The following is a 144179-nucleotide window of genomic DNA, read 5'->3' as shown; positions in this document are numbered from 1 at the left end:
AACTGTCAATAATAACAACAAAATCCATGCTCATGAAAAGTAATTGTTAGTTTAGAGCCTTTGTACAAAGTTAGAATTATTTTCCTCCCCACATGAATCACATTACACTGCATGCATGTTGAGGTTCATCTGGCATTTTGTTGCCCAGTTCCATTGAGTTTTACGGTCTTGATGCAATTCAGCAGGAACTATCCTAAATAACTGCAACACCAGCTGCCTTTGTTAGCTTGTTCACTACCCTTCCAAACCATCTATGAACAAGTTGAACAACATAAATTCCAGTACAGACCATTCCACTGGTGACTTCTCTCTATCGCAAGATCTGCCCATATGCATTGCTCCCTTCCATAATCTATGTTTAAATAAATTGTTTATCTATTCTATGTTCTTCCCTTTTATTCCAATGGCAACAAAGTAGAGTGAGGGAATAGTGAAGTTAAGTTTAAAACAATCTTTTGAGGGAAGTGCATGAGAGAAAGATAGAAAGTGTCAAGAAAGAAGGAAGCTGTTTAAACTGCCTGTTTGTCTTATTTTAATTGAACACACAAAATAAAACCTTCCTTTGTCTAAACTGCTTGTATCCAATTCAGTTCAACTGGGAATAAAATGTTTCCATTTTGAAGATGCGGAGAGAAATTGAGTACAAGAGAGAACAAATTATTTTCTTTGAAGACTGTCTTCATCAGTTCTTACTGATAGAGAGGGGAGAAAACTATAGAGAATAGAAGAGTAGAAAAAATCTATATATTAAAGAAGCAAGTACTTTTCAAGAGGTTTCTCTTCCAATATTGAAATCTCTTGATGACCTAGACGAGGGAATTGAGTGTACCCTCAGTAAGTTTGCAGATGACACAAAGCTGGGAGGATGTGTCAAACTGCCTGAGGGTAGGGAGGCCCTTCAGAGGGATCTGGATAGGCTGAACAGCTGGGCTGAGCAAAATGGGATGAGGTTCAATAAGACCAAGTGCCGGGTCCTGCACTTTGGCCACAATAACCCCATGCAATGCTATAGGCTTGGGGCAGAATGGCTTGAAGAATGTGGAGAGGAAAAGGACCTGGGGGTGTTGGTTGATGCTCGGCTCAACATGAGCCGGCAGTGTGCCCAGGTGGCTAAGAAGGCCAACAGCATCCTGGCCTGTATTAGAAATAGTGTAGCCAGCAGGAGCAGGGAGGTGATCATCCCCCTGTACTCAGCTCTGGTACGGCCGCACCTCGAGTACTGTGTTCAGTTTTGGGCCCCTCACTACAAGAAGGACATTGAGGCCCTGGAGCGTGTTCAGAGAAGGGCAACAAAACTGGTGAGGGGCCTGGAGCACAAGTCTTATGAGGAGCGGCTGAGGGAGCTGGGATTGTTTAGTCTGGAGAAGAGGAGGCTCAGAGGAGACCTTATTGCACTCTACCACTTCCTGAAGGGGGGTTGTGGTGAGGAGGGGGTAGGCCTCTTCTCCCTGATAAGTAATGACAGGACGAGAGGGAATGGCCACAAGTTGCGCCAGGGAAGATTTAGATTAGACCTCAGGAAGCATTTCTTTTCTGAAAGAGTGGTCAGGCACTGGAATGGCCTGCCTAGGGAGGTGGTTGAGGCACCATCCCTAGCGCTGTTCAAGAAGCGTTTAGATGAGGTGCTAAAGGACTTAATTTAGTAGTTGGGTAGAGATAGTGATAGGAGGATGGTTGGACTAGATGATCTTATAGGTCCTTTCCAACCTTATGAACTTATGAACTTATGAACTTATGAACTCTTCTCCCAAGAGACATGGAGGATCTTTTATTTCTAAGTCATTCTAATCTAAGTATTTCTAATCAGCACTGACTCTGAGTGAGCAGCCAATAAACAATGAAATGGGGGAAGACACACTTGTCAGCTTCCCAAAAGCTGACCTCAAGAACAGTATTTCTGAATCATAGTCCACAGAGCCTCAAATTCAAGCAGCAATCCAGTTGTTAAAGGTGTAGTAGAAGAACTAGCAGACCTTAAGCAGAATATTGCACTGCTGAAATTAATAGGGTGTTTTGGAGTTTTATTTATTTATTTGCTCTAGGGCTGTAGAAAAGCTCTTCTTGACTTCTACTCACTGATGTAGAAATCAATGTGAACGAGTGTGAGCCAGTCAGATTATAGAAACTGGGTATAACAAATTCAATTCAAATAACAGCAGGACAAAATAGATTTACTATAAAAATCTTAAAAATGTCCAAAGATGATAGCTGGAACTGCGGTTCCTATGGGATGTTGGGTTAGATCCTTCAGCAGAAGTGAAATGATCCACTCTGACTGACAGGTTGTGTCTATATAAATCAAGACTGTAGTGATTGTATGTCCAGATTTTCACAATTATCTCAGTATAATGACTTCCTTTCTTCCCTCTGTGAAATGTAGGCTATTGGTGCTGAAAGCACTTGCTTTTCACTTGTCAGTGGGGTAAGGAACTGTGTTGTCTGTTACAGGGAACTCATGACTCCTATTGTAGGTCAAAGATAAAGGATGCACAACTAAGCTTAGGAAAATAAATCCATACTCACTTGACTGATTATAAACCTGCAGTATAATAACTTACATTCAAGACCGGTGTGCTTGCAGACTTACCTGTCCACACTGTTAGCAACAGAAACATACCAGTTACTTCAAGTAAGCATTTCTGAATTACTGTAGTCTCTGATATACTCAATATGGAGAGAATGAAGTAAATAACTACTGCTCAAAATCTCCCTAGGTTGAAGGCAATGAAATCCAACACATATGAAGCTAATAAAAACTGTACACAGAAAGTTGGACTCATGGATATATCCATACATAGAAACTATATACCAAGATTATTAATGTTTACTTCAATAATGTCTAATGCATGTTGTCTGTAACTGTAACGTGCCAGAAGTTTTATACAACTAATGATTTATATGTTTTATATATTTTATGACTGCTAAAGGGCTTTGAGCTTCTGGGCAGAACAAATGAAGTAATTTTTGTGTCTGCCTTAAGGAGGAGCCAACAGTGTCTCATAAAGCATTCATAAACCACTATGATAAACAAGAGTAAAAGAGGGGATCACCATAACCTACCATCCATAAAGTCACTGGGGACATTTATACCTGAATTCCAAAATCTGACTCCTAAAAGCATCATGAGTGAGGACAGCAAAAACAAAAAACAAAACAAAACAAAAAAAACATAATTTGGAGGGCAGGAGGGCTTCCCAGGAAGGCATGGCCCCATCCTGGTGGACAGGATCCCAGGTAAGGCTCACATTTCAAATCAAGGGTAGCTCAAAGGATAAGCAAATATGGCTCTGAACAGTGAATGTGTACATGTGATAATAGACTAAATCTTCAATATGAGGGAAAAGATGTTAACTAAATACAAGTATTTGATATATTTAAATTGTGTGGCTTTCTGTGTTTGTGAACTTAGTTTCCAGTCTTACATTTAACATCCAGTCTAATCTAGCTAATACCATTTTTTTTCTAGCTAAAACCACTTATCTTTATTTTAACAGTAGGCTTTTCTAATGCTGAAAGCAAGAAGGTCTCCCTGAAGGCAGTGGACTCAAAGAAGTGTGTACAGACAGCCTGCACTAACCGTAACCAAGAGAAATGCTGAGGATGAAAATACTCGAGTATTTTCTGCTAGGCTGCACCTCCAGAGCTGTGGAAAGACAGAATCAGGTGAACATTACACAAGGCAGAGATGCTGATGGATACTCCATGACTGATAACCCCATACTTGAGAGTTACCTGAAAAAACAAAACTAGTGGTCTGTTTGGTATCACTGACTGCAGAAAATGCAAGGCAGTCAGGAGAAGCCTTTTAGCAATGCTTCTGGAAATAAATACTGAGAGAAAGTAAAATAAATTGGAAATGAGACAAGAAAAATAATTTATTTACATCGTAGAAACGTAATCCAAGGCAATGGTGAAAGAAACGCTTTGGGCTAAAAGGCAACTAAACATTATTTTCTGTGGCTGAACAGCATTACTGTAGACTAAATAGTGAAGCCGATATTTGAAGAGTTACAATTGAAAGAAACAACAAACCTTCCCCCACTTGCCTTCCAGGGTTTGCTTTTAAAATCAGGGATATATTGGATAGAATCAGATTGTATCAAAGAACTGCTAAGCAGTAGGATATCTTTTCCTACTGCTACAAGGAGGCATATCTTACAATAGAATTTGGATATTCTAGGCATGTACTCATTAATAAACAGATATGCAGACTCGGTACCTCCAGACACAGTTCTCAGTTTAATCTTGCTGACTTTAAACAGTTCAAAGAAAGAAAAAGTTTTCTTTCATAATCATTTATATTTGTGTGGAATAAACAGGTGCGATAATGACATGACATACTAGAAAGCAGGTGTTTTAATTAAACCAGCCAAAGGGAGGATCATTTGCAATATCTCAACAACCACAATTAACACAATTAATTAATCTCAGTGTCTCAGTGTTAATGGAGCTCATTTAGGAGGAATCCGAACATTTAGAAAATACTGCAAGTTGATTGTTTGCTATTTACTACTTCATACATAAAATATTCATTCCACCCCCGACGTATCTTGAGTCAACATTAGAAAGTCCCCTGCATTGTAGTTATAGAGTCAATTCGCTTCACTTACATTCAGTAGTCATTTATTAAGCAAAGACCTGAACATTAAAAGACTTAGCTGTGACATGGAAGCTTTCTACACACAGATAAAGCTCAGTTTCAAGGTGCAGATCCATGGAAGCTCCCTACTCCCGTGCCAGGAATGCAATCCATGAGCAAGCATGACACTCACAGCCTGTGGTCTGGAAGGTCCCCTCATCAACCCATGGTAGGCTGTCAGAGCTCTCTCCAGAGATGGTAGCAAAAGAAGAGGACAACCTATCTTTATGAACCTTACAGATGGACTTCAGCTGCTCCTTACAACTTCAAGCATGCCTAAGGGTGGTATGGAGAGCTGAACTTCTGTGTGAAAGGCAGGCACTGAACTGTTCTAGAAAGAATGAACCATAGACGGATATAAACTCACAACCATAAAGAAAAAATGGTCATTCTAATGGTTTGGTTCAAAGAGTGAGAGAGTTCCTCCAACTACATTTTTTCTCAATTACTTACCATTTTTGTCGGTCCCAGTCCAAGATGGAGTAATAAGGCATCATTGACATAAGACCATCATCATAAATAAAATTCCACTGAAAAATCTCAGCATGGACAATCCTTGAATTACTGCAAAGACTGAAAGAGTAGCACATTCTGAATATTGAATTTCTAGTAAATAACTAATTCTTACAATACCTGTGAAAAAGAAGCAAGCATGGAAGTGACTTAGTAAGTTACCCTCAAGAGCAGAAAACCTTCCTCCATGAGAATCAAGATGATGATTTCATTCCAGAATGGTTTGCTTTGGGATGCTGTGGGGATTCAGCTATGAGCTCTCCCACTCGCCCATCTCTTAGGGACTCTCATCTCAGCAAAATGCCAGTTCTTGGTGAAGCAGCAGAAGAAATCCTGCTGTTACACTGTAACATGCTAATATAAATCAGCATTAGAATTTGATGTTATTTAATATGTCAGGGTAATGTTGGCACCAATCCAGTAACTTCTAGGTGAACTTGAAATTCATGCAGACAGTGAGGGAGGACAGGTAGCTAGAGATGGTACCACCATGGATATCCCCCAAAAAGCCACTCTTGTTACAGGGGGAATTCTCTAAGCCACACCTTCATATCTATCATATCACTCATTGAGTGGGAAGGAATACCAGGAAATGCCACCATTGGCTGTCTGAGGGCCCTTTGTGGGTTGGGAAGTTGCCCTCATTAGCCAGTCAGCAGGAGTTCAGCCTCCCTGAGACTGTAGAGGAAAGCCAGCTGAGAACAGAAATCTCATCATGGCCACAACCAGCTCTGCCTTCTGCTTTTGCAAATTAAAATTTCTGAAAACCAATAGCATGTCATAGTCATTTAGGATGTAATTTTTCTGACATAGTTGTCACCTGCACTTCATTTGGGTTTCAGCAAACAACCAATTAAATGTACTTCCTACATGAAAATGGTTTTTCAGTTTAAGTTAAAATGTTTGGAGATTGAATCTTTTTCTTATTTAAAACAAAAAACATTATCTTGGTTCGAAAAGCACTAATATTCAGCTGTAGGCTTTTTTATCTATGTTATTTGATTTTCTGACAAAAGCTCAAAGCCCTCTGTGGGGAAAGCTTTCTCTTTTATAACCAGATCTGACTATCTGATGCCTGCCTTCTCTGGAAACATAGTATATTCTTTAAATGTTTTTGTTCCACAAGTATTTCTATTGCACTTCAAATTAGCTTCCTTTTGACTGCCTTTTACTATAAGAGTACCCAGAATTGTGACACACATCTTGTTGATCTCAATACAGTTCTTAGATCGATATTAGAAACATTCATAACAAGAATCATTATATATTTCAAACATTCGTTTTGCTTTGAGTCCCACTTTTCTGGGTTTTTTTTTGCAAACTGGTGTTTCCTTATCACCCTTTTCAGTCATGCATTTCTGCAAGGCTCTCATTCTTGTTAGAGCTCTGCCTCTTGGATTTATTATGGAGACCAGTGTCTAGATGTGGAGTGTTCAGTTCAAGAGAGACACAGATCTGTTGGAGAGCATCCAGAGGAGGGCCACAAAAATGATCCAAGGGATGGAACATCTTCACTACGAGGACAGGCTGAGAGAGCTGGGGCTGTTGAGTCTGGAGAAGAGAAGGCTCCAATGTGGTCTGGTTGTGGCCTTTCAGTATCTGAAGGGGGACTGTAATTTAACAGTATTTAACAGGTTCTGTTGTGACAGGACAAGGGGAAATGGTTTCAAACTAAAAGATTAGATTGGATATATTTTTTTTTACAGTAAGGGTGGTGAAGTTGGTGAAGCACTGTAATGAGGTGCCTAGAGAAGTGGTAGATGTACAGTCCTTGGAGATATTCAAGGTCAGGCTGGAGGGGCTCTGAGCAACTGAATGCAGCTGGAGGTGTCCCTGCTCATTGAAGGAGAGTTGGACCTGATGATCTTTAAGGATCCCTTCCAACTCAAACTATTCTATGATTCTACTTCACCCTCACAAATCAAATGGTGTCATTTCTCTCCTATTTTTCCTTCATGAATTTTTATTGGTGATCACTAGTAGTTAGTAACACAAAAAATATAAAACAGTTCATGCAGTTTAAGGTTCTAATCTTATAGACATATCTGTATTTGTCCTTTCATAATGAATTTGTGTCTTGAATTGAATGGAACTACTCATATGTATAAAAGAAGTGTAAGAATTTGCAATATTCCAGACAATATAAAGGCAATAATTGTTCAAACAGTTTTCCATGGAACCACAACATGAACATCTGCTTGAGCCAACACTTTCACCTTCTGTGGTTCTTTCCCACATTGCTACCTTCTCATTACATTTAACTCTGAAACTGGGACTCTAGCCATGTAAAGACTGGCTTACAGCTTCTGAGTAATTTCTTATACAAGGTACCCTGTTGTGTTTGAAGGATAGGGGGATTCTTTGGATTCTTTTTATTTAGTTTGGAGGCATCTTTCTTTTTTTTTTTCTTTTGTTCTCCAGTATGCTTGAGAAGTTTCTGAACACTGCAAAAATACTCATGAAGAGATAAGTACGAGACACAGACCATATATGTTCCACATATTTTCCAATCAGATATGCATAAAATCTGTATCCTGAATTCATGATACTATTAATTGACAATGTCCAGCTGGGAAACACCAGGCAATGAATATTGCTGACACCATCCAGGGGGATAATCCACCACATGCAAAAAAATGAGAGGCAAACAAAGGGTACTGTGCTCATGTGAAAGCATGTGTGTGTGTCTTTTTTCCACTAACATACCTCCAATTAGACCTCAGATCATCCAATAAATAAAGATACCCAGCAGATAAATTATTTAACAAAATATCTCAAATTCACCATTCTTTTAAATGTACAAAGAATGGAAATCAAGACAAGGAGAGCTCAAAGCAAGATCTTCCTATCTTTAAGAAGGCAAATCATCACAGTCCATGAGAAAATGTTTTTCAAAGCATCCTTGACATAGCTGTCCTTTGCACAGCATTGTGGCTTTTTTTATCCTGAACTTCCCCGCGTGTAAAGCAAAACATCTGCTTAGAGATGTTTCATCACTGATGACACCTATAACTATTGGCAATTACTCTTTTTCTAGTTCATAACTGTTTGGCATTTATTTTAAAGGTGGCAGCCTTAGAAAAGACAAAATGACTGATCTCTTGAGCAGGCTCCAAATGTCACATTGTGAAAGATGTTGTTTTACCATCAGCATATGGCATCTGTCTGCGCTCCTTAAAGAAGTCTCTAACTGGAAAAGAAATGCTCTCTTAGCAGGATCTTTGTGTCTCCAGCTTTTAGGCAGCCTTGACTGAAACACCATTCTGAATATTATTTACCTTCAACTTAATTTGATCCTCAGGAATTTACACGTAGTTTAAAGTTTCAGAATAAATTCCTCAACTAACTCCTCATTAAATTTTCTTGAAGGGCTCTTTTATGATTAAAACAAGCTGGTTCCCAGAAGGCTGTATCTGCATAAATGTACACATTAGACTTTAAGACTGCCCACATCCTGGTACTGTGGTTGCCTGTGCTTTTTAATGAAGAGTGAACTCCACAGCATATTTGCTGTGCCAGGAATCAAGATACTTTCAGTATGCTGCCAGATAAGGGATTTATTTGAGCCTTTATTAAGGCCGTCTTATTTTGTATTCTGTATTTCATTCAGAACTATTCTTTTTCTCAAAACATTATGGTTATAGTTGATAATGAAATGGGCAGAAGACGAGCAGGACTGTGCAGTGATGGATGCTATGGCAACTAGAACAGGTCTGAAAAATGCTTTAGTGCAGAGTTTTTAAGTCAGAAAAATTATAACAAGAGAAAGCTAATTAGAAATTTAAGCAGGCACCTTTGACTGGAGAAGTGAAGGGCTCTGGAATGTTAGCAGCTGATACTGCTACAGCTTATGTGAAAGTGCTTTTAATTTGTTGCATGCTGTTTCACTACATCTCAAGGAATACACACTTAAAGTGCCAGTTTCTTCCAGGGTAAATCCAGACTCCTACAGCAAGAGGTCTGAAAGAGAAGAGACTGTGGCAATAGAAAGAAACAACCAGCCAGTTATGGCCACACAGTCAGTGGTGAATAAGCTAATGAATAAAGGTGTCAGTGCTTTCAGGGAAGAGCCATGAGCAAGAAAGTTGAAGAAATGATTGCTTTAATGCCTTCATCTAGCAAATGTAGCCTAAAGAATATAACATCTACTTCAGGCACATTGTGCTGTTGATCTCTGTATTCATCAAAACTTAACACACTTGGCACAGCAGCTCTGCTTTGCACATGTAGGACCACCAGGCCACACAGATCAGCCATCAGACTCACTATAGGGGATGAGAGGGTCACTACATACAAGCTCAATGAGTTTACTCAGGACACCAGCCTGCAGAACTGCTCATGCAAGTGCTGCGCCCAGAATTTCTAGGCCCTTATGATAACACTCTTTACAGACAGCCCTTAATGATTTGACCACCTTTATGTGAAGACATAGTCAGTTCTCACTGCAGACCAAGGCACAGCTTGCAAGCCTTGCAAGATCAGCACGAGAACCAGCACCAGCACCAGGCACATGAGATGCATGCTGCCATTCTAACCACACTATGGCATTGCAGAGCAAGGAGCCAGCCAAGGTACTTCTGTACTCCAAGTATCTGCAACGTATAGATGAGATAACCCATGGAAAAGGGAGAGCCAAATGCTGGAAGGATGCTATCCTCTAGTTTAAGCAGTTTGCATCTGTACCAGAGTAGGAGAAATTGATTACCAAATCCTGAAATGCCTTTGTACCTTTACTATACAACTCTAAGACCTCTTTTATTATTCCTAGTTTACAGTGAATCAGTGCTCAGTGGTTCTACAGATTTTTGATAATCACATCACATAACATGCAGCAGCACAACACAGATCAGATGTGCTTCACACAGTGAGTTTGCTGTGCTAGCTGAAATTTTTGCTGGTTCACGTCAAAGTCAAAAGGAACAGTTCAATAGTCAGTATCTCAACAACAACAAATTGCAAGAGTGTTTCTGCAGGGTCCTTGTAACTGCATCAAATTTGGCTGAATATAAAAGACTACGGAACAGAAACAGGCTTCTATAAGGATCACAAGCTCTTCTAAATTAGATGTTGACCTTTTCCTTCCACAACTTCAGAGACTATTTTCTTTAAAGTAGCCTCAGCAGCTACTCTTTCTAAAGAAAATAAATGTTGTTTTAGTTCTGCTCCTAGGGGCTGCACACTGCTGAGGTGGTAACAGCTGATCAGGTAACACAGAATGATGCTGAAGAACTAAAATGCCCTCTTTGGTAAGAAAAAGTAGGTGACACATGAAAACATCTCTTGATCATGTCCTGCACAGAAACTATGTGAGAGTTCAGTAAACTGATCCTGGTTTATTAAGAAAGTAGTATTGTTTTTTGAGACAAATGTCTCAAAAACATCCTTTTATTCTGGTTCTGTGGTGGCTCAAAGGTGTGGAACACAGAACTGGAGTACTGTGCTGTTTCCCCCCTGCAGCTGCACAGTCCCACACTGAAGTTGGAGTGCTGGTTGATACAGGTACAGTCCTGAAGATTGGAGCAGTTCAGGCAGCTCACGAGAACAGAGAGCGAGTACAGGCTAACATATCACCAGCAGCTACAAGCTTCCAGTCAGGGAATACAAGGGCCCAAATACACCCAGAATCATACAAAGGAAGGCAGGCCCAGGATGACAGACGTCAACAACCATGAAACTCATAGAGAACATTAGGTAGAAGCAGCTTGCAGACTGGAAGGAAAGTCTTCCACTCCTCATCCTTCTCCCCACACACTGAGATTAGTGACCAGGAGATTAAGCTGTAACCTGTTGCCATTCTCCACCTTCCAAGGGGACTGAAAAGATCACTCACAAGAGCAGTGAGGCCAGAAAAAACAGCAGTGTACCTTTTAAGCCGGGTAATCAGTTCCTGCCCCCTAGAAAAGGTATTGACATATAAGAAATAATATTGTCCCTCACAAGCCATGGTAACAGTTAAGTCCTCCACACCCCATGGTTCACATCTCTTGATTGCCAACTTCTGTTATTGAACCCATCTGTCACACCATAATATTGAGCTGAAAAGAGTGGCAAACATACAAGGAACTTTTGCAGAGCTGTAACACAAGATATTCAGCAGTTCCAGTAAGAACCACCCAACCTTCATCTAACTGACGTATGAAACCAACAACAACAAAAAAAAAGTAAGACTCAAACCCAAAATATGAAGCCACAATTTGTTTGTTGTTTGTTTGCTTGTTTTTAATCAATCCATTATACTTATCTCCTCTTAATTTGTGGGAAATGTTTTCTACATGGAAAGTCAGAGGCTTTATGAGTGTGTGTCCAAGACACCTTTTGGATCTAGGCAAAATATTTGCCTCCAGTGTTGCTGAAACGGAACCTTAAGTTTCCTTCAGAGCATTTTCCTTAACATCAGCCCATGGTCATAAAAATCTTGTCAGTTCTGCTGTGCTCTCAGGTTTATGTATATTCTGCTCTGCAGAGTGAGATGCTTTGAGTCACCAAGCTTGGAGGCAGGGCACAGTAGCTCTGTTAATAGACTGGCACAAGTGCAGTGTCACACTGACAAGTCCTTTGCTTTCAGCACACAGATGAGTATCTCTTATGGCTTTGTTCTATGCTGTGTAGATGAAACCACTTACTCGTTGTCTTTTGGCCACACCACTCCAATTTTCCAGTAATCACTCTTCATCTTCTCTGTCTCAAAATATCAAGCAGATAGAAGAAGTTCATAGATCTTCTGAAAGACTGTTTAAAGTTCTGGCTCTACCTCCATCCACTGAGGAACACAGATTTGGAACAGTAAGATTCCAAAGACTGCCTCAATTCTACGGAAGAAATTCTCCTGTGATCAGTTTGCTGCTAGGGTACAATTACTCTTAGGTTGTTCTCTCACTGCTGTACATTATGTTTTCTGGAGAGATGGCTTAAAGCTAAAATTCCTTTCCTGCAGATAGGAGAAGTTGCACCTCCACTCTTGACTCAGTCAAGTTTCCAAGAACTGTGGGATTTCTGCACATGCACTGCCAGTTGAGTCGGACCCACAAATGCTGTGTTATACAAGGGTCCATCCTGCAGTGCTTACTGGCTGCTGCCTGCTGCTCACCAGCCAACTGAAAATGTGGAAAACACAAGACCAAGCTCTATTCCTGGTGCAACTCCAGTAGATTTACATAAAAAAAAAATTGTCTTATAGGATGTTGTAAAAGCCATGAAATGTATGGCTATTGTTTCTGCAGAAATGCTTTATTGGTGCTGACGGTTTGTTAGTTTACTGCTGCTGTTGTCATCCCAAGAACTGTAAGAGTAAAGTATCTTCTTGAATGGACAGACAATAACTTTGCACCGGGGAAAAGAGTATTATTATTACATCTTAATATCAGTGAATCTACGGGACTAAAACACTGTAGATACCAATACCACAGTAGTCCTCTAGCACATCATCTCTCCTTGCTCCTGTGCCTCAGGATCTATCGTTAGCTTGTCAAAAATGCTCTTATTTCTAGGCTTATTAAAGTTGTTTAAGGAAAAGTCTTACTCAGAGGAGTAGTTAATTTGATCGTTTATCTTAAGCCACTGTTTTTCATTTATTTTTCTAAGCAAATAGAAGTTCAATTAACATGTATTTCTATACAATAAGGGAACAATTTCTAAGCATCTTGAAATCTCTAAGGTGTCATTTAGTGAGATTACATAAGAACACTGCTAATTTCATTTGCAGCTCCACTACCGTATCTGAAGGGTTCCCTAAGATACATCTTTAACTCCCGCATTTGGGAAATAGCAATCCATTTTAACACTGAAGTACAACACAGAAAGGTTATCATTCAAGGTCCATAATTAAGATCTAGCTGCAAACTGATCTTTGCACAAATGTCCTTCCCATTTTCCAGTCAATGTAAAATTTGAATATTATTCCAGCTTTATAATCAATCAGAATCCCATTACCTGCTACTTTAATAAATAATATTTATTAATTAAAATAAATATTACCCTTGAACACTGAAGGTAGTTCTGATTTTCTCTCTTTTTCTCACCCACAGCTCAGTATTCAAAATGAAATATGAGAATAGTCCCTAGAAAGAGCAGAAACACACTCCTTAAGTGATGTCTGCACCTGTTACAGGGAGATGACTTCAGGTGCCTTTATCACTTAGATTGCAGTTGACCTGAATTTTGATTGCCAAAGGTCAGAAGGAAAACAGCCTACCTAACAAAGAAAAAAAAAATCTCCTATTTATACTTTCTTATATATTCTTCAAATAACTTCTTCTCTATCCGTCACAGAAAGTTTGCCTAGCTTAGGGGTACCCAGTTCTTCATACTCACAGGTGATGCATATCTCTACTGTCAATAAACCAAATCCAACAGCAGGTAATCTCTGTCTGCTTCACTTTTATGTACAGGGCTGACTTCTTTGGTGGTATTACTAACTACAGTCTCGGCAAAGTTCTTCAAATTTTATTTGTGTGCTGTTCCTTCTTTGTCATATTAAATCTCTGACATCACTTCTTTTTCTATGTGAGACAATGTTCATACTGAAAACAGAGCTCTGAAATTTGCACTTGGGCTGTGTGGCAAACTGGAAGACTTCAACTGTTTCAGAAAAAGTTTATGTATACAACAAGTAAATGTTGTAAATGAGAAATTGGAACCAAATCAGTATTGTAAAAGAAATTTGAGAAGGTTCATCAAGTTGTCCATCAGCAGTCTCATTCCCTCTAATTCTTTTATTAAAACCAGCTTTTAGTAGTTTATTGTATGAGATCATTTAGGTTGAAACACAACCCCCATTCATCCTGTGTCCAGAGAGACTCCAGGAATAGCTGAAACTGTACAATTCCACTTCAGAAAAGGAGGAGCTGAAAAAGAGTAAGTAGTGTAAATACACAACTTTCTTCTGAATCCTATAGCCATGTCACATGAGGGTATTTTCCATAAAAATATCATCTGACTGCGCTGTAAATCAGTAAACAACTGCCCATCAGGCAGGAGGAGAAAGGATTCATCTTGGAAGTTTCCTCCATCAAAGCCTTTCACTCTTTTTTCTTGAGATAAGATGGATAGCACTTTATTCCTTCATTCTCTGCCATCTGGGAATAAATCCTTTCACACTGGCATTTGAGTAGCTTTTCAGTGCTTTACATCTTTGAGCACTTAAGAACTAATCACATTCTCAATACAGTCTTTGTGTGCTGGATTATCTATGGCAAAAGAAGAGGAATATCTCTCCCGGCAGGCTGGAGCACGGTTAGCCAGCCTTTATTCTCTGGTAGGAGGGTGAAGCAGGGATTTCTTGCATCTTTGGCCCTTATTAGTTCATCATTCCAGATATTGTGAAGGAACTACACCTCAACTTTGAAAGAAGGCTTCCACCCAGCACACATCCCAACTGGCCGGACTGACCAACCCTGTCTGGTTTTCTAATCATACAATCATAGAATGGGTGAGAAGGGACCCAAAGGAGTTCCAATTCCCCCTACTTGGGAAGGGACACCTCCCACTAGATCAGTGCCCAGGGCCCCATCCAACCCGGCTTTGAATGCCTCGAGGGATGGGGCATCTACAGATCTCTGGGCAGCCTTTGGCATTGCCTCACTGCCCTCTGAGTAAAACATTTCCTCCTGTTATCTAACCTAAAACTCCCTTCTTTCAGCTTAAAATCATTCCTTCTTGTCCTATCACTATCTGTTCATGTAAATGGTCGGTCTCCCTCTTGTTTATAAGCTCCCTTTTAGTATTAGAAGGACACAACAAAGTCTCCCCAGAGCCTTCTCTTCTTCAGGCTCAACAACCCTGACTCCCACAGCCTTTCCTCCTAGGAGACATGCAGCCTCTAATGCTGCCACCTCTCCAAACAGAAACTGCAGAGTGACTTCAGCTGCTTTCTGGGTGATTGCATTGGGTTATTCATCATGAATACCTATCTATAAGAACCACATGCCCAAGGGAACAAGTACCAAGTTTTAAAACAGTGGTATACCAGCCGGAAACAGTTCTCTAGAAGGTTTTAGGCAGGCAGATTGAGGAGGAGACCTGCGGACTTGGCCCTGAAATCAATTTTGATGTAGCTGTATCATTACTCTCATTCTAGACCAAATCTTTTCTGGGTTCTGGCTTTATGCCTCAGGTCCAGGGTAGATGAGCCATCTTGGCACTGACAGCTGCCAGGAGATGAGGTCAGCCAGGTGGTGGCAAAAAAGGAAAGGAGCTGGAGACACAAAAAAACAAAAAATAAAATAAAAAAATAATAAATAAAATAAAAAAAATAATAAATAAAATAAAAATAAAAAATAAAATAAGATAAAAATAAAAAATAAAATAAGATAAAAATAAAAAATAAAATAAAATAATATAAAATAAAATGAGAAAGCTTAGAAGACTAGTGTGTTACTATTAGGCACGGAGGTGTGGGAAGGTGGAGGGCTGGTCTAAAATGTGTTAACTCACAGTTTGTCTGGAAACTGTATTTTCCCAGGCAGAAGAGAGGAGGCAGCTCACAGCCACACTCCCCCACCCCTCTCAGCTGGGCTGAGCACAGCCTTAGCACAGCTGAAAACCTAGCCCTTAATCTTGTTTCTCTGGACAAATGGATGAAAGCCATGTATCATCCTTCCCTTGTTGACTTTTACTTCTGGCACCATTTGTTCCATTTCATTTTAAGGTCAAGATGAGTTGTATTGGGTAAAAATGACTTAATAATGAAATTAATAAAATGAAAGAATGTTGAAGTAATACTATAAACACATCTTTTGGCAAACTGTTTAGCAAGAAAGGCCTTATCAGATTATTCTATTATTACATCTTGTAAATGTACCGAAGCATTTCCTCAGCATAAACTTTAAGATAGAACAGGCAATTAACAACCCTTTGCAGTCTATAGATTTACAACTTTCAAAAAACTCAGCATGGTTTGATGCATGAAATTCTCCAGTCAAAACTGGAATCTTATTGATGGCTTTAATACAATTCTCAAGCAAAATGTTTCATGGAACGTAGAGAGATAGTACCTGAGTGTTGTCTGAGAGAAGTGTAGGAGGGCCAGGAACTGGCAAAATGGGGTCCCAACATCACAATAAAAGTAATTCCTTGAGAAAGAAAGTTCTGTTTGCTCTTCAAAGCTGAGAGCAGTAGAAGAAAAAGTAATATTTGATATCTAAGGGAATATTTTATGTTCCAGTCAGAGAAAGCAAATATGTGAATCATCCTGCAAGATAGCAGCTTAAGGCAACACAAGAAAAATAGTCCATGGGAAGATGAAAATAACATGCCTATTAAAAATGACTCCTTAGGAATATGTTTGCTTTGTAGACACGGCACGTCACACAATGGACCATGAAGTTATGAGTAGCTATGAGTAGCAGATGGAGGAAATGAAGGCAACAAAAGGATGTGTCTCTTGAAGCAAAAATAAATAATAGATAGATAGATAGATAGATAGATAGATAGATAGATGAATAAACAAATGCAACACTTCATTCAAGGGTAAGTGAAAGCAGGGTCTGGAAGGGGTTCATCAATGGACAAAATCTGAAATGATTTTACAGAGCTTTGCAGACTGAGCATAATATCTGCACTGAAATGTGCAGGAGGTGCTGCTGTTTCTTACAGACGACCGCCTGAGGAGAAAAGGCCAAATCAGGCCTTCCATCTTCATAGAAGAAGAGATCTGATCATTTTCTATTAATGTGATGACACAACTTTTCTTCTACAAAAAATGATTAAGTGCATTCTGTCAATTAACTTCTAACCTTCTCATAATAAACAGTAAAAGACTATTTTAATTAAGCACAGCAGTGAATTAAAGTTGAATGCATAGAGTAAAATTGACTTTTTCTATCTACAGTTACAACAAGACCATCTGACTCCAATGATAATCAGCCAGACCACCGGATCACCATTAGCTCAGTTCATGGAACACCTGAACAAATGCCAAAGGAACTTGGATGCATTCCTCATTCTGCATTTTCTTTATTTTTTTTTTCATTTAAACATCTGTTTTCCCATGTTGACGTATGAGCTCATAACCAGCACAACAAAGTCAGCCCAGGCCTTCACGCAATGGCACGTCTGTGTAGGCAGTGCTGGGCTTTCTAATGCTTTCTAGGTACCAGTTCTGCTCTTTAGAGATGCCAAAGTTCATTGCCACTATGTAAAGAATGAGAAGAGGCACTGAAAACTTCTTACGCAGGGTATCATTATGAGAACACAATCAGAAGTTACAGCATAATGTAATGAGGGCAGTTGGTTTAATAGAACGTTTTCAGGAAAACATGACCACAATTACTTCATGAATAGCAATGCTATGACCACTATCACACATCACTTCTATTTAACTGCACAACACCATAGCATTTTCAAAACAAAAGGAACACATGTCCTGTTCTGAAGCTCTTACATTTTAGGGTCACAGTCCTGTAAAAACATACACTTTTCACAGATCCTGGGGACCCCTTGCAACACATGATGGTAAGTGTCAAAGTATCAGGGCTTCAGTCCCAATCTTTCAGTCATGTGTCTTACACGTTGAAAACTATCAAAGATGTAAGAACTCACAGATTGAATAAGTGATTTAGAAACAAGAAGAAAGATAAAATTTAGGGATTACAAAATGGAGTATGAAGTGGAGTTGCTCTGGACTGTGCTGTGGTTTGTACTTGTCCCACTGGTATTTTCTCTTTGTTTATGTTACAAACTCTGTGTACCAAAACACTTCTCCACCCCCACACACATACCTTAAATTTAAATGAAAGTAGATTCATTGTCAGAGATTTAAATATTTTAAAAGGTTTAAAAGTTTACAGTATTAAAGGGGGCTGTTTTTTGTTTGCTTGGTTGGTTGATTAGTTGTTTTTGCATTGAAGCAATGACTATTATCTTTGAAAATAGAGTTAAGAAACAAATATCTTTATTTTATAGCTTTGTTCTCCGTTGCATAATGAGAAGCTGGAGTACTGGGATCAAGAAAGTGAAGGGTAAAGGGGGACAGGAGGTTGATGAAGGACACAGGAGTTGGCACCAGAGGATCCTGGAAATGAATGAAAATATGAGTGCAATCAGTAGCTCTGGAAGCAGTAGTGGTATGGCTGCATGCAGCTATGGCCATTTAGGTAACTCAATTAGTATGGAAACACTGAATACCAAACATAGTTCTTTATATTTTTTCTGCAATGTAAACAGAGCTGTGAGTGTCAGAAGCATGGCAGTTGATTCCAAAGGCCCAGGCAGGCTGTTTTCAGAGACTGTAGGAGGGCACCAGCTCCAGACAGCAGGAATGTGGGAAGGCTCCATTGGATATTGGTGGCATCCATTGGATGCAGTCCAACATGGGGACCAGCAAATGTATTTTCAGTGGATTTTGGGGGGGGTTCACTTAGTTTTCTTTGTGTCATGATTCTTCAGGCAGAATTTTATTTCTCTCTACACAGTTCATTTAAGGGAGCCTACAATTCCCCACATGGATTTCTGGAAATGCCCATTTCCATCATGTTTATTGTTGGAAGGTTAAAGATATAGTCATACTTACTAGTGTTCCAGCCACTAATGGTAGATATAACTTTGAGTATTAGCCACCTTATTAGCTACAGGAATGACCCCATATCTCTCCCTTCTAGGAAGGGAATTCAAATGCCAGTTTTACCAGAATCTCAGACAAGTACAGATGGCAAGAGCAATGGATTCATAAATAGATCTACATTCAGCAGATGCAAAAGAATTTGGCTATTTTTGTCTATTTATTGCACTGAGGTAAAAGCTGTCTATTGTCTTTACAGTATGGAGTGGACAAGTGTTCCTGCTGTCTGGCTTGAGGGACAGGCTGGGGAGAAGAGGGTGTTACGATACCTATGTTCCAAACAAATGGAGTCCCCTTTAGAGTGACAGATGGTGCTTCAGTTTCTCCACTGCTTCAGCATCTGTGCAGCACATCTGGCCAGCTGCTGCTTAAAAAGACAAGGACACCTTCCTTTCACACCTTGCAAATTTCTCTCAAACATTTTCTTGCACTGATTCTCTCTGTTACTCAACAATGAACCAGGATGGAGAGCTAAACCAGCACCTAACTGGTTTCTATTTTCCACTGCTAGTTTTCTGCTAATTTGCTTCTTGATCCAGCTCTCTGTGAGAGGTCAGGGACATTTCACTGCAGTTGAGATGAGCCTCTGCATCTCCAGAGTTGACACCGTGCCTCCAGGCTATGCAGAAACCTTTATCACTTTGGGACTGATGCTGGTTCTCCAACCTCTTACCCTGCAAATAGACTGCTTCTCACCAGCACCTCTCTCCCAGACCATCTGGCAGGATCATAAAGCATCTCCCAGCAGCAGAGTCAGGGTACTGATCTTTTTGCTGTGACAGGAATGTGCAGCCTTGCTGGAACAAGTGGTGATGAAAGCCACCCCCAGAAGGCTTAGGACCTTCCAACTGATGTTTGGTCTCACCATACAAGCATTTCCACACTGTGATTAACTGCGTTGTCTCCTCAGTGAAGTAATGGTGCTGTGTTTCTGGCTCAGGGTTCTTCTGGAAGGCTTCTTTCTTCTTTGTGAGGGTGCTGGGAAGACTCTTTGTAAGCTCGTGCAGAAAGTGATGGCAGCACTTGACCCCTCACAGAAGCATGGGCCCAGATATCTACATCTCAGTAACATATACACAGCTATAGAAACCTATGAAGATGCTTGCAGCAGGCCCTACAGAAATTCATCTACATGCTGTCCCTGCCCTAAGAGACTTGCAATCTAATCTGGGAGAAGACCAAGTGGAAAAGGAGAAAGAAAAACATTAAATAATAAGAGCAAATATTTATATAGCTGCTTACACAACATAGTAACTACAAGGAGCTACAGTCTTAAAGATTCAAACAAAATTAAATATTAAGAAGAAACACTTCATAATTGCAAGGAGAACCCAGGGAAGATTTTTGGGGGAAATTCCTTGCGCTACATTGTTTTGTATAATTCCATGTTTCTGCTGGTTTGTATCATTCTCAGCAGTCCCATAGGTTTAATTTCTGAGGCATTCCTTCAAAGAAAATTTAAAAGGGAACAGTAGTTCTCAGAAATGTGTGTAGAAAAGACACCCCACGTCTGAGGCTCAGGTGGCAAACAGGCACCACGGCAGGGTGGAGGCTGAAGGAACAGCAGTGTTACACTCACAGGAGTGACTGATAGTTCTGAAATGCCTTCGTGGGAAATTTGCATGCAGTGAAATTCAGCAAGGAAGAGTTTTGAAGATCTGCTTTCATGCTCTGCATTTATACTTAGGGCTGATTTAAGCATCTTTTTCAATTATGTCAGTTGCTGTACAAATTCATTTACAGAGTTCAGTTCCAACTGTTCTATTTTGATTCATAAAAACACTACCGTAAAGAATGAGGACTCTCTTACCATCTTTAAATATCTTTCTGCATTGTAAACTGAGTGCTCCGGAGTCCTCACAGCCTTATTAATTAAGAAAATGCTGTTATCCTCAGTAGTGAGAGAAACCAAGACGATGACATGGTAGGCACAGAACTTCAAAGATTTTGGGTACCTATCTCCTGAGGAAAAGGAATGTGGTCGTCTGACAATTGCAGTGCTTTGCAGTACAGCTGAGAAACTCAAGCCTGCCTCTGTGCAAACTCAGGTACTCCAACAAGAGTACTCTTCTGCTACATCCAACTGGATTTAGACTGCATTTTTCATGCTTTGTGCTAAATCACAGCAGAGCTGAGATCACCCTTTCCCCACCATTCCTTCCTCCCATGTATACTCAACCTGGGAAATTATTACTGTATATAAAGTACTGGCAATGCTGGAATAGAGGAGCTTTGTGCGTAGGAGATCCCATGCCTAAATCAAAAGTCCAGGATGCAACCAATTTCCAAGTTACTTTTGTAAGTCAGATAGTGTAAGTAAATTTATGTAAAGTAATGCTGATCGTAATCCCACAGAGTAGAAATGCCAGCAGTTCTAAAGCAGATTTAAACCTCAGTAGTTCCTCTTTCTTACTGCTGTTTTCCTGATATATTCTTTCATGCCTTGGTCCTATAGATGAATAGAGGAGAAACAATTAGTGTGTTACATATAGCACTATTTATGGCACATCAGGCTTATATGTTTCCATTCTAGAAGAATGAAAAATTACCACTCTTGAGATCAAGATTCTAAGGAGAGGATTGTTGTTTTACTTTATGCATTAAAACATTAATGTTTCAGACAGCCAATACCTACAGCAATGAAGAGGGAAGAAGGGAAGATAAGAATTGTTTAGGAAGGTCGGCTTTATCTTTTTCCACTCCTTTGTCTTACTCTCCTTCCAGACTCATGAAAGGTAAGGAGCACACAACAATTAGCTCTTAACAAACCAGACCAAAACCCGAACAAATTTCCTGATCCTTATCAGAGCAATAACACAGCAACAAGGTATGCATAGAATAATGAAAGAAAATATTTTGCAAGTATACTGGCTCCTGAGAAGGCATTTTATGACAGATTGTCATTTGCTGCCAATTTTTCACAAAAATAATATTGCACAAGAAACTGTGTGATGCAAGAAGACCAGCAGTGCATTCTTTGCCACTTGAGTCCCCCATCTGACCACACATATAATCTAGAAATACTGTTTGTCTTCTTATCCATCTTTAAAGTCCAACAGTTCAATGTTACATACTGATGCAGGCATTACTAAACAAAGTCATATTTCACACTGGCCTGGAAAGTAGGACTTTGGAAGTGTTAAATCTTATCCTAGCTAGTTACAAAGAAATAGAAAAAAGGACTTGCTCATGGCTTCAGTTTTTACCCTTTGGCATATATCTTGTACCTTTATTTTAAAAGCAAATACTGAAACTCTTATTTTGATTAAATTGCCTTCAACATAAATAGCTGCTGTGTCACTCAAGTTTATGTTGGATAATCAATGGACAAGTCCTTTACAGTTGCTTTGTGGTTCTTTTTGGTGGATGAAATGGAATCAACAATAAGTGTGGGTAGAACTTCTACTCACATAATAATAACATAAATAGTAATAACATAAATAATAACAACAGGAATAATATAAATAAAACATAATCTGGTATTATCTAGTTTTGCAAAGACATTTCATATCAGAATTAAGAATTTCCAAATCTGTTTTTTTCTAGGTGTTCATGGAGTACTTCAATATTTATATTAAACACCACGGTAACATTTCTGTTCAGGGAACATTTCTGCTGATCAGAAGCAATAATGAAGAAAACTTAAAATAACAGACTGGAATGAAATGGCCTCCTAGACTATCATGCAACAAAATCCAGACAGCAAAGAAAAAGAAAATCAAAATCAATAAAAAAAATCATAATACTGTTACAGTTTTCTTAGCATTCCTTGCCTAGGACACTGAGCAAGAATAGTTCTGGCTTTCTCAGCTGAATGGCTCCTGAATAAAAGACTAGATGTACAGAAAGGAAATTGGATATAATTTCCATAGAAGATGGGCTTTGATACCACAGTTCAGATACAGAAAATAATCCAGAATGTACAAGAGAGGTCACAGAATTTTGACTGCAGGTATCTAGCTATCTCCTGCTATTTCTTCTGCCCTGTCTATCTCCAGCTGAAGGATTTTTCTTGTCAATGGACAAGAAATAATACAGTGAAACACGTTACTGAAATTAGGGTCCTCTGTCAGCTTTTTAACACCATGAGGTGAACTTCACTGTAACTCACTCTCTGGACTTAAATAAGGGAAAGAAGGAATTAATGAGTACAGCAGGAAGAATGGCAGTAAGAATAGACCCACTTTCAAGATTTACTGTAAAGCACACCAGGGTTTGAAATTTGCTATATACTGGCCAGACTTTATGAGTTGTCCCTGTTAATAAAAAAAGTAACAAAACACACAAATTCTAATCTGAAAGAATTCAGATATTAATTTACATTATCAGTAGCAATTCACATCATTCAGTAACAGGAAATGTTTATACTCAAATGCCATAAACATGACCAACTAAGAAAAGTTATATTCAACAGCTAGATCACTTATCTTTGCTCCTCTTAAATACTTTTCCAAGAAATCATACAGAAAGAGAAGCGTAAATCTAGGAATTATGTGCTACGTAATAGCATAAAAAAAGCATGTCAAACTTTAACTATGCTTTAATCGAGATCATTTCGAAACGCATGTGCGTTGAATATTTAGTTCCTGTTTTATCGATGTTCTGGGCCCCAGAGCTGACATCCTGAGCAGGGCGTCGGGGTTACATTGGATGAGCAGTATCTGCCATCTGCTGGACGGACGTTTGCTAGCACTGATGAGGCTGGCGTGATTTGGTCAGGTGGCCAAACACAGGAAAACTGAACTGATAGAATTCTGGAAGAAATTGAGAAAGCAAAGCTTAATGTGACATAACACAAGGACTTTCACACATAATTTACCAGAGGGAAATGAGTCACAGAGCAATCCAGTGGAAGAGCGCTGGAGATTTGTTTTAAGCCCTGACCCATTGATCTGCACAGGATCCCACATTGCTCTCATTTTAGCTCATAAGCCCCACTAAAAACATGTTTGTATTCATAGCATTCTGACAGAACAATCCTCCGCTATCCACTCTAAAAGTATTTGCCAGAAACAGTGTTAATAGCATACAGCAATACTGCAAATTCAAAGAGAAAAGGGCCTCAGTCTTCTCTCCATTTTTTATGTAAGTAAAAAAGTATGTAAGTTAAACTTGGTGATAAAACATTTTAAAAGGGAAATTTTCAAACCTACTGTTCCTGTAATGTTATTAATAATACAGATAGCTGCTGTTACACACATATATGTTGCATACAGATGGACTTTCGCAATAAATGTCTCCGAGATTTTCACAGAATGCTGTTATTTGGCTGTGCTTCATACTGCATTTGAAACTATTCCAGTTAGAATTCAAATTCATATTTCCATGGTGTAGATGAATGGAGAGAAAGGTTAGAATCAATACTGAGCTAAAAGAGATTGTATGCTGCCTTGGCTGCTCTTGGGCGAGCAGTGGTTATTAGCCCTGTTGTACGAGTGGATTGGAATTGGGCTGCTAGGATTTCCACCCCACACTCCCCAACCCAAGGCCCTGCTATCTGTAGCATACAATTTTACCACATATTAATTGTTCATTCTGGAATTTTCCATGCTGGATATTTGCCTCGGGATACACTTCTGGAAAACTTCAGTGTAAAGCTTTCAGCTGTTTCTGAAAACACAATGGAGGGGGAAAAAACAGCATTGTTTTGACCACATTAAAAAAATTTGGTAGGCTTTTCTCTAATTAGCTGCAGCGCACTGATCCCTTGGAACAGGGACTTCCTGTTTGCAGGCTGGGTGGCCTGTTTATTGGAGATTAGCTTCTTGCTATCCTCATGAAATTTGACCAAAATTTGTCCACACTATAAAACTTGGAGCCTGTGCATAGCATATGTTTTCAGTAGAAACCTCAGTTTTGAATTAAACTCTCCAAAACTCTATCTATTTGACAGGCTCCAGCCTCTGACTGTACACAATTTCCCCCACGTTTCTGGCTCTGAGCTCTGTTGTTGTTGGACAAAGTTTGGGCATGGGATCTGAGAGCAAGGATGTACTGTCCGCAGCCACAACACCGGGTCTTGGTGGTGATGGGAGAGAGAAAAGGGGAGCTGCTCAGGGCAGGAATGCTGTGGTATGGGTGGCATGGCATGACATAGCATGGTAGCACAAGAAAGGAAAGTCAGAAGAAGTTGCCAAAGTGCTGTGAGCAGTGAGATGGGAATATTCAAAGCTGGGATCAAGAAGAACTTCAGATTGAACAAATATGTTGGTAGGAAGGAGATGAGAAAGGGAGATAGGTTTAAGTAGTAATCAGATACTGCTGAAATAGAGAAAAATGTCTAGGAAAAAAACAACAAACAAAGAAGCTGAGAATGGATTAGAATCTAAAGGAAGAGATTGAAAATCACTGTGAATGGAGAAGCTGAGGAATAAAAACTAAATGAGGAGTTAGGAGAGATGAAACAGATTAATACTGGCTAGAGAAATCTGCCAGACTGAGTATTGCCAGCTACCATTTATTTCAAGATTCCCTGAACAATACAGGATGTATGTCTTGGTGGACTATGTATGATGACCAGGCTGAGGACTGGGTATCTCTAAACCATGTGAATATGCATCATTTTTTCTTCTCATTTCGCTGATCTGCTCTGATGGCACATTTACGGCTAATACAGTAAAAGAAACTTTGGTGTTTGCTGGCCAAGATGCATTGTGAAGAAGTGGCTGTCATATTTCATTTCACTTCACTGTCTTTACTCATTCCCTCAGGAATGTTGCCCGTTCTCTATTTTCTTCACAGAATGGAAGGTATGACACAGTAACTCGTCACCACAATACACAGTAGAGATGGTTCTCTCAATTCTTATGCGTTATCTTAAAGATGAACATCAAATATTTTAATACTTCTTCTGGTATGAAGAGAGCTGAAAAGCATATTAGGAGTGTCAGCACATCATGAACTGTGGGCTGGAGAGGCTAAGATGTGAGGGCAGAGCTGTGGGCAGCTGGCAGCAAACATCAGCACGTGCAGATGTGTCCGAGGCCATGCAGTTCTTCTGAGAGATGCAATCGCAGGAATCCCCCATCAGTTTGCTCATTGTTTTGAAGAGCACCACACTGGTCTCAGGGGCACACTGATAGACAGCTTGTCATCCATTATTTTTGGATTTTCACAGTCATGGTTAGAATAGGAGTTACTACCCGAAGACTGTAATGACAAAGCCAATTTCCACAAGAGCAAGTGAAAATATAAAAATGTATTAGAACAGGAGAAACTTAGTCATGTGCAAAATATTGTGGATTAGTGGATTTAGAGCATCTACTGACTCACTGCTCACTGAAAAAAAATGCACATAAAGTCTCTAACATCTTGTAAAAATGCCTGTTTTGCTAACTAGTTAAAAAGGAAAAAGGACTCAAATATTTAAAATCTTTCACATGCACCAGGGGTGTAATTTTTAGAGAGCCTTACTAAGGCTTCCACAACTGATCTTCAGTCTCGTTAGCCTGGATTTAGAACAAATATGAAAGAACAGCCCACGTAATTCAGTGACAGACAAGGAAGTCTTTTAAACTAAGTGGGTGATGTGTGTACTTAAAGGCTTCCATTGCTCTCTGGTGGCAAAGGTTCCCAGCCACCAAGCCTTTCCTGCGTGGTCAAAACCCGAGTTTCTTCAACCCCCTCCACATTCTAAGCTATTTTCTTTCATCTTCTTTTTTCCAGTCTGACCTTGCCTGTTCCTGCTGGGTTCATGTGAGTGCAAAGGGAGTTCTGTGGTGTTGCTGCCTGCTGCCCAAGAACAGCGGTGCTTGCAACAGTTGCTCTACCTTACATGCTGCAGCTAATCAGTGTCAGGAGGAACAAAATCAGAAAGAAATAAACTTGATGTGTTCAAAATATTTTACTTCTTTTTCTAAGGATCAAAAATTGATTTCTTCCTTCCATGCTGGTGTCAGGAAGACATAATCCAAACAATGCAAATATACTTCAAATGTGGGGAGATGTATTTTTATTTCTCATGTACAACATAGCTCCATTCCCCTTTCAGCTGACAGCATTCAGACTGAGCTAAAAAAAAAAAAAAAGCTTTTGAGACTCACTTGGAACTTGCTCCTGCCTCTCTGTAGCCCAGTTTCTTGATGTTTGAGCTTCAGTTCACAGGCACATGCCAACACAAAGCCTGATGTTGAGCTCAGTGGGATCATTTGTGACACTTTTCTTTATGACAAGATTTCATGATTTTGGTAAGCACTCCATTATTTAAATTCCATACTATCTGAGTAGTTTGTCTTCAGTTCCTTCCACTGGCTAAGACCATAAGACCAAATTTCCAAAGCTGCTGAGGTACTGAAGCTGAGAGAGGAATTCCAAAAAGGGACAGGGCATGGTGACCACTTCTGAAAGAAACCACTAGAGGATTGGCTGCAGTGCACAGAGCCTTAGGTTTCTGTATGCTGTGTCCGTGGTCTTGGATGCTGTGATCAAGGATTCTTTTTGCTGAATAAAAAACTGGCTGAAGGGCTGGGCCTAGGGAGTGGTGGTGAAAGGAGATATTGATTACTGGCCACTAATGGTTTTCCCCAATGGGTCAGTACTGGGGCGTTAATAACTTTATTAAATTCTGATTAATAGCTTTTTGATGATTTAGACATGGGAACTGAGTGCACCCACAGTAAGTTTGCAGATGATACCAATTTGGGAGGAGGTGTCACTCACTATACCTGAGGGTAAGAAAACACTTCAGATGGATCTGGACAGGCTGGATCACCAGGCTGAGGACAATGAGATGAAGTCCAACAAGACCAAGTGCTGGGTCCTGCATGTTGTTCACAACAACCCCAGGGAACACCACAGGCTTGGGATCTGAGCATGTTGGTCAGCACTCAGCTGAACAAGAGCCAGTGATGAGTCCAAGAAGACCAATGGCATTCTGGCTTGCATCAGAAATAGTGCAGCTAGCAGGACCAGGGAGGTGATTATCTCCCCTAGCTCTAGTGAGGCTACCCTTGAGTGCTGTGTTCAGTTTTGGACCTCTCACTACAAGAGAGACATCAAGGCACTGGAGTGTGTCCAGAGAAGGGCTGGTGAGGGGTCAGAGCAGGTGGAAAAACTTTGATTGTTCTGTCTGTAGAAGAAGAGGCTCAAGAGAGACATTATCACTCTCTACAAAGGTCTGAAATGATGTAGAGAGATGGGGGTCAGCTTCTCCCAGATAACAGCAATAGGAGGGAGTGGCCTCAAATTGTGCTGGGGTAGGCTCAGGTTGGATATTAGGAAACATTTATTCTCAGAAAGAATGATCAGGTATTGGAACCAGATGCCCGAGGAAGCGATGAAGTCACTGTCCCTGAAGGTGCTTAAAGAAAAGGTAGTTGTAATATGTAGGGACATGGTTTAGTGGGTACCAGTGGTGGCAGGTAGATGGCTGGACTAGACCATCTTAGAGGTCTTTTTCAATCTTTATGATTCTACAGTTCTATGATTATGTGTTCAGTACATACTGTCAGACCTCACAGAAGGGACAGAAGATCTCTAACAAGATTTATAAAATAAAGTAAGGTGTCATAGGCAGGAACTACCTTGCTGTTCTGATTGTATGTAGCATATCTGAATGGATTCCCATGATGGTAACTCACTGCACCATATAAATAATAAGCAGGTAAAGAACTTAGAATAACCAAGGACCCCTTAAGGACTCACATTTCTGCCCATTTTTTTCCCTTTGCACTTAGGCACCTTCTGAAAGCATAAAAGTAGTGTGAATTTTTCTTCCATTGTCTTCTGGCTGAGAATATAAGGCCTGGAGTACTTTCCACCGGACACCGTGATGAATAGCTTCCTAAATGATATTGATCAATCATCAGTGCTGGATAAAGATGTTGACATTCTCAAAGCAGACAATTCAAATGGATGCAACCTTGGAAAATCCCATTTTCAAATGCTTTACTGCAGCATGTTAACAATCACATACAGTGCTCCCAGTCCATGGCAAAAATTTCACATAACTAATTATGATTCCAGATAATATAAGGAAATAAGCCATTTTTAGAGTCATCATTACTACTAATGAAGCTCTGACTCTCCTCTGTATCTCAGTGGATTGCAAGTTGCTGCCATGGCTGAGGATAATGAAGGGAGCTCGGGGACCAGATGAAAAGGTTATTTTTTTGGTCACCCCAGACTATTTCCTGACACTATAAGTCTCTGATTACTCTTGCTCGTCCAAATCTGCCCTTCTCCAGCACCACAGTATCTTCTCTTTTCTGAGAATTAAATACTCTAGTTCTCACTTTCTTCAGAAGAAGACAGTTCCAAGAGCTCATTTTATTTCTGTTATTTTATTTTTTCAGGCTCATACAGACAACCCAACCAGGCTGCAAATGTGCCAAGTGCTTCTTAGCCAAGACAGATATGAGAAGTGCCAAAGACAGAGTATACGAAGTCAAATGTTCTTTCTTTATCTCAGGATGTTGTTCTTCACTAGCATATGGAGCAGATGGAGTCTCTTTTATGCTTTTCCCAGCCAGACTGATTCATTCAGGTTTTAAAACAGTTACTGAAGGCAACAATGCAATCATGTCCCATAGCACATCATGAACAGGACTCCAGCATACCAGAACCAATAAACAAGCAGTAAAGATACATCCAAAAAGGTATTGTTCTGCCCTGAAGAATCTGCACTGTAACACAGATAGGATAAAAGCAAGATGCAAAACAAATACAGTAACCAGAGTAAAGGCAAACAGACATAACCAGATCATATTTTAGTTCTTGTTTCTTGTTCAGTTCTCATATATACTACACTGGGATATGATTAATGAAAAAAATCAAATCAGACAGAGTTCCATGAACTACAGAATTAGTACAGAGCAAGAGTGCAGACATACTGGGGAATGAAAAACAAGGCAGCATGCAGGGGAACAGGATGAAATAGCGGAAAGTAAGTCAGAGGGTGGATATAGGTTGCAGAAAAGACAGCAGAAAGAAGAGGTCCAAAATATTACAAAAAACACCCATACCCAGTGAGGAGCCCAAAGAATGTCATTCGCACCCCACTGAATAATTGAACCATCTACTGGACTTTTTAAGTCTCTTCATTACATTCAAGCACTACCACAAGAAATGCAGTATTTTAGGATTTATCCCAGAAAACTCTGAGGAAAAAGAAATGCTCACCACGAAAACAAATGGTTTAAACGATTATCCAGACATCAGCATTAGGAATTACATGCAACTGTTAGAGGCACTTGAGCATCTGCATAATTGCATCACCTTGGATTTTAATAGGGGTCCATTGTCTTGTAAAGATTTTTAAGCATCTGTTATTTCTTCCCTAAAGCACACAGACTGCTGATATCCTGAGAATATTTTCTTATTACTGCTCAGTATAATTCCCCGAAGAATATCCCACACTTCATGAGGATTTGAGAGTATAATTTTAATGCAGGAAATGGAATGTCTATTTTAGACACTAAAAATGGGGCAGCAATTGTTGAATACTCTCCATGAATGACATGTAATAAAACTAAGTATCATAAAAGCTAGTCTTTAGACTGGGCGACTGAGTATTCTGTGTAATTTCAGAGAGGCTTAAGAATAAAAAGGAAAAAAAAAAAGATGAGGACATGTAGAAATTTCTTAATGTCAGATGCAATAGGCATGGCAAGTAAAAAGCTAGAATGCTTCTCAGAAATGTGGTGTACAGTCCACAGCATCTCTGTCATACCACTTTATTATCACGGGTAATCTTTGAAAAATATCTAGAATTAAGTATCTGTGACTTGTTACATTTTCCTTTTTTTTAAATGGAACAGTTAGGCCTATTCACCTTTTGGAAGTTATAAAATGCTTCTTAAAGTTCAACATACAACAGAATCAATTAATAGTGAATTGATAAAAATAGAACTAAAAGAAAGTGCTCACAAATTTGAGTCAAACCACTGACCAGAAGTTTTAGCTAGAAGACAGACTGGAAAATCCATACAGGCTGAAACAGTTCAACTTCTTTGAAATAAAGCAAAATAGTCTTATTCAGGAATGCCAAAAGTTTTAAAGTACAAATTTTTCTTTCAAAAGAATATATTCTCATTTTAAAAATAGCCTAAGCTTAAAAGAAAAGACTAAGAAAAAGGGGCAGCTCTAAATGAAAGAGGAAAAAAGTCACATCTCACATTTTGGCCAGTATTGTTTTCTTGTCATTGTGCTCTCTGTTCCAGTTCAATCCAAAATATTTATTAATTCTCAGCCTTCACTTTATTTACACTAATGATTTTTTACAAATTTGCAGACTCTGTAAGTAAAATTCACGATTTTCTCAGTATTTTACCAAAACCTAGAAAACTAGAGGGTATGATATAGAAGGAGGTTGGTTTTGGTTAGAAGAGGTGACTAAGGAGGAATTAACTGCTCTCTTCAGCAACTAAAGAGTTGTGGAAAAGGCAGAGTCCAACGCTTAAAGGATGTGCAGCAGAAACACAAGAGGCAGTGGCAACAAGCTGCATCACAGGAAATTCCATTTGGATACAAAGAACATTCTTCAAAAGCCTGGCCTAGTCCTGGAATCTGAAACCAGGAAACTTGAGAAATCTCCATTCTTAGTGATTTACAAAATCTGACTAAATGAAGCTAAGCAACCTGAACAAACTTCATAATGTCTTACTTCAAACAAGGAATAGATGTGCCGCTCCAACCTTAATTTACTGTGTTTTAATACGTGTGTTTTAAATACATGTGTTTTGCATAGTCATACTCTGGTTTAGATCAAAACCACACATGGAAACTTTAAGTAACGCTCACGACTCACAAATTGGTCTGGAAGTTAATGCATGAAACCTCAGAGAAATCTAGATAGCCTCTTTCATGCACTACTTGACATTTCTGTGTTGAACTTGGACAGTATCAAGGACAACATTTTCAAAAGCAAACACTTCTCGGTACCTACATTAAACATTTTGGACAGTGTAATTGTGCAATAGCAACAGGACCAATGTAATGAGAAGGCACGACAAAGGAAGAAGAAAATAGAACGCTCACCCATCTCTGAGGATCTAAGCTCACAATAAAAGCTCCACAAAGGAGGGATCACTAACAAGAGAACTTTATTTGGTGTCAGTCAGCCCTTAAATGAGGTCTGAGAGGAGCAGAGCCTGGCTCAAGCCCTTCTGGTCACACAGGTGAATTGCCTTCACCTGTGCTCCCAAAGTTGATAGGGTCTTTTCTTTAAGTGCTCAGTCCAGTCAGGGGTTCAAGCTGTGACTCAGCAGTTGCCATACAGACAGACAGTCAGATAAAGAGTAAACGCGAATAATCTACTCTGAGCGTTCACAGTCCTTAACCATCAGTTTTCATCCAGGCTTTGTTTTGGACCATTGTAACTAACTTTCCAACCAGAAGAACTTGCTGTAAGTTGTAAACTGCTCTATGTGGCCCTGCTTCAGCAGGTATCCAGATGGTGTTCACAGGTCCCTTCCAGCCTCACTCACCCCAAGATTCTATGAAAATGCAGGCAGTGTGCTCAGAGCAATTTACTGCAAGCATTGTTTTATAAGATTTGGCTTCCTCCAACCTATGGTCTTCGTGATCAAAACATTCATAGAACCTTAAGGTACATAGCAAAGCATGCAGTGCACCCCTCAGTTTCATTCTGCATAAACTCTGGTAAGCTGCAGTACAGCCCTTACATTGTTTTAGAGAGTTTGACCTAAAAATAATAATTTTAAAAAATAGTAGTCATGTCTTAGTGTCATAGGCATGTCATGTGGTACCTAAATAAAATTTGGTGGCATGATCTAATCAGTATGGACACAGGAGATCTGGGCAGTGTGACCGAAGCCAGCCCTGGGGTCATTTTACTGAGCTCTACAGACAAAATCTTCTGGGCCATCTTTCAGAGAATCAGTCATCAGGGAATTTTAAATGAAGCTGAGGTGTTTTTTTTTTCATAAGACCTCTGCATAGGAATAATTTCAATCTGAAGTAGATTTTATGATTAGGTAGATCTTTTTTTCCTATTTAATTATCTAAACAGTCTAATTGGTATGGAAATTTTCACATTAAGATTAGCTAAGAATGCCAAATCAAGTACCCAAAAGTTAGGAAATGCCAGACTTAACGTTGACAGCGCAGATTGGATCCACATATGTTCCATGTATTATTCATAGCTTCATGACTGACTGTTGGTTTTTTTTTTTCCCCTCCCAAGGGACTATATAGCATTCCCCTGCTAGAAAAGACACTGAAAACATGACATTCTAGCTCAGACAAGGGTTTTCTGGGTTTCCAAGAATACAACTGCCTTCTTAGGTCTTCTCTGTGGTAATCTTAGACCACAGCCAAGGGTGTTCAGGCTTCACAGCAACCTGCTATATAGTATATTGATTCAGGAGCAGATGCAGTTTTGTATGGGAATCGCAGCTACAGTAGAATAAACTAAAACAGAGACACTTCCCTCATTGACTGTCATTTCCTGGAATGGCAGTTTCCTGGTAAAGTTTGGTATTTCTGAATATTCTCAGTTAATTCTCGGTCAGAATTGCAGCAACCAGCACACGCCTATAAGATCATTATTTAGGGTAGAATTCAGAGAAACAACTAAAAGTGCCTGAGCAGGTCTGAGAGTTATGTCCCTGCTGTTTCTGTTACTGTCTGGCTCAGGTACCAACAGCATTGGAGACTTAGCAATGCAGACTATAGTGCAATAGGGTAATTGCACAAATGAGCCTGCACACTTTGATTCTGTAATTGCATTGCTAACAAATGAAGCACATGGTTTCAAGCCAACTCAGTTCCATCTGTACAAACAGCAACCATTTCTTGATTGAAATGGTCCATTAGGAAAACTGTCTTGCCTACAAAATGAAGCTGTGAAAACTCTCCAAAGATAAATGTTAGAAGACCTATTACAAGGGATATTTAATGTTCACTTGAAAAAATACAGAAAACAATTTTGTATAACCACAGATATGAGTTAATAGGCCTATAATTCCATGTTTGCTTTGTGTTAATTTGGACTTTTTTCACAGCTGGGTAGCAAGTCTTTGCATATTTATTTTTCTCAGTGCTTAATGCTTATAGAAATTTGAATGTGAACAGTCTGCCAAAGTGTTTTTCACCTCCCAAGACACTCATGAGCTCTATCAGTCATAACAGCAATTTAGTTTTGATGGCTAAACACTATTTATGTCAAAGGTTTAATGAGAAGAAACTCATAGTTCATACAGGGAATTAAGGTTATGATTTTTGTCAGAATGTTTCTATATTCACATTTTATGGTTATACAAAAGAAAGTGAGCTATCATGAAAAATTAATGTAAAATTAATAAATACATTGAAGAAGACAGTATTCCTTAGCAGTAAATTTTGATGTTAGATTGAGTGTCTGCCCGAAAAGTTTAACGTGTCCATAGGAAAAAACAAATGAGTTGAATTTCCAAGGTAAAAGTTGGGCATAGAATACTCATCCTTTAACTGAAATGTCCACTACCCTTAGGTGGGAAAGAAATCCTTTCTGAGGCACTGCAGTTAAAAAAGTGAAACTGTCCCCAGACTTACCAAAACCATTCAATCCTATGAGAACAGGAGGTCACTGAAAGTTAGACCAGGCCACACAATCACAGCCCAGATGAACAAGACCTCAGGGCACAAGTATTTTTTATTTTATATTTTTTCACAGCCTACACCTTTCTTCAACAGCTTCTTTCAAGACTCTCTTCAAATTGAGCCCTGAGTTTTGCCTCTGAACCCTAAACCTACGTGCTGGTGGAGATTCAGCCTGAAATACCTCAGCTATGGCCCAGACTTACATATCTCAAGTGAGAATTCTGTTTCTATGCTCCTCTTTCCCTTGACAGCCCTTTCCTGCCTTCTCTCTTTCCAAACACAAACTTTCTCACCCTGAACTCATGATACAGCTGAAACTTAGCACAATAACTCCAGGTTTTGCCCAAAGGAGCATGGTCTCGCGTATTAATTTTATCTGCACACCACTTCATCTTTCTGAAGTCTCTTTTGAAATCCATTAAATCTAGAGCTTTGTATCTCTAGCCTTCACCTAAATTTTAATCTATGTGTTGAATGAGACTTAGCCTCAGATATCCTAGCCACAGCCCAGATAAGTATGTCCACACGTCAACAGAGGCTCAGCATAAGATCCCAGCCATGGCTCAAGTCAAAAAGATCTTAGAGGTGAACCCTTCTGATACCCTCCTCTTCACCTTGGCAGATCATTCTCAGACAATTACTGCTGGAAATCTCTGCATCTCTTCTAACTCTTACCCCAAACCTAGGTATCAGCTGAGCCCAACAACCACAGACATAGACTATGTCTTCAGCAAACAATTCTTCTGATTCCTGCTGTCCTTTGCCCTTTCCAATCTTGCTACAAACAGAGTTTTAGAAATTCTCCTTTCTCCCAGCCTTAAACATGACCAGGCCCTTAATAATAAGAATTGAGATTTAGCCCAAGGCCCCTAACCATCACCGTGTGAGAAACTTCTCAAGAGCAACACTTTTTGTGGCCCCTTTCCTGGTGCACTCCAGAGATCAAAACTTTCTGTTTTGAACCCAACTACAGCCTGAGCTTCAAGACCCAACATCAACTGAGATGGCCAAAGTCTCCAAGTTATAGTCAACATGATCAAGATCTCAGAAGAAAATTCCTATGGCAACTTTTTGAGCACTAGACTCTGACCCCTTACACAATTAGTATGAATGTAAAGGATGTGTTGAGCATTTGCTTCAAACTCCAAGCTAGCATCCAAATGAAAAAGATATCAGAGAAGAATTATTTTTGCAGCCTATCTCTTACCCTGTAACACCAGCACTAACCCTAACACTAGTCATCAGTTGAGCCTTCCCCAGCACGCCCATCCACAGCCTGGATGTAAAAGGTCTCAGGGAATAATTCTTTCTGCAGTCTACTCCTTTTTGCCCACCCTTTGTAGGTCCATCCAAAGCACTTATCTAGATGTAATGACTACTGTTCCTAAGCCTAACTTTCAACCTAACCTTCAGCCTGAGCCAAGCCTTAGCCCAAGGTACAGAGCTGTGATCCAGATGAGTAATTTCTCTGAGTAGAATTCTGTATGCAGACTATCCAGCCTTTTTATAGTTATTTGTTAGCATTGCCAAGGATAATAGCTTTTGGACTGGAGAACTTTTCCTTACTTCAGGATAGAGAAATCCTTAGGATCTTGAATTGGGCACAGTACACTACAGGGTGCAGTAGTTTTTCTACATACCACATCAAAGAGGAGGCACTGAGATTTAAATAGTTTTTGCACATCTTCTGTGGAGTCCTCCATAAGAAAACTTTTCTGCTAGTTTAAGTTTTGTTACAATCATCTTCCTTTTATGCTTAGAGCCATGGAAAGGCATTATGTAGGCAATGTCTACAGCTGTGGTAAAACAAGTAACATTTAAAGGCAGAAGAGAGACTACAAAAAAAAAAAAAGTTTTAACTTTATTCTTTCTGGTTTTGTCATTATATTTGCTCTTGTAATGTAATGTGTTGCTTAATGTTCTACTCTGATTATTTGAAGAATGATATGAGAAATGTTTTATATTCAGCACTGCCAGAAAGAAACCTTGGGGTAGATTCAGTTAAATCCATCAAGATATTTTAAGATTAATATTAAGCTTCTGTTAACATATAAGTTAGTATGAAATAGAAGTTTTCTGTTAGTTTCCTTTTTTTGATATATATAGTCAGAGCAGCACGTGTGTTTCTACCACTTCTAATGTCACCTCCAAAATATCTCAGTCTGCTACAAATGTCATATCTACATGCTAATGTATCACATTAGTTCAGAAGAAAAAGACTGTTACCTTTAGATTATTTTGTTTCATCACCCCAAGCAAACTGAAACAGGTTATGTCCGTGTGCCTGTTTTACGCACATGTGTTTCCTATGACTGCACTGCTATTCAGGATGCTGCCACTCGGTGGTGCCACGGGGTCGCAAAAAAAAAATCCGAATGTCTGAAGGTTCTTGTTTTCTTGCCTATGTAACGTGAAAATGAACAAAATCTACGCGCTACGACTCGTGCTTTTAAAAACATCCACTGTACCTGAATGATGATTTGATTTTTTGTTGGCCCTGTTTGGAGCCAGAAGTTGGAGACAACGATCCTTATGGGTCTCTTCCAACTTCAGACAGAAATTCTGATTCGACACAATCACTGTTCTGCCACCTATGCTTATGTAAAGCAACATCAGAAACAAAGAAACTACTTACAGAATAGGAATTTATTTGTCAAGTCAGGGTGGCTAAGTTGTGCAGCAGCCTGTACCGTGACAGCTAACACTTTCCAAAACAATCTAAGCTTAGTCTGTGCTGATGCAGAAAGGCATAGAAAACAAAGTATAATGGCTTTTAATTAATCTTCTAGAAGTATATAAATGTCTTAGCAAAATAGATAGTTGCTACCACACCTTTCAGTGATACTCTTCATTCCAAACTGTACTCTGTTAGAAAAGTAGCACTTGATTGCCAGTTTAAAGGTGGCATCATAAAAAAAACCCTATATTTAAGAGCACTTTAACAGCACTTTACTAAAAACTAAGGAATTTAAAATTATATAAAAACTTGTGTATGAAAAATATACTGACTTTACAAATAAGATTATCAGCATACAAAACCAGTATGATGTATGATATCTGAATGATATGAAATTGTATCACATTTTGTATTACAAGTTTCTTGTTAAATCTTTCTTGCAGTATGGGTATTTTTATAACAGAATTCAAGAGACCAATACTCTTTGTAAGCAAAGTAGCAAACAGAAAAGATGGAGTGTGCCATTAGTTTCCAGCACTGCCCACTGCAGAAGCCCAAGCTGTAGTTATCTTGAGGTCAACCATACCAGCTCCTGGGGCTGACATCCATAATCCTGCAATATAAATCAGTGTCTAAGTAATAATTTTCATAGAATGGTTTGATTTGGAAGGGACCTAGTTCCAACCCCCTGCTATAGGTGGGGACACCTCCCTCTAGACCAGGTCGTCACAGCCCCATCCAGCCTGGCTTTGAATTCTTCCATGGAGGGAGCATAAACAGCCTCACTGGGCAACCAGTTCCAGCATCTCACCATCCTCACGGTAAATAATTTCTTCCTAATATCTAGTCTAAATCTACCCTCTTCCAGTTTAAAGCTATTTCCTCTCATTCTGTTGGTACATGCCCTTATAAAAAGTCCTTCCCAGCTTTCCTGTAGGCCTCCTTCAGGTACTGGAAGGCCACTATAAAGTCCCCTCAGAGCCTTCTCTTCTCCTGGCTGAAGAGCCCCAGCTCTCAGTCCATCCTCATAGAGAAGGTGCTCCAGCCTCTGCAGGACCCGTGGACACAGATTTCCGAGAAGAAAAAAAGAAAAAAGAAACACATTGAGGGATACATTTTTTATAGCCCACCTTCAGTGTGCATGGGGAAATGAACCTGAGGAGTTCCTTACAACACAAATACCTCCCATTGCCATGCATTCAGCTGTGCTTACGTGAAGCTCAACATTTAATTCCATCTATTAAGCCAGTTGTGGGTGTTGAGATCTTAGGAAACACGGCTCTTAGAAAACATCTATGTTGTCATATTGTCTTGCTGCAATATTTCAAAACAACTTTTTTTTTTTTTTTGTGTGTGTGTGACATCTTTGAAAACATTCCCTACACCAAAGACCTACTGGAAGGTCGCAGTGTAAGCCTGCCTATCCCATAGAATCACAGAACTGTAGGGGTTGGAAGGGACCTCCAGAGATCACGGAGTCCAACCCCCTGCCAAAGCAGCTCCCTACCCCAAGTTGCACAGGTAGGTGTCCAGGCGGGTCTGGAATGTCTCTAGAGGAGAATCCACGACCTCTCCAGGCAGCTGATCTCCCCAGTGGTGAGGTTGCACAGTGGCTATTTTAGTGCTCTCGATTCACTCCTAGGACTCAACCTTACATGCTGAAGTCCACACAACACGTGGGATGCATGGAGCTGTGGGCCAGGGGCGCTCCCACAGGGCTGGTGACTCAATCTCAAGAGTAAGACGGGCCCCGGGGCCTTCTGTGTTTAGCAGGCCCAGGAAGGCTGCCATAAGAACAAAACCTTCTAAGATCTACAGGCCAAGAACAGGGGGTGGTGAGAGCACACGCAAACCAGCATTCCGCCTTCCGACACCTGAGAGGTGGCGCGGCCAAAGCGAATTAAAGGCGGCTCAGGAGAGGGGGAAAACAATCCTGGGCAGGAAGGTCTCCGCTCCCTCAGCGCCGGGCCAGCCCTCCCGCCGGCTGCCACGTCGAGATCGCCCGCCGCCCCGCAACGCCTCCGCCCCGGGCAGGGCGTGGAGAGGAGGAGGTCGGCGGCTGAGGGCGGGGATGGCGGTGACGTTGGCGCAAGGCGGGGAGGAGGAAGAGGAGGAGACCGGGCGGCTCTGGAGCAGAGGCGGCCGCGTCCCGCGTAGGCTCCGCGCGTTTCCCCCGGGGCCGCGATGCGTTCGGCCTGAGCTCTCCCACCGCAGCGCGCCCGTTTTGGGCCTCCGCGGGGCGTGGGGCCGCGATGGCCGCGGGCGGCTGGCAGGAGGCGGCGGCCCAGCAGGCCGAGGAGACGGCGGCCCGGGTGCGGGACGTGCTGTCGGGCGGCCTGGGCCTGCTGCGCGCCGAGCTGGGCCTGGAGCTGGGCCTCGACCCCCAGGGCCTGCCCACCTGGCTCGCCCTGGCGCTCCCGGCCGCGCTGGGACTGACGCTGCTGGGGCTGCTCCTGGCCGCGGCCTGCGGCGGAGGGCTCCGCAAGAAGGCGGCGCGGAGAGCGGCCGAGAGGAAGGGCGACGAGGCGGCGGCCCTGGCGGCCGGCGGGGGCCCGGGCAAGGCGGCGGGGCACGGGCCCGGGCTGCTGAAGGGCGACGAGCAGAAGAAGCGGAACAAGAAGAAGCTGCCGGAGAAAGCGGCGAGGGTGAGGGGCTGCGGGCTCTGGGGAGCGGTTCGCTGTGGTGCTCCTTACCGCGGGGCTGGGGGCCGTGAGCCCGGCTGGCATCGCCTGGGTGAGGGATCCGTGCCCCAGCGCTGCTTCGAAAGCACGGAGCGGCAGCGAGGCGCGAGAATGACGTGTTGGTTGCGAGTGAGAAACGCATGGCCGCGCTCTCAAAGCTTTCTAATGTTTCCACGAATTACAGGAAAGCAGTATTTATATTTCTCCTTTTCTTTATTTTTGCTTTTTTAATCCAAAGTCCTTACTGGTTTAGGAACTGGCAGTGGAGACCTCGTTCTGGTTTAATTTCAAGGCAGGAGGTGCAACCCAGGCAGGTACAGACAGCAGCATTACGAGCCTCGTAAATCTTGCAATGATTCAAACTTTAAGGCGTTTTGTGGCGTCTTTTCAACAGGACGCATTAACGTCGGCCTGGCGGTGAGCTTCCCTCACTGGGAATATGTCTGACTTACTTGTTACAGCAAGGATCATCTGCTTTAATAAGGAAATCTCTCTGAGCAGCCCCTTAAAAGCAGATAATTCCTGTCTTTTTTAATTCTCAACATGTGCCATGGGAGCTTTTTGTCTTGGACAGTGTTTTTGTGACAAAATTAATAGAATGCAGAAATTATCAGCTGTCCTTTTCAGGTTCCTGGTAATCGTAGTTCAGGGACTTGAAGAAATTGCTTCAATAGCTTTTATTTTGTTGGTATGTTTGTAATCCCATTTATGTCCAAATGGATTATAGGAATGAAAGTGCAGCAGATGTCCTCTGCCTGTTACAACCGTGTCTCATATTTTTGCACTATAACATCTGAATTGTTGGCTTATGACCAGAAAAAAAGGTGGTACAGAAGAAATTTGTACCCCTGTTTGATTCTTCGGCAATGCTGGAGCTTGCAAAGTTTTTTATTTTATTTTTGAAGGTATTCTAGCTTTGGCTTCTTGTAAAAAATACAGAAGTCTCCATGCCAAGATGTCTTTGAGCAGTGAAGTACTGGAACTTGCTGGAGCTGTTTGTGCAAGTTGCAGGAAGCAAAACGCAGAGTACTGAGGAGAAGCAGCAGAGTGATTCAGAATTTTTCAGATGTTACTAGGTCTCTGTTTTGGAGAAGACATATTTAATACACGGTGCTTTTCACCCCCCTGAAAGGTGAAGAGATTTAATGGATCTGTTTTACTCTCTTGAAAATAGTGGTTAATCTCAGAAATAATCCACATTTTGCTTATTTTGTTTTTCTACTGGAATTAAAATGTAATCTTTTGCCAAGTCATGATTGGAGAGGCTGAAAAATGTCTCAGCAGAAGAAGTGAAGAAATACACTGTTAACTTGACAGTGCTCTGCTGTATAGGGCTTCATGAAAGCAAGCTTTGTATTAATTGTATGTAAACTTAACTGACATTTTTAGTGAATATAAATACTCATATTGTTTCAGGCCTGGTTTTCTCAAGTGCAAAATGCTGAGAATTAAGGCTGTGTAAGAGCTAGCAATTTTACAGTTAAAAAAAAGAGTAAAAACATTTTTTAGCTGTGAAGCTGTCATTCAATGTTCTCAAAGTCTTAACGTTTGTTTTCATAGTACTTCGTAACCATTATTTCCATGCTGAGATTGGGGAGGGGAAAAAAAAAGAACAAACATCAGCTTTCCCAACAAAAGAAAATGCACAAACTAAATCATTAACTACAGTGCAAACAAGTTTCTGTCAGCGTTGAAGTTAAATAGGCCTGTCTTGTGCTCGTTACCCAATGTGAGTTCATAGGCACTGACCAGTGTTTGCATGTCCCAATGTTTTCTGACTTAATTTCACAGTGGAATACCTACAAGAAAGCTTTGTAAGTTTGAAAGTGGAACAGAAATTCCTACCAAAGCCTATGTGTTGGTTTCCATCCTGTATTTTTGTATACTCTGAAGCTGGTAATGAGGTCTATGGAGGAAAAAGAGTAAGCCTATTATCAGTAGATTTACCAGAGGGCTTGCTATACCAGAGTCTAGATTTCCATTACAGGTATTACAGAAAGCTTAGAGCAACTGGTCTGCAGCATTAAAAAGCGCACTCCAGATGTCTAATTAAAAGCTGTATTACTTTAATGTAAAGTTACTGAGCTCGTTGTATGACAGTGATGTGTAACTCTCATCAGTCAGGATCAGAGATGTCCTTGGCTGTACCCTCTCCAAGGAGGACTATCACTGCCTTGTTTTGTGAATTTCGCTCTATTCAGCTCCTTTAGGGTACTGTACAATCTAACTGATATTTTTAATATAGTAAATTTAGTTGAATAGTGCTGAGTTGACTGGATGAAGTAGCAGCAATGGGGTTCTGTTTGTTTACTTGCTGTGGATAAACTGAGATAAAATGAGTCTAGAATGGTTTAGTGTTTGTTAACATTTCTTAAACCTTCAGTAGAAAAAGGTGGAAACTGTTCTGAGATGGTATCTGTACAATCTGAAAAACGCCTTAGAAACTTAAGAATAATCGTCTTCTGTATTCTGCTATAGCTTGTAAAATAAATAAATAAAAATGCCAAACTAGGAATTTATTTCCTATAGGTGGAAGTGTACCTGCACAGTGAGGGCTGCATGCTAATGCATACTTTCAGTAGAGGCATTGGCATCCATTTGTGAAAGCTTTCTATTTGGCCTCCTTGAAAGAACTTCTCAGACTACGTTTATTGCTCCTAGAAATATGCTACAGAAAGGCTTTTTCATACTTTCAACGGATCCTCACGTGTTGTGCCTGTCAAATTGCAGGAGAAGTAAGGCTGTAGGATTGTCTGGTGCTTCAAGAGAAAATTGCTGCATTTCTTTCTTAAGAAAAGCTTATAGAAAATAGTGGTAAATGGATTCTTTCATTGGCCGAATATGCAGTAGGTAGGCATGGCTCTGTAATGCCTTACTAAGGACTTGGGCTAATAGGGGCCCGTAAAACTCAAACGATAGCAGTTTCATTACTGCTTTCTTTAGAGTGGAACTGAGGTATCCATAACACTGCACTGTATTGAAAGAGCACTATGTTTTCTTTTTAGCACTCAATCTCGGCAATATCTTCATTCTGCTTTGGGTTATCTTGACACCCTCTGAAGGGAATACATGATGAAAAAGGTTTATTTAAATAGTGGAGTTTTAAGACCAGCAGGCAAATTCAGAAGTTTGTTTGGAAACGAATACTGTTATAGACACCATTATTTCTGCTCTGGCATTATTTGCATCTTTCCTGTAGCTGTTTGGATTAGGAAAAAAAAAAGATGGTATATAATAAATTGCCAGATTTTGATGAGTTAATGTTGTTGATGGAAGCTGAGTATACATTACTGTGAAATTTTAAACTTTGCCTTTTAGGTTTTTGTTGCCTTTTACAAGAGACACCCTTAAATTCTATGGAGAAGCTTTTGCTACTGTTATATCCAAAAATGGTCACATGAATTTTGCTTAAAAGTCTATGATTCATCTGTGGGCAGAAATAAAATGTGGAAAGCTTCCACCGAGAAGGCGAATATTAGAAATATTCAGGGAGAAATGCATGAGAGTACAGATTTTTAAACTTATTTCTGATGGCTGCTGTTTATGTGATCAGATGATGCTTGAAGTGGTCACATGAGTTGAATTTTTCTGGAGGGTTCTTAATGGTTATGGATTAGTATATTTCTTCTGAAAAATGGCTGTTTTTTGAAAGTAAGCATTTAAACTTTCATCAAAGTGTTGATGAAGTGATTTTTCACACTGAAGGTATGTATACACCAAAGAAGAGAAGCAAAGCCCTGTGCAGAGTTAGAAGAAGTTATCGGGCTGTGAACATCTCTGATGCAATTCCTAGAGCAGATGTGACAGATCTGCTTTCTAGGTACACAGCTGAATAACTCATTCTTTCTCCAGTTTGTGATTTTAAATATCACAGGTATTGCCATGGATTAAAAGACATCCCACTGCTAACAGCATAGCAGTATGGCATCTAGAGGAGATTAGCTTCAAGAACTGGTACTGGCAATGGGTTATTTTCCAGGATTGAATATCAAATCCTTGGCATTTCTGTGGAGCTTGTCCTGTGAGCTTTGTGAGAGGAACTTCTGGATGGTTCTGAGATGTTGATCTAGAAAATGTCCTTTGTTTTCAGAATGCCAAGGGACCTGTTGGAAGTTGGATATAAAAAGTCTAATTCAAGGCAGGTTATTGCAAAGGAGGAGTTGAGTGACCTGATCTTTCAATTTCTATTAATAGGTACAAAATAACAAGCTGGCATGCTAGCTGGCTATGGTAAGCAATACTATGATATGCACTGGTGAGATCATGCCAACGGTGCTCTGTAAGCATAATATAACGTGGCAAGACGTAATTCCAGTTAAAACTGAAAAGCAGTGTAATGCCTCTAGAGTTAAGGTAGCTCATGTGTTTTAATAAACAAAACAAAGATTAGTTCGTTAGATTAGCTTCATTTAAATTGGTCTTTTGCGCAGGAAATGCTTTTGCCCCAGACAGTAAAGCAACTGTGAAGTAATTATTTATGCTTATCATCCTAGATTAGAGTGAAAATTCAATGCAGAAATCATTATGAATAACAGGAAACTCGTAGACACAGTATCAATTAATCCCTTTGATATTTGTTTTTCACTCAATCAGATAAATGTCTAGCAGAATAATGCTTTAGACTCTTTCATTTCTGTAAGCACGGTAACCTCACCCTTAGATTTTTATTAACATTAACTTAAATTGTATTTCTGCATAGGGAGCGTGATGGTCAGACTAATGGCTGTGCAGGGTTTAACTTAATTATCATGGAAATTTTTGGGAAGTAATACGTGCTAATTTCCTTTCCTTTATGACTGTGTGAGGGGAAAATGGTTGGCTAATGTGATGACTGTACTGAAGTCTGTCTGAGCAGAACAGTGGGGATCGCCTCGGTTCATGCTGCATGTTTAACTTCTAATCTCTGTGATATGAAGTTGAACTTGGGAAGGAACTAAGGGTTATGCATGGGTTTGGAGAATAAAGTGGGGGAATTAGTTAAAGCTAGAAAAAATTTAGAAAATATAAGTTCATTCCTGAACTGAGCCACAAAGTGCTAAATGTGTTGATTTAATTAGTTAATTTGTGGTATGTGCAAATGTAGCTGTTCTGAAAGCTGGTACCTCCTTGAAATTTGCATTTTGATTAGTAATTCCTGTGAGAACAGAGATGAAACAAGGAAACTTCTGTTTTGTTTCCCTTCTCACTTGTACATTTGGTAAATGTGCAATTGCTGTGAATGTTTTGAGTGCTTATCCAAAATTCCCTGAGCTTTCCTAAATCTCACAGGTACTTTTCAGTCAACAAATAGTTGTGCTTTGGTAATTGTGTAGGTTGAGCTTTGCTGCTTCTGCTTTCTCCAGTTTTTTTTATTATTCACACTTCTTGTTTATGCAGCCTAACGGACGGTCTTTCCTGGATGTATCTGAGGATGAAGTAATACAGCCTGTCCGTAAAGAAAATACAAAGCAGCCAGTGGATGCAGAAAAGAAGAATGAAAAGGTATGGATTTGAAATGAAAGCGTTGGGAATTTAATGCATGTCGATATCACGTAACTGCTTGTGATTGGAATTCCTATTGCTTATATCTGAGCACTGGGGGATATTTTGTGCTATGAGGAGCACTAATCTGATGTGGAAAGAGCTAACAGTACTTTCTTCTGAGATTTGTGCCTTATCGTGGAATGTTTGCATCAAGCAAAACAAACCCCCATGCTAAACACAGATAACGTTGTTAGCAATTTGAAAATGTTAAACCTACAGAAATTGAGTTTGTTTAATCATTGCTGGCTTCTGTGGAGATACAGTATAATGATCGTATTGTTAAGTGGCACAACAATTGAGGGACTGCTCTTGAAAGGATTGAGACCATGTACTTGCTTATTTCTTTTGTCAGATGTATCCATTAGTGTTTAGAGATCTTAATTTCTGGTGACAAACAAGGGCTTTGAAGTCTGATTCGAGCTTTTTGTTATGCAAATTGAACAGCTGTGTTGGAACATCTTTTTCCAAGCCTAGTCTGTAGCTTCATATAGGAGGTAAAGGCACTGAAGAATTGGTGGGTTTTTTGTTGGTTTTTTTGCTGAGGACCAATCTCTTGCATCTTTGTCACAAGTGTACTCTCTTCTAGGCAACGTAGGTGGATTTATGATAGGCCCCTGACCAAAATTTTATTTTGGTTCTTTTGCTAACGTTGTACATGAAATTTTCCTCTTGGCATGGATTTCTGATGATGCATAATAGATATCTTGGCTTGTGCTGCAGCAGACTGGGCTGTCATTTTTGTTCTCATCTGGTAAAGGTTGTAGGTTTTCTTTGTTTTTCCTCCTATTAGGACAGTTAAAAATTCACCATTATAGAAAACGCATTACTTTGTCAAAGTATATCGATATATATAACTCAAATCATTTGATCTATTTGAGCATTAATTAATGGAATTATTTCCTTCAAAAATGCATTTGTTCTGCCTATACTAAGGAGTATTGGAGAAGGAAATCAGTATGCTCAAGCAGTCAGAAAACAGTATTTCATTATTGTAATGTGTAGCTAGCTCAAACTCTAATTAAGTTGCTTGACTTTTTTTTTTTTTTTTTTTTTTTTTCAATTATGTTGGCTAAAGACAACCTGCAAGTTAACTGTATATTGTCAATTGTTTGTAGAGCTCTGAAAGCTTTTATCATTGCAAGCAGGCTTCTCTGTGAAATGGCTTTGCCTTAAGATTTCATGCAGCACACTCCATTCTCTTCTCCATGAGTCACATATCTGATTGACTTTGTGGGGTTTTTTTCAAGGGCAGAACAAAATGAGATCCTGAAGGAGTAACTGCATTTATATTCTTAACTATCACTTTATCTTAAGTGGGTTTCCCGGTAGGTAAGGTGTTTAAATACTCAACTTGAGCCTTACCATAAAATTGCCAGCATAGTAATGTGAATTTAGAAGTGTTAAATTGAAGCTGCAGCTCTGTTAAGTCAGTATTCTTACACTCCTTCAACAGATTATGTTTTCATAGCTCTTTGAGGGAGCCTGGGAAAGCATATTTACCTCAGGAATTGATTGTTGCCCTTCAGTTAAAAACAGCCGCAATTACTTGCTTTGAGCTACATGTCATTTTACAGACACCTAATTATTTGGTTAAGCCTCTTGGGGCATCTGCTGTGTTTGTAACATCATATGCCTGTGAAGAAGAGTGCTAGGGGTCCTGTGTAGGTGTTCTTTCTTTGTAAGACTTCAGGTGGGTGGTGTAAGCTGATGGCTGGGATTTAAGCATTGTGCGCATGTACATAGATACATGTGAATATATGTAATCTGTGACCTGAAGGATATGATTATATTTTTTTTGTTACTGCTGTGCTTAAATATATGCTTTTGGTGAAAAACAGCACTTCATTTGTGTTTCTATATTTCATAGCTGTTTCAGCCTTGTTAGTTTCATGCGTGTTTATTTCGCAACAGCTACCATTTCTTGTTCCCCTTTTTGAGGAGGGGAAGCTTTGGATAATGGCTCAGTTGTGGTTGTTTCGTATACTTCATCGTTTCGACACTGAATAGTTTCTTCCTTTTTTTTTTTCCATTTTTGTGACTTGTGTGATACTGAATTCTTCAGTTGTTAGTATATGGAACTTAAGAATTGAAAAAAAGTGTTTCTCTGAGACTGCAAGGTCTTAGAACTTCATTGCCAGTTCTGTTTGCAGAGACATAAAACTGCCTTGTCTTGAATACTAGAAATATCCAGTCCATTGGGGATGAAGAAGAAAGGCTTATTTTTCTGTAGTTTGTTCTTGTGAGTTGTGGGGCTGGGGCGGGAGCATTTGTTTTATGGACCTAAGTTTTGGACAGCCTGCCAAGTTCCTCATGTGCTCTTTGGCTGGTGGCAGACCCAACCCTGGCAGCTTTCTGTGTTGCAGAAGCTGATACTTTGAATGAATAGGGTTTCTGCAAAATGACTGGCTCATTTGCTCAAGAACCTTTAATGTCTTTAACCTTTGGCAGTCAGTTTGTTACCAGGATAATAGTAACTGTTACAGCACTCAGTTTGGCAGGTGATGAGTAAATGGTGCCTAATTATAGTTCTAGCTACAGAGATTCAGCTCTAGTGACTGAGGCTAAGAAAGCAAGTATATTTTCAGTATTTAAATTATGGACTTTTTAAAAAAAAATTCCTTTTTTTTTAATAGTCTTCAAAACAAACAATGAAGTGTTCATGAGAAGTGTAAAATTTATATCTCTATGAAATCAAGTTATTTAAGAACCTGCAGTTATAACTTAGGGAAGCAGTCATCTTAAACAGCTATCTGAAAGGCTTGTCATGTCTTTTGATGTGTTTCCTTAGTGTCAAAGAACAAATGAGCTGTGATGGTTTTGTGGATGTGAGATTTTAAGACCTCAACTTTTATTCTCAATGTAGCTGAGAATGGAAGATGATTGTACAATAAAGTCCCCAAACTCTCCTTTCAAATTAAGTTGAAATAAACAAATCATAATTTTTCATGTTGTCTGCTATCATTTTTCCTTCTTTACTTGGAAGAGGCTCTTGCAAATAATGAGTTGTTCATGTTCTTGGAACCAGCTCTGTCCAGATTGCTTTTGAAACTGGTCCTGCTCTTTTGGAGATTTTTTCAGAAGTAGCCAGTACCTGGGTAAACGTAGTCTGCTAAGCACATTTGGGAGGTATTTCTGTTTGCATGCATATAAAGCAGTAAGCAGTGAGTTAACTACTCTAGTCACTTCTATAAGTGCTGTGGTTGTCTTGACACAGCACTGCATACAACCAGTGGCATTTTTATTAGCTGTGGTGCTGCAACAACAAGCTGTTCTACTTTCAGTACCTGTATTGAAACTATGATTGTTTTGGGACTTGCTAACTCAAAGGCATTTACACTGCAGAGCATTTTGGAGTCATGGGATATCTGCTGCAGCTCTGGTGTTAACTTAGTTGTTACCAATCCTAGATAAATAGATATTCAAAAAGAGAATATCAAAGGCTTGCAAATCGTGTGGTCTGAACTCAAGTGAAAAGCTGGCAGTTAGCCATTGCTTAGTTAAGACTCTTGCTCTGAATGTCCAGAAAGACTCTTGCTCTGAATGTCCAGAAAGACTCTTGCTCTGAATGTCCAGAAAGACTCTTGCTCTGAATGTCCAGAAAGACTCTTGCTCTGAATGTCCAGAAAGACTCTTGCTCTGAATGTCCAGAAAGACACTTATGCTTGGAGTACTGTTACTGTAATAGTCATACCAGAAATATGAATCAGTGGAAGCTGGACCTTATTCTGAGTGGGTAGTCTTCTTTCTTTAACAAGTTACATTTTTTCATTCAAATATATCTAATAGTTCTTCTCTAGATGGAAAAGCTTTTCGACATTATATTTTCTTTTCAAGAAGGCAGGCAAGTCATTTTGTCAAATATGTATATATTGGTATGGGTTGTAATCACAGTTGCAGTTCTGAAGTCATTTTCCATGCTGGAGTTCTCTTTTTTTCAATGATGTCACTGACATTCCTTTATTCTTCACATAGATTTCTATGTGGATTTTACCAGAGTGGAATCTTTCTGCCAAATATTTCTTGTCCTTCTGTGATTCAGAAACTATCAGCATAGCTTCTTCCACTGGGATTTGTACTCTGAAGAATAAATACTTCTTGCTAGCATGTGTGTACTGCTCAGGTCTGAGGGAACTTGGCTTGTTAGCTTGGAGAAGAGAAAGCTCTGGATAGATCTTATTGTGGCATTCCAGTACTTGAAGGGAGCATATCAACAGGAGGGGGAATGGCTGTTACATGGGTTGATAGTGATAGGGCAAGGGTGAATGGTTTTAAACTAAGACAGGGGAGATTCAGGTTAGATGTTAGGAGGAAGTTTTTTACTCAGAGGGTGGTGATGCACTGGAACAGGTTGCCCAGTGAGGCTGTGGATGCCCCATCCCTGGAGGCATTCAAGGCAAGGCTGGGTGTGGTTCTGTGCAGCCTGCTGTAGTGGTTGGTGACCCTGCCCACAGTTAGGGGGATTGAAACTAGATGTCTTTGTGGTCCTTCTCAACCCAGGCCATTCTATGATTCTGTAAGTCCTTCATGTCCCTCAGCAATCTTAATTTATGTTTAGGAATCAGTATTGTTTAGTACACTTTTCACTTTGAACTGTCCATACAGAAATTTGTTAAGGAAAATTATGTAGATTTGCCCCTGTTCTGCTGAATTTTTTTTCTTATTATGTTTTTGAAAATGCTGAACTGCTGTAGTAATGTTCACTAAGTAATAAAGACAATGTTTTTTTTATTTCTTTTCCTAGTCAAAGAAGAAAAAGAAATCAAAGGGAGATGCTAAAACAGTTCCGGATTCATCACGTCTAGATGGAAAGGAAGCTGATGAAGGTATTAAACTATTGTGTTCAACTGTAAGAAAAACAGTTGCAGTTGTTAAACTTACAGAAACTTGGAGTAGGCATGAATAACAGCTCATTTTATCCATGTTTGCTTTATGAAGCAGATTTATTGCTTTGCATCCAGAGCAACGCTTACCTTTGGTCAGTCGTTTGTTTTCTCAGACTAATGCTGAAGTTGACTGCCACATCTGTGATTTATTTATTTTTTTTCCAAACTAAACCTGTTTTCAGACTTCAGTTTGATACAAAACCGGGTAAAACCATCAGTTTTGCTCTCTAACTTCATGATGTCTTCACTCTGGGGGGTGTTTTAGGAGCCTGGGAAACGAAAATCAGTAACAGAGAAAAGCGTCAGCAGCGTAAGCGTGACAAGGTGATGACTGATGGTGGCTCAGGAGAATCAAATCTCCAAGGGACAGAGAACCCAGCTACTGTATCCATTGAACAACTGATGCCCACACCATCGCTTCCAGTTGGTCTCAGAAAAAATAAAGGTATGATGGTTGATAGACCTAAAAAATCTCTAAACCTAAATCTCTAAAGAATTCTAGAAAGTGCTTGAGTGCTTAAGTAGAGACTGTTTTGGAAGTATAGTTGATGTATTTGGAGATAGAACTCATGAGAAAATTATTTCAAGCCAGGTAAAGATTAGTTTTCATTGTGGAAAAAGTACCATTTTTTGAGCCACTCCAATGGGAGGGTTTAGGGAAGGACCTTGTAGCATAAGTGGCAGAGGCAGGTCGTGTATCTGCACTCCCATATTTCTGTTCCACTGACTGGCCTTTATGATCCTGGGAACTTCAAACCCACAGCACTGTTGCTATGAACACCAACTTGTCAAATTATTGGTTGCTTCCTTGTGACAAGATTACACCTGTGATCTGTATAGAGAAAGCATTCACTGCTTAACATGGGGACTTTTGTTTCAGTATCAAGTTTATTAGAACCTGTACTGATGTGGTCATGATGATGGGGCACATCTGGCTGAAGTGCAGTAGTCAGTTATAGCAGCAGTTTCAATAAAGAGATGTAGGCTTTAGTTTCTGTGGCTTCTTCTGTTTCAGAAAGTTGCATGGGTTTGAACAGTGTGTAGGCATAGGAATTCATATTTGGCTGTAGCTGAATAGTGACTTAGGAAGCTAGAAGAATACAGACATAGTTTAACTTTGTGACATACTTTTTCTGGTACAGTTGGCTCTTTAATTTGTTGAAACTCAGTGTTCTAGCAAAGTGACAAGAGGACTCAGCCTAGCTACTGTCTGGTACTTTGTAACAATATATTGAAACTTCAGTGCTTTAATGTTGGTTGGTTGGGTTTTTTTGTTTTGTTTGTTTTTTGTTTGTTTTAACTGATGCTTGTTCGTGTCTTGGCTGAGTGGCTTACTTGTTGATAACTGGGTCAGTTGTATTCAGTTTTCCTTATTTTTATCCAAACAGCTTCAAGAAATAACTCCAACTTTCCAACTTCCAACTCCCAATTTCTGGCAGTGCCTGACCACTATAACTTCTCTAGGCAGAGTCCCTTGTGCATATATTCTTATGTATCACTGAATATACTTTTCACATAATTATGTATATGAAGATAATCAGTTATGTCTCACGTTCTTATGGTAGGGTAAAAGTCAGAAATAGCTTTCTGTTTCTGAAGATGTTAGAGCTGCCCTTGGTTGGAAAATGACAGCTGATTTAGATTTCTGCTCTTCATTCTTAGGGAAGCTAGCTAGAATTCTTGGAAATGTGCAGTTACTCACTGTATAGGCACTAAATTGCCTCTGAGCATTTAATCTGTCTGTAAGAATTGACACAATGAAAAATGGAGCATTATTTTTATTCTTGAGTTCCCTGGAGATAGCTGGATTTACTTTGAGGTACTGATAATTATGTTTTCTTGAGATACCAATCATGAATACTCTTTAGAGTGATGCTCTTTCCAAAAACATTCTCCAGCTCTGCCTCCTACCTCTTATCCAGGTGATACTCTTCTGAATGTGCAAGTTAGCAGCTCTAAACCTTCAAAGGCGGAGTCATCAGTTCCACAAGGTAAAAGGCTTTTGTTGCTAGACATCCTAATTAACTGGTGAAGTGTTTTACAGAAGTGAAAACAAACGGTCAGTGCAGGATGTTGTGTGGTTTACTAATCAAGAATTCTGTTATACAGCTGGCTTTTTGGCATGCAGGTGTTATATTTCTAAGTCACAGGTACTTCTTAAACATGTCAACAGTTATATTTGTTGGGGTGTATAAAAAAGAATAAGTACCTAGAACTTTCATGCTGATTATCTGCTATGTGCATTCTTACAGAATGGTGAAGTTTATTCTCAAGCTCTGATTAAAAATCCCTCATTCTAGCTTTCATATTTTCTCACTTTTTTTTTTTAATGAGTTACCATCTCAAATAATTAATGTATGTTAACTTATTTCAACTATAAGCCCTGATTTTTGTTGAGTTGGCACTCTTTGCAAGTTATGTGTGCTTGAGTTATTCAGCTCTTTCCGTTCTCCTTTGAGAACCGTGCTGTAAATGCATTCATTTTGAGAATGGCATTTGTCATGTAATTGTTGGTATTTGGCTATGTTAGGCTCTATTTGAGTGGTGAATCTTAATGGCTTTTTGATAAGAGACAGTGACATAGTGGTGATTAAAATTTAGCATTGTGGAAAAAAAAAGTGATTGTTTCTTATAGCCAACACTGGTGGTATTTCTTTAACCAAGAACAGTCATTATGTTTTAGGCAAGTCAGCAAATGAGCTATTGGAAGCACCCAGGTCTAGAAAGTGCATCACTGCTAGTTCTGGAGGGATTTGATTTGTGTGTGAACTTCCTGGACCATAGGTCAGAAAGGAGGAGCCACGTTCTTTGGGGCTTCAGAGAAGCATAATGAATAGGGTAGGAGGTGATGACTTAAGTTGCAGTAAGGAATATACTGGCTGGGCATGAGGAAGAAAGCTTCTTAGTAAGTTTGCCCAGAGATTTTCTGAACTTTCAGCCCTTATGATTTCCAGAACTTGAATAAAGTGATAAAACTTTGAAATTGGCTGTATAGAAGTCATCAGAAGGTGGAATCAAATGAACCCTAGAGATCTGTTCCAACCTTAAGTTTTCTGTAATTTCTGTAAGAAGTTGCAGCTTGTAGGGAATGCACATAAGTGATGGGAGAACAGTTTGATAAACAGAATAATCAAACTTTTGCTTTAGGACTTTGGCGTCTTCTTGCAAGGTTGCAAAGCAGTTGCTTTACCAGCTACACTACAGCTTCTGTGTCTTTGCTATTTTTGTTGTTGCCTTCCTGTGAGGATGTTTGTTCTCAGAGTGTAACAGCTCGCGTTGTGTAGAGAGTGACCAGTAGTTCTAGATGTAAGGGTTGAGATATTGCAGATGTCTGTGTTTGGAAATGTGACTGTGTTCCTAGACAAATCCTAACTCAGCAAATAATTTCCTTGCCAGTGATGCTGCCTTGAATGTCTTTTTGCTGCCTGAGTGGAATTTATTTATGAAATAAAATATTTTGTCTGTAGCTTTTGTGAGCATGTTTGTCCTCTGGCATAAACGTGTGTCACTTTTTAGCTGAGTATTCGTGTTATGCTCTTGATACGCAGATGTTGTGTAGACTGGGAGTTTTCTTGTTTTATGATTCATATTTTTTTAAATAAATAAATCTGAAATATAGGGCCCTTTGAGAAAGGTTTGTCATATTTAGGAAGTGAGCTCTCTGAAAGTAATATGAAACTTGCTTTGTCCAGTAAATCCCCTGCACAGTAGACTGTTGTAGGTCAAGACACCTAGCGAAAGCTGACCTGTACTTTTCCCCCTAGTTTTTATGGGTTCTTGTTATTCGTAGCTGTGCTTCTAGTAATTTCCACATCACATTCAGAAAGCATTTTCTAGTCCTTGGTCATTTCTTTTACTTTGTGCTTAGAGAACTGTTGTATGTTACCATAGCTACGAAACAGAAATCACTTTCTGTTCAGTACTTGAGACTCTCTACAAACCACCACGGTCTGTAAGAGAAATTACCCCTTTTGTTGTTGAATTTAAAAATAAATAAATACACAAGGACCCTGATAAAGGTAGTACCTTTTAAAGGACAAGGCACAAGAAAGAGGTGATTGGTGCTTTATTTTTTCCCCTTATTCTTCAGGTTAGTAGACAGATTCTGTATGTCATTTGAACTGGAAAAACAGGCTGAGGCAGAGTAACAGCTCTTCTTTATCACACTGGTATAGCGAAGCTGTTGTTCATTTTTCTTTTTTTTATTGACATGTGTGTAAATTATGTTTCAATTATTATTTTAATATGCTTATTGTGCTTTTATTTAAGTTTCCCCAGGGTTAAATGAAAGCCATACAGTAAATGGTGGAAGCTGGAATGAGAAGCCTGTAAAAATCTCCTCACAGATTGGTGTAGGGGAGGAAAAATGGACGCCTGTTTCCTCAGCTACAGCTGGGAAGAGGAAGACTGAGGCATCTGCCTGGGCCCAAGACACTGGAGATGCTAATGGGAATGGAAAGGACTGGGGTGTAACTCTGGTGAGCAGGCCCTGGAAAGAGCGTTCTTTGTTCACTCCCATTGGTAAGCAGTTCTAAGAAACATTTGCATCACTTAAATGTTCTTACTTAATTTTTGGTAATGAATTTCCTGAGTAGTTCATGCCTCTGTATTAAAGTAATAATGGAATGGCCTAGTGAAATGTGAACTAAGCATTTCCTGTTTCTTTTAAGTTCTGATGGCTTATTATCTACATTTCTGATTGCAACTTAATTGTGTTTATGGAGTTTATCTGAAATAAAATTATTTGTAGGGACCAGTATTTTTAATCATTTTCCTGAAATTCTGAAAATGTGTAGTAAGTCATAGTGGAATGTAAATTTTTGTAACGCATTTACTTGAGCATTGATATGTTCTGTTCCTATGACACAACCAAACCTACGTTGTCTTCGGACGTTCGTTAGGTTTTGGAAATGAAGAGTGTTTAGCACTTGTTGCAGACTGTTAGCATTTCACTGATTTATTTATTCTCATTAGAAACTATTTCTCAGTCTTCTGCAGTACAATTTTCAGTCCTTGTTGCTTATGCTGTCTGGAATAGTAAGAGAATTTTCTCATTTGTTTGTGGAACAGCCTTTTTATTTAGTAGATACTGTAATGTTGTCCTTCCCACTGTTCGGTCTAAATGATCCTTGTTGCTTCTGGAAGTCATTGTTCTTTGAAGTCAGAAACAGCTGTAAGTCTAAACAGATTTCATTTGTCCCGCATATCTTGAGGTGTGGCACCTGAAACTGGACTTGATATTCTAGTGGAAGGTTCATGCTTGCCAAGTTGAAGCAAAGGTGTGTTTTGATTTTTGTGGTATTTCTTCATATTCTGGATAGCTGTATTCTGCTTTCAATCATGGAATGGCATGTATTGGGAGGGACTTCAAATATCATCTAGTTCTAAACCCCCTGCCATGGGCAGGATTGCCAATTGCTTGATCAGGTTGCCCAGGGCCCTGTCCAATCTGGCCTTGAACACCTTTAGAGATGTGGCATCCTCAGTTTTCCCGTGCAGCCTGTTCTCACACCTCACCATCCTCTCACTGGAAAATTTCCCTCTGACATCTAGTCTAAATTTCCCCTCTTTTAGTTTATAACCATTCCCTCTTGTCCTGTCATTATCAGACAGTACTTTGTATTCTAATAGAATGTTTCTTATTGACTGAACATCTTGTTCTTGTTTTGTTATGGAGAACAGATTGTGTTTGACCAGACTGGTCTGCTTCTGGTAAAATGATAGGATTTGCTGATGAAGGGAGGGCAGTGGATATCCTTTTTACCATAACTTGCTTTCAGTGTTGTCTCTCACAGCATGTTCAGTATCCAGGGTAGGGGGTTCAGCTCTGGATGGTTGAAAAACTGGTTACGTTCTGAGTTCATACTTTGCCTGGAGGCTGACAGTGGGATATCACAGGGTTTTACCATCTTTATATATGATCTGGAGGAGATGATGGAGTGTAGCTTGCATCACATCTGCAAATTACAGAAAACCTTGAGGGGCCAGCTGATGCCATCCAGATCAGGAGTGCTATCCAGAGGAGCCTAAACTGGATGGTGGAAAGGACCAATCTAGCTTAAACAAGAACAAATATAATGTGAAGTGCTTCACCTGGGAAGGAAAAACCCTGAGGGGAACAACAACTGTGGGAGCAGCTTACTTGGAAGGGGGGAAAGTGATGGGCAAAAAGATGTACGTGAGGCGGCTGGTTGTGGGCCCTGGCAGCGGGGGACAGCAGCAGTGTTCAGGGCTGTACGAACAGGAATCTGTCAGCTGTAGCAGCTATCCCTTTCTACTGAACGCTTGTTGGACCTAGTCTGGAATACCGTGCCCAGTGTAGGGGCTCCCTGAACAGAAAGGATATTAATCACCTGGAGCAAATGCAGCAAACTCAGAGGTTGTTGGAGCACTTCTTCTGTGAGGAGAAGCTAAGAGAATGAGGCTTGTCTTGCCTGGGGAGAGGAAGGCTTCGGGAGGCCCTAACAGCAGCCTTCCAGAGCCTGTGAGCTGTTATTGCGAAGACAGAGCCTAGCATACAGTGGTGTGTGGTAGGCAGATGAGTCAACAGGCATAAACTGAAATGAGAGCTGTAGTCTGAGTGTAAGCAGAAACATTTTCCTCACAAGGCGTTGTATGTGGGTTGCTCCGAAAGTAATGCCTCCTAGTTATTTCTGTTGAAACTACATCAAGCACAGAGAGTGTTAGCAACTCTGTCTGGTAGAGCAAATTCCTAGCCACAAAATGTTTTTTTTTAACACGGTCACTACCGTTACCTAATTCACATGGATGAGCTGAATGTGACTTCTCTTTCACGTCAATTTTGCCACAGCTGGAATGTACATTCATCAAGCATCCGTGAATGTCAGTGGGTACGATCTTTTTGGCATGGAGAAATTCTATGACCCATCTTTGCTTCATATGCACTGTGATGTCATATGCTGTTTTGTCAGACTGCCCCTCTGCTGCCACCTGTCCACAGCAGCAAAATGTGAGGAAATGTTGGTGGGAAGGTTCATCCTCTACTGCTGTACCACCTGACATGATGGGGCAACGTAACAAATAGGAGGCATTCGTTTTGAGCAGCCTTTGCACGGCCTTTCCAAGTAACCAGTCTTCGTCCTGGGAAGTTTTTATACCCAGGTGGATAGAATAATGTGCATCCTGGTCTGACCTCAGAACTGAGTGTGTGTTGATGAGGAGGGTGTACTTGGAATCTTCTGATATCCCTTCCCATCCAGATTTATTCTGTTTTGTAGCTTGTTAAACTCCTGCTAGCTTTTATTCATAATCAGGGTCTTGCCTTCTGTTTCTTTTGACACAATTGTGCCACTGGTAATTTTGTCTTGTTTTCTATTTTACACTTCTGAGTCAAATACTACTTCATGTTTTTAATCAGCGCCTCCTACTTGTCAAAAATACATTGTATAAGCAATTTTCTGAAAGCTAGATGTCATCTACAGAACTAACATAAGATTTTTAATAACACAGGTGATTATAGTGGGGAAAATTACAGCAGTATGGGGCCCAAAACACTATCTACTTTTCTATTAAGAGTGTATAGGGAGAAAAGTCTGTAGAGAGTGGAAGATGGTCTGAAAATTACTTGGAGCTGAATGTTCACACATTCACACCTCTGTCAGCTATCATTAATAATCAAAATAATTCCATTTTATAGAATGCTAACATGACTGGAACTACCTCTGTTTTTCTTACCTTGTTCTTCATTAAATAGCTACTTTCTTCAGTATTGTCAGCTGTGCGAAATTTGTTGTTGTTTTTTGTTTTATTTCCCCTCTGTACTCTCCCACAGATGCTTGGAAGGTAGATGCAAGGATTAATACCTCGGAACAGAATTCTACTTCTTTCTCTTCTTTTGGCTTAACTCCTGGAGTTTCTGGTATGTATATGCTTCCAAAGGTTCTCCTCTCTACTTCCCTACCAGGTGGAAATAAAATTTCCCAAATGTTACTAATTCGTTTTTTTTTTCCTAATTGTCCTTTTAAAAAGTAGTGGTAAATCTAAACAAGTAGAAGATCCACTTCTTGAAGGTTTGGAAAGCTTTTTTCTTTTTTCTTATTGTGCTCAAATAATGCAATAAAGTAACTTTTAAATTGATAATCAAAAGTTTGGTAATGCTGCACCTCAAGATGGGGATCTGGAAATTGCTTTCTAGGAAGGTCCATTTACCCAGAATTTTGAGGGATTTCGTTGTTCATTGATTGTTGGCTTGTTCATTTGTTTTCCTTCTTGAAATTGAAGCACTACTTGAAAAATGTGTTCCATAGAATTCCTGAGTCCTTGCTCTTCAGGATGGATGAGAAAGCTGAACTGCAGAGTTTTCTTGTTTTAAAGGGTGAAATCGCTGCAGAGTGCAAATCTGGCTTCCTAACAATTCTTGTGTGTTAAACCACTGACATAAGTGCTGCAGTGATTTATTACACAATAAAGGAATTGTATGTCAGGTTTTCTGTTCTTGCTTGCTTACTCCAATTGCCTTGGAGCTTGGCATGGCTATTTTCTTTTAGGGAGTAGCTAGCGAAGTCCTCATGTGCTTAGGCTGTGTTTACTTGTATTGCAGTTTGCAGTCTTCAAACTGTATAACTACAGTTTGTTGTCTTATAGCTCACAAGTGCCTCGTTCTCTGTGTACTCCTGTGCCAGTACAGCAAAGAAGCTGTAAATGTGATTCTGTGGAATGCTAAGGTCTAATTCACCATACTTTCTGAATAACGTTCAATTAAATGAAAGCTTGTACAATCAAGAGCTTTTGCTCAAGACAAAGGATTTTCATAAATTTGATTTCCCAAGGGAGCCTCTTGAATAAAAGTTCAGTTACTACTCTGAAACCTAAGGAAATTCAGTTACTGAAGTGGGAAGGACTGATCCGAGGTGCGCCTAGAATAACATCATTCCAACTTGAATTCAGAGAGAAGCATAAAGAAATTGAAGTATATTCATCATCTGTGCACATCAGCCAACAGTGTCAGAATTCCATAACGAATATTTACTGCTTACTGTTGTGGCCAGCTGGCAGAAGATGAGAATGTGGCAAGATTCCTGTCGTTTCAGGTATCTTTTACAGAAAAGTTCATATATTAGAGAGAACCAGGTAGGACTGCATTTAGCTAGTTAAACTTTTTCACAAGTAAGTCTCATCATAAAATGTGAAACTGAAAGAAATCAACATAATTGAGCTTTTTTTTTTTTTCCTAAATTGTTTGCCCTATTTTTCTAAAATAACAACATTAAATGTCTAACACTTCTTACCATAGCTGGCATCCATCTTGCTGTTTGCCATGCTGCTTTTATGCTTCTGGAAACTTCTACTTGAACTGAGAATTGGATTCTTAATAGTGAATAATTCAGTTGCTATGTATGTGATGCAAATGATGAAGTTTTTCTAGTCCATTTTTTTTCTTTTAGAGTACTGTATATGAAAATTCAAAGTTGCACAAGATAGTTAACTTTGCCCACAACATTTAATTGTTTTCTATTTTGGGGAGACTGCTGCAAGCCTTAGTTTGCTGTTGTTCATAGAATCATAGAATTCTTAGAGTTGAAAGCAATTTTTAAAGGTTGTCTAGTCCAGTTCCCCTGCAGTGAACAGGCACATGCACAGCTAGATCAGGTTGCCAAGGACCTGATCAGCCTCATCTTGACAAGTCTTCAGGGACAGGGTATCTACCACATCTCTGGACAGTGTATTCCAGTGCCTTACCACCCTCACTGTAAAAGACTTTTTCCTTATGTCCAACCTAAATCTACCCTCTTTATGCTCAAACTAGACTTCCCATTTCCCCTTGTTGTGTCACCACAGTCTCTGGTATACATCCCTTTTAGGCATACAAAGTCTGCTATCAGGTCACCTTGCAGCCTTCTCTTCTCCAGCCCCAGCTCTCCTGGCCTGTTCTCATAGGACAGGTGTTCCATTCTGTGGGTCATTTTTGTGGCCCTTCTCTGGATGTGCTCCAACAGGTCTGCGCCTCTCCTGTACTGAGGAGTCCATGTCTAGATGCAGTACTCCAGGTGAGGCCTCACTGGTGCAGAATAAAGGGGCAGAATCAGCTCCCTGCTGGCTGTGCATCTTTTGATGCAGCCTTCGATGTGGTTGGCTTTCTGGGCTGTGAGGGCTCATTGCTGGCGCATGACCTGCTTTTCTTCCACCAGTAGCTCCAGGTCTTTCTTGACAGGGCTGTGCTCAGTCTTTTCATTCCAGAGCTTGTATTGGTAGTGAGGGCTGCCTCATGAGAGGGTACAAGACCTTGCATTTGGATTTGTTAAACCTCCTGAGGTTCACCTTGCCCCACTGCTCGAGGATGTATAGGTCCCTCTTGATGGCATCCCATCCCTCTGGTGTATTGACCGCACAGCACAAGTTTGCTGTGAGTGCACTCAACCCCACTGTCAGTGTCACTGATGAAGATATCAAAGAATATCTGCTGCAGCACTGACCCCTGGGGAGCACCAGTCAACACTTGATCTCCATCTGGACACTGATCCATTGACCACTGCTCTCTGATCTTGATCCTGCAGCCAGTTCTTCGTCCATTGAACAGTCCACCCATCAAATCCATCTTTCCAATTTGGAGAGAAGGATGTGGGATACCATTCAGTGGCTTTACTAAAGTTGAGATAGATGGCATCACTGGCTCTTCCCTTGTCTATGATTTAGTGATACCATCATGAAAGGTCACTAGGTTGGTCGAGCAGTATTTTCCCTTGGAGCCATGCTGGTTCTCCCATATCACCTCCCTGTCTTCCATGTACCTTAGCATAGCTTCCAGGATGATCTGCTCCATGATCTTTTCTGGCACAGAGGTGAGATTGACAGGTCAGTAGTTAGTTCCCAGGGTCATCCTTTTTACCCTTTTAGAAATAGGTGTGATGTTGCCTTCTTCCCAGTCACCAAGATCTTCACCTGATTGCCACGACTTTTCAAATACCATTGAGAGTGACTTGGCAACTGCATCGGGTAGTTCCCTCCAGACTCAGGGATGCATCTCATTGGGACCCATAGACTTGTGGATCTTCAGGTTCCTAGATGGTCACCTGATTTTTGCTTACAGAGAGAGGGACATTGCTTCCCCAATTCCCTCCTACCAGACCAAATGTTTGAGGGCTCTGTGGCAAGTGGTTAGCAGAGAATACTGAGGCAAAAAAGCTGTATATAAAAAAAATAATAATAATAGTTCACCTGTATTACCTTCTTTTTCTGACTTAACTTTGCATCTTCTAGTTCCCTGATTTTCTGAAAATATTTATTTTTTGAAGAGCTTGTAGTTTTCCTGTAATGTGCTGTCTTTAGAATCAAGACTTTTCTGGTTTTGTTTTTGAGTCTTCCTTTGTTACCTTGCTCTGAATTTCTTTATCTAAGATGATTCAGGAAGCTTGAAACTTACAACTTCATTTATTCACTTTCAGGTTCCAACAGTGAATCTGTTTCTCAGGCTGGTACTTCTGATTTTCCATGGGATTTAAGTCACGCTCAGCCCCCTGTTGATGATGAATGGTCTGGGTTAAGTATGTTCCTCTAAAACGTTCGTTAACAAAAACTGTAATTGCCACTGCCCTACAGCATGCATTCTTATTAGCTACTTGCATTAGCTAGTTGCAGTCATGTGTTAGTTGAGTAATTGGTTTTGCTTTTAGATATTTGTAACTTACTGAGGATTTAACTCTTATTTTTAGACTTACTTCCTTGTTAGCAATTGTTTGGAAGTTCTTGTGTAAAAACAGCAGTCTCTATCCTGCATATTTATAAGTTTCTTGGAGGCTGTAAACATAAGCTTGATGTTTCTTCTTCTCCCTCCTTGCCAACTGCAGAATATACATGTTTTTCCCAGCCTCTCTAGACAAGGTTCATAGTAGAGTTAGTAGAGGAAATGTGGTGAAGTTAGTCTTACGTAAATACCTCTTACTGAAACCACACCCATGAGGAAAGTTCTGTGGTGTTTGCTTTTTGAATTGCCTTGTAATTGATATCTTTATTCGGTAAAATAGTAGGCTTGTCATGATATTGTTTTCCTTAAACCTCGCTCAGCTAAAAACTTGGTTAGCAAACTGATCAAAGCTGCCTTGCATGTTTCTTTCAGAAAACAGTGCCTTGTTTAATGACTTCACAAAATGAATCGCTGGAGTCTTTGATTCCACCAATTTTGGCAGATATCAAATAATGCAAAAAAAAATTTTATCTGATTTTTAAGGATGAGGGAAGCACAGTTCAATTAATCACTTGGAAGTGATCAGCATTACAACATACGGATATAATTTACTTGCATTTCTGAGCATAGAACGTTTATAGTTATATCTTTTAATCAAGTAGTTTATTCATAGATACCAAGTAATTGAACTTTTGTTATTTCCCTGTTCCTATTAGTGCACTTCAACTCTAATTGATAGGTAGATATACCTTGCTGGTTTATCAAGTTCACTGCAAGGAAGTTAGCTGCACATGCAGAAACTGAGTTTTTATATTTTATTAGAAAGATTGTGTTTTTTCTTTAAGAAATCAATGATGGGACAATAGACAAAACTTATTAAGCATTACACTGCATAGTAACTTCTTTCAAATCAGTTGATTTTAGTGTTAATGTTTCAGAGTAGTAAGTTGAGGTAATGTTTTTACACAGAAGAAAGAGATGGGAAAAAAATCTAAGTAATCTTCAAATCTAGTATACTTTTGGTTTCTGAATGTTAATTATTTAATGTAATTGGTTTAGTTACTGCTTTTTCTTTTGACATAAGTTTTTAAATGTTTAAATTGAATTCTGCTGTAGCTGGCAGACTGTTTGCATCTTCATTTGGCATAGGCTGAGGGCAAGAAATATATTTGCTGATATTCTTCAATTTCCATTTATATCATGTTTTACAAGCTGTTCAGTTTTGAAAGAAGCTTGCTATAGCTTTCCACTAAGCAGGCTGTCAAAGGCTGAGTTCTTCCCTTCTAGCATTTTTCATATATATGTGTGTGTATATGTATATGTATGTGTATATATATATATATATATATACACAGTATACAGATGAACTTGTCATTCCGCTGTCATAATGTGCCATTGTACAATGGCAATAGTAGCAAAATGGAGTGGGGACTTAAAACCTTGGAGGAAATATAAGTATTAAGAAATTCTGTTACAAGAGGATGCTTGCTCAGTAATACATTTTTAGATAACTTGTTTTAAAAGATCGTTTCTAAACAGTGCTATTCATAGGTCACTCTAATTTCTTCATGAACTCAAAAAATTTGAGATAAAGAACTTCTCTTAAAATTCGTCCTTTTTTATGTAGTCCATATGAGTATTCAGAAGTAATTGCACCTGGGTAGCTGCTGCTATGTCTAGTTTGTAACCTTATTGCTCTGTAAAATCAAAACTTGACTCGTTGCTTGACAAATCTACATCTTATTATTATTAAATTTTTCAGAAGTAGAGGGAAATGCCTCTTTGTATCTTGGTATCAGGGAGAGTTCTCTGCATGTTTTTGAAGTCTCAATGTGTACCTCTGAAGTACAAAAACATTCCTGAAAATCTTCTTAATCTCTGTAGATGGACTTTCTTCTGCTGATCCCAGCTCTGATTGGAATGCACCAGCAGAAGAGTGGGGAAACTGGGTAGATGAGGAAAAAGTTGCTTCTGTTCCACAGCCTAAAGAGGCATTATCTGATGTTCAGAAGGTAAAAGGTGATATTTTCTCCTTAGCACTGAGACTTTGCCCTTGCCACTGCCATTTCTTAAAGTAACTTAAAGGTGATGATAAAGGTAATCTCTCATCTCCTTTACACTGATAAAAGCATAATAATTTTGTTAATGTGTAAAGATGGATATTGCTAATGGGTAAAGTAGAAACCAATTAGCTCTGTGTCAGATCTTGCTATCTCACCATAATGTAAGGTATTACCTTTCATTGTGTACTGATGGAGGATTTGGATCTCTCCTCATAAATACTTCGCATGCTTAAAAAAAGGTTGAGAAAAGCAGCATTTCTGTGCCACCAATCCGTGGTTCTGTGCTGCATTTTTCATTCCCAGCTCCTGTACTTATGCTTTTAGAGAGCGTGTAAAGAACGTGGTCTTCCCAAAATGAACAGATAAGATTGTGTTCACTTCTTTTGTAGGTAGTTACAGACCTTGTAGCTAATAATTTATGTATAGAGTATAGAAAGGATGTTAAATATTGTTTTTCCACATTGAAGGCTTTAGATAATGAAAGAGAGAAAGCAGAGCCAGTTCTTCAGAGTTCTGCAAGTGGGAAGTCCAAGAAAAAGAAGAAGAAAAAGAAGAAGCAGGGTGAAGAAGCTAACTCTCCTTCACAGGTGAATGGAATAAGATTGGGGTAGTTTAACGTGATATGTTAAAGGTATTGATACTTAACTCTGTGAGTGCAGGTATACTATGTGGGTCAGATTTGAATTAGGTGGATACTATTTGCAAACTGAGGATGGCTAGAGCTTTGTGTTATTTCTAAATAGTTTTTCAAGAATTACCTTGAAACATCTGTTGTGTAAATAGCACAAGCAGATTGCACTTGGCCATTGAAGCACATTTAAATGGATGAGAGCAAGTACTTTTCAAATAGGAAAAGTCGTTTGTAAGGTCATGCTGAGAATGCTTCTCTGCCTGTGGTGACAGCCTTTTGTAACTTATATTCTGTACAAAAAAGTAAATTCTCATTTGAAACTCTGACTAGGTAAGTTGGAGGGGGAAAAGGCATTACTTCAGTCATACTTTGGATTTGCTTCTTGTGATTGTCCTGATTTTAGTTTTATTACAACGATTGTGAAAGATAATTCCTATCAAGAATTCCAGCTAAATATCCAATATTAAAAGGCTCCCATTTAACCTTCCTCTTGATAGGACACTGAAGAACTGGACAGAGAAGCTGGAGAGGAATTTCATGATACCTCAAAAGCTCAACCACAGCAGGAAATAGCTTTTTCTCTGAAGACCATAAGTACTAGTGAACCAGCTAAGGTAGGAACACAAAATGGCATGATTTCTGATTTTGAAATGGTCAAGATGTATTGGAACATGAATTTGTGTGGGATGGTGTTACTGTCAGAATACTGCTTCAGATTACATTTGTTAAACAGGGAGGTGATTGAGAGGTTGAAGTTTATTAGGTATGGGTCAGTTATGAGTCTTCAAAAATGACATCCACTCTGAAGAACAATATTTGCTAAAATAGGAAAAAGGAAAAACAACAAAATCATCTTGAGTTTTAAGGCTGGATTTTTTCATTTGTTTGAATAAATGGTTAAAAATTTGAAATCTGGAAACCTAAAAATAAATAGGTAAGAGTCAAGCATATTAGCATATTTTATGGCTTCTTCACAGAGTGAAGAATTAACAGCTTACTGTATTCTGAGTTGTCATTAATCCAGTTCACAAATTAACCATTTGTTTCAGCTCACAGTTTAAAGAAATACAGAGAATACAAGTTCTTTTAGTCTTTCTCCAAATAGCTCCTTTAGACACTATTGTCCTATGAACATCACACTTCAGGAAGGAGTAAAATATTTAATATTTCTGATAGTATTTTGTATTATATAAAGAATGAACAGCACCAGTGAAGTAGTACCTCAAAATATTGAGGTTTTTGTTTCAATAACTAAGCCTGCTTTGGCAGGAGGGTTGGACTTGATCTCTAGAGGTTGCTTCCAACCCCTGCAATTCTGGGATTTCTTACATAAAGATATCGAGGTCTGCAGATATGAATGAGATTGTGAGAATGAAGTCTTATATGAGAGGCTGCAGGTCGATAAAGAAAAGTTAGAGGAACTGCATATTGAAATCATAACACTTGAGAAGCACATTCAGGTGTAGTATTAGTTTGTTCTAAATATCCTGCATTGGAATATGGCTTTACTGTGATTAGTTAGTGTAAGTTCAGCTCAACCATTACTCAGAGTTAATTTTAGGTACCTCTTCTGTCTGACTCATACAAAAGTTCTCTTTGAAGCTGCACCTGGAGGGCAGGGGGAACAATGGAAAGCCTTCATGTTAGAAAGGGGCTTTTTTCCTGTGGGTGTGTAAATGGATTTTTAGTAAATAGTAAAATTAAGGGCAAATATGTTTCTTTTTTATTAGAAACTAAAAATGTATAGACAGGAAAAACAGTTTAACTTTATTTTTTGATATCTAGAAAGAGGTGTGGTGTATCCCAGAAGGATACCCTTTGCTGTTTAGAAGTGAAGTCAGCTTAAGAAATATTGTTCTGCTACACATAATAGTTCTTTTGATCTGCAGTTCAGTTTTTTTCGTCATAGGAAGTATCAGCACTCTCAAACATCATCTCTGTTTCAGCAGACTACCTCATTGTTCAGTAGTTAAAACTAGTCCCAACTAGTTAAACAGCATCAGCTCTGTTGTAAGGCAGCTCTGTGTCCTGCTGTTTTTTAGACTTAAGCGAGCCTGTTGCTGAGTCTTGAATTCAATCTTCCTGTATGTTTTCCTAATCTTTTCAGATAGGTCGTGTCTGTGTATAGCTGTGTTACAGTCCATGACAATTTTGTGAAACAACAAATACTGTATTAAACTTGAGGGAGGAAAAGAAGGAGAAATAATGCCTGGAAGTGAGTTGAACTTGATAAACATGAAGAGCAACCTATGAATTGTCTCTCACAATGCAGATGCCTATCAGTTGTTTTCCAAGCCCCTTTGACATCAAATTTGGCTTTTCCACAATTTCATTTATGCTGAGTGGTTTTCTGATGTTAGACTTGCCTGTTACAAAAAGTTTTAGAAGTAGTTTCTAACTGATGACTGAAATGGATGACCTAAGTTTCTGACAAAGGTGATCCATTCCCGAGTAAGTCTTCTGGAACCTGAGGACCAAATATGAGGAAAAGGAATATGAGAACCAAATACAAGGGAAATAGAATAGAATAAAATTGGAGGACAGAAAGTAGTTACTCAGAATATCCTAATGAAAACTTGAAACAGGAAGGTGTTGAGCACTTTTTTCTTTTTTTAATCTGGTAATATTTTCCCACATAAAACATTCCCTTATTATGTGTTAGGCTACATGTGCTAAGGAAAACCTCTGGATTCTTATAGAATCATAGATCATAGAATCCTTAGAGTTGGAAGGGATCTCTGAGGGCCTTCTAGTCCAGCTCCCCTGCAATGACCAGGGGCACCACAGCTAGATCAGGTTGCCCTGGGCCTGATTCAGCCTTGCCTGGAAAGCCCTCAGGAATGGGGCATCGACCACAGCAAGAGGTAACCTGTTCCAGTGCTCACCACCCTCACAGTAAAAGATCTTTTCCTTATACCTAACCTGAATCTACTCTCCCTGAGCTTGAGGCAATTTCTCCTTGTCCTGTTGCCACAGACCCTGCTAAATATTCTTCTCTGACGCCTTTTGTCACTGTGTCACTGACTGTGGGATCATGTAGTAATTTTTTTTTTGCTCCATCTTAGTGAAATGTCTTTTTATTTTTATTTTTACTTCCATTTTACTGTACTTTAAATCCAGTAGGTACTACACAGTAAGCTACAGTTACAGTTCAGCTCTCTGGTGGGAACCTTCAGAATAGAGCAGATAATTGGAAAATACTCAAACTATCTTTTTCTTGGGAGTTCATCCTACAGTAGCTGTCAGCAAATTGTATTTTGACTAGTCTCACAAATAACTGTTCTATTAGAAGCACAGTGCATTTTGAACACTTGGTAGGAGCAAATGCTTTCTGAACAGTATAAAAATTTTCGAGTTGTACAATTGAACCTAACCAGCCTATTTGCCTTGAAACAAAATGTATATGTCGGTGTCTTCCATCTATTCTGAATATGTATTCTAGTATCTTTTTAGGGTTTTAGTGACTTTAAGATTGCTCCTCCCTTTCTTTGCATGTCATGGGGTGTTTTTTTTTGTTTGTTTTTTAGTTGGGTTTTTTTGAGAGGAATTAGTGTTTGGCTTTGCTTGTATGCAACTAAAAGTCTTGGCACTAGATGGCAGTCAGTGTTGCAGCTTTGATTAGAATTTTGAAGGTTTTTAGTACTGGTTTAATTTTTCAGTGCCATCTTCCCTGTGGCTACTAAGTATGAGAATGTGTAATAACACCTTACTGATGTATGACATGGTAAACTTTTGGGAAAATGTTTTCTTCTTTCCAAATAGCCTGAGGAGGCTTCTTCTCTTGCTGTCCCCACTGAGCCATCTGTAATTGTATCAGAGAGTGATTCTGTCAAGATTGCTTCCCAAGTGCCACAGATGCTGCAAGAGACAGACGTTTCTAGTCCCAGTATTAAGCAAAACAGTGTGCCTCCTCCCCAGAGTAAGTATGTCAGTGCAATTCCTTGGTCTGGATTTAGGGTGTGGCTTCTTATGGTGGTGTGTTTTGTTTTTCTTTTCCATAGGATGTGTATAGTCAGTGCTTTGCCATGTGGTTTGGGTGTAGAGCAGTACATCAAATAGATACATATTTATTTTATGTATTGATATTTTAGCTTTCATTTAAGTAGTGTGGTAAACGTCCTTTCAACATGAGGAAAACCTCTCTTTTGACATGCGAGTGTCATGGGACCATCATAGAGTGGCTTGGGTTGGAAGGGGCCTTGAAGCCCATCTAGTTCCAACCTGTCTGCAGTGGGCAGAGCTGCTACCAACTTGGTCAGGCTGCCCAGGGCCTCATCCCGCCCAGCCTTGGGCACCTCCAGGAACGAGAGTCACTTAGTGGTTAAAATCCTATGGAAGTGAACAAGTGATGCTAGTTGTGTGCATGTCATTATTTCTGGTTAGCAGAAAAAATAATAACAATAATAATGACCTGTCACGTTCCATCTTATTGGAAGGGTTACATTACAGAGAATCATTTTATTCTTTATGATGTTTAAAAAATGTGTATATATATATATATATATATAGGTTGGAGTTAGCAGAGTTTTGTTTTAGAGGTGCTTCAAATTTGCCTGTTTGATACAACAGGCAAATGATAGTCTCCTTCCAAAATCATGCTTGTTGAAGAACAGCTTTGTCTTAATATGAGATGCAGACTTCGGTATTCTGAAAGTCTGTCTAAATGTTCTCAGTTGTGACTCTGTAGTTATGTTTTATTTTCTAGCAAAGTCTGAAGAAAGCTGGGAATCCCCCAAACAAGTTAAAAAGAAGAAAAAAGCAAGGAGGGAAACGTGAACTTCCTGAGATGGACATGTGTTGCTGAATACTGTCATGAAGATTATGCTGTTTATGCAATAATTTGTGAACATGTACAGAATTTTATATAAGGTTTCAAACAATTTTTAAAAACAGAACTGCTGTGAACATCTTCAAAAAGGAATCAAACGAAAGTAAACTTTATAATATAGGAAACAGAACATGCTACATTTGAAAGACGTTCTGAAGAGTCTGTTTTTCCAACTTTTGGAGAGAAATCTTAATTTAAAAAAAAAAACTGGTTTTACAACACAGTGCCCTGTTTACAACAGGTTATATTCTCATCTACTGCTGCGGATAAAAGGTTAATTTCAAGGAAGGGTTTTCTGTAAAAATATTTGTCTGTACAATAGTGGGTGTTTCTTGCCTCTCTTGTGAGTGACGCAGTAGAAGCACAGAATGTCAACCATATGAATTTGTTTCATGCCTAAATCAAAGTGCTTTGATTTAATATGTAATCTGCCATATCTTTACAGTGAGTCGGTTAGCGAGTGTGCTAGCTAGTACAGGAATCACAAGTGCAAATCGTAACCATTTGTACAAGTCAGACCCTCACGGTTTGTATATGAAGGTAACACAATAAAACTGCTTTGGGTTAAAAGATTGCGAATGTGATTTGAAACATAATTATGGTCCATGAAGTTATTTTTGATAATGTCTGTTACCGTACTTGAATGGTTGAGGATAACAATATGTATTTTAAGAATGCAGTAACATGCATAAAAATTGGTCTTTCTGCTTCATTCTTAAAGTTGATTCAAATTCCCATCCAAAACTCTAGCACTTTTAAGCTCCTGCAAGGAATTGAAATCAAATGTTCTTTTCCCTTAACACTTATCTGTTTACCGTACTCAATTCTGTTCTCTATGACTAAAACTCAAAATAAGGTGAACTTCTTTCACTTGACAAATTATATGGGATTTCAATGATCTGTTGGAGAACTGGAGTGGCTTCAGACAGCTTTAATTGATGTTGTCAAGACCAGTTATCAGGAACACTTATTTTATTTTTTTTACTGCCTTAACCTGTAGTATGTAGAACATGTCTAGACTTCTGAACAGGAGTTTGTGTTTTTATAAAAAATAAAAAAGACATTAATTCAAGTATAGCAGTAACAAAAAATAAAGAACATTTCCTGCTTGAAACTGTTAATTAAAGTGGTGTTTAAGACGTGTTGTCATTTTCAGGCACTGTGTAACTACGTGGTATCAAACTGACAGATGTGTTTGTGTCTGTAAGGTGCATGCTCAGCCATGTGCACTGTAAATAGCCTTTACAAAGAACTGTTTGATGCGGATGGTGACGAACATCACCTGCTGAAATGTGATAGAAGAGCGGAGATGTTTCTAAATGATTGACTTCTGGTTTTGTACCATGAGCAGAATTGTTAACAGCTGCAACACATGATCTATTGCTCAACAAACTTTCACTGTTTTACTGTACTGAACTGCAGTTCAACACTACTGCAAGACAAGTTAATGAAGTGAGCTGGTTTTAGTTGTACTGAAAATGCACCTTGCTAATGGACAACTCTGCTAATAAATGAATACTAATTTGCACAGGTGTGCTGCCTGTGCATCAGGAACGTGTGACCCTTTAAGCCAATTTGTCAAAATAAATTCAGCATATTAACAGTACTCATTCATTTGCTGGGAGAGAACAATGCCTGATGCTGATAGATGTCAGGCAGGACTCGTGTAAGCAAAGTTGAGAGCTGAAGTACAGTTTTCAAGGAGTATCTGAAAGCAGACACACAAATTGGTGGTATTGTTGGGTTAGTTCGCTCTAAAGCTTCTCATTCCAGAAACGAGAAACTAGCAAACAAGGTAGAAGCTGTGCTCCCAAACAGGATCGTATAAATACATAGCCTTCTTTTCAGAATGTTGTTTCCTATTTAGCAGCACCTCTTATTGTTTTCTTAATGTGCAGTTTTGATGTCTTAGCAAGCAAAACTTGCGTGGTTTGACATTCATTGAAGAGGCAGTAACAGTATAGCATATTGCCTATGAATAGCAATGTGGTTATCTCTATGTATTGTCATGTTCCTATGACTCAAGCAACGGTTACTCTTAATGATACGCTGAACCCAGATCTTTGGTACTGCCATAGAAAAACACCGTTTAAAGAAACAACAGCTTTTATTTTTTATCTTTTTTGTTGTTGAATGCATGGAATGCTTTCATAAATCCAATATGTTGGGTTGTTTTTTGTTGGTTTTTTTTTTTTCTTTTTTAAGTACTCCGGAATTATTTGTATGCGTAATTTAAACTTGTTGTGATGATGTGTAATTGGACAGTCATGGCTTATTTTTCTTTCGTGGGGAGGGGAAGATGTACAGAATTCATATGTGCTTGTTACGAAGGTAACAACCTGTGCATTGATTTGGAGAGGAATGGAAACTGTATTTCTTGATGCCCTTTTAGAAGTCTAAAGAAAAAGTGCAAGACAAAAGCACTACTTTGATATTTACTAAGAATGTACATATTAAAAACATTTCAAACTTTATAGAAATACTTCTAGTACTGTTGTGTTGTAACTGAGTTGTATCTCCTTGGAAACTGCCTAACTCGTGCTTCCTAGCCATGGGATTGTCCTGTGAAAGGAGGCTTCAGGTAACAGCTGCGGAACAATACCAGAATACATAATTTAACCTCATGTTCATATGCCATTGATCAGTTATTTTGCATTTTCATAACTGCAGTTGATACCTGGTCAAGACTTCTGTTGTGAAAATGCAATTCTTTCCCAACTGTTGCTATTTTTGCATTTTTTTTCTAGTGAATGCCATTTGCCAGCAAAGGATGGTTTCATTTTGCCAGGCCAACGTGAAGAGATTCCTGCACAGTTCTGCCCTAAAATGAAGAAAAACACTACAAAACTGAATTATATTTTTAAAGATACCGCAGAAATATTTTATTGTGAAAACTGAGTGATGTGGGGGCAGAGAGGGCTCTGTGGGCAGTAGTGAGCCCAAAAGCAGTGGTATAGCCACACGCTTTCTTCCCTGCAGGATTGGCAGAGCTGCTGCTAGCTGGGCAGGCAGGAGCCAAGTGGCAGGACTCAGGTGACTGGGAGCCGTTGATTCCTGGGCTGGTACTTGTTCACAGGCTGTTCTTATTGAAACGTAGCTGAATTGCTGAAGGTTGTCTAGTATCTGTATAGGATCCCTTCCTGGTTAATTGAACTTCTCTTTCTCAGTTAGCTAGTCGATTGTACCAAACTGAAGATTTCTGAAGTTCACTGAGAATTAGCTCCTTCCTGAAGCTACGTGTAAAGGTTGTAAAAGCAAAGAGAGCAGCATGAACAAGGAGGAACCGTTACAAAAGAAGGAAACTGAGTGCTGTCCTCCGAAGATCTAGGTTCACAGGGAAGGAGCTCCACAAAGGAGGGATCTCCAACAAGAGATCCTTCCTCAGTGGCAGTCAGCCCTTAAATGAGGTCTAAAAGGGACAGAGCCTGGCTCCACCCCTTCCGGTCACACATGTGAATCACCTTCACCTGTGCTCCCAGGGCTGACCAGATCTTTCCCTTCAGGTGCTCATTCGGTGATTCAGGCTGTGACACAGCAGTTTCCATACACTGTCTATAATTTTGATGTATTATGTCAAGGACTATTTTATGGAAAACTATTCAAAACTCTTACTGGGAAACTACTAGTTTCAGTGTTTCATACAGTGCTTTTAAAAGAACACAGTCATAAACACCTGATATTGAAAGCAAGATTTTCTATCTTATACAGCATCAACTGACCTCTGAAATCAGTCAATTAAATGAAAGGTTTGGAGATGCATCAGCTGCTGGCCCCTTGGCTTTGTGGGCCAGAAGGGTATGAAGGTACAGGTAAACTTGCATTTTTACCCAGCTGAAAGCTACGTTCCAGATCAGTTGCAACTGTTTAATCATCCCGATTTAAAACTGCCCTCTTTCAAGCTGGAATTGGTTTTCCAGTTTTACTTTGTTTGATGCCTGCAAGGAAACAGTGATGTTCAGTTTTCTTTTTTGCATTTATACACTGTAATTCAATATCTCCATAAACTTTGTTGCCTTAAAAACTGAAAGAGAAAAAAAAATAATTCAGAAGAGTTCAGCCCGTGTAGTTCACGTTCCCTTGCTCCCAGCCCTCACCTTTATCGCTTGATCTGCAGACAGAAAACCCTGAAGGGATCCGAACTGTGTTCGTACTGGTGCCAGGTGTTACTGCTGTATGCTTTTCCAGAAAAGGAAGGGCTGTTTGAGATAGTGAGCACTCCATACATCATAATCTATGTCTTGTTAGCTGAGTCATATCAGAGATCCAGTACATGCAGAAGCTTGTATTCTTCATTCTTGTTTCACCCTGTTAGTTCCTTCTCTTGAGACCGGGTGTGAATGGAGTGGTAATCTCACTGGACTGGTTATAAGCTTGAAGTATCCCACCATCAAAATCTAATTGGCAAAAATGATTTTTCTCAGTCAACGTTTTCCTTCCAACTCTTCATCCAGTCTTGGGGAAGAGGAGGCGCTTAAATCAGTGGATCACTAAACACTCATCCAGCAGAGCTGGCAAAAGGTGAGTGTTCTTCACTCAGGAGCTCTTTTGTGAGGTAACCCAGTGTGGTCTGTTGTCCACTGTGCTCGCTGAGCTGGATGTTGTGCCCAAAGGGAGGAATGGGGACAACCTGAAGGAGGTTGAAAATTTGACTGAAGAGGGCTTTCCTTGACGAAGTAATAATAATAATCAAGTCTTAAGCTTCTGTATTGTTCAAACATTATATTGCAAACAGAAAACTGATGTAACGTTCCATGACTGCTACCTGACATTCCGTATGTGTGTGTTGCTTGTTTACTTGTAGAATGCACAAAGCACCTCTCTATAGCTGTATTTTGTGGCAGTCAGGTCTGTGTTCAAGAAGCGTTTAGATGAGGTGCTAAGGGATTTGATTTAGTAGTAGTTGGGTAGGGATAGTGATAGGAGGATGGTTGGACTAGACGATCTTGTAGGTCCTTTCCAACCTTATGAACCTATGTGTGCACTTCTCAAGGTTATTCTTTCCGGAGCTTAGGCTGTGACTTTGGGAATTCCATCTTCTCCTTTAATAATATTTTATGCTGTAAAGCAGCAGTAAGTGTCCTTGTAGCCACCAGCACAGCTCAAATGCTCCTAAATTCCAGAAGAATGTATTTCATCAGTATTTCTCCATTCTGATGGGGGCATGAGACAAACACTACACGTTCACTGAAACTGTAATAGGCTGTAATCCTGGCTCAGTGGAGTTGCGTGATCTCTACACTGATGCTGGTGTCTAAGGTCCATCTCTCATCACAACCTTTATCTTCTGTGCTATGAAAGGGGCGAGGCTTCAGCCCAACTCTTTGCATGAATAAGAATGTATTTAAGTGCTCTTCTGGCGTGGGCTCAGAATGTTCAGCACTTGGTAGAATGGAGCTGGAAAATCAATACCTTTTTATTTTATGGTCATATATTGTAGAGGTGCTGTTCAAAGTCATTCAAGTTGTGCAACCTGGTAATGTAACAACTTCATGGTATTTTAGGAGTGCTTCTTTTACTATGAGTTCTTAGTAGGCATGCAGAATAGCAAATGTAGTGGTTTTTAGAGGTTTAAAAACACTGAAGTTTGTGCTGTCTTGAATATAAAAATACTCTGTAGGCTGTGCCAGAGATGCATGGCTGAAGGCTTCCAGAGTCAGGTGTGTCTGTGACAGTGAGGGCTGGTGTTTGCACGTCCTGTAACTTCCACTCTGGATTTCCGTAATATCAACATCTGAATACTAGCTATGGGAAACTTGAAGTGCATCATGCATCAGAAATACTGTGTTGCACCAGAAAATAGTTTTTACTTGTTTGCTGCCAGCTTGACACATCGGTTGTGCAGCACAGTAACAACTTACTGTTAATAATTCCATCACTAACAATCTTGATTTTGTGCTAATAGGGGCTCATTGTTCTGTGCTGCTGAAAACATTTACTGGAGCAGGTGTTCTTACACAGGACTTCATGTACTATGTTCTTACATAGTACTTCATGCTCTAGGGAGCACCACACCTTGTCTCTTGCGTAGTATGTTGCTACTGCATTGAAAACGTGATATGGTGTGAGGCTTTAAACTTTTTAGACTGAAGAAGTTGGGCTCTGAGAAAGGAAGCATACAATATGAGGTGTGTGTGACAAGGAAACTGCAGGATGTAACAGCATGATTTTGGAGCAGATCAGTGGATATGTGTAGTAACTAGACTGGCTGAATTTCAGAGCACTTTCAGATTCAGAAATGATTTAAACATTCATAGAATCACTGAGGTTGGAAAAGATATGCAAGATCTTTCAGTCCAACCATCCACCTGCCACCCATATTCCCCACCAAACCATGTCCCTCAGTACAACATCTAAATGCTTCTTGAACACCTCCAGGGATGGTGACTCCACCGCCTCCCTGGGCAGCCCTTCCCAGTGCCTGACTGAGAATAAATTTTTCCTGTTACCCAACCCGAACCTCCCCTGGTACAACTGGAGTCCATTCCCTCTAGTCCTGTCACTAGTTATGCAGAAGAAGTGGCTGACCCCCATGTCACCACAACCTCTCTTTAGGCAGTGGTAGAGAGAGATAATGTCACCCCTGAGCCTCCTCTCCTCCAGGCTGAACAATCCCAGCTCACCTCAGCTGCTTCCATAAGACTTGTGCTCCAGACCCAACGCTGTCCAAGTGTTCATTCATGTATTCACTATCTATGAGTATGCTGATGTGCACTCATAGTAAAGCTCAGCCTGAGCATAACGTTTAACATCCTAAGGCAGTGCACATCATCTGGGCTCTGGCAGGATGACATTGATAACCTATAAATGTATCTTTGCAAAAATGCAAAGACAAAGCAGTGTGAATGTGTTGCGTGTTCTGAAATTACAGTGCAGCTGGAGATGAGTTGCTGAATAACTCATAAATCTTGCTATTTTGGTAGAATTATATTATTATTTACAATCTCTTCTGTTATACAAAATGAAAGATATCAGGTGTGTTATTTAGACGTTAGTTCTGGCTTGAGGGATCCTGAGATTGCATTTTGGTTATTTGGAGGAGCACGATGGAAGGAAGCCAGGGGTATCTTTGGCTACTGTAATTAGAAGAACATCAGCAACTTCATCTGTGTCAGTTTATAAGAGACACCATAAAACATACAGCACTAGAGAGTCTTACCCATGTCACAGAATCACAGGGGGTGAAGGAGACCTCTGGAGATCACTCAGCCCAATCCCCTGCTACAGCAGTTTCCTACAGCAGGGAAGCATCCAGGTGGTCTCTGATTATCTCCAGAGAGAGACTCCACAACTTCTCTGGGCATTCTGGGCATCGTGTTCCAGTTCTCTGTCATTCTGACAATAAGAAGCTCTTCCTGTTAGTATGGAACTTCCCGTGTTCCAGTGTGTGCCCATTATCCCTTGTTCTATTGCTGCACACCACTGAAAAAGTCTATCCCCCATCAACTTGTCTCCTGCACTTTAGATGTTTATAAACAGTTATGAGATTCCCTCTCAGCCTTCTTTTCTCCAGAGACCTGGGACTCTTCAGTCATGTACATGTGTGGATAGTATTGGTGGCTCCATCTTCTGTAGCTTTTAATCTGGTTTTCCTAGATGCGTTTCCTGATACAAGGAAGAGATGTATTAATGGAAAACTGTCATTGTGATGAATGCCACTGAAAACTGCATGGCGTACCCTAGAGGTTGCTCAAGTGGATGGCAAATGTCAAAGACAGCAGGAGGAATAACTCCACAGATAATCAGAGTAATGATGGAGGTGTTATTGAGTTGCTTTAAAGCTGCTGACAATTTATAGCCCAGGTTTCTGGTGTGTATAGTTTAATGTATGGATTAACAAAGCACACCGGGGAAAGTCTGAGCAGGCTCCAACCTTTGGAACCTGAGTAACAGAAAAAACGAAACTAGGAAGCATTTGCTTTGTAAGTTCTGGGCAGCAATGAGATGCAGTCATGGAATCTGTGGCATTTTTATTCTTCCTGACTGTACTCAGAAGTCGGTGCTGGTTTCAGTAGGATGGAAGAAGATGCACTGTCACTACACAGAGGATGGTACTGAAAGGCAAAACAGTCATGTTTTCTGCTAGGTATAAGGGAAAATAATCCTAAGAGCTATGCAAACATAACATGGCTGATGAGTAAAATTCGGGAGGAACATCTATTATTCTGTATTAACAAAAATAAAGGCGTAAACCTTTGCAAGAAAGGGAGAAACACGTAATCACACAGGGGAAAAAAATGGAATTAAATCTGGCAAAATTCCCAGTATTGAGCCAATACACAAATGAAGTCATAAATTAAAAATTAACTAATCTAACTAATGGGGCTAAGAGGAAGTAAATACGCTTTGATGTACGTTAGCTTTTCTTGGAAGGTCTGCCTCTCCCACCGATAAAAGCCTTGTGACCCCCCTGACCGCAAACCCAACACGGTATTAAAAACTGTCACTTACATTTCCTTTGTTTAAGCAATCTGGCAAGCAGTAAGGCACTGCTGGCAGTGTACCAACCTATTTACCCCACAGCCAGAATCTCATCCTAGTATGCTGTGTTTTGTGCTTTGGAATTGGCTGCAGACTACGGATAGATTGTATCCATCTGTATCAATCAGTTTAATGCTATGTCTATTGCAGATACTCGGGGCCAAAGGATGAAGCAAGCTGTAAGTGTGACCTTCCTCTGTGTCATCGTGGCAAAAGGTCAGGTGTAAATCCTGGGATGTTTGGATTTTAGTGGTGAAGAGAGGTGAGGGAGCAATCCCAATACTGCACCCGCTGATTAAATGAATTCTGTCACATCTGATGCCTGTGATTTGTGAGGCTCCTACAAAACTGCCTAAATGCAGATTTGAGAGGCAGTAAGTGTGCTCAAAGGACTGGAAGGGGTGTTTGGTTGGTAGCAATTCAATCTGACAAAAGGATTTGGAGTAGGCCTCATTGTAGAGCAGAAGTTAATAGGTGCTAACAAGTTGATAACGGGTGGAACCAGGCTGTCAAGATCAGTGGTGGTGTCTCCATTTCTTGCAGTCCTTGGATGAAGAGTGGGTCCTTCTCAGTAAGCAGGTCTTTAGCTGAGTACAAGGTACTGGATTCAGTATAAGGACAGACAGGTGAGACTTGAAGGCTTGCGCAAGAAGTGCAAGAGCACACAAGAGCACACTGCCTGGTGCTTTCTTCAGGGCATGTGTTCTGCAAATGAGAGCAGCCTGTTTGTGAGAAGCATGGCCACCCTGGTACCTGCTGCACAGGGCTGGGCAGCCAAGTGTGCCAGGCCAGAAAGGGAAAAACCAAAGCTCCACCTCTCTTCTGGGCACAAGATGGGGCGTGAGGTTCAATAGCTCTGTTTAGAGAACTAAAATTATTACAGCAATTCACAGGCTTCTTCAAGGTGTGAGGAGAGAGGATTTGGTGTCCTTTATTGCTGAGGTACTGACTGGTGGCACAGAAACACAGCAGCGTAGAAAGCTACAAAGAACAAATGTGTCATTTATGTTTTATTGTGCTCCATCTTAAGATCGCTGTCACCAGTGCTGAAATGCACCATCCATTGCCTCCCTGTGCTCGCATCCACTGTTCAGACTCCATCAATGTTCAGTAAGCGTCAAAGAATGTCAGTGGGTGCACTTTTTACCCTGGATAAAAAGTGGGGGAGGGGAGGGGAGGGGAGGGGAGGGGAGGGGAGGGGAGGGGAGGGGAGGGGAGGGGAGGGGAGGGGAGGGGAGGGGAGGGGAGGGAAGGGGAGGGGAGGGGAGGGGAGGGGAGGGGAGGGGAGGGGAGGGGAGGGGAGGGGAGGGGAAGGGAGGGGAGGGGAGGGGAGGGGAGGGGAGGGGAGGGGAGGGGAGGGGAGGGGAGGGGAGGGGAGGGGAGGGGAGGGGAGGGGAGGGGAGGGGAGGGGAGGAGGACAGGTAATGTCTTATTATTCGCTGTTTACTGCTGAAACAAGGGAATTTGTCTAGCTGTGTGTGTTTGTATCCAAACTGTGTCAGTGTGAGATTTCCTATACAACTCTAAAACTTCTTTTGAATGTATTGGACCAATGTGTTAGAGAAAAATGCAGTTGAAATATTTTCCTCAAACCAGGGGAACAAATGACCTTTTGAACCCATTTTGAGTTGTAGTAGCAGCCCAGTTTTATCGCTGATCTTCCTCTGTGGCACAGAATTAGTGTTGGGTATTTACTGGAAGGTGATTTTTTTAGAAAGTTTGTATGGTTGGTTATTTATTTGCTTTTTTTTTTTTTTTAAACTTGTTTGCATTAATTATTTCTGTAGCCCTAAATAATTAAATCATTGCAGTCATCCTGAAACACAGGCTCTGGACCCAGCCAAACAAGAACCTGATCTTAAAAATTAGTACAATCACAGGCAATTTCCCAATGGTGTCCCTGCCCTGTGCTCAAAAGACAGAACTAAGACCTTGGTTTGAGGGCAATGTTTAACCCTTTTCTTATCTGGTCTTAGCCTGGCCAAACACAGAACAATTAACTTCTCTGCTCACCCTGAAGCATGGGGCCAATCCAGCAGTGAATCGCTGGCACTTAGAGAGGGCTCCATCAGCTGCCCCTGCAGACTGCAGGCAGGGCTGGGCTGTGCTGCAATGGAAATAGTCAGGGCTGGTTGAGCGATGCCACACCATTTCTGCAGACTGTGGGTGCAGACAGGAGGTGGGAGTGAGGTGCAGCTTCCAAGCAGACAGAACCAAACACTTCCAAGCTGGACAGAACGATATTAAAAACATTGGGAGGAATACCAGCAACCCATTCTACTGAGCACTGGGCAGCACAGGAAAGTACCAAGTGGGTCAGAGCATCTGCTAGCAGAATGTGAGAAGTGAGGACATCACTGGGACATGTAGGAGAGTAAACAGCAGAAGCTGTTTACCTTTTTTTGGCAGCTTGCAACCCAGAGAAGCATTGGCAATGAAGAGCAGTTGGGCTGGGTCCTTCTCCAGCTGGCTGGCATGACTCTCAGGGCATTCTGAGGGTCCTGCATGAACCCAGTATTGGGGTTTACAGCCCATGGGAAGGAGGGGTGGGTGGGAACTGTGAGTCTGTATTTCTCTTCTGGGAAATGCACTGCAGTCCATGCCAACATGAGCCGAGCAACACTGAACAAGGTTTTGCCCTCTGTGGTGCTTAACTTTCAGAATCAAACCTTCACTTGGAGAATTTTCATACCATATCCCAGATCCCACTGGAATTTAAAGGTTATATATTTTCTCAACACAATTAAAATAAGTGCCTACATGAAGACTGCTTACTTAATTGAGTGTACATATATCACTTTTTGAGTAAGGGAGCAATACTGCTCAAGTTTTGATGTAAAAAGGCAGAGTTCCAGATTGCCTCTCATACCCCTAGAAGTCTTGAATAAACTCTGATCTTATCTATTTCAGAAGTTGTCACTGATGCACATTAACATAACCTGCCACCATTCTACTTTTGGTTGTAAGATCAAATGTGTTGAATTCACAGTCGTCTCTGTGAGAAGAATTTGTTGTTTCTTATAACACAAAGTGAAGGACATGATGGCTTGAACTACAAAGACTGTGGTTACGGGCCTATATCTGGGGTAATACATGGGCAGTGTGTAGCACAGGAGCTATGTGCACTGTTTGTCAGTGGAATGAAGACATCAACATGATGCCAAGCACTGTGTCCTCCAGAAACTGCTGCCTGATGCTGGTGTCCTGCCACCCAGAGCTAAGGCAGAAAAGCAAATTTTCCACTGGATGAAGTTTTTACAGAGAGATCTGTGCTCAACTTGCATGTCACATTGTCCCATCAAAATCCATTTGCCCATGAGAAAAATGGCTTGCTGTGCATCACGGCACTGTAAACCTTAAGCTGTAACCTGTGTTGTGGTTTTCCCCACTTCTGCTGCCTTGCATCTTTTTGTTTTTACTCAGTTTGCAGCTATGTTGGCTGCTGCAGCTAGTGGCAGAGGGAGTGAGCTGGGGCTGGTTGCTGGGGGTCCCACACTAATTGTCAAATCTCCTAAAATACGTTCAAAAGACAAGGGCTCAGAGAGGAGACATTGCTTTATTCTGCATAGGGAAATCCCCACAAAACAAGCACACCGTGTCTTCACACTGGCTTCTGTTTACAGCCAAAAGTTTTCGAAACACCCCTATCTAATACATGTCACATTACCTATTCCATATTTATAAGATTATGCAAGTACAAGGTTATGTAAATACATTTGAATCTTCTGCACCTGCATGGGGGCCTTTGGTGGTCATTTAGGGAGTGTCCCACTCACATTATCCATATTTGGGCACAGTCTTTTCTAAGACATCTGTCTTGGATTTGTGCCCTTATCTCAAGGATGTCTGTTCTTGTTGCTCTTATTTGTTAAAGTCTTGAAGTCATGAAGAGGAACACCCAGTACGTTTATCATAGATAAGCAGAACTTAAAGCAGAACTTCAACCTTGAGCAAATGCCCCAGCCAGATAAACTTGTCAAATAACCAGTTTTGAGACACCAGCTGTAAGTTACTGGGTGTCCCAGCCAAGGACAATCAGTGTTTCTAAGGCAGGGACTGGGACTTCTGTCTGGAAAGCATCTATGAAGCCACAGAAACAGAAGTAGAAAGGAGCAGATTGGGCTTTATCATTTCTCTAGGCTCTGCCTAGGAACTGGGTATGTGATATGAACTCTAATGTTTCCTGATCTTTTCCATCAGGATCTCTGAATGGAAATTAACAATTATGCAGGAAACCACTTTGAAGTAATTAACATTTGGCCTCTTATTCTTCCTTTCTCTTGTGAGGACATCTGGATCAAAGCCATCGATGGGAATCAATGAGATCCCAATGCTGACAACACACCCAGGCTGCCTCTGTTCTGTCCACACCTCACACATCGAGGCACCAGGAGCTGGCACCTGCTCCATTGCAGCTCTCACACACTGCACAGTGGCAGGTAAGGAAGGATTCAACAACAATTTTGGGCAGGCTGTGGTGACACTGGGCTTGGACAGACCGGTGTCCTGCTCAGACCATGATGCACATGATCAGACATGTCTCACACGTTTCACATTTTCACCCTCTAAAAACAGAGGTTATGCCAAGTTCTTACTTAAAGGAATTTTAGTTCAATTTACTACAGTGGTTTTACGAGTAGGGATGAGGCATAGTCAGAAATATTCCTCTGTGCCAAGTTAGCTTTTATCCGGGTGTCACTGCTGGGCGCAGATGTCTGCGTGTAATAAAGAGCCCCGAAGCAACCTTATAGGGAAGAACCTGAGCAATTCCCAGGGTTCTATTTTGACGACAAATTGTGCAATTTGGTAGGTAGCCAAAACAGATGTCAGAATATAATGGTCAGAGCAGGGCTAGCATTACTGTATTTCTCCGAGGAGCCCCTCGGGGCCCCACTGACCGCGGCGGCCCCGCCTCAGCCTCGTCCCGCCCTCCCGCCTCAGCCTCCTCCCGCCCTCCCGCCGTGAGGGGCGGTCCCCCGGCCCGGCCCAGCACCGCCCCCGCGGAGCAGCGCGGCGAGAGGCGCGGAGCACACAGAGCCGCGGAGATGCTGAGCTCGCCCTGGGCGCGCTTCTATTCCAACAGCTGCTGCCTCTGCTGCCATGTCCGCACCGGCACCATCATCCTCGGCGTCTGGTACCTGGTAAGCGACCCCGCCGTGCCCGCGTCCACACCCCAGGGTATGGGGGGATCCTTCGGTCTCGTGCAGAGAGCTGAATGCTGCAGGAGTCAGGTGCCAGGAAAGCTGCAGGAAGGGAGTGAGGATCTGCCCTTTGGGGCACAGCTTTAGTGGGTCACCACCATCCATCCAAGAAATGGCTGGACACGGCTGCCCTGCGGCGAGAAGGCACGCTGAGCCCACAGCCCCTCTCCCAACGCTGAAAATCTTTTCTCAGTCCTTTGGGTGGCAGTGACAGGAAAGCCCCTTTCCCAGGGCAGTGTTTGCAAACGTGTCAGTGCAATGAGGTTCATCGCTCTAGGTTATGTAGATGTGCTTCAGCCCTTTTCATCTTCCCCATTTCTTGGTATGAAATATCCATCTCCATCAGATGCCAAGGCCACCCAGAGCTGTTTGCCAAGCGTCATTTTTCAAGCAGTTGCAGACGGAAACGGATTAGACCCAGGCTTGTTTGCTAACTACTGAAATTCCCTTTAGAAGGAAGTGAAAAGCACAGGGCTGGCCTCCATTGTAGGACAGCTCATTAAATAAATTCAGTCAGCTTAATTGAAAGGCTGGGTTGACGTTTATGTCCCAGAGATCATATAAAATACCCTGTGTCCTATAAAATGTATATTTTACTGTTTTAGAAAATGGTACATCAGTTGAGCTATTTCTCATCCTGATTAATAGCTACATGAAATGCCTGCAGACTGTGGTATCTGTAGTCACTACAGCATTGAAAAGATGCCCTTTTTGCCCAGCCACAACTGTTTCAGTAAGTTTGACTGTGACCTGAAAGCCTTTGAGTGTGCCTTGCAGGATGCTTATTATTATTTTATGCCTTCAGCTGAATGAAACCACCTCACATCAGCTCCATGAAGACAGGGAGACTGATTTTTAGCTTTTCAGTGGACATAAAAATATTTGAGCAGGAGGGAATTCAGTGCATATGTTGGTCCTAGATACAAAGAAATGCCTGACATCTTCAGACTTTGTTCAGTACTGTGAACTAATGTTTAAATGCCATTGCCCCACTTTCGCATAGCATTTTTTCTGCAAGTCTGTTCTAAAATACTCTTCTGTAACTATGAGCTATTTCCTGGTTTATGCCTCTTCCTGCTTCACTTCCTTTCCTCTTATACTTTTGTTCAGAGCATGTATCTAAGTGACTTCTAATTGACTCTAACTCATAACATCCCAGTGTGCACACTGCTTTTCTGCCCTTTCTCCTGCATCACAGATATTTTCATATTTGAGGTAGACTGTTATGAATATAATTTTTTATGTATGTTGATAAGAAACATGAAAGCTTTTTGCTAGCTTACCAAGTTAGGAGGTGAATAAGGGGTAGTTCCCCAGGTACATAGCTGCCCTGGTTGCAAAGTCTGGTTTACAAAGTTGTATAAGAAAATATTGTTTTATTTCAGAAAATCAATTGTGATGTGATACCGTATACATAAAAATCAGTGCCAGCCTGGTGGTAATTTTATCTCTGCATTCATTTTGGTTGGTTGGATTACTCCAAACCACAAATGAGCTACGAGCATAAAGTCAGAAATTAAAAGCCTTTGATTTTTTTCACCACACCAGTGTGTATTCTCTATACTGTTTGCATTATGCTTCCAGAAAATTAATTCAGGAAAGGAACCTTCCCAGAGAAAGAAAAGTTTTCTTGTTGCTTTTTCATACCTTGCTGCCTATTCTTTTTATCTCTCTGACTGAATACAATGATTCAATAGTACAAGCATCTGAAGGAGAAAAAGCATCAGTATGCAAGTTCTGGTGGACTTTTAACACAGTGTTTTCACATGTGCAGATTTTGAGTTAGGGTAATTTTAGGTGTTAGAATTCTACATCTAAGTAAATGTGGAAGAAAAGAATTCAGATGTGCTGCAATGTTGGATATAAATATGATGTTCATAAAACCTGTCTGGGGGTAATACATATTTTAAAATCTGGGAAACCAGTTCAGGTGGCTATTATTTTTGTTTTTCATCCCACTGACATGAACACTCCTCTGTAACCTGTCAAACATAAGGTCACAAGCAATAAAGCAGAAGACTTTTGCACAACACTCTCAAAAGTGTCATATTAAGGGGGAAGAAGGAAAATGAGAAAGTCACTACCCGCTGCTTAGTTCTGATCTAGGTGTTTGTGTCAGCACGCTGTTCAAAGCTGCTGAAATGTGGCATCGTCACTTTTGAACTCCCCTGGTACCAGAGGCCAAGGGAGAGCTGTCATTTTGGTTATCTCCAAGTGATCCATACACAGTCGGTGAGTCAGAATGCTATCCCCTTTGGCAGCAGCGTTTATACATGGAGCGTGTTGTCTTCCCGAGTGTATAGACTCAATTTTATTTACATATGAAAAATAAATAAATAAAAAATCAAAGAAGAAACAGTGTCAGATGTGCTGATGGTGTCACAGAAGGATTTTCCAGTAGCTCGATATGCAGCAATGATGCTTTGCCGGTGGCTCCACTAGCACCATCTGGGTTGACAGCAGTTATCTTCTATTGACTTGTGGAGGGGAAAAATGAAACTTTTAGGAAAAAAAAATATCGAAGGGGGTTAAAAAGAAAAAGGAAACAAACAGCTTTGAAAGAAGGAGCGCTGCCTTTGGTGCTGTGCAGCAGAATGGGGTGGCCCGACCCCCTGGGGCTGCTTCGGGAGCTGTCCAGCACTGCAAGAGCTGAACCTCTGCTCCACACCGCCTCCAGGGCCCTGCGAGGGAGCCTAAAAATAAAATCTAATGGAAGAACAAGAACCTTTTATAACTGCGAGTTATTCAGATTGCCGAAGCACCCTCTGAAGGACGTGTGGGAAGAATATAAATAGAGCAAGCCTAGGTTTTTAGCCAGGGTGGCTTCGACGTTTGAGCTGCTATTTGTGGAAGGCTCAGAATGGATTGCTAGTCGTGATGTTTCAGTGCTGGACTTTTTTCTTTGAGCATACAGTTTAATGGTTCCTGTCTGCATTCTAGTTTTCTAATAAAGGTATTGCATCCTAATGGATAAAATGATGTATCGATAGTAACCTTTTTATTCTGTAGATCAAAAGAGAAGTACTGCTTACTATAGCCTCATTGTGCAATGGATTTATATATTGAACATTCTGCTGAGATCATTACTGTGCACTTGACCTGATGTCAAAAAAATTCAAGGTATTTATTTTGTGACTAGGTCACGTTTATTCCCTTTCCTTTTTCAAGGCCTGTGCAAAACTGCATGTATGGTGACGTGCTTAAGTACCAGTTAGAAGATTACTGAAATCTAGGCTCACTTGGCTGGGAGCAGAGATCAGCACTGACTGCACGTGTAAACAAAATATTCCTACATCAAGGTCCTCTAAGCTGCTCTGACCCCATGCTTGAAACCTTTAAACAGTCTAAGACAGCTCACATCAGCAAGGAGTTGTAAGTCCTTCAACAGGACAAAAAGGCCCTTTCAAGGAAGATAAAATGTAATAATAATAATAATAATAAATTATTGTTTTAAAACTTGCAAATATTGGGAGATTTTGAAAAGTGAGAAGAAAAGAAGAATTAGAAGTGTGAAAGGGGAAAAGGGACACCATTAGAAAATCTGGTATTCAAGGTAGCAGGGAACTTTGTTATCTTGAGGCCAGGTTGTGGAATTTGCATGAATATAAGTTTGAGGTCTTGTGCTTTACTTAGAAATGTAGATTTGTTTATTTTATATGAAATTAAATTGATTAACAATAAGAGTTCTGCAACTTCATCTGTGTACTAATGATCATACTGAAGCCCCTTCTTACTGAAGTTCCTTTGTTCCTTCTTACAAGCCAAGGATGCTACTTCCCATGTTGTGGCAGTGTGATATTGCTGGGATGTTGTATCAGGTTACCCTGCTGGCACTGCTGCCATTACCACCTCCTCTAACAGTCCAGTACTGGTGGCACAGTCTTGCAGAATGGTGCTTGCTGATTGCAGTTCTGTGGCTGAGACTCAGGCAGTAAATTCACAGGGAAGAGCTGGGTGGTGCCACTGACATGACTAATTCCCATCCCTTATCAGGACATGCAGTATCATCAGCAGGTGAGAGCTCTCCACTGACAGGTGAAGGGGTCATCACATAATCTATAATAACTCAAGTTGCCCATGTCTTGTAGAGGAAATGACAGCAATGACTGAATATTTATTTTTCAAGTTCCATGTCAATAAAAACATTGATATCTTTTTTTTTTTTAATTGCCTATACTTTTATAAAATAAACACTGAAACCTTCAGGAAAACAAACAAACATTAATATTCCCAAGTAACTTATGAAGACACCCTGCTTCGTGTGCATGCTTGTTCTTGAAGAGAGTGGAGAGGAAAATTGGAATTCTTTATCAATAAAAATATGGATGCTCTTTCTCTGTATCATTGATGTACATGTTGAATAACCAAGACACTGGAATCAGTGTCTATAGAGTGAATCACGTCCACTTCATTATCTTATTCAAGATGAGCATGAAGTATATGAGAGATCCTGCACATAAATACCTGCTTAGGACTTGCACAGTATTTTCATAAGAAACTGAGAACATATGTCTGCTTTTAAGATATGAATAAAGCCCAGCACTGATCATCAGCACAAACAATACATGTCTGTTCTGAAGGTCTGTTTGTATTTCAATTGTAACTTACATAAAGAGATGGTTTAGAATAATGTAATTGCCAATTGCTTTATGAATGTGTTCTGGAGAACTTAAATAGATCCTTCCCACCATGCACAATTACAGGCTGCTTTCTCCTTACCCAATTCATTCTGGACTTCTGTTAAATTACAAAGTTCAGATTGTGAGGAATTTATGTTGCACGATCAATAGAACAACTTGCAAAGACCATAACTGCTCATCTATGGGTGACAGAATTAATCCATGAACAGGACAAAAAGTTCATCTGAAAAAAGGATGGATTCATGGTACCTGGGTTACTACATTATCCATATTTCTGTTCTAAGTGAAAATAACCAATTTTATATGTTGCACAGAGGAGCAGGAACAGCATTTTTTCAGTCTTCCCTTGACTTCATCACACATCAGCGTCTTTATTTATGTTTTTGTTTTAAACAATTTTTTAGGCATTGAAGGGCTAAAATTCCTTATAAGCATCTTTTGGACAGCCCATGCATTTACTGAACTGTTTATTAGCCTGTGACACAACGCAAGGATTTCTGAGCGCTTCTTTAAGCTCTAATCACCACAGTAGGATTTTTCACAGAGAGAACGAATTATTTCAACTAGAGCTGATAATCTGCATCAGTTGTCCAGGATAATGACACAGCTGGGTTTTTTTCCAATTAAAAATTTCAGAAAATAACAGTTTTGTAAACAGTTGTCTTCCTCCTGTGAGAAAACAGATGGTTTTAAGAGGAATTAAATTTACATAAACGCTCATTAGAGGAAAGATGTGCTAAGAGTACAGTATGCTATTTTTGTTTTTCAAACATGTAATACAAAAATCATGAAAGTAGTTACAGAAAGGAGAGGAAGTAACTCATTAATCAAGTAAAACGTTTTTAGAAGTTCTGTTGAAGGTTAATATTTTCTAGCAAGAACACGTTGCACTTTGTAAACTGATCGTTGATTAGAGTGACGTCAGTGAAAATGCAATTAGTCTTATATATTCCTGGACATATGGAACGGATGTTGCTGAATAGCCAGGAATTAATTTCCTCTATTGCTTTCTTCCTCTCTCAAGTTATTGTGATTGAACTGTCATGATTTGACTGTAAAACTATGGAAGTTCGAAGTGGCCAAGGACTGAAAACGTACATTCAAGTTATTGTGGTGCTCTGCAGCTGAACTTTAGGCTGAAAGCCCCAAATCTCTGAAGAGCAGAATAGGAAGCGAAGAACACTGCACATTGCTGAAGGTGCTCCTGGTCCATCTGAGGCATTGAGCCTGCCAGCAAGGCATCACTGAGGAAGCAATTTGGACTTGAGCCTACTGCACTGTTCTGGACCTCCTGTGGGTCTGCTCTTTTTCATATGTCTGCAGTCAGCTCCTGCTCCTGTGATCTTAGTCCTCTGGCTTGGAAAGCTTTTCAAAGTGCTCTGGCTGTTTTTCACTTCACTCCTGACTTGTGCTGAGCAAGGTCTTGTTCCATCATGAGATACATTAATCTACTCAGTACAGACAGGACAAATGTTTTTGGCAGAAACAGAGATTTGTGGGAGATTTTCACCTTGCAGAGGTGCATTTCCAGCTGTGAAACAGTTGTGCCCAGGCAGATTGAATAACTTTTGTGTGGTAGTAATTATCTGTGGTGTACCATCCTTTGGTGTGTGCCCTCTTCTTCCTTATATACCCAAACTGCTGCCTCAGCATGTGTATGTGACTTGCTGCCAAAAGCTGGGCACACTTCTCTCAGCAGTGCAGCAGCACATGACTAGAGGTACCCAAGCTCACATCACTTGAATAGGGCTGCCCTCAACCTTTGGTAGTTACCTGTAAGCTCAGAAATCCATTTGTAGAACTCAAGAACAAATGCAGAAACTAATGACTATTTGAATATCACTTATTCTGATGGGGTTTTAATGCATGCCAATTCTTTCCTAGCTCTCTATGGCATCCAGAACCAAGGTGTGCTTTAATGGAAAAAAAGGGCTGGTCTGTCTACGCTGTAATTTCAAATGTTTCTGTATGATTCTGTTTTCCCAGCGTTAAGTAGAAGGCTTCAGCCTTCTTCAGGTCATTTTCAGAACCTTGAGCAGATGGAGTTTCACCTTTCTTTAAATACAATGTAAAAGTAATAAAGAATCCCCCAATAAATTTACATATAAATACCTTATTCCCTTAAACCACAAAAGGACTAAGATTAAGTATATAACAAATTAAAGTCTATCCATAGGGAGTCAGATCTCTAGTGTGCATCATGTTCTGTCTATCCATCTATTTTTTCTTTTGTAAATTTAGTCATTACCATATTTCATTAGTGACAGGCCTCTTGTGGTTTGGGTTTTAGGGCTGGCAGGCAGCACTAGTTGAGTCATTTTTATAGAAGAGTGCTGATAAATTATGTTGGACTTCCTATATCAATTTAATCAGCATAGGATTTGAATCACAATGCTTATTGTCATTATAATATTAGAAGCTGAGATTGTAAGTAGAGTCTGATTAAAATACTTTTATGCAGATTTCTCTTGTATGGTGTCTTTCATATGCACTCTGTACTAGACTAGTTTTAGCTTGTCTGGATCATTCTTTGACTTTTCATGAGCAATATGCAAAAGTGAGCAACAGGATTTGCAGACTCTACCCTAACTTCTTTGGATTAAAGGGAGACTTAATTGCTATTTCTGATCTGACTAATGTTCTCCCACTGTCAGTGCAGCATTTCAAGTAGCAGTTAGAAACGTACTTTAAGAAACCACATAAGGAAGTAAGAATGACTTGTGCAAGGAAGACATTTCATTTTATTCTCCTACTATTTTAAGTTCAGGCAATAACCTGAAGCTTGTATTTTGTTTTTAAGATGCTTTGAAATTAGACTGAGCACATACATTTCCTGAAAAAGACTCAACTTCTCTGTATTCCTCCTTATATCTTCAGAAACAATGTCACTTAACAGATTACACTGGTGAGAGGAGTGAAGGATTTTCCCTTAAACAAACTTTACTTGGCCATGTTTCTTTTCCCCTTCAGGCCGTTGCTTTTGGTGAAGAGCTAGTCAAGTATGACTGAGTTTCCTTCATTGAACCATTCTTTATTTTGTGCATCAGGAGTGTAACTGCAGCTTTCCTCTGCCTCCAGAACTGGAGAGCTGTTATACTCCAATTAACATGAGGCAGAAGGCTTATGTGGCAGAAAGAAGATGGAGATGTATCTGCTCTGTTAGCCAGAATTGCTCTGCTCTGCCATTTCCCAGGAGTTCAGACCACAGTATGGCAAATGCTCAGATGTAGCTTCTGGCTTCTCAGTGCCCTGGGAGGGAAGATGATTGAACCATTTTCATTAGATCCATAATGAAGCTGTTTACATACCAACTCTTTTCCTCTCACATCCTTTGACTGCTCTCTGCAACAGACATCCACAAAAACATAATTAATAATAATAATAAATAATAAAACACAAAATTGCCTCTTTGTTTACTTTTTCATCAGAATTTGGGGAAAAAAAATGTAGTTTTCCTAATAGCAAGAGGGCAAGAATATATAGAAAAATGCCTGTAAGACACTATGGATCATAACCCTTCCAATGTAATCATCAATGCTAACAAAGAAGTCTGGGAAAGGAGCCTCAAACAGCACAAATCTACCTCAAGCTGTTAAGATAAACTCTGAACTTGATTTTTTTTTTCTTTTCTAGGATTCTTGTACTCTCTTGGTAAACAAAAGTTTTCTTGGTGTTATCTTCTGTGTTAAAAGAAAGGTGTGAGAAAAACAAAAAACATGTCCAGGGAAAATTAAAGATTGTTGAGGTAGCCTACCTGGACATCTTCTATATATTCTTTCTCTATTGATAAAACTGATTTCAAGTATCCAAGTATTATAAAATGTTTACAGGCCTATTTTGGTTTAGACTCAAGTTGCAGATCTTGTAAGTTGTTTTTTTCTTTTTTCCTCTCTAGAGAATGAGCAATATTGTGTTTTGCTTTCTAATAGTTTTATGTCCTTCTTACACTGTGGTGCCCAAGGACTGCATGCAGTCCTTGAGGTGAGGCAGCTCCAGTTCCAGAGTGGGATCACAGAGCAGAGTGGTAAAGAGACTCAGAATTAAAAGTTCATGTACATCTTTCACCACATGGACTGTGTGTAGGTATGTGCATGCATGGTTTCAACTATAATTTGAATTCTCAGTATAAACAGAACTACTTTTCTTCTTACTTTTTCCTCTAAATATGAGGAATTCTCTTCACTGCATTGGGAAGTCTTTGGACAGGAATATTTGCAGAGATGAACCTGTAGTGTTCAATAAAAACACTTGTATTTTTAACACAGTGTGTCAAATTAAAGTAAGCTTAATATTTTCTCTTCTGAATTCCTTTATCAGAGCAACTGTAGGCTGGATGAACTCCACTGCAAGTCCAGACAGTTCTCTTAGTGCTTACAGTCACCTGTGTCACTCACTGGCTTGAATGTTTCTCCATTTGCTTGAGTTAGATTCTTGTAAAAAATCTGTATGCATGGTAGCTCTTAAGAACTACTGTTTTAATTTTTGATAAGCAGAGAAAGATACCATGCAACCCACAGCTCTGTGAGGGGTCTGAAATTATAGCGGTATTCATGGCCTCATCACCTGCTGATATAGTGTTGATACACCCCTCTCATCTGCATTTTATCTCCATGGGTCACTTCTTGTCTTGGGAGCAGATGATATGGAAGAGAAGGCAACTAACTCATTGGTGGCAGAAGCCTCACACTTCAGCATGTTATGTAGTTTCCAAACTCTGGATGCTGGCTGTGGTAAACATAAGGTTGCTTCCTTACATCCTAAATCACTGCTTGTTCCCTCTAGCAGACTTGCCTCATGTCATACACAAGCTGCTGTTTCTTTATCACTGTACAAATGGAAGCAGTAACAGCAGTTGGTGGTGTGATCCTGTTCTCAGCACCTGCTGCCCTGCTCCCTCTTGCCTGCATGCAGTCCTTCAAATAGTTGTTTCTATTTAATTTTATCTTCTATTCAGATTTGAAATCGTGTTTTGTAAGACCAGAAGGAAAAATCCAAGAATTGCTCCAGTATTTGGACTAGCTATCCTCTCCAGAATAACTCCTGATTTCCTCTTTTCACTACATATACTCGAATCTCTGCAAAACAGAGGATTTATCTTCCTTTCCATTAATGGAGAGGTCCCAGTGGGACTGGCAGTGCCAACAAGGCCTCTTAGTGCCCCTGGAATTCCTGTCTGGTAGAGCTATGGCTATAACCCATTGGTCATGGTTCTGACCTGACAGTGGAAAATCTTGCATTGTATGCTTACCACCAAACACCACTTGCTGCATGTCCATGTATGTGTTTCTGTTTCTCAATCCATAAAAGGAGAACGACATGTCCCATCAAAGAATTATAGGGTTTGGTTGCTTGCTGAAACATTGCACAATTAAAATGCTTTCTAAATACTGTTAATTAATTGTTACTTTATTTGTTGCTGAAGTATTGTAGAGACTTTTGAAGGAAATCTTGGGCTTATTGAGAGAGCAGCAAAACCTCCTTTGCTTCCCTAGAATAGATTTCAGCTTTCATACCAACCAAATATGTCAACAGGGATTCACTTTATTCTCTTTGCCTTGATAATATGTCCTTGGAAGATGCTACATCAGTAAGGTTTTAGACATATTAAACATATGCATTGAAGCGTTAGTTGAAATTCAATGTTTGCTTCACGTTCAAAACAAAAGAAAAACCACAACAAATTCAGAACACCCAATTGTGCATGCATTTCTTTTCCTGAGGAAGAGGTTGAGCAAGTAAACACTTGGCATATTTCACTTCCATTGCTGACAGCACAGTTGGAAAGTGCTCAAAGATCATTATGAGAATCTGAATATTAAAACCCAATACATCAGAAAAGTGATGCACGGGAATGATTCCACTGACTGCACTAGGCTTTAGTTCAGACAAACACATCCTGTGTCTGTACACAGAATTAAAGACTGTGCTGATGAACACGTAATCTGAATCTGGGCATATCCACATGGAGAAAGCAGAGTGCCTAGGTCAGTATTTCACAAATCTTCCTGTCTGTGTCTGCACAAAAGATTAAACTGGCATACCTTTAAAAATAGCAACACAATACACATTTATAGTTTCTGATTACTTGCTTATTTTGAGTACTCTCCTTAAGTAACATTCATTTATTACTGTTATCTGTCCTCTGGTTTTCCACAAAAGAGTATAAGGCAGTAACTGGACTGCAGTATAAAGTTATATATCATACTAAAAATTGAGAAGGTCTGTAGATTAATATGAATTTTAATGGTCATCTGAACCGCCTTGGAAGCCAACCAAGAACAGAAAGACAAGACTATGGCAACAGCATTCCCAACACAAAGCTATCTAACCATTCTCTGACAAAATGCAGCAACAAGGATTCCAAAGCCCCTCTAGATGATCTCTTCTACTGTCTGATTGTTCAGATTGTTCAGCAAGTTGCTTAACCTACATTCCCTTTTCTGTAATTTAAATCTGTTTCTTTACCCATCTCCCAGCAGGTGTGGAGAAGTTTTATTACCTTCTTTTCCTTGTCTTTCTCTCTTTACTGGAAGACTGAACATCCTCAGCTTTTCCCTGCCAGTTACACCTTCCAGACATCTAATCACCCTCTGTTCTGCTGCAGACCCTCCTCAGGGTTGTTATCACTATGTTTCTGAAGGAGTTTGAGCTAGGTCTTTCCTGCAGAGTCTGTGTAGGGGACAACTTGTACATATGATGCCCAGGATCCTGCAGCACTGCTCACCATCATGCTGCTCACGGGATGGTGCTGAGTCACATTTGGTTGTTGTACTCAGCATTTTGTTCCAAGGAACTGCTATCACTCTTCTTGTCCTTCTGCAGTTGTTTGTCACAAATGTGATGCTCTATGCGTGTTGCCAATGAGCTGTGCTCTCTGTCTGACTTCTGCTGTAGTTGGCCCAAGTCCTTACAGCCTGGCATTGGCTGAAAACTAAAGAAAGAAAAAATGCACAAGCTACTTGAAATTCCAAGTATCTCAACAATACTGGAGAACCCTATTCAGTAGATCTTCTGTGAATCCTTGAGAGCAGTTCTTTTATTACGGTCATCCTGCTGGCTGTGCACTCACCCTCCTGTACTTTCCACCAGACCAGGTTTTCCCAGCTCACTAGTGATAATCTCATCATGTCAAAAGGAGTTCTAAGATGCAAAGAGATGAAAACTACTAATTTTCCCCTGTTCACAAAGCCTATTTGCTTGTAGAGAAGGTAAATAGGATGAATTAATGCAGCTAGTAATTGACAAACCCATGAGGAATATTATGGCCACGCAAACTTTAAGTAACATCAAGAACATTACTTCATTGACTGCTTGGGGGTTTATTTATATGATTTATTTATATTATTATTATTATTATTTATTCGTATTATTATTTTATTCCTGAATCACACATCCAGGCAGAAATTCTTTCGTGGCCTTTTTGCTTTGTGAAGGTATAAACTGTACTTGCTCTTTCCTGTCTTGTATCAATATCTTTTCAAACAGCTTTGCTAACAATTCTGATATCAGCTAAACCCAATAGAATTTGCCTATCAAAAAGCATCTGTCTTGACCAAGAAGTTCTCTAGCCTGTTCATGTCTTATTATAGCCTGTATTCTTACACCTATTTGTTGCTGTTAGTAACCTGTGATCAGATTGGGATGACTTCAAAGTGAGAACCAGTGCAATAAGGAACCCAGCATACTATTATTTTTCCCAGCATACTATTGTTGTATTTTGTATTTTGTACTATTATTGTATTTTTCCCAGCATACTATTGCCTTCTTCATTTTCCTGTTGATCAGTTATCTTCCTACTTCTGTAGAATATTTTTTTTTAGCTAGGCATTATTTATGCTGGGTAATCTTCTCTGCAATTAGTCCTTATCACTTCAAAGCGATGTAAACATTTTGTTCACATTAGTTTTAAAATAGAGCTCTTCCTTCACATTTCTCTCAAACCTGATCACTGATTATTTGTTTCTACTGAAGTTTTCAATCAATACTGTATTCTTGCATTTCACTCACTTACCACATTTGATAGACCAAGTCTTCCTGGGTGTGAGTTTTCCTCAATACCTTGTCCCTCAAACTGTTCATCAGGCATTGGGCTCATGGTGCCACCTACTTCCATCCTCCTGAGGCCTTCTGATTTAAAATCTCATGTGAGCCAGCTCTTCATTCATACCCTCTTTTAAAACTCAGCCTCTTCCAGCAAAGAATCCACTCCTTGATCACTGAGCACTTTAACACAGCATGTCACCAATTCCAACTCTGTGTCCTGCTAATAATCCTTCACTACAGCAGTCATTTGTAGTAATCTCAAAGTTTCTGTTTTTAACTGACATTCATTTTTTCTGACAAAACAAACTGAAATGGTCATGTTAACATGTTCTATAAGGGAAGAGCAGTGGTGACTTGTCTGATATTGTAGGAGAGAGTCCAAAGGAGAAGGAGTAACTCACACAAATCCAAAGAAAATAACGGTGATGTTAGTGAAATATTACAGTTCTGTGCCTCAGCCAGCAGAGCCAGCAGGAGACGCCCTGTCCAGAACTGTTTCATGGATTATTTTCACAGCCTGACCCTTTTCCCCTCTTCCTCTCCACAGATCATCAACTCGGTGGTACTGCTGATTCTGCTGAGTGCCCTGACCGACCCTGACCAATACCACCTCACCAGCGCTGAGTTAGGGGGTGAATTTGAATTTATGGATGATGCCAGTAAGTACGGACTGTCAGAACACGATCACTCATTGCTTCAGAATTTAGGTAGCTGTCCTATCATTTCATTAATTGTTGTCATTTAGTTGTTTTATCCCCTTGGTATCCTTGGTATCTTACAAATGCATTTTTATTGTGATTGGTGCATTTGTGGCACTATTCAGTCTGGTTGCCTGCTAGTACCCTTACAGCTACCTGTGCTGTTTCCAGACACAGCCAGACCTAGACATGCAGATGTACTCAGTACAGTACTGAGAGCCCTTGGGGAATTTGCAAGATTCAGGAAGCCCTAACTCTGAGTCCCCTGCCCTGTAGTGCCTCCCTGCCAATGTTCTGCTAATTCTGTAACCATTCAGATGTGTTGTACATCTTTGAGCACTCTGCATGTGCACATGGCATGACTTGCACCAACTTGTCATGATAGATGCATGTGTAAATATTAACTGCAGAGTCATAGAAGTATGATGATAACACTGGCCTGCTCCTTCTCATACTGAAGGCCATAGCAGATCTTCAATACAGTTTCAGGGTAGTGCAGTACAGGCCATTTATTTCTGCTGCAAAAACCTGTCCTTTGCAAATACATCTTCCTTCCCGGACAGTTTCATTTCCAGGACAATTATTTGGTGATGTTTGGTCTCTTGTCTGGTTTTTACTGTTGAACTAGTATTTGGATTTTTTCACCCGTATGTTATTTTGATAAAAGTATCTGTTTATTTGCATTTCTGCTCAGAAGATAGCTACATTCAATATTTCCCACTGCAATCTAAAATCAGGACTCCCATGACTTCCACTGTAGCCTTGGTGCTCACAACCACACATCTACAGCAAAAGGCTCCAACTCCATTCCTCATTCCTGCTGCAGTCAATAAAAGTAGGAAAAGGAATAGCTCCACACATGAGGAAGATATTCTTGTGTGTTAGAGCTGCTGGGTTATTTGTTAAGGGACACTTATTTCCACAAGTTCTTTAGTGCAGATCAAAACCTTGAAGGCTTACATTTAATATTAAGGGGCAATCGCTACTTTACTGTGTCTTCACTGACAAAGCACCTACAACTTCACACTGAAAATCTTTTTACATAACTGGATTTAAGAAAATAGGGACTGTTGTAGATACAGATGGGCTCCTAGCTGATTCTGACATATTAAAACAGACTGCCTTGTCCTAATTCTCAGAGATTAACCTTGGTAATGACTGTCTGTCAGTGCGGTTTTATATAGCCGACATCTGAGGCCTGCCAGTGCCCAGGGCTTTAAAATAGTAATTCTCTTTTGTAATGCAATAGCTGTCACATCAAGTACATTGGGGATTTCCATCTACACTTGAAAAGCGTATTTTTTATATTTTTTATTGAGGTTTCTGAAGTGAACCCTGAAAGACTGTAAAAGGATGGCTCGTGGGCCAGGTGACCTCATTTCCATTCATTAAAGGGAACATTTCCCAGGCAGTTTAATTACAAACGAACATTTGAATTAAGGTCTCCTTTTCTTCTTTGACTCCCTCTGGTTTAATGCCTTACTGAGTAAGGCAGCTGAATCAGGCTGCAGGCTTTCATAGCCACTGGAAATAGATGGCAAGAAAGAATTAGCTTTTTTTAATTATTATTATTTTTAATATGACTATATTTGCTAAAATTTGAGGAAACCTATCCTTGTGAGATAAAACATCAGACAAACTTTCTCTTGCCCTACTTTTATTTCCCTGAGTAAATATTTCCTAGGTTAGCTCCATTTGCAGAAATGCTTTGATGTGAAACCATGTATACAAGATATAGTAAGATACATCATTTTTTCAATGCTAGTGAAGGTCCCAGAGTTGTTATTTCTCACTGCTAGTTTTGTTGCCCATATCAATAGCAAACAAACAAACATTTAAAATTGTCACTCCCTTATCACCCCTCCTCAAATAGGCTCAATTTCAGCTGGAAATAAACTTACCAGGTGAATAATACTGGAGGTAGGAAGTTACCTGTAATTGATGACAGATATGCCCTTGACTTCCAGTAAACCAGTATTCCACCCAATATTTCTATTTGTATTTCTCTAAGACTCCATTCAGGCATCATTTATGAACAGTTTTCAGTTTTCTGTTCTATAATTGTCATAGTTGTCTGTCACACAAAGAGCCAGAGCCAGTCAAGTGTGAAACATTTGAAAATGCCAACCCAACGCCAGTTCTAATGTGAATGGCTGCTCATCCTCAATTTCAGGATTTAGGCTTGTGCATGATTCCCAGAGGATTGCCAGGGGCTCTGAACTAACTGGTTTATTAAGCAGAAGTACTTACCTGAACACTTGGAAAAAATGCTGTCGGGCAGAGCTTTTTTCCTTTATTCTAGAAAAGAAAGAAATGGGGAAGAACACACCTGCTAGGCCTTGTCATGTAGCAGATGATGTGCTGGACGACAGGGTGTGTGGTTTGGCTGCCTCTGCTAAGCATTTGTCTGAGGGAGCTGGAGGAAATGATTGCCAAGACACTTCCCATCATTTGTCAGCAGTCCTGGTCAACCTGGGAAGTTCCAGATAGCTGGAGACTTGCCAGTGTGACACCCATCTACAAGAAGGGTTGGAAGGAGAATCCAGGGAGCTACAGGCCTGTCAGCCTGACCTGAGTATCAGGGAAGGTTACAGGGCAGTTTATCTTGAGTGTAAGCACACAGCACATGCAGGACAACCAAGGAATCAGGTCCAGCTAGCACAGGTTCATGAAAGGCAGGTCCTGCTTGACCAACCTCATCTCCTTCTGCAACCATATGACCTGCCTACTGGATGAAGGAAAGGCTGTGGAAGTAGTCTACCTAGACTTTAGAAAGGAGACTGTTTCCTACAGCGTTCTCCTGGAGAAGCTGGCAGGTCATGGTGGCTCAGACAAATGTATTATTCGCTGGGTGAAAATCTGGCTGGGTGGCAGGGTCCAGAGAGTGGTGGTGAACTGAGTTAAATGCAACTGGTGACCAGCCACTAGTGGTGTTCCCCAGGGGTCAGTAACAGGGCTGACCTTGTTTAATATCTTTAGTGATGATCTGGATGAGGGGATTGAGTGCACTGCCTGTATGTTTGCAGATGACATCAAGCTGGGAGGAAGTGTTGATCTGCCTGAGGGTGGGAAAGCCCTACAGAAGGACCTGGACAGACTGGATTGCTAGGCTGAGGCTAATTGTATGAGGTTCAGAAGCCCGAGTGTCTGGTCCTGCACCTGGGCTTGGGACAGAATGGATAGAAAACTGCATTGTGGAAAAGTGGGTATTTCCACTGCATAGTAGATCTGGAGGTATTAGTCAACAGCCAGCTGAACATGAGCCAGCAGTGTGCTTAGGTAGCCAAGAAGGCCAACAGCATTCTGACTTGTATCAGAAATAGTGCAGTCAGCAGGACCAGGAAAGTGATCCTGTACTCAGCATTAGTGAGGCCACACCTGTGCTCACTGTTGGGCCCCTCCTCACAATGAGGCCACGGAGAGTGCTCAGAGAAGGGGTACAAAGCTGGTTACAGGTCTGGAGCACAAGTCTTATGGAAAACAGCTGAAGGAACTGGGACTCTGGAGAAGAGAAGAGTTAGAGGAGACCTTATTGCTCTACAAGTATCTGGGAGGTGGAGATTGATCTCCCAGGTGACAGCAATAAGACAAGAAGGAATAGCCTTAAGTTCTACCAGGGCAGGTTCAGGTTGGATATAAGGAAAAATTTCTTATCAGAAGGTGTAGTAATGCATTGCAACAGGCTGCCCAGGGAGGTGATCAGCTCACCTCCACTGGAGGTGTTGAAAAAATGTGCAGATGTGTTACTGAGGGACATAGTTTAGTGGGCACAGTGGTAATGGGTCAACAATTAGACTAGATGATCTTGGAGGCCTTTTCCAACCTTAATGATTCTATGATCTGGGAACCAGGGAATGCTTTGAGCTTCCTCCCCTAGTGTCAGTTTAGCTGAGCCCATTTAGTTTCATCTTTCTTTTTTTTATTTCTTTAGGACCTGGGGGTTTTTATGTACTTGAAGATGGACTAGAAAAAATGTGAAATGTGTGAGCTGCTGAATGCAATGTTTTTGCTAGTAAAAGCCTAATAATCCCTGTGTGGGAGATGAAAAAGCCCTGGAAATCTTTCTGGCTTCCCAGATGGTTTTACCTAAGACTCCTGCTCAGCTTCTTCAGATATGCAGGCTATGATCCTGGCATGTTAACAGCTCAAACAAGAAAGGAGTGTTGCTAGTTTCATTTACTGTCTTCATGCCATCACAGATGTGTGTGGTCCTTCCTAAGCTACATGAAACCTAGGACTGAAATCCTGCCTATGCCCTGTAGAAACTCTGTCAAAATCAACCAGTATCTGTGCCTGAGGATGTGCAGGTGAGGTGAGAAGTGGTCTCCGTGCGGAGCTGAAAGGAACAGCAGGCAGAGTGTTGGGATCCTCCCCTTGCAGAACATCGTATGCAACCCAGAACACAAAAAGATTTCATTCAAATGGAAATGTTTTTAGAAGGAAACCTCTAAATAGTAAGCTTGAACTTTGGCTAGGGGGATAAAGGGGAGCATGTGTCTTCCTGCCCCTCTCCATGAACATCACTGGTGTAATGTAAGCCCCATGTCAAAAGGAAGGAAAAAAGCTACAGCAAGTACAACTCTTCTAGTGATGAATGCCATGGGACATACAATATGACTGGGAAAAAAAATCACCACCTCCCTCTGCTTACAATCTCATTTAGTGTGCTACATATCCGGTTTCATTCTCATTAATTGAACCCAGTGCATCTCAAAAAGGAGGGCCACAAAAATGATCCAAGGCCTAGAACACCTCCCTGACAAGGACAGGCTGAGAGCTGGGGCTGTTCCACCTGAAGAAGAGAAAGTGCTGGGAAGACCCAGTAGAGTATTTCAGTATTTGAAAAGGGGCTGTAGAAAAGAGGAGGACATACTCTTTAACAAGGTATTTTGTAACAGAACAATGGGAAATGGTTTCATACTATAAAACAGAGAGTTAGGTTGGACATAAGGAAGAAATGCTTTACAATAAGGGTAATGAGGCATTGGAACAAGTTACCCAGAGAGGTGGTAGATGCTCCCATCTCTGGAGACATTCAGGGTCAGGCTGGATGGGGCTCTGAGAGCCCGATTCAGCTGTAGGTGTCCCTGCTCACTGCATGGGAGTTGGACCTTTACGGGTCCCTTGCAACTCAATCCATGATATTAGGAAGTAGCCTGCAGCAGTGTCTCTTCTGCTGCCCCTGTCCAAATTAGGCCCTTTAGAGACCTTTTTGCAGGACTGTCCCCTGCTGTAGGATGCTCTTTGTTGTGTGCTGGAATTAGGTGTCTTGACAGCACTGTGGTCAAAGGGCGGCATTGTCACACTTCAAATGCCTCCAAAGTCAGGCAGCGATGGGTAATGAGCAGCCTGAACGCAGTATTTATGCATCTCAAGTCCATCAAATACCTTCTTAAGGCAGGCAGTCCAAACACACCTGGTTAAGGCACTGCAAGTATGTCACAGATACTCTCAGTACTGGGACATGAAAAAAATCGTCCTAAATGCATGACTTCCTCTCTCCTCTTTGGGCATAGCCTCTGAAGCGTAGTTGCAAAGTTGAGTTTTACTCCCAGAGTTACCGTAAGGGCAAGTTCAGAAATGCAGTCTCTCATTTGCAGCATTCTGACGAAGGCTGTTGATGATGTGTGGGAGGTATTTTGGAAAAGACAAAACATATGTGATTTTTTCCCCCCAGAATCTCCTTCCAGCACTTCATGGATTAGAAATTTCTTAAATCTAATGAAAAGATAATCGAATGCTGAGCAGCAATAGAGGAAAAATATAGAAGTCCTGTAATTGCCCCAATCAAAACCTTAAAGAATATTTTGCTTCCTATACCACTTCTTTCCTGATAGTTATACATCTTCATTAAAAAACTGTGCATCTCTAATATTCCTGGTTGAAATGAAAGTTTCAATTGCATTATGTCTTTTGTAAGATGCCTCTATCTGTTTTGTCTAGTTTTTTTTTTTTTTTGTAGATATATTTCTGCTTTGCTGAAGTATTTAGAAAGATGTGATCAATTGTATGTGGTAGCTATTACTGCAAAAACAAGCTGTAGTCTGCATTCCCTCTTTGGTGTTTGTTGTTTCCTTGTCTCTTTCTTTCTTGGTTTTTTCCAGATGGACATCCTTTAGGTTAGTTGCAGAGCAGAACTGTTGATAATTAATAATGAATAATTGTAGACTAAAAGAGAGATTTAGGTTAGATGTTAGATGAGCTCATAGGTTCATAGGTTCATAGGTTCATAAGGTTGGAAAGGACCTACAAGATCATCTAGTCCAACCATCCTCCTATCACTATCCCTACCCAACTACTACTAAATCAAATCCCTTAGCAATTCCCTGAGCTGGCACAGGCTGCCCAGAGAAGCTGTGGATGTCCCATCCCTGGAGGCCAGGTTGGGTGGGGTCCTGGGAAGCCTTATCTGGTGGCCATGGCACTGGAACTGAGTAGACATTAAGGTCTCTTCCAGCCCAAGCCATTCTACAATAATGTGAACATCCTGATCTCCACAAGGTTAATCTGAAGTTAGCTTTTTAGCTCATTACAGACCTCCTCTCTCAGAGTGTGATCTTTGTTAGTCTGAGGGGCATGTCTGCAACTATGGGCAAAGATGCGGCAGTGATTCCTGCTGATCCACATGGAACAGATGCCTTCAGCTGCGTACCTTGATGCCAAGAACAGTCTTGCAGCAGGCAGGGTTGAGTACAGAGTATAAAAGCAGCCAAAGGCCTGGTAACTTCAGGCAGCCAGCTCCTGCTCAACTCCAGTGTTTGGCAAACTCTCATTTTAAGTTCTGCACAGACACTTTTTGACTATTGATGTCATCATCGTGGGCAGAATAGTCTTCTTGCCAGTGCTTCCCCAGATATTTGAAAATCCTTCAGAAAGAAATTGAAACTATTCAGAGCCTTATTGAAGCTATGGAGGCTTGTGCAGAGTAATCATTGTCCTTGCTTCTCGTGTTTTGGAGGTTTCCCATAGGAGCAAGAGGTTTCCTTCAGCAATAGCTAAGCAATGTATCTGGCTCATCACAACCCACACACACTTCCCATCCTGCCCTCTGTCACTAAGCAAGTGGCAATATAACTGAATAGAGCTCTGAATTCTTCTGCAATCACTCATATATTTCTCTTTCAGATATGTGCATTGCCACAGCAATTTCCCTACTTATGATTCTGATTTGTGCAATGGCTACGTATGGCGCATATAAGGTAACTCATTATACTCCATAAAGATGTGAATTAAGCAAAGGATACAAGCCTATAGAAAGCAAATTAAGAATATTTCTTCATAACAATTTCCTGTTCAGCTGAAAATTATGAGAAAAAACAAGGAGATGGCAGAGCTTGTTGCTTAGATCAGCAGTATCACAACCCGCTCTGCAGGCAGGACAGCTGCCCACTTGTCTGCACTTTCACATGCAAGTAAGCTCTGGGCAAGCTGTGAATTCAGAGAACTGAATCTAGCTCCTACCAAAATTAATGGAGTTTTCTCCCATTCACCTCCCATGCCTGTGGTTTGTCCCAGTGCTAAGCCTACTTATTAGGGGAAAAAAAATGCTCCTGTGGCTTTTAAATGTCCCAGAATAACGAGCTGTGGGACTTGCACCACAAATACTGCAGCAGTTCAGCAGCCAAGCTGGCCTGGCCAACTCTTTTGGCCGAATGTTCTATTTCCTCTAGCTGATTTTACAGTGTATTGTTTCCTACAGCTTCATGAAATGTAACACTACATTCTGTCAAATATTCCTTAGGTTTTAGTGCAGAATGATATATATCCCTCTCTTTTAGCTTGTAGTTGATGACTTTTTATTTTATTTCCTTTCCAGCAACATGCGGCTTGGATCATCCCTTTCTTCTGTTACCAGATCTTTGACTTTGCTCTCAACACACTGGTTGCCATCAGCGTACTTGTCTATCCCAGCACAATTCAGGACTATCTTCACCAGCTGGTAAACCACTGATTTTCACAAGTCTCTTGGGGCTTAGGGGAAAACTGTGCCCAGTTTGTCTTGTATTTCTAGCCAATAGTTTGCTGCTGACTTCCTAGGCAGTCCTCATCCTTGCAAGTTACATTACAAGCTTATTACAATACTTGTGCAGACTTTTGGAGTGCTGTGGAAGTTCTCAGCACCATTTTATTTAAAATGAGAATCTTTGTAAGAGACAGATAGCAAGTGATTGCTTCTGGATCCAAAGTTCATATTCAGTGACTTTTTTTCTGGTGCTCCATCAGGGATGTTTTGAGTGTATTTGGTAGCTTTAACACTGATTTCATTAAGCAAGAGTTAGAATTGAGGCAGGTTAGTATTTGCTAGAAAAATATTGTCAGAGTCTGTTTTAGAGACAGTTAGAGGTATACTTCTTGTCACGCTCTACTTAGATCAGACATCCATAGTCAGCACTGAGTGAGACTACAGGATGTGATTACAATCCCCTACAGTGAAGACAAGAGCATCTTTTGTTTCAGGGCCATGCCCAGATGAGCTCAGATGGAGTTGCAGAGTTGTAGCAACCAACTCTGCAGCATCTCTGAAAATCTGCCTTGAGAACTTCAATGCAGATTAGTTTGGCTGTGAACTTTGTTATGTGGATGGAAAAACAGCTAGAGCAATATAAATAACAGATAATGAGCAGCAGCTGGCAGATAAATGGCCACACAAATCTGTGGGAAGAGGCAATGTGACAATCCAGCAGGAGCTGGGATACATCAGGGGCCTGTTATGATTCACCTTACTTAACACCCACCTGCCTTCACAGCCAGTGCTGCACTGGAATAGAAGCAGAGGAACAATTCAAAAGATGCTCAGAGATAAGAGTGGAAAAGAGCAAATTAAAGCAGAAGCCCTCTTGTTCATCCTTTTCCTGCTGTACCTCACTTGGGTCAGTGCCAGACCCACTTCAGTGGCAGCTGAGGGGCCGTGTGGCTGCACAACCAGCTGCAGCTCTGCAGCTCCCAGTCCCCATTCCAGGAGGCTCATTGTAACCAGGTTTTGCTTAATGTTGGTCCCTGTGGGAAAATGTAAGGGGGAAAGAATCAGCAGCAGCAGCAGCCTTGGGAACAGGCAGGGAGCTGCAAACTGAAGAGACCCTGCTCTTCTTGCTGGGTGCCACATCTGGAGCTGGCTCACCAAGAAGGTAAAGGACAGCCAATTCCCAGGACATCCAGTTCAGTAGGTCATCACTATTATTCATGCTGTTAGGCCCTTCCATAGCCAAAACACAATGAGCATGCCCTAGAGGATACTGGAAATTTTGCAGCAAATCACTTGGTGATCCACGTTGCTGTTTCATCCTACATTTCTAATAGCTTTACTGATTTCTCCAAGAAAGACACGTTTTTCCCTTCTGCTCAGAGCAGTCACCATCTGCTGTGCACATACTCTTGTGTCTTCTTCCATGACACTTTTCCTGAGGTACGCTGGAGCATGAAGCTGAGTCCTAAAATGTGATTTCAAGAAAGCTAGAGACTTAATCTCCTTTTAAGAGTTCTCCATGTTGCTGTTTTATTTCTGGATTACTCAAATTAATGAAACCTTCATTAAAAGTTAATGGAGGTTAAAAAATAACTAACAATCTGAGAGAAAAAGATCTGTAACTGGAAAGGGCAAAAGACTATTTATGAGTATATTAGAAATGAAAAAGAAAAGTTTCTAGTGCATGGAGAGGCCATTTATTGGGCAGAGATGATAAAAATACTGATGAAAAAAAGGAATAATATTCACTAGCCATTTCTGCCCTGCATTTGGAAAACAAGCAGTATAACAAGTTTATATGGCCAGGATTTTTGAAGTATTTTTATTTGCTGACAGTCAAGAGAGTTTTCACTCTGAACACACGGTTCTTAAATTAATAAACCCAGCTAATTTGTACCCCAGTGTGTTAAACTGTCTGGTTGCATGGATCTTTGTCGTGTGGTTGTGAATCATTTTCTGGGCGGGTAATGAGATTGTGCTTCATGAGCACTAAACTGTCTGTGTTCAGACGGGCAAAGGGGATTTCCTGGATAATTACAGGCTGATTAGGCTGACATTGCTACCAAGCAGAGTAACAGCAATACTGAGATGAGAGTCAATTGATAAAGGATTAAGACAGAGCAATATAATTACTGTCTGCCAGCACAGTTTTATGGTATATCGATCCTACAGGGATATTCATTTTCTTTCCCTGACTAGATTACATGTTTTGTAAATAAAGGTGTACAGGGATATTCATTTTCTTTCCCTGACTAGACTACATGTTTTGTAAATAAAGGTGGATAGGGACATAATAGATTTCCTTAAGACATTTGACTTCATGGCATGATAGAGCGTCAGTGAAACACTAGATTAATAAAGGATGTATCAAATGGATTAGAACAGGTTAGCTGGCAGATGGGGAAGGGTTACAGTCAAACCAAACGTCTTCCAGTGGGTTTCTGTGTTGGGTTGAGCAAGGTCTCCAGGAATCCGCACCAGGTTTCGTGCTCTTGCTGACTTATGTTAACAACCTTGGTGCCCAAGGGGCTGTTCATCAGGGCTGACACCAGCCGTGGAAGAGAGCTTCTGTAAGTCACTGTCTGGAGGGATCAAATCCTTTATGGGAGGTTGAGAGCAGGAGCCTAATCTAGCTCTTATTTGTCATGCTCTGAATGTCTGTATGCTGCACTGAACAAAGTGAATACATCTCCGCATTTCCCAGTGACTTTTCCCAGCAAAAATCATCTCTAATAAAACTTGTGGCTGGCACAGAGACTAATGGAGATGTAAATAATGCTATGGATGGAGCCATTACCCAGCAATCCTCACTGACTGGAGCATGAGTTCATTCAGCATTATGTGCTACATTGCTAAATGTGAATACATATTTAAAAAAAAAAGGAATAGAAGGAATACAGATGAGCTGATATTATAGCAACTGCACCTGGGATTCTGTAAATAGACTGGGGAACTAAATGAAAAGTCTCTTTTTTTTTTTACTGCTCTGTTGTTGTCATTGGATGCTCCTAAATATTTCTTGTGTCTCTGATTTTTAATATGCAGAAAGGTTCCTCTATAAGCCATTTAAAACCTGGATAAACTGCAGTATGATGACATATAGGCAGCTTTTCCTGTTTAATTTGTCAAGATGGGAGATCAAAAGGTAATGCCATTATAGTTTTCATATGCAGAACAAGTAGGTATTAAAAGGCTGTTGAAACAATAATTATCAATGGCTAAAAGCTGGTCCGGTTAAGTTCAATTAGAAACAAGGACTCATTTCTATTTTGTCATTTACAGCAGAGATTTTCAAAGGCAACGTAGGGCCATGGTGAATTTTGTACGTTAATGCCAGCTGTTTAGCAAAGTTTTGAAGCTGTTTAAGCCTCCTGTGTCTGGTCCATAGCACAAGTACCTTAGCAGAAATCTCTGGGACCCTCGCATGGAAGCCCATAACTGTTGGCAAAAGCTTGTCACGTTTGGTTCAGAGGAAATAGACTCTTGAGTAGGAAAAAGCAAATGTGTTCATTGATGCTCTGATATCTAATGATATCAGAGTTGCTTTTGCAATATGTGGGATTTCAATGACAGAATAATATGAAAGTAAAACCTCACTTTCCCAGTTTTTAGCAATAATGCTATCAGTGCAGTGTCAAATACTGGCTTGCACCCGTGGACACGTTCCCCTACCTTTTTTTACTCCTGGTAGAGAAGTCTGCAGTCTTATATACCATGCTCAGAGTAGGATTGCAGTTAATACCTATATCCCCGTAGGTGAAATCTGAGTCATGCCAATTGCGTGTGATCACTCCTGATGATTTATAAATAATGCTAGGGACATCTTGCCCTCTTTCTCTTTGCAAATGCCTGCCAAGCAAAGCAAAAAGCATGGGTGTGGATTGTGTTTCTTCCTGGCAACCTTACCTTTTTCCTTACTTTTTTTTTTTCTCTCTCTAAAACCACTTTGAATATGGAGATTGATGTTGTGGAGAGCAGTTTCTTAAGGGAAATGAGAAATCCCAATCATTCTTCAAATCCGTGACTGAATATCTGGAAGAGCACATTCCTTAAGTAATAGAATACATTTGGCAGCCACAGAAGAACATTACTTTCTTACCCTAAGGTCAACCTCCCATATTTTTAAACACTTCTACTTCTCTATGTTATTATCTGTAATTATTCCATCTATTCATTATGGTGCACACGTATCAGATTTAAGTCTACCAGTGGAACGTTACAAGCTATTCTAAAACCCTCCATGTACTTTTAGAAAGATGGTAAATAGTCAGCTATCAATGGGGTAGGCAGAGCCCCAGCTGGAAGTGTTGCAATTGCAAAACAAAGAGAACAGGCTGTTTTGCAATGTCAGCCTGCAAGGGCTGCAAGTGTCTTTGGAAACTTTATGTTGGCTTTTAGTACTCAGCTTCACATAGGTGTGCCACTCAAATCCTGTACACTGCAAGAGCATCTTAGTGTGAAGAGTCATGTGAAATAAGTAGATGTTACAGCCATCATTTCAAACATGCTATGGAGATGACACGACTTGAAACTTTCCCAAGTTTTCTTGTTTGTTAGCAATGTCACTAGAAAAAAAAAAAATCTTCACATATCATAAATGTTGCATATATAAAACAAAAATCATTTCAATTCTTGGAGCAGTAGAGGTCTAAAGCAGCTGGACCTAAAGCATGTTTTATTTCTTTACCTCAAATAACACTTTGATATATGTGCTTTCTAAAAGCTTGAATTTAAACACTTCATCTTCTTTCATCTGATATTGGTGTACATAATGAATCGAACCAGAGGTGCAGAACAGGCTAGTCTGCGACTGAGTTACATGACACTGTTTTTTATTAGAGTACGGATCTTCTTCAGGTCATCAAAGAAAATGTTGGGGTATACTAAATGGCTGCAATGGTAATGTCTAACAGTTAAGGTTGTATCAGTCAAGCTTTTATATCCTAGAGGAATGGTCTAGAGAATATAAAAGATTAAACTTAGAGAAGTTATTCCCATAAACCGAAGTTTAATAGAAGAACATTCTTTTTGCTGCTTTTTGACATTTTAAATACCATTTTATACTTCCAGAGTGGTACAATTAACTTCATAGCAGGGTTTCAAAAATTCTACAGGCACATTACTGTTTTCTTTCAGTTCTGTAAGATCTGAGTGTCTGGGGACTGTAACTGTTGATTGAGAATCCACACTGTTTTTTACAATGGATTGTTTGTGGTACAAAAGCAAGTAAAGCATAGGAGATTGTGCAAGAGGGAATTAGAAGGGACTTTGGGCTTGAGGTTTCTATTGTACATTTGTCCAATATTGATGCCAAATACATTCTATGCAAATTTTAGATTATTTTAAAGAGTCTAATAGAGCTTTGCTTTGTGTAAGCAGTAATTATTTTTAATTGAAAGTTTACATATATATTATTATGTATGCATTGCAGTCAGTGTCCATGGCAAGGTTAGGAATGACATTAGTTAAGACTACAGCATGCCAGTGCCACTCCACTACGAGTACTTCTTGTTTGCGTAGGAAATTTCACAACATCATGCTGCAAAATCCCTCCTGCATTTCAAATGATGGATTGGATATTTTCCCATCAAACCATATGTCTCTCATAGCTTCATCAGACCTTGCACAATATTTGACACTGAGTTGTTCCCAGAAGCTAAGGTACTTGTGCATTTGCCAAACTTTTGGTCTGACCCTTGTTCCCAGGACCATCCCTAGCAGGATTTCAGCTCCTGGTTTCTCTATAGCAGAGCAAACCCTTGTGCAGGAAAATTCGTCTCTTTCCACTTCATACACCCATACTAGTATTTGAGCTCATCACTGCAGCATCAGCAGAGAATAATGGGTGTTTGATTCTTCTGAACCATTTTTAGTACTGGAGCCCACAGAGATGTTTCCAGTAATATTTCCTGATTTTTTGCTAAACAATGTGTGTTTTGTATATTATTCTTCCTACCGCACTGAAGGTGTTTGTGGTTGTGAGTCAAGATCAAGTGGTTCCTCAGCCTGTCTGGGCAAGCCAGTATTGCATATACCTTCTTGTTGGTAGGTGTAACCAGCCTCGATATCAAGCAAAGGGAGCTTCCATGTTGACCCATGGCCCTGGGCCATTCATCACAGTCTTGATAGCTTTTTCTCTCACACAGAAAGCCGGGAAGCCTCAGGAGGATCATGAAATTGTGGAATATTCCAGGTTGGAAGGGACTCAAAAGGATCATCAAGTCCAACCTCTGGCTCCATGTCGGACCACCCAAAATTCCAACCCTATGTCTGAAAGTATTGTCCAAATGCTTCCTGAACTCCAGCAGCTTGGTGCAGTGACCACTGCCCTGGGGAGCCTGTTCCATGTCCAGTTAGCCTCCTGTGCCCAAGAACTTGTCCCTAAGGAACTTCTGTGGTCATTTTCCAATCCTCCTCTTTCCCTCATGCAAGTATCAGTTGCATTGATGTCTGGAAAGAGTCCATCATGTGAATAAAATCTCAGGATGCATTTGTCCATTCTTAGACTAGAGACTGGTTCTAAAAAACAGAGCATGTGAGGAGGAAAGCCTCACTAGGAGGTTTCTATTACATTCAGAAAGTATTCTAGCCAGTTTTTCATGGTAGATCAGTATTAAAATTAGCCTTTCTATGCATTTTTATGGAGACTGCCCCTGATTGACTGGGCTTTCTAACCTAGTGTATTGCCTCACTCCTGCAAACAGTAGATTCGGCTGTGGCTGCAATACTTAAATTTTCTGCATGTAAGATTTGGTTTTGCTTTTCAGTGCATCTTTTCTTCGCATGCACTCTTGCTTTCTTGGTTTCTGGGTGTTGGAGTTTCAAATGCAACAGAAAAAAGGGAAGGGAAACTCTTTTCACCCTCTCATCCCCCTCACAGGGGGAAGGAAAAAAAAACCAACCCAATTAAGATAAGGAGAGAGAAAAAAATTACTACAAATGGTAGAAGAATGTAAGATAACAATAGGAAAAAGAGTTACAATTAATAATACAAGTAAAATTGGAGAGAGGGAAGTTTCGACTGTCTGTACTGCCAGAAACTGGAAGGGCTGATCACCCCTGTGACCCAGAATTGGAGATCATGTGGGTAACACTGGAGACTCCTGGGAATAACAGTTTATTCATCTCAGTGTGTCTTCCCCTTGTAGAGTCAGAGCTCACATGAAACTGCTAGAGAACACAGGGCCAGGAAGTACAGCTCTGCAGTGCACTGTGCTTCTGCACCATGCTACATGATGTCATGATATGGAATATTGATAAAACCAGGCCAATATTCACTCCTTATTCCATATCGTGACATCATGCTTAAATTGTACAATACAATATATACACACATACCAATCAAGCAGCAATAATTATATTTACATATGCAGGTACACATGTATACATGCATATATATATATATAGCTACTGACTGTTTTCTCTCATCATTATGTTACTCTGAGGTACATATTGAATATTCCCATTTTCTTGCATTATCCACTGGGTAAATCCAGGTCCCTGAGCAAAAGCAACCCCAGAAATTGGCTTCCTTTGCCCAAGGCCGGGATGACCCACAGTTTTCCCCAGTATGTTCTTTACATGTACTACAGGGACCTCTTCCCCTTCTTCAGTACGTACAAAGATGGATTGGGCAGGGCTATCCCAACTGGCAGACCCTTGAGTATTGACTAACTAAGTAGCTTCTGCTAGATGTTTATCCCAGTGTTTGAATGTTCCACCATCCATTGCTCTCACCATGGTTTTCAACAGTCTGTTGTATCATTCAGTTTTCAGAAGCTGGCACACGATAGGCAATATGATTTATCCATTCAATGCCATGATTTTTGGCCCACATGTTTACAAGGGTGTTTTTAAAATGAGTTCCATTATTTGAATCAATTCTGTTTGGGGTACCATGTTGCCATAACATCTGTTTTTTGAAGCTTAATATAGTGCTACATGCAGGGGGGGACAGGGTATGTTTCAAGCCACCTAGTGGTTGCTTCCACCATATGCTCTTGTTTTCTTGGTTTGTGAGTCACCATATCCACTGTATATAGTAATAACCTTGTCGTGTAAAAAAAAAAGTAACTCACTGAATTATAGCAAGCTAATTTCCTACAAAAGCTGTACCTCAACAAAGAAGATAACGTGATAAAAACTCCAGCCGTGGAATTCAGTACATTAACAGAAACACTGCTGTCAAGAGTGGAAAATGTGCTTATGTAACAGTTATCTGCAAATGGTTACAGCTGCTGTTGATGTTAATCACTCTGAACAGTTCATGGAAGCGCTAAATAAAGAGCTATTCTTACTAACAGCTGTCCAAAAGAAGAGAGAATTTCCTGAAGCGCTAGGCTGAATTTGGGTACAAGGGGTATTAAGGGGTTACACTGGATTTTCACCATTATTGCCGAGAGTACAGTTGTAACTTGGTGTCTAGTTAATTGTCCTGACAAGGATGCAGAGCTGGCCTGCTTAAGTAATTTGGTCTATAAGGAAGAAGGGGGTTGCGTGAGGAAGGAGCTAATGCATGCAGTTATGTATGCTGCTGCCACGGAGCTGTCTTGTGGAGAGCAGCTCTATCTATCTGTGAACAATGATTTATTCCATCTGGAATAGGAACTCATGCGTGGCCATATTTCAAAACAATTTGGAACGTTCAAGTTAAAGAATGTTTTCTTTAATTAATAGCAAATATAGCAAAACATTTTTAGAGGTGGTTTTGCAGCCAGTGGTCCTGAAGTTACATAACTGTAAATCATCTAAAAGGATGGATGTTGTTGCGTCCATTTCATATACAAGATAACAGAAGGCTCTGTAGCACATTCAGATTTAAAATCATGAGTTCGCTCCCCTGTAGAACCCACGCCTCCATTTCTATGGGGAAAGTGTCAGGGCGTACGTTCAAACAGCAGCACTAACAAGTGCTCCTGGGGGAATTAGTCCAAATTTAGCTAAATGAAGATGGAGTTGAATACAGACAGAGTCTTTTGATCAAATATTTAGGTGATAGGATTGTGCTGTCTGGTCTTTGACTTTGGGGAAGAGCTGCAACTGGTCTTTGGCAGCCACAAACAGGACAAGATAGCCTGCTCTTTGTAAAAGCAGAACTTGACCACCATTGCTCAAGAGAAGGGATTTCCTGCTGCAAATCCCCCAGAGGGTTATCCATTGTTAATCTGTGTCTGTTACAAAACCATTGTGGGAAAGAGAACCCAATATATGAATAAAGCAAAAAGCAAATCCCTCAGCACTCTGGGGAACATTTGGCAAGCTGAGCATTTGCAGCACCTGTCCTGACCAGACTTACTGAAACTGGTTATTGGCAAAGAGAGCTCCTAATTTAGTAGATCACAGCAAGTTTTGTAAGCTTTTTAATTATAGACTGCAGTAATTGCATGTTTCTTAAGTGATTCATAAGATTAACTTGCAGTGTTTTGCTTACTTTTGCTTCTGCAGCCCAGCAACTTTCCCTACAAGGAAGAGATCATGTCTGTGAACCCTACGTGTCTGGTTGTGATTATACTCCTTTTCATAAGCATCATTTTAGCTTTTAAGGTAAGTCCATTTGTATACATTCTACTTCTGGTCATGGGTGAATTGTCCCCTCTGACTCTCCTGGCTCTGAAGACACATGAGGAACCACAAGCCAGGCGGTATGACAACTGCACAAAGTAAAGTAACAGTCATTATGGAAAAAAAAAGCAGAAAAAGTCACAGACAAACAGATAAACATATAAGCCACAATGGGGAAGCATGATGCTTGTAGGGAGAGCTCATGACACATGAATCCACTGAAGGAGTGGACAAAGGAGAGACTGTTGATACAGACTTTCGGGTTTTTCAAAAGGTGTTTGGCAGAACCTCTCATCAAAAGCTTTAAAAAACAACAACAAAAATCAACACCCTAAGACATGTATAGAAAGATCCTCATATAGCGTAGCTAGGAAAAAAAAAGGTAAATTGTCTGTTTTTACAACAGGAGATACAGAATCACAGAATTGTAGGGGTTGAAAGGGTCCTCCAGAGATCACAGAGTCCAGCCCCCTGCCAAAGCAGCTCCCTAGCCCAGGTTGCACAGGTAGGCGTCCAGGCGGGTCTGGAACGTCTCCAGAGAAGGAGACTCCACCACCTCTCTGTGCAGCTGTGCCACTGCTCCGTCACTGCACTGGGAAGAACTTTTGTGTGGAACTTCCTATGCTTCAGTTTGTGGCCATTTCCCCTCGTCCTATCACCACACACTTCCTCCCTTGGCCTCCCGCTCCTTAGATATACAGACGTGGATCAGATCCCCTCTGAGTCTTCTTTTTTCAAGTCTGAACAGACCCAGGTCTCTCAGCCTTTCCTCATAAGGCAGGTGTTCCACGCCCTTTATCATCTTTGTAGCCCTCTGCTGGACTTTTTCCAGGAGATCCCTGTCTTTTTTGTACTGGGGAGCCCAGAACTGGACACAGTACTCCAGATGAGGCCTCACCAGGGCAGAGCATAGGAGGAAGATCACCTCCCTTGACCTGCTGACCACACTCTTTTTAATGCACCCCAGGATACCATTGGCCTTTTACATACTTCAATACATTCATAAAATATTTGGGAAAGGGAATGAAGATGTATTGACATATGTCTTCAATGTCATTCAAAACAGGGAAAGACTAAGAAAGGTACAGTTAAATAGATCCAAGCAGTCCCTCTGGGAATGACAGTGTACAGAACTGGCAGATGAAGTTGCCAAGCTGCTATCCATCATATTTTAAAGGTCACTGCAGTCTGGTGAAGTTCCCAATGTTTGGAAAAGGTGAAACATAAACCCTGTTTTAAGGAAGGGAAAAAAAAAGATCCAGGGAACTACAGGTCAGACCGTCTCACCTCTGTGCCTGGCAAGATCGTGGAGCAGATCCTCCTGAAGGCCCTACTAAAGCAAATTTAAAATAAAGATTAGGTGATTGGTGGTAACCAACATGAATTCACCAACGGCAAGTCATGCCAGACAAACTTGGCAGCCTTTTATGATGCAGTTACAACTCCAGTGGATAAAGGAAAAGCAACCGATGTCATCTATTTGGACTTGTGCAAAGTGACACTGTCCTGCATGACATCTTAGTTGCCAAACTGGAGAAAAATGGATTTGATGGATGGACCACTTGCTTAATTCTAGTGTCCCAGAACTTCCAAGCCAGGTTTGAAAGAGCAAAATCCCTTCCAGTGTAAATGCAGAGCAAGTCCAAGACCACCTCCTGAGGCTGAATGTATACAAAACAATGGGGCTGGATGATATGTATCCCAGGGTCCTAAAGGAGCTAGCTGATGTGGTTGTCATGCCGCCCTCCAACATATGGTGTCAGTGACTATCAGGTGAAGTCCCCAGTGACTGGAAAAAGGGAATTTTCACTCCTGTCTTTAAGAAAGGGAGAAAGGAAGAGCTGGGCAACTACAGGCTGATAAGCTTCATGTCTGTACCTGGGAATATCATGGAGAAGATCCTCCTGGAAGAGACGTTAAGGTACATGCAAAATGAGGTGATCTGAGACTGCCACTGCAGCTTCACCAAGGGCACATCATGCCTGACCATTCTGGTGGCCTTCTATGATGGATTAATGGCATCTGTGGACCAAGGAAGAACAAGTGATGTCACTTGCCTGGACTTGTGCAAGGCCTTTGACATGATCCTTTACCGTATCCTTATCTCTAAACTGGAGAGATACGGATTTGAAGGGTGGACTGTTCAGTGGAGAAAGTTTTGGCTGGATGGGTGTACCCAGAGAGTTGTTGTCAATGGCTTTACGTCCAGGTGGGGGCCTAGTCATGAGTGGTGCCCCCTAGGGGGAGACCAGGAGAAGAACTCACAGAGAGCAGATCTTCAGAGTGGGACTTGGACTTGGTGCGTGGAAAGCTGGACACGAGACAGCAGTGTGCACTTGCAGCCGAGAAGGCTAGTAGTATCCTGGACTGCCTCAAAACAGGGGTGATTAGCAGGGAGAGGAAGGGCTTTGTCCCCCTCTAGTCCACCCCACCCTCTTGAGGTTCCACCTGGAGTACTGCGTCTAGACCTGGGGCCCCCAGTACAGGAGGAAAGTGAAGCTGTTACAGTGAGTTCAGAGAAAGGCCATGGAGATGATCAGAGGGCTGTAATACCTCTCTTATGATGAAAGGTTGAGTGAGTTGGGATTACTTAACTTGGAGATGAGAAGGCTCACTCATCGTGAAGTTCCAGTACTTGAAAAGAGCTTACAAGTAGGAGGGGGACTGACTTTTCACACAGGTAGATAGCAAAAAGACAAGGGGGGAATGGATTTAAACTAAAAGAGGGAAGATTTAGTTTAGATGTTAGGAAGAAATTCTTCACTCAGAGAGTGGTAAGGCATTGGTACAGGCTGCCCAGAGAAGCTGTGGATGCCCCATCTCTGTAAGTGTTCAAGTCCAAGCTTGATGTGTGCTTGTGCAGTCTCATCTAGTGGTTGATAACAGGGGTTGGAACTAGATGATCTGTAAGGTCTCTTCCAACCCAAGCCATTCTATGATTCTATGTTTATAAAAGAAGTACAAATAAAATTGGAATAACAAAAATTAACTGCTGTGCAAAAAGAAGGAATACTGAGAAGTTAATAGTGCAAAAAAGTTATTCTATTTTAAAGTTGCTAACATATCTTTTTCAAAGAGAATAAGTGGCTTATTAGATTGAAATATTAGTTAATATTCCATTCTTGTATTAAAGCTCTTTACAGCTAGGATTATTACAGACTATTGCTTTTCTTAATGTTCATTCTAGCAATGTATTATTGTGCAAATGAGTCACAAATATATGACTCACATAGAAACATGCACTAAATTCAAGTTTGCATTTTAATTTGAATTTCTTGTGTTTCCAGAAAAGCTGTTATGTAGATTTTTGGAGTCTACCACATGAAAAGAAAGCTGGACGCTATCACATGCATCACACTGTATCACTGATAGACTTAACAGATGGTACCAGGTTTTCATACTGAAATGAAAAGGTGCTGTGCATAAAAATATGCCTTTGCTCCTGCTCTCTTAGGAGCTGGACTAGGAATAAAGAGAGAAACCAAAACATTGTAACCTAGGAAAAGCTGCAGTAGGAAAAGTTGCATTCAGCTGGCGGGGAATATGAAACGGAATCAGATAATTCATCAGAAACATTTGGTATCAGGACACTTATTTTGGTTGCAGGTACTTTTATTTTGGGCACAGCTACATATAAAGGAATACCCCAGTGAGTAGAAATCAAGATATACATATACGGTTCTGTGCTTTGTGCATGAGATTGTGAAAAGGAGGAACAAAAGAGGGTAGTAAGAATGAGAGGCAGCCAGCCACACAAAGACACTTGTCTTTATAGCTCTCAGGATTTACTTGGATCCCAAGCAGCTAACAGGTATTTCAAATGGATGGACACATGGATGAATATTTCATGCCAAGGCAGAGTCTTTTCCAGAGCAGACCAAAATGTGTTATACCACTTACTGTCTTTGTTTAGAAACAAATCAGAGTTGCATACCATGAAACATAGATCTTTCCTATCTGGCTGAGGAAGGACATCCAGCAGCATAAATGTATACAGAACTTCAAACAGTATATTTGAAGCATATAAAGCACGGCAGCTTTTGGACTGCACCCTTCTCTGCAGCTTCTTTGGTGAATAGGGCCTTGGTTTCTCCTGACAGCCCCTGCTGCTGAGGCAGAAACCCTGGGGCTTCAGCCTGCCCTCCATAGCAAAGCCCCCAAGCCCAAGTCAGCCTGATCCTGGTGAGCAGAAACACAACCAAAATAAACTCTTCCCCCATGCTTCTCTGAGCACTCTGGAAAGAGACAGTTCTTCGTGTGCATGTTCCTACACAGCTTGTTGCAGTGCGCTGTGGCTCACATAGCCCACAGCTGACCTCCCCTCAGTACTCCGCTCCCCCAGACATCTCTTGTCCTCCTCATTTGGTGGTGGAAAGTAACAACCCCAAGTCATCCAGGGCCATAAAGAAGAGGAAGCAAACTTATTAGATTCCAGCCAGCTCTGTCAAAGTGGGAAAAAAAAAAAAAACACCAACCACCTCTTCCTGATCTGCAGGCGAGTGATCTGTGAGTCATGTGGGATCCTAAAAAACAGCTCATGTGTGACAGCTCTGGAGGAGCTTCTGGGGAAGGAAGCACAGGGCAGCTGAAGAGGATAAGAGGTTTTTGAAAGGTCATCAGTACAAGTGAGTCACAAAATATGACTCACTCAAGTGAGATACGCATGCAAATCCAATCAGCACTGGCAGTTTGACTGGTTTCTGGAAGAACTGCTGTGCAGAACCTGCTAAGATTCAAGACGGGCATTATCAAGACACATTGTTTTCATCACTGTTGTGTGTGGCTATGTGAGAAGTAGAAAGCTCCAGAGATAACTGCTTAGCCCTACTCTAGCAGCCTTGCTCCTGGCATGCTGAGGATCTGAGTCCAGCTGGTCCACATGTGTTCTTGTCTCCTCTCTCTTCCAGCCACTTTGCTCCTCCCTGCGGCCAGACTGGAATTTCTCCTGCTGGCAGAGGGTTGCTGGATGTGTGCACTTTTCCTAACCATTTTAAAAAGAGCTGGAGACTCCTAACTCTTTGCCAGGTAGCAGCCTTACGTGGAGCCAAGTGAGCTCCAAGAACAAAAACAGCAAAACAGCAGTTTATGATCCTGTGGGAGGATTACTGCTGCAATGACTTCTTCTTTTATTATTTTTTTTCTTTATACTAAATATATAATATATTTCTAATAAAGGTTAGTTGGATGGGAATAATTTCAGATTTCAGTGAAAAAAATGGCAATGCACTTTGGCAATTTTCTCTGATCAGGCAAGAATAAGAAGACCCTTGGCCCTTTCAGTTATATGTAATATACTGATTTAATCTCAGATTAAGTGGAGTATTGAAAAAATGCACATGATTTATGGGATCATCATCATCATATAGTCACCAGCCAGGCTTCCACTCACAAAACAGAGAGGGATTCCTGTAACTTGCTTGACCATGCTTCACTCTCCAGCCTGTATGCACTCTCTTTACTGGGGTTTGCTTCAACTTTCTAGTACCACTAACACCCAGTGATAGTGCTGAATAGCCTGACCATGGAGGAACACAGAAGTGATTTCTGTTGACATTTTACTATTGTCCATGAGGAATTCTGCATCTGCAACACCTGATGTCATGCGTATATTCATTTTATATTCTAAAACTCACCCCTGGCAGTGTGCAGCATCTCATGCATAGTAGCAAGGTGTCTGACTGAACTCACATGTCTCTGTATTTAGAGAGGCATAGGAAAGAAAGCTTGCATATGTGACCTGCTCATTCAAGTAAAATGGGGACTATATACACAAAATGATGTTATTTTGCTCATATTCAAGCCCAAAGAAACGGATGTTTCTTTTCAAAAAGTTAGTCAATACTAAGTATGCCATAGTGTAAATGTAGATGGTTCTAGACTGTGGTATCTTTGCTCAAATGGAGCAGCTCTCTCAGTTGAATCCAAATCTCCATAAACTCCTGCCCACTATGAAGTTTGATGTCAGATGCCTTGCTGAATTCCAAGGCATGCTTACAGCCACTGCAGCAAGCAGGCTTATATTCATATCTACATTAGTATTTTATTCTTTAACTGCCCTGCTTTGTATACGAAGCTCTGAAGAGCCCAGCTCACACCATGCTGTGCTTCCTTTGTAATATGGACTTTCATAAAGACACAGAACAAAGAGTCACAAGGCTAACCTTTCAGTACTAAAAGAGAGTTTGAGGATCACATCTACCTTTTTCCCTCTGTTTGTTTGCATGGAACTTCCAGTATTCATGCTCTCCTTCTGCTCTTAATACCAAGCCAGGTCTTTCGCTCAATCCAGGTTAAAATTTGCACAAGTCTGTGGTATGAAAATGTACATGGTTTATTTTCTGTACATAATGATAAAACCCTTCTCTTCACAGGGTTACTTGATAAGCTGCGTGTGGAACTGTTATCGATACATTAATGGCAGAAACAACTCGGAAGTGTTGGTGTACATTACCACCAACGACACTGCGGTAAGGATGTTAGACCACACAGAAAATTTTCATCTAATACTGTGTTTGATATCTTAATTGTCTATTAATTTCTAACTCCTTACTTAACCATCTTAATTCTTTTGAGAGTCCTCATCTGTTGGTTTTGTTTAGGTTTGAGATTTAACAGCCTGGTGCTCTGTAGTTGAAATGACACCTGTTGCTAAAATACTGGTTTATTTTATGTGTATAGTCTAAAGAATATGTTAAACATCAGCTACAGCTGACTTCATCATCCCAGGAATGTTGCCAGCCCTGAGCTCTCCAGCTGTGTAATAATCCCTTATTAAGCTATGAGATGGCACGACCCAACCCCCTGCACTGAGGGGCACAACTGGGCCATTCAGCCTGGAAGACAATCCTATGGAATGCCCCAGCTGGAGCTGTGATCTACACAGTGCAGGGCATGATTAGAAATCAGGGATGCCATTGTCTACACCTGCTGTGAAATGTGAATGTAGTTATAGAAACTGTGATTTAGGACACTTGGCACTTAGTGTAGTTCTTAGCACCATCACAGACTGTCTATAAAGCAACACAAGCTCAGTGATCCATCTCTCAATACTTCATAGGTTTTGTGTGGTAAGGAGACAGAATGAAACAGAGCAATGTGAAAAAAAGCTAATAAATGAATTTTAACCACAAAGGATGGCAGATGTCAACTCACTTGATAGCAATTCAGTGCTGATGGACTATGTGCAGAGTGCTACTGCTAAGCAATGTCTTGCTGGTTGTAGAAGGCACTGAAAGAAAGGAACAAGAAGGAAGAAGTCGTTCCCAGAAACAGCTAGTTGTGTTTGCAGTGATCTCTATGGAGCTGCATGGTCTGACCCAAGCCACACATGGAGGGCACTGTGCCAAATCAGTCCCTTGGTGAATCCACTAGTTTATGTAATGAAGGTCTTTGCATAATTTGTATAACAGAATGACAGCAAGCATGAGCTTGGTTCTTAGGATCACTTAGCATTTCAGGACTATCATCCTCAGGTTTTCTGAAAGCATGTGTGGTTGCCACACACTGAGGCATTAGGTCGACAATTTAAAAGCATCAGAATGAGTGATTTCCTGTGCAGCCACAAAGGCTAGGAAACTACAAGCGATTCCACTTGAAAGCAGTATCTCTTGCATTTGTCTCCAGTATCTGGAGCTTAAAGAAAAGCATAAGAAAAGTTACAGGCTATGATCAGAGCTGCCAACTAGGACATTTAAGTATAAAAATATGGGTTTATTGAAAACTAAGAAATATTATGACTTTCTTTAGGGGAATCTTCTTTGAGTAAAATCAGTTTTATGTGAAATGATTTCGATTGCTCCTTTGTTCAGCCTGTGGGTAGTCATAACTCATCTTCAAGCACTGCCAGCTACGCAAGCCACAGAGCTGATAGGCTCACTGGTGGCACAATGCCTGCTGAGCTGTCTTAAAGAACTCAGCTTACCAAGGCTTTTTAAAACCTGTGTTAAAACCGCATGTTCCACTGCTGCCTTTGCAAAGCAGAAGACTTTGGTTTTCAGAGATAGGTGGTTACTAGAACTTCTCTCAGTAGTTCTGCAGTTACCCTGTAATTATGCATATAACCACCAAAGGGATCTGAGCTGCCTCCTCATCTTTAAATTCCTTGTGAGTGTTTATGTAAGGAAAGAAAGCCCTTTTAAACCTTTTATAAGGATAATATTCTTGCACTGAGATTTTAATTTAACTTTGCTTATCTTGATCTTACAAGACAGCTCTGGCAGAGGCAGGTTTTGGGAATGGCTGCACACTCTTGGCAACTGCCCTGACCATTGGACTCCTCTTCCTTCCTCAGTATCTACGTTCTATTCATGTGACTGTTCAAAATCTCTTGCTTTCAGCTATGATGTATTTTTGTTCATTCTTTTTAAGTACGCTCAATACAATGACCTTTGATCAGGTCCCATGGAAAGCACGGGTTGGGATTTCTCAGCTAACCATCACTTTCACCACAAAATTCTAGTTTAGGAGTATAGAAGGGCGGAAGTGCTGTGCTGCTGGGGAAGAGTTTCTCAGGCCCTGAAAAGGGGCAAAAGGACAGAGAGTCACTACTGCCTGGATTTTGGGATGGCAACATGACTCAGTCAAACCTATGTCTGACTGTTTCTCTCTAAATCTTTTACCTCAAAGTTTCATGGTCTCTTCCCACCTTATGCACATCCTTCCCTGACAGACTCCATTGTCACCTGCCAGTGTGGGTGTTTCTTGAAGAAACCTCAAGAAATTTAGAAATGTAGTTCTGATAGGTCACTGTTGTCATTTGAATTGTATAACGTTCCTTCCACACTGAATGTACAAAACAATGTGTTTGCATTCTCTTTGATGCTGGAAAAATTCTCTAGGCAAGGTCCCTCACCCCAACATGCCCTTAAATTAGAAACTACCAGTTTCTTAGAATTGTGGGTCATCTCTGCTCTCTGCTTCAAAAGAGATCTATAACTTTTGGAATCAAACCTGCCACTTGAATTCCAACAGAGCTGTAGGTTTTATCTGTCAGGCGTACTGTACTTGGGGATACTGTATATCTGCATTGATATATGTCGTCTGCATTAGCTGAAACAATAGCAATCTGTACAAACAGAGGTGAAAATCTTGGTTTAAATATGGGATTGGACAATATTTAGTTGCTTCCCTCTCTTCCTTATCACTCTTTAATTCTCTTGTCACTTCAAACATGAGAACAAGTTAAGTGGATTGATTTGAGGGGGAAATCCCCAGCACAGAAATTTCCAGTTAGTTTTCCCTGATCTTAAAAATAACGCTCGGAGATGAGAACTGTAACTAACCCGGTAGCTGCACCTATTGGCTACTGGATAATCTGATTTTTGTCACACAGCATAAGTAAGTGGTTTAAGCCACACTTTTTACAAGCTTGCCATCTGGAACAAAGGCATGTCCTCTCCATTGCTGGTTGTGAACAGGATGTTCCTGTTAACTCTGTTAGGTGAGACGTCCTTTTCCTGTGGCCCTTGATCTAAGTTTGACACCACAGGAGTGCACACACCTTGGCTCCATGCCAGCCAGCTTGGGGACCAGTGAGTGCTGGGCTGGGGACCCCAGCTGATGGGAAGATACCACATTATGGACCAAGGGGTGAGAATGGCAGGTCCAGTTGTGGAGATAATGGACATCCACTTCTGTACCTTAGTCACAACAGTACCAGAGCCGCTCAGGAATAAGACACCATATCCCTCCTTTCAGCTCTATTCCAGTACTGTAAGAGATTTTGGCATGGCAGTAAGGTGGCTCCCACAAAACGAACCACAGTAATCTGAAGATGTATTTTTCTCCTTTCTCAATCTGGGATTGCTTTTCCTGCCAACTGCTTTGAGCACACCACGGGTGAAGATCCATCTTCTACACTTAATTTAAACTGTGACAGTGGTGCCATGGAAATGATGATCCAGTTTAGAGATACTGCCAATTTATGAGTGCAGAAGATTACACGAAGTTATTTGTTCTCTGTAGCATGAATAGCTTCATTGTGCTCTTGGGCAGTCCGAGGATTTCTTTTTGTTTGTTTTTAACCCTCACTGCAGCTAATCAATGGAAGTTTCATCTCAAGACATGCTTCCAGTGAGCTGTAAAGCTGTAAATGTCTCTCCACAAACTGGGATTTAGTTCTTCACACACTTTATCATATCACTCCAATGAATGCTATCTGACACACATTTATCCTCAATGGTTATTAGGTTATTTGCACTTTTTGTAGCACAGACATGTTCCTTCTGTTGACATGACATCAACCAAGTAGTCTGTAATTAATCTGACAACACTTTCCTTTGCTTGTTCTTCCTTTCCCAAAGCAATTGGAGACCTATTCGAGCAGTGCAGTTAGGTCGTTCATTCCGATTAGATGATTCCTCTGAGCAGGAGGTTGGAAGAGCCAGTCTTCATATTAGTGTGTCATTCTGCATGTGTGGAAGGGGATTTGTTTATGTACAAAAGGAGAGAAGGATCCTTAGTCTGACTCATGCCAATTAAACAGACAGAAGTGTGAGATGGAGCCCAGAAACAGACGTACCGTACACAGGAGTTTTTGTTTCTGAGAAGATCTTTGGGACCTGTGATTTCCAAATCCTGAGCCAGTTTTGAGAAGGTACTCGCCTACATGGAAGGCATCTTTGAGAAAATTGCTTTGTTGCAGTTTTTTCTTTTTTCCATAACGCATCATAAAAATCCCAGAAACATGGTAACTCTCACCAGGTAGCTTGTCATGTGCAGTGCTTTGTGTGCACAGCATTATAGCTGGACCTCTAGATCACAGGCAGCTTTTTCCACTGAATAGCAACCACGAGCATACTTTCGAGTGAGCACGCACCACAAATGAATGCTGCTGGCATGACTCAGCCTCTGAGTCCTTCTCAGAGCCCCATCTGAGTACAGGCAGAGGAGTTTGCATCTTGCCTGGTGGAAACTATCTGGTAAAACCTGCAAAATGAAAGCAGGTAAAGAGGGAAGCAGAGAAGAAGAAGCAGGGGCAAGAAGAAGGAAGAAGAAGTGATATGAATAGATCTGGCCAGCACTTGACCTAAAAAGGGTGATTAATTACTGGCCACATGTAATAGTCTATGTGAGATCTGAAGGTGTTTTCAAAGGCTGGATCTGTTCTGCAGAATTGGTCTCAGAACCTCAAATTGTACATTCCCACAGCAATGTGGGAATGATTTGAGAATCAATCAGAGAATCTTCAGAGGGCTCAAGTCCCATGTGGATGCCAGCACTCACATCTCTCTGATGTGTATGTGCACTTCTGCTTCTGTTTGATTCTCAGTTGCAGAAAAGTATGAACAGCCTGTTTCTTCCCTTAAACAGCTACTCAGCTTCTCCAGCATTTCACATTCCACCTGGAATGAAATCTTACCCCTTATCAGTTGTTCTTGAGCCTTTCTGAAAAGACTGTGTTGCTTCTTCCTTTTTTTCCAGCATCTCCACCTTCCTATTATCAATACCCATCTCTTTCTCCCAGTACTTCCTTGTTTATGTAAGGACATTTTCTTAAAATCCAGCATTCTCTGCTGAATTGCTTCATGCTGCCTGTTTGCTCTGTTGCTTAGTGCTGTTTGCCCAATCAGACTTCTTGCTGTAGGTCTCACCTAGGTGCCTGCTGTCAGAAGCCAGCTGTGCCACTTGGAACTGGATGTTAATGGTGTCAGTATTGGACAAGTGCCCTCCTAGGATTAAAAATAAGACTTCCAAAAGGTTTTCATTTCTCTTTACAATCACTGAATTTCCATTTACTTGCAAGTAAAAATACAAGGTCAAAACCCACATTTGTCCATTTTCCTCAATATAATCTTATTTCAATCAAACAAAATATATCTAGCGGTATTTGCAGCTCAAACAGTCATTAACACTCAAATATTGCTCTAATGCACTTTAAAAAAAAGCCAGCAGTGAGGTTTGCGTTAGAAAGAGAGAGATCTGTTTTCATTGTTCATAATTAAAGGAGAAAAACACCAAGATGACACGTGTAATTTAGTTCTTCCTAAGTTTTTTGAATTCACCAACTCAGAGTGTTGCAATGTAGGGGGAAAAAAAGTGTTTATAAAGTGGCAGTGTTTATTTACAGGCTGTTTTTCTAGCGGGCTTGATTCACTGCCATCTGACAGCTGCTTTTTTGTAGGCTTCAGAAAATGAGTCCAAGTCTACGGCATAATTCTGAGGATATGTATCAGTGTGGCAAAGAAATGGTGACAGCTTAAATCCTTATTGCCAAGGATATATGGGTATACAGTTTTTCAGGTCAGGCTCAAGCCTGTGTGGTTACATAGCATAATGAAGCTTGGAGGAAGCCTGAATACACCCCAGCAAATCTTGTTCAAAAAGGGCAGATTAGTGGGTTGGCTCCTGCCCTTCTGGGAGGCTGCCTTCAGCTCCAAAGCGAGCTCACCCTGCTAGCTTTGCATCACATCCCCTTGCTCAGACCGAGCCATCGCCAAGCGGAGGAGCAGCTCCCTGCACGTCCCACTTGTTCTAGCCCCGAGCCCCTGTGCTCCAACGCCATAAGCTAGCAGAAATAACAGCTGTAAGTTGGGTGGGAAGGAGATGCTGTCGCTGGTGGTTCAGTAGGTGGCATTGTTCTCCTAGAGATTGCATTGAAGCATTGCTCAGCTCCGCTACTGGGGGGAGTACGCAGCTGCCATCGTTAGCTGAGGGTGTGACAGTTATGTGGAAGGCTGACTTCCTGCAGCGAGCAGCTTCTGGTGAACTGTGGATCGTTGGTCCAGTCTGTATTCATCTTCCATGAAGGCAATAGCTTCCAGTTGAGCAACTGCTTTCTGCCTGAGCCTCCATCAGCACTCTTTATTGACACAGGACTTCCTTCTTCCACTGCAGCTTGTCCCAACCTGCACAGCACTCGCGGTCTCAAGTCTTCTGTGTTATGAGCAGTGAGGAAAGAAAGATCTGATTTAAATGAATGCTGTAACAAGCCTTACTTAACTTCCTTAACTTTGTATTTTGTATGGCAATATTACTAGTGACATAAAAAGAACGTGCTTGTATAAAAGTAGTAATTAGTGAGAAAAATCTAGGGAAGATAGAACTGGACATCTCAAAGTCCTGTATCTTACTGCTCCCAAATGTTACAATGAGATTTCAAAATCTACATCCAAATTTTTACAGTTGACCTATCTCTCTGCTGTGGTGTCCGAAGATGAGTGTTGGATCACCCTGCATCCCTAGGCAGATAGAGAGAGAAACACAGTCCATCTGGTGTGATAAACTTGAGATGGAAGCCTTGAGGTCCCTTCCAAACCCTACAATTCTGTGATTCTGTCATCTGTAGTGCACACACATCTGATAACAACACTCCTGGGAGATAACCACTGCCATTAAACAATTTGGCTGCCCCTTGGGAGCTCTCCCTAGGTTAACTTCATCTGGTAAGCTCTTGAGTGGGAGCAAATGTAATCATAAGAGGAGACAAGGTTGGAGGTGGATGTTAGTAATAAAAATGTCCACTGGAAGATTAGTGTGCTCTCACAGTCTGTGCACTCAGGACACTGCATCAACCATTCATTACGCTGAGCCACAATGTACTTCTCCAAGTCGTCAGCACTGGTGGCATGCAATCCAGTACCCCCTTAGGAATCACATGCTCATCCAGTAAATGCGTTTTGAAAGTATGAATGATGAGCTCTGTCCACACAAGATCATGACGCACGGCGGGAGATGCAGCAGCAGAGGGCTGGCCAAAGATGCAGAAAGGCTTTTGTGGCCTGAGGTGCACTATCGCTCCATGCTTTGAACAGAGAGGATAATTACATCATTATTCTGGATGACTTTTATGAGGTTGGGCATGATGAAAAAATAGACAATAGCTTCCTCAATCCAATTCTCTTCCCATGCAAGAGCAATCACAATCTGTTTCTAAGTATTGCTGTTCCCTAGTAATACGTACATTTTCTCATCTATCTGCAGTGCTGAAATCACTGTTTTGTTTCATTATAGAAATGCATAAGCTCATGTAAATTTTCTTAAACAGTCTCGGTGAGCTGGTGGCTTAAACAGTAATACACTGTAAATAAATAAGCAGTTTTGTGAGAGGTAAAAAACTTATCAGCACTAACTCCGTGCAGATCATTTTGCAGCACTGAGGCCTACTTTTTCACTCACTTCATTTCTAAGTTGTCTCCAAGTTAGTCTGCTTCCAGTTATTCCATCTGCAATCATTCTAGTGTGGTTTCCAATGGAAATGCATACGTATAAACATGACAATATTTCCTGTCCATGTTAAGAGGAAGGTTTCCTGGGATTTGACAGATAGTGAATCATAAAACACTTAAACCAATAGCAATTAACTAGAATGTTTTGGGCAAACTTTTCAAGCAAGCACATTCATGAACACAGCAAAGTAAAACATTTCTCATTTGATATGAAATGCTGTCTGGCACTGATATGAAGCTCTGGCTCTGTAGCCAGAGATCGTTTATCTGGAGACAGAGGAAGGAGAAATAGGCAGATGGGAAGATTTTTGTAAACATCACTCTCTGCCCTCCTCAGAAGTGGTTCCTTTGATTGCACTCGTGACCAGAGCAGCCATTTACACTGTAAGCAGCCAACTCACATGCAGATATTTATTAGCAGCAAAGAAAAACAATTGCTTTCATGGTGTAGTTGATCTCAGTTGGAAGAACAGACCTCAGGTAGGGGAAAATGCCTGGCAGTCTCCTGAGTATGAAGGGACCTTCATTCAGATCGAGGTCAGTTCTCTCTCCAGCACCTTTCCTGCTACTCTAATGTGCCTGGTCTTGGAGATCTCCTTCATCTTGGACTCCAATCTGCCAAGTAAGTTACTTAGTATTACACAATTAAGCAAAGACCGCCCTGCAGGAGAGTAAGCATCTTCAGTTGGAAGAGGGACAGAACAAGAGAAGAATGTGACAGAGGTCTTTAAAATTGCAAGTAGCAAAGAGGGTAAAAGAGGAAAAATGTTCTTCTGCCTTAGCAAAAGAAGTAGGGGAAATTCAATAAAAAGTGGCGGATTTCACAGCAAACCAAAGATTACACCTAGGTTACAGAACCCCAGGATGGCTGAAGCTGGCAGGGCCCTCTGGGCCATCTGGCCCACCCCTGCTCCAGCAGGGATACCCACAGCTGGGGGCCCAGGCCCATGGCCATGCAGCATCTGAAGGTTTCCAGTGAGGAGACCCCACAGTCTCTGGGCAACCTGTGCCAGTGCTCAGCACTGCACAGCACAGCAGTGCTGCCTGGTGCTCAGAGCGAGCCCCTGTGCTCCAGTTTGTGCCCATTGCCTCTGGTTCTGGCACTGGGACCACTGAAAGGAGCCTGGCTCCATCCTCTTGGCACCCTTCCTTCAGATATAGACACTGATGAGATCCCTCCTGAGCCTCCTTTTCTCCAGACTGAGCAGTGCCAGCTCTCTCAGCCTCTCCTAACAGGAGAGGTGCTCCAGGCTCTGCAGCATTTTGATAGACCTGCACTGGACATTTTCCAGTAAGTCCAGGACACTCAGGATGAGCCCAGAACTGGACAAAGCACTTCAGGTGTGGTCTCCACCAGTGCTGAGCATAGGATCACCCCTTTTGACCTTCTGGCAAAACTTTGCCTAATGCAGCCCTGAATACTATCAGCCTTAGTAGCAAGGGCACCCTGCTGGCTCATGTTCCACTCAGGATGTTGAACCAGGCTCCTTTCTGCTCCCAGCTGGGTGCAACCTGCATGAGCTGGTGCCTGGGGCTGTTCCTCCTCAGCTGCAGGGCTTTGTGCTTTGTTTGTAGTCTGCTCACTTTATTCCCCACAGATGAAAGTGGTTTAGGCTGCAGTTAATGGCTTCTCGTGCCACCACAGCTGTGGAAGGAAATTCCTCTCCTCTTGTCTGAGTGAATCACAGGAAATCAGAGAACTCGAAGTGAAATTAGAAAACATGATTGGACTGAAATGAAAACATGAAAACTCTTTCAGACCACAGAACAGTAACACCCATACGTTTTTCAACCTGTACTTTTACATTCTTGGACTGGTACGGGCAGGTAGTTGATCTCATGATGTGATCGTTGGGATGAAATGAACCCAGAGTAAAGGACAAGTGCAACTTGTCTGCTTGAAGCTTCAGGTCGCAGTCAAGTTGCCCCGAACACGATGCATCAGCCCTGTGCTACACTGAGGAGAAAATTCATCCTGAATTCAGAAAGGAGAGGGCTAAAAGGCCAGCCACAGCCAAGAAGACATGCAGTAATGCTTTATGTCAGCCTGCAGCCTGTGCCAGCTCTCCTCCCATCACTGTGCTGGGACTGCATGCTGGACAGAGGTTCCTGGACAAGGAAATTCCTGTGGTTCAGCACTTTTACTCAACCACACTTCATGATTGCTGTTCTGGCTCTGCCATACCCTCTGTCTGGCTATGACTATTCACTTTGTGCTTACTCTCCCTCCCTAATAAAACAGGAAGGAAGGCCTGTACCTACTGATACTTTTCACATCAGCTGTGAGAGACAAAATGCTCCTTTTCCCCTCTATCCTCTCTGGATATCATAGAATCATGGAATGGTTTGGGCTGGAAGGGACCTTTAAGATCATCCAATTCCAACCTCCTGCTATAGGCAGGGACACCTCCCTCTAGAACAGGCTGTCATAGCCCCATCCAGCCTGGCCTTGAGTGCTTCCAGGGAAGGGGCATCCACAGCCTCTATGGGCAACCTGTGCCAGTGTAATTTCTGTACTGTTACCATGAAATCTGCATGGGCCTCTTTTAGAGGTTCCTGGTGATGGCCTGGGTGTCTGGGAAGGAGTGGCCAGTGCTGCAGGAGGATGAAATGTACTGCAGTTTATGTGGCTGTGATGAGATGGTGGAGGTAAACATTTCTAGGAACAGATCAAGTTCTCTGCAAATATATGCTTAGATTTTAAGTATATCCACAGTTTAGTCCCTGTCTCATAAAGTCACATGCAAGTTTCACCCAAGAGGGTTTTAAATTGACTTTGTGGTGCTAATGGATGAAAAGCTGGACATGAGCCAGCAGTGTGCTCTTGCAGCCCAGAAGGCCAATACCCTGGACTGCATCAAAAAGAGGGGTGACAGCAGGGAGAGAGAGGGGTTGTCCCCTCTGCTCTGCCCTTGTGAGGCCCCATCTGAAGTACTGGGGCCCCCAGTACAGGGAGGATGCCGAGCTATTGAAGTAGGTCCAGAGGAATGCTATCAGAGTGCTGGAACACCTGTCTTATGAAGAAAGGTTGAGGCAGTTGGGCTTATTTAGCTTTGAGAAGAGATGGCTGGAGCCAGTACTTGAAAGGAGCTTACAAGCAGGAGGGGGACCAACTTTTTAGGCAGGTAGTGATAGCCAAGGGAGAATGGATTTAAACTAAAAGAGGGGAGATTTAGGTTAGATGTTAAGAAGAATTTTTTTACTCAGGGGTGAGGAGACATTGGCAGAGACTGCCCAGAGAAGCTGTGGATGCCCCATCCCTAGAGGCCAGGCTGGATGGGGCCGCTGGAGGGCTGGTCTGGTGGGTGGCAGCCCTGCCCATGGCAGGGGGTTGGAACTGGGTGGGCTTTGAGGTTCCTCCCCAATCCCTTCCCCAATGATTCTATGAAATCTGTCTTAAGATTTGCAACACCTTTCAAGATGTTTCAAATAATGTTCCCGCTTTACAAATAGGAAATTTTTCTATGAGAAAGTCAAATGATTTGTTAAAACTGAAAAGGCCAAAGTCAGGATCAGAACTGGATTGCCAGAGGAATGACCTTAATTCTACTCAGTCGTGCATTGGTCATATTTCCCTATTTATGTATTCTTTATTGTAGTGTGAAGTCCTTCAGCTTGGAGGTCTGGAGCTTTTACTGAGTAGCTCTTAGGTATTGTTTGCTGTGAGCCCCTGAAATGTTTTCACATTGCCCCATGGGCTCTTTAATGGTAAATCTGGAAGTTGCTGTGCCACGAAGTGCTCCCCTGGGTGACAGAGAACTGGAAGATAATCACTTGTTTACGGGGTAGATTCCAGGCACGTATTCCTGCCAGATTTGTGAAGAAGTGATCCTCTGCATTTCGCAGCGCGAAAATGATTCGTAGGGCTGTTCCCAGAACACACTGTACTCAGTACGTAGGGATGGGTCTTGTTGATGCTGCAGGATCAAACACCAGGCAGCAGCTGGCTCCATTTAATTTCATATATTAAAAATCAGAATTTCAGTGATTTTACAGTAAATTTGTATTTGTTACAATTTTCAATCTATCCTGGCTGATGCACAGAATATTGTTTTCCAAATTTATTCTATATTTTATACAATAATCCCGGATTAACAGACAGGAGATTGAAGGGCTAATGTGTCTGGAAGCTAACGTTTGAGAATACATCCTGAATGCTGACTACCACCATCAGCACTTACCATAGAAATTTTTAATGTATGGGTTTTTTTGGCATTATCAAGCATATATATGTCTGTTCTAGAAAGTGTCAGAGAAAAGTATTGTAGAGCTGTCTCTAACAGTGACAGTGTATTTTGCCGTGGGAACTCACACGTTTCACATAGTTGCCAGCCTAAATGCAGTTCAAACCAGAAGCTGTTTTGTGGTAATTGTACCCTTCCACTCAGAGGAAAATATACATGGCTTTGGCGAAAATATGATCCAAAGGTTTCTATTGGGTTCAATGAGTTGTGGGTCAGGCTCTCAAGAATGCAGAAATAATTGATTACTCAAATATTGAAGTTTACTCACATAGGATTAAGCACATTTTGTCCTCTACAAATGTACTAGACACCAAACAGATCCAAGATCTTGAGTTAAAACTGGAATACATGTAGCAGTATGAGAGAACTTACACAAATACTGAAGAAAAAAAACTTTATAGTGGAAGTTCAGGTTAATGGGGGAACAGCTGCAAAAAATATGGAAGAATTATTGAAATTATGCAATTCAATCCCTCCCCCACAAAAAACTTTGAGCTAAGATTAATTCCAAACCATTTGAATCTACAAACAAATGTCTGTGTTTCTTTTTAGACATGCTTCTAAGTAATGACTTTAAAAACTTATTCTCCCAAAATAGACGAACCAGGATGCAAAAAATAAGAAGTGACATATGATTATATTAACTGCATGTGTTATAGCTATTGGGAAACTCGTATGGTAATTATTTATTCCAGTGAAGGTTATGTTCTTTATAATAGAGAGAAGCTTTATATAATACAATTATCCAAATAAGTGGGATGACACCAGCTAAGTAAGGACCAGGATTTCTTACGGGTTACTTCTGGATTACTTCTGCGTACTATAAAACAAGACTGCTTGTTACCAAATGCTTAAATGGCACTGGGAGCAAAGCCCAGTACTCAGGACTCTGTCTCAGCACTAACTGTGGGGCTACAGAGTCACACTTGCTATTATTTCCTTTCTTTCCCATGGATTCTTTCATTCTTGGCTTTGCTGTGACATTGGAAGGGTGGGAAATGGCCCAACTGATAATCTTGTGTCTGAGAAATTCATCTGAGAAATGGGAGATGCGGGTTTGAATCCTGTCTGGGAGCCCCTACAGTTCTGATCTCACAGCCTCTGGGCAATGCTTTTGTGACATTATAGAAACAGTGAGTAATGTCACCTCCTTTTCTGGCTGCATATTAAAGGATGGTATTAGAACCCTATGTGGTTCTTAAATACAGTTGTAGGGGTTGTGGAAGAAGTAGGAGCTTTATTCCTCTGGTTTTAGGTATCCAATGGGACTGTACCCTAACCGTACAAATGTGCTAGCTGGTCTAGCTATTAAAGTCAGGGGTTTTGCTTCCAAGGAATCAATGAGTTCCATAACATGTGGGTCCTCTGTATTATCGTAGTAACTTTCAAGTGACATTCTCAAATACCCTGCAAACATAGTTCCAGAGCAATGAACAGGGAATGAAATGCTCAAATGTAGTGCCCAGGAAGCAAAACGCTTCAGCTGTGTTAGTGCATATTCTGCCTTGGGGATACCATGTAGCTAAAATATGCTTATGGTTTTCTCATTCATTATTTTAGGATGTACCCATTCTAATTAGGTCCTCAGATAAGATGGAGCTTCTGAATTCACTCTTTCACTCAATTACTGGCTTCCATTTTTGGTCTTTGGAAAGCATGTTATGCTGGATTAACCAAACAGTTTATGACCAAGGCACTTACCTGCTTCCATTATACCACAGTGAGATTTAAAGTTAAGTGAAAACTGTTATGATTTTCATTTCCTCTAGTTTGGTATAAGCTAATCCATTCAAATTTGAATGGAATTCTCTTTTCCTTGAAATTTTTATAACTATTTCAAGGGTAAGTAGTTAAAAGATGAGATAATTCAGCTTTTATATTTCTCCGTTTGGCCAAAATGGACTTAACTGTGAAAAGACAGAGAAAATATTAGTGTAAGTCATGACCTAAAACTGTTCCTGTCAAAAACAGAGCTGTAAGATTTACAATTATCGTGTCATAGAATCATATCATAGAATGGCTTGTGTTGGAAGGAATCTCAAGGCTCATCAATTTCCAATCTTCCTGCCACAGGCAGGGTTGGCAGCCATTATATCAAATACTAGATCAAATTGCCAAGGGCTTCCAACCTGGCCTCGTACACCTCTTGGGATGGGGCATCTATGGGCAACCTGTTCCAGCACCTCACCACTCTGACAGTAAAAAACTTCCCCCCGACACCTAATCTAAGTCTTCCTTTCTTTAGTTTAAAACCATTTTCCCTTGTCCTATCACTGTCTACTTTTGCAAAAAGTTGACTTCCCTCACGTTTAGAAATTCCCTTTAAATATTGGAAAACTGGAATGAGGTCTCCCCACAGCCTCCTCTTTTCCAGGCTGAACAAGCCTGTCTTCACAGGAGAGCTGCTCCAGCCCTTGGGTCATCTTCATGGCCCTCCTGTGGACCCTCTCCAAAAGCTTCACATCTTTCCTGTGTTGAAGACCCCGGTCCTGGATGCAGTACTCCATATGGGGTCTCATGAGAGCAGAAGAGAGGAGAACAATCCCCTCCTTCTCCCTGCTGGCCACCCCTCTTCTGATGGTATCCAGGATGTCACTGGCCTTCTAGGCTGCAAGAGCACACTGCTGGCTCATGTTAAGGTTTTCATCAGCTTATTTTGTTTTATATATATTATTTATTATGGAGTGCTTGAAGAGTTTTTCAAATTGTCATGGAATCTGAATGATCGCTATACTTATAGCTGACAGATGATTAAGTAACAGTAACAAAAACATATTGACTGAAAGTAAAACAGTTACATTAGATTAAAAGACTTCTATTATATTAACAATTTGATATACTTGGGGTCCCAGATGGTGCTGTGTGTTCCATGAACTGTCTGCTCTTCTCCAAGTTTTGTCCACGCTGTTCATTCATATTAATCTTTATTAAACATCCCGTACTTTTCTTTTTTTTTTCTTTTTATAACTCAGATACAGCTAGGCGAAGGCAAAGGAAGTAATTTTGAACTCTGCTTATTCTACATTCATTCTTTTTTATAGCTCATAATTCTGCTGATGTCAAAGAAATGCAAGATGGGAGTATTTAAATATTTAAACCCAAAAATCTCTGGAGAGCAAGCTTGTAAATTCATCACTGATGGAACAGTTAAGACAAATAACCCTTAACAGCAATAAAGTGACTATAAGCCTTACAGACATTTGCAAACACTCTGGCCTTACACTGTAGATAATTTAATGCAAAACTTCTGGATCTCTTTAGTAGCATCCCAGTTAATAACCTATATGCCTTGAATATTCCTACAGAAGTTCAGATACCTTAAGGTATGGCCAGTGGCTTCTCCAAAATGGCTCTTGTAGGTGCTCCTATCTCCTCCCACTTCTTAGAAAACTGTTGAGAAAGCAATTCAATGAGGTTCCTTGGGGTTAGTGACATATGTATGAGTTTGGGGTCCATACAACTGAGTGGAACGTTCATCTCCTCAGAGCATGGTAAAAAGCCTTGCTAGAAAGCTCTTCTCCTACCTGATGGATTTCATTTGTACAAGAGAGAAAGCAGTGAAAAAGCAAATCCTTCAGGAGATCTATTGCAATGACAGTAACAATGCTAGAGAAGTGATTTTGATGTGACCACGGTTGTTTTAGCTTTAAAAAGACCAAGTGCCAGATCTTGCACTTCAGCCATGGCACCATGCATCCCTAGAGGTCTGGAGCAGCATGGCTGGAAAGCTTCATGGAGGAAAAGGACTGGATGTGTTAGTTGACAGTAGGCTGTACATGAGCCACCAGTGTGCCTAGGTGGCTAAGAAGTCTGAAAACATCCTGGCTTGTATCAGAAACAGTGCAGCCAGCAGGGGCAGGGAGGTGATCATCACTCTGTACTCAGCACTGGTGGGGCTACATCTCAAGTGCTGTGCTGTTTTGGGCCCTTCACTACAAGAAAGACTACACTGAGGACCTGGAGTGTGTCCAGTGCAGAGCAACAAAGCTGTGAGGGGTCTGCAGCACAAGTCTTATGGGAAGCAGCTGAGGGAACAGAGATTGTTCAGTCTGAAGAAGAGGAGGCTCGAGGGAGACCTCATCACTCACTACAACTGCCTGAAGGGAGGTCGTGGCAAGGTGGAGGTCAGCCTCTTCTCCCAGGTAATGAAAGGTGATAGCCTTAAGTTGCACCAGGTTGGATATTAGGAAGAATTTCTTCTCAGTATTGGAGTAGGCTGCCCAGGTAGATGTCTAGAAGGTCTAGAGCACTCACAGGCTTGGGTTATGGTTGATCTTAGTGGTCTTCCCAACCTTAATGATTCTATGATTCTATAACTGATTTAAAGGAGAAAGGATTGGAGCACAAGGAGAGGTATTGTTCTTTAACAATTAACTGGTAGATTTGGAAAATTGGAAGCTATTTGGAATGAATCTTCTGTAATTTCACATTATGTCTGGTGAAATGGATGCTGAACTTGAAAGAAATAGGCAACAGTTTAGGGCAGAGCATTACAGAAATAGAAAAAGAATGGAAATTCATCTCCAAGTGAACTTGATTCACTTTTAGAATCATCTGTGGATTAAATTGAAATACAAATTACATTGTTTCATAATGCTAATGAATATGTTTCAGTTTAGAAATAGTGCCTTTTTGTAGAAACACAAGGTTAATAAGACCATTAAACTAATGGTCAGCACCAGGGAGGAGATCTCAGTTTTAGTGTTCTTCTCTGTTTGCGTGTTCTAGGGGGGTGATTTACTGAGGTTGCACTGTAATACATACTTAAGATTTTTATCACAATGTTTATACAAAGTTCTATATGTCGTTATAATGGAATTAGATAAGTGGTCTGCCATAATTTGTTTACACCCTTTCAACTTGACATAATTCATTAAATTCATTTTAATACAGAGCTTTGTAGATGCTGTAGTTGATGTATGCATCATATATCGCATTTAGAAGCTCAAACATATGGTAATAATAAAGAGCAGTGACTGACAATTTCCTTTTCTAAATAGAGAAACATTTTTACTAAGAGCAGAAGATGCCAAGGTGTCTGTTTTGAATCCAGTGAACATGTGCACTGATGTACTTGAACACAGTCATCAGTGTGCGTTTGTGAACTCACGTAGGTATTACATGAGTCACACTTGGAACTGTCCTATGAATAACACAGCCAAAGTCTACTTCAATCTATAGAAAGATTCCCACTGATCTGAAGACGCTGCGGATGAGGCCCAACCTAAGTGACTGTGAATGTTTCTTTGAGGAAAGCAGATTATCAACTTGTTTAAAAATTGGAGAAATCCTCTCATGGTAAAATTTCCACCGACCTTAGTGGAGTCAGGATTTTCCCTGTGCATGTTTAGACATTCAGCTTCATGTGCCCTTTAATGACCAAGAAGAGGAGATGTTGATAAATTTGGAAATTCCATCACAAATAATTGATCTTCAGCTGTGTAAGGTATCTCTGCCAATGCACCACAAGTGTTATTTTTACAAACTATTGAGTTATTTTAGGGAATGCAAACTGTATCTTTGTTTAGACATCTGTTTTACCCTCTATTCCTGTGGGGATTCACAGACCAAGTGCTCTGTCACTTCTTTTCATGCAAGCTACTGTCAGTGCTGATGTCATTAGAAGCTACATGATAGCTAGCATGCTGGCTTAAAGAAGCAGAAACCTTAGTTCAAATCCCTCGTCTGCCCTGTATGGCTTGAATTTGCATCTCCCACATCCGAGGGAGCTGCCTGGCCTCCTGTGAATGGGATGATATATGATTAAAGCTGCCTTAATTTCTAACAGATGTTGGAGTGTTTACTGCAGGGGCTTCTGGGAACGCATGTCTCCCCTCTCACTGCTGAGAGCCCCTGAAGCACAGAAGTAGAGATTTACTGAGACATTGGGCAACTTGTTTTCAATTTTCTTTCCTTCTCCCCACCCCAAAGTAATTCTTAGCTATTCCAGTGAGTTTTCAGAGATGCTTGGGGGACTTTCCTCCCTCTGGCTTAGGAGCCTGTGCGCTCTTCCAAGAGATGTGGTTCAAGCTCTCCAGAGAGGGGGCAGCTGCAGAATAAGCAGCTACTGTCACCGACACATTGAAGAAAATCCTTTTTGACAACATAATCTTTTTCTCCTTTCCTGCAGGTGCTGTTGCCACCATATGATGATCCTGCAAACGTAGCTGCTAAAGATGCACCACCACCTTATGTGTCAGCGTAAGCGAGAGGGAGCTGTATGCCTGGGGAGGATAGCTTTACTTTTCAGATATCGGAGCAATAGTTTGATAATTTCACTTCCACGTTTCAACATCTCTGGGTGATACACTGCTGTTCTGCTGACATATTGAAACCTAAATTGTATGATTAAAATTCTGCAGGTAGTTTTAATAATTTGCTGCAACTACAGTCGTGTGCTGAACTAGTTTCAGAGCAATTCTGTGTAGCGATAAGGTTACAGTAGTCACTGAATAGCTTTGAACACCACATCTGACATGCAGTCATAGAGAATGTAGGACTTTGCATTGTCAAACGGTTTCACAGAGTAATTTCCTTTTATTTTTTATTTTTTAATTTATAAAAATTCCAAAGCATTGCATCTTTTTTCTCAGATGCCCGATTTGACCTTCAGAATACAGATCAAGTCCAAAAAGTGACAGCTTCATTCCTGTTCTGCAAAATATATATATATATCATGCTACAAAATATGATGATTTCAAGTTTTCTGTACTGTTCTCACCTGGCTGGAGAGAAGCCAATCTAGGAGTTTCCTCTTTAAAAACTTCTCAGATAGTATTTTGAGGTCACAAGATCCCTGTTTTTAAAGCCCCATGGTTAGGTGACAGAGCTACATCTTTCACATTCAATATGCAAATGTTTTCCCATTGGAATGTGCCTGTAAATATCGCAGTGTTCTGTTGAGTGTGGAGTAAATTATGCAGATTCTAAGATACACACTCCCAACTGATGGGAAACTTATGCATGTAACTTCCTCGAGCATTAGCCGATATTTTTAGTGTGTTTCTCATGTACACCGACGTGGGATTTTAGATTCCTTTTATAACTGAACTGGTAATGCTGAGAATCCTTCTCACGGGACTCATCCATCCATGAATGCTTGTGTAAGGTATTTTTTTGTTCCCCAGAGAAGTGCCTCCTGCACATGTAACTTTTTTGTTGTTGATGAAGGTTCTACTTTTAATTGCAAAGCATCAGGAAATACAATGTGTGTCTCTACCTCTCACCGCTCCTCCCTGTGGTGCCCCCTCTCCTTCTGAGGTGATCATACAGGCTGATGCCATCGTGCACAGGGAAAGGGCAGTGCAGAGATGGACCACAGTTTGGAGGGGCACCAGAAGGACTCGAGGTGCCATCCCCCTGTGAGTGGGCCAGCACAGGAGCCCCTGCCCTTTCCAAGGAGGACACCCATTCTCGCCCTCAGTACATTGCCTCCATTCTGCAGCCCAAAGGAGTGTGGAGCTTTTCCTGCCTTTTTCTGGAAAAGAGCTTTCCAGGGGAACACAGGACCAACAACTTCTTTTCACGGAGGTTCTCACTGTGACCTATCCTTGCATAGGGCATGGAAGGAATAATCAGACTCTTCTACCACACCTCTGGGAAAAATGCAGATTCAAATCTGCTTTTCGGCATTTTACGTTGTGGTTCATTCACTCTGGCGTCAAAATTAACCATGATTTTGACCAAACCCATCCTGAAGTCCATCTCTTTCACAGCCCTATTGCTTCCTTCAGAATAACTCCATTTATAATTATTTCACTGCAGTTATCTTTGGGAATTTATGTGCATTTGAGGGCTGGGCTGGCTGGTTGGGCTTCTGAGCTTCATTTTCTTTCATTTTTGACAGATTTGTGAAGGATTTTAAATAGCCATCTGTTTGAGAAAAGCTGGTTGTAAATACATCACATCTGTGTACACAAACTTCTCTACAATAAAGGGTCGTTTCCTCAAGAGTGTGGAAATCATTTTTGCTGGACTTCCAAGAACAAACCTACACAAATTCCTCTCCAATCAATCTGACACGGCAGGATTTGCTCCGTAAAGTAACTCATCAACTGCCTTTCCCTCCATACCATATAAGCGGGGAAAAGAATAGGAAGTTCATCAGATAATTCATTGTACAATAAAAACAAGAGAGAATTGAAGCTTTTAGTTTGTTGTCCAGAACTGCAGGCAGTTTCCCAGGTCTGATGAAGCGTGTGATACAGAACAGGGCTATACTGAGCTATACTGAAAGCTGTGGTTTCTTTTCCTGCACATTGTTACGGGGATAATGTTGTGCTAATTCACATGAAATTTCTGTAGACATTAGCTTGGCTGACTGAAGAAACAAGATCTCTTCATGCACGCCACACATGCATAAGTGTGAGTGAATGTGTGTTCCTGTCAGTCCTCCTTGCATTGTTCAGATTTGGGCCAATTTGAGTTAAAGGGGTCACAGGTTACAGCGTCAGAGTCGTGACATAATGTACACGGACAGCTCGGTAGGAGGGAGCAGATAAAGCAGCCTACGTTTGGCTCTGCTGATGTATCAGAGGACACATAAGAGATATGAGTTACCACACTGCCAAGGAAAAGCTGGATTCTCGTGGTCATAGGAAGAGATACAAACCCCAGCTGAAGGTTTTTTATCCTCAGTTGTTGAAATCATTCTCCATTTCTGAGTGTAAGCCTGGGGAATTCACACCACAGCTTTTCTGCAATTCATTTTTAATAGTCAGTCATCTGTGACACACAAAGTCATTAAAAGTCTGGCTTGTTAGGATCCTGGGAGCTTTGGGAACTTGTTTCTGACAGTGCTTTTCTTACTATTTCTTGCACTTCTCCTAGATATTAGGAGCACACATCTACTCAAAGTGTCTCCTATTTTTTAAAACTCTAATACGACAGTTTTTTAATGATAATGTCCGTAAGATAACTGAAGAAAGTAAGAAGATCTTTTTAGGGTATGTTGATATGGAACACCATATTATAAGGAGCCAAAGCCAGAAAATAGCAATCTAAATCTTGACTACAGCAGAAATATAAGTCGATCAGCTGAAATCTTCTAATTGCTTTTGAAGTTCAGTTCCAAGGCATCATAGGTTTCATAAAGGTAACACATGCTAAAACATACATTCAATTTTTCTCATCTGTGCCTGACACTCTTAGTCCTGATGAAACAGAGTAGCTTCCCTTTCTTGAACACACACCTGTGTATCATACTGGGGGAAGTAGAGAGGAAATCATTCTTAGTGGTGACCCAGTAGCGTGACACTTGTAAGTACATGGCATTTTCTGAGTATTAGCAACCATTGTTTTAGATGTTAACTGATCTGTACTCCTTTAGGAAAACCTTTGGTCTCTGAAAACAGTCCAGAACTGATGTCCTACCAAAGGCTGTGTCTGATTGATTTACAGACACAAAAAAAAAAACTTGGCAAGGAAGCCGAGGGGAGAAAAAAAAGTGTGTCCTTTAAACAGCACAGAGGGAAGGGTTGTTGCATTGAGAGATTCACTGCTACAGACATGGCTGGTCTGTATGCTCTCTTTCTCCTCTGCTACAGTTAGGGAAATATCATTGCTCCTCTATCCCTTCACGTAGGCTCTCATGCCAGCTCCGATGCAAATTTTCATCACTTCAATGAATAATAACTTGTTCTTATTTGTAACGTGAAGACATCTACAGATGCCTTTTTCTAAACCTAAAGGAGCACTGATTAAATTCCTACTAAACTGACTACTCGGATGGAAGACTCCAAGCATTTATTTAGTGACTGCTTCTCTGGAGCTAATTTATATCCTCCCCATTTATATGTGTACACTAGGCACAGAATTTGCAGTCAGATACTATGAAAATAATATTTATTACAAGATGTTGGTTCTTGTGGTGAGGGAGATGTTCCTACACTGTTTTAGTTCACAGCTCAGAGAAATCCAAACAGCAGCTACAGCTATCTAAACGGAGGCTGGGCTCTGATAAATCAGGATTAGAATCCTTTCAGGGAAGAACTCTGGTATTTGTAAGTGATGGCCCCACACCCATGGATTTGACCCAAAATGGTTCTGCAACGTGGCCGGTTTCACAGCAGAATAGCTCAGCAGGGTGTGGAAGGCAGATCCGTGACCTTCTGCCTGCAGCTTCCCTACCTCCAGCAGTACAGGGTATGGGAGCAACAGGAGTGCAGCTCCATCGCCACTCAGCCAGCAGATGCTAAGTCATTTCAAAGCAGAAAGGCCGTTCTCCTAGATAAATAAATAAACAATCCTAAACATACGCAACGTGTATCTGACTTTGTTTACTTTCAGTTTATTCTAACCTTTCAAACAGGAGCGTTCTGAAAAAAGTCACGAAATGTCTCTGACCTTAGTAACCAAAACTGGACTCGCTGAATTGGCCTGAGCTGGGAGCAGCGGGTCGCTTGGAAGGCTGACAGAGCAGCGCGATGAGTCAGGGACGTGGCAGGGCTAGCGAGCAGAGGAGCTGCGGGGCTGCCCTGAGAGAGGGAGCCGCAGCCATTCCCGAGGGCTCCCGCTCACTCTTTCAGGTCAGCGTGACCAGGAGTAGCAGGATGAGCCACGCGGTTCTTTAGCCCAGAATCCGGGCATCATTCCATTACCTAAATGCGTCCTGCTTATAGCTCTGTCTGTTGTGTTTTCATGTAGACTATGTCCGAGTACACAAAAAAATCTTTGCGTTCTTGTTGTTTTGTGGGCTTGAAAGAATTTTGAGACTTCTTTTGTTTCATCAGTAGGAACTGTGTGGAGATTACCCTCCTCCAAAGTGCCCCATTTCAGATTCATTCATGTCAACGGGGGCAAGGATGCAACTGGAGACAGAGGAGCAGCACTGGCAGACTCAGCACCAAGTCTCCTAGCACATTTGGTATCAGGGTGAGCTAGTTGCTCTCAAATACAGGTGCCATCATGTTAAGACATAAACATTGTGCCTCATGGATGGCAGATCTTTTGGCTTTTCAGTTACATTTTGTATCTTTTCTAGTTATATTTTGCATATCACCCGTACACCAGCCTAAGCCTGCTAGTTAAACAACAAACTGGTGGAGCATTCTGAGATTGGTCCGATTTATATCGATGGGGTCATTCTTGGCAGCATCAGATGTGCTCACCTGAGGACAGCGAGGGCAACAAAAGTTCAGGAACAAAGGTGAGAGCCGGAAGTTCGTATAAATATTTATCTTTTGGGAGTTTGTGATTTTTTCTCCTCATCAAATTGTCAGTAGTTTTTCCTTTGGGTTGGAATGGGTTTGGGTTGGATTCAGTTTACTACCCAAACAGGTTGACCACATCTACGTGCTACACTAAGAGGTTACTACAGATCTTTGGCATCGCTTAGTTTTACTGCGATTTAGCTTTTTCTGTGAAACCTAATCTTGCATTTGGATAGATTTTCCAGATATTTGGGCACAGGGAACTTGAGGGGTTTGTTTACATCCCTAGGAAGAGATGACATCATTTAAGATACACTACAGCTTCAACCATACAGTAATATTTTCAAGAAATCTTTCATTCTGTGCCTTCACCACAACCAAGTTATCTTTCACTTCAGTCTTTAAAAGCACAGTGTCCTGGTGCCAAGACAAAATATTAGCAAATGCCACTCACAGTGGTATTCAACAAGCATGGTTTGGAGAGTTTCTGAATAATAATTTTTAGACTCCACGCATAATAGAATATCCATCATACAGCGTTATAACCTGAAGAGGCTGAATAGCACCCCTGGGGATTTTTTAGGTCACCTCCTCTCCAATTTTTTCTGTTATTGTGTGGTTTGGTGCAGTACTCAGAAAACTGATAATAGAACAGAGGAGTGCTTGGGAAAACAGATCTTGTCAAACTTTCTTTTTTAATGGGGCTATGGAATGTATCAGCCAGTGTTCCAAGAGAAATTCTGCAGGGATCAGTTCCTCACTACATGGTGCTTAAAATTCTTAATCAATTACCTTAAAGAGCATAAATCATCAATTAAAAGGCAAAAAAAAAAAAAGGTCAGGTTATGTCTTGCCTATACTT

At 40.8% G+C, this 144179-nt stretch overlaps 2 protein-coding genes across 3 annotated transcripts; both read left to right on the top strand.

The window, feature by feature from the left end:
- The first annotated feature begins 39036 nt into the window (after positions 1-39036).
- On the top strand, positions 39037-70300 carry MTDH (metadherin). 2 transcript variants are annotated; one of them, XM_065752954.1, is made up of 13 exons: positions 39037-39569; positions 44982-45086; positions 49870-49951; positions 50277-50456; positions 51934-52002; positions 54281-54532; positions 57804-57890; positions 61414-61512; positions 63537-63664; positions 64183-64302; positions 64844-64960; positions 68109-68265; positions 69052-70300. In XM_065752954.1, the coding sequence occupies exons 1-13, from the start codon at positions 39177-39179 to the stop codon at positions 69120-69122; spliced, it is 1860 nt and encodes a 619-aa protein (XP_065609026.1). In that variant the 5' UTR covers positions 39037-39176; the 3' UTR covers positions 69123-70300. The 2 variants fall into 2 exon arrangements, with proteins under 2 accessions (XP_065609026.1, XP_065609027.1); XM_065752955.1 differs by lacking the exon at positions 51934-52002.
- Positions 70301-82665: 12365 nt separating this feature from the next.
- LAPTM4B (lysosomal protein transmembrane 4 beta) lies at positions 82666-140117 on the top strand. The gene is made up of 7 exons (XM_065752956.1): positions 82666-82793; positions 96084-96195; positions 103360-103433; positions 104051-104173; positions 113642-113740; positions 120130-120225; positions 138298-140117. The coding sequence occupies exons 1-7, from the start codon at positions 82698-82700 to the stop codon at positions 138370-138372; spliced, it is 675 nt and encodes a 224-aa protein (XP_065609028.1). The 5' UTR covers positions 82666-82697; the 3' UTR covers positions 138373-140117.
- The last annotated feature ends 4062 nt before the right edge of the window (positions 140118-144179 follow it).

This window comes from Cyrtonyx montezumae, unplaced genomic scaffold (genome assembly GCF_038088225.1).
Source record: "Cyrtonyx montezumae isolate F1298 unplaced genomic scaffold, pur_monq_1.0 scaffold_8, whole genome shotgun sequence".
NCBI classification, from domain to species: domain Eukaryota; kingdom Metazoa; phylum Chordata; class Aves; order Galliformes; family Odontophoridae; genus Cyrtonyx; species Cyrtonyx montezumae.
Note: the sequence above shows the minus strand (reverse complement) of the source record. Positions and strands in the feature narration are given on the sequence as shown.

Coding starts and splice junctions, on each gene's coding strand:
- MTDH (XM_065752954.1), top strand. CDS start 39,177: ATGGCCGCGGGCGGCTGGCAGGAGGCGGCGGCCCAGCAGGCCGAGGAG. Junction 52,003..54,280: donor GGAGTCATCAGTTCCACAAG/GTAAAAGGCTTT, acceptor CTTTTATTTAAG/TTTCCCCAGGGTTAAATGAA. Junction 64,961..68,108: donor GTACTAGTGAACCAGCTAAG/GTAGGAACACAA, acceptor CTTTCCAAATAG/CCTGAGGAGGCTTCTTCTCT.
- LAPTM4B (XM_065752956.1), top strand. CDS start 82,698: ATGCTGAGCTCGCCCTGGGCGCGCTTCTATTCCAACAGCTGCTGCCTC. Junction 82,794..96,083: donor TCCTCGGCGTCTGGTACCTG/GTAAGCGACCCC, acceptor TCCTCTCCACAG/ATCATCAACTCGGTGGTACT. Junction 113,741..120,129: donor GCATCATTTTAGCTTTTAAG/GTAAGTCCATTT, acceptor TTCTCTTCACAG/GGTTACTTGATAAGCTGCGT.